Source organism: Homo sapiens, chromosome 2 (assembly GCF_000001405.40).
Source record: "Homo sapiens chromosome 2, GRCh38.p14 Primary Assembly".
Lineage (NCBI taxonomy): Eukaryota > Metazoa > Chordata > Mammalia > Primates > Hominidae > Homo > Homo sapiens.
Genome location: NC_000002.12, coordinates 186,567,391 through 186,690,595, shown reverse-complemented (window position 1 = coordinate 186,690,595; position 123,205 = coordinate 186,567,391). Strand labels below are relative to the sequence as shown.

General features: G+C 36.4%; 1 protein-coding gene and 1 long non-coding RNA gene across 5 annotated transcripts, besides 3 other annotated features; one reads left to right on the top strand and one right to left on the bottom strand.

The window, feature by feature from the left end:
* Positions 1 to 9,694: 9,694 nt before the first annotated feature.
* On the bottom strand, positions 9,695 to 100,540 carry ITGAV (integrin subunit alpha V). 4 transcript variants are annotated; one of them, NM_002210.5, is made up of 30 exons: positions 100,073 to 100,540; positions 88,445 to 88,575; positions 68,166 to 68,257; positions 65,009 to 65,123; positions 59,738 to 59,799; positions 57,222 to 57,267; positions 54,389 to 54,514; positions 53,487 to 53,531; positions 52,276 to 52,319; positions 52,131 to 52,187; positions 49,629 to 49,681; positions 49,008 to 49,210; positions 43,719 to 43,910; positions 40,711 to 40,756; positions 38,507 to 38,614; positions 35,888 to 35,946; positions 34,195 to 34,349; positions 31,421 to 31,558; positions 26,761 to 26,828; positions 25,955 to 26,102; positions 25,378 to 25,470; positions 23,813 to 23,892; positions 23,366 to 23,446; positions 22,820 to 22,925; positions 21,676 to 21,834; positions 20,782 to 20,895; positions 14,879 to 14,992; positions 14,669 to 14,776; positions 13,661 to 13,783; positions 9,695 to 13,399 (listed from the first exon to the last, which is right to left on the bottom strand). In NM_002210.5, exons 1-30 carry the CDS (start codon positions 100,255 to 100,257, stop codon positions 13,304 to 13,306), a joined length of 3,147 nt encoding a protein of 1,048 aa, NP_002201.2. In that variant the 5' UTR covers positions 100,258 to 100,540; the 3' UTR covers positions 9,695 to 13,303. The 4 variants fall into 4 exon arrangements, with proteins under 4 accessions (NP_002201.2, NP_001138471.2, NP_001138472.2 ...); NM_001144999.3 differs by lacking the exon at positions 100,073 to 100,540 and adding an exon at positions 90,215 to 90,391; NM_001145000.3 differs by lacking the exons at positions 57,222 to 57,267; positions 59,738 to 59,799.
* Positions 95,120 to 95,414: a silencer, noted in NCBI's record as "tiled region #6200; HepG2 Repressive DNase unmatched - State 5:Enh". NCBI's record gives its function as "represses a minimal TATA promoter and a strong SV40 promoter by Sharpr-MPRA in HepG2 cells {active_cell/tissue: HepG2}" and the evidence as "EXISTENCE:reporter gene assay evidence [ECO:0000049][PMID:27701403]".
* Positions 100,058 to 100,117: an enhancer, noted in NCBI's record as "active region_16844". NCBI's record gives its function as "activates an Ori minimal core promoter by ATAC-STARR-seq in GM12878 lymphoblastoid cells {active_cell/tissue: GM12878}" and the evidence as "EXISTENCE:reporter gene assay evidence [ECO:0000049][PMID:35858748]".
* Positions 100,248 to 100,477: a silencer, noted in NCBI's record as "silent region_12168". NCBI's record gives its function as "represses an Ori minimal core promoter by ATAC-STARR-seq in GM12878 lymphoblastoid cells {active_cell/tissue: GM12878}" and the evidence as "EXISTENCE:reporter gene assay evidence [ECO:0000049][PMID:35858748]".
* LOC124906105 (uncharacterized) lies at positions 100,700 to 112,858 on the top strand. Its single transcript, XR_007087465.1, has 2 exons — positions 100,700 to 101,606; positions 106,372 to 112,858. It is a non-coding gene; the product is annotated as an uncharacterized LOC124906105 (long non-coding RNA).
* The last annotated feature ends 10,347 nt before the right edge of the window (positions 112,859 to 123,205 follow it).

The window sequence follows — 123,205 nt, the reverse complement described above, 5'->3', positions numbered from 1 at the left end:
TCAGGTGATCGCCCGCCTCAGCCTCCGAAAATGCTGGGATTACAGGCGTGAGCCACCACACCTGGCCTAAACTTAGTTTTAATAGGAAAAATTTACTTATCTCAAATCCATATTGTATATATTCCTTATCACACATATAACTGGCAAAAAAGAAAAAGTTTGTGAAAAATATAACTGACTTTTGGCACAGGCACAACCAAATGACAGGAGTAAACATAGGCAGACATTCAGGAAGATGTAAGCTGATAACTACATTTGCCCTAAATGTTTGTCTGTGTGTTTTACAAAGGAATGAAAAATGCCAGTTAATCCAGCAAGTTATTTTCAGGTACATAGTCCATGATAAAGTTTATGCTAAACACAATGTAATCGTTAAGGTTAGAAATTCATCATTTTTAGAAAAATGCCCCAAGAGCCATCAGAAAGCAAAGCACAATACTATACACATATAATTCTTCCCCACTTAAAACCTACTGGTACCTCCTCATTACTCTTAGCACAAATCCAAAATTCCTAACATGATTTACAAAGCCGTTTGCAATATGTCCCCTGACTACCTAGGTTCAGGTTCATTTTAAAAATTTTCCTGCATACACACACACACACACACACACACACACACACACACACGGGAGTTTCTTCTATTCCTTTGAACTAGATTTGAGTTGCCCCTAGACCTTTAAATATGTGATTTTCCCTGCCTAGAAGTCTACTCCTTTACCCGTTTAACTGGCAAGTTCCCCTAGAGCCCGAAGAGTTCAGGTTAGATATTACTTCCTCCAGGATTCATTCCCTAACACCCTTAGTTTGATTAGGTGCCTCTGTTATGAGCTTGCGTGGCAACCCATATTTCCTGTTTTGATCTTATTATTTAAAATGGGCATTTACTTTTCTGTATCCTCACTTACTAGCCCCACAAGAGCCAGGACCATTATGCTCACAGCTGTGTCAGCAGCTCCTACCATGATACCTGGCATTGCTTGTTTGATTGATTACTTGGCTGATTAAATCAATAAAACAATTTTAAGAGGCAGAACTGTTGCTTAAGGGTGGAGGACCATGGTATCAGACTGCTCTGGTATCAACCCCTCACGAGTGATGTAATTTACATGAGATTCTAGGCCTCAGTTTCCTCAACTGTATAGGGGGAGAAATAGTAGAACCTAAAGGAGCTAACAAAATAAAATAACATGTGAAATACTTTGAATTTCAGCCCAGAGGAAGTCTTCGGTAAATGTTAACTGTTATTTATTTTGTTAAACTTGTATATGATTGTTCTGTTTTGTTTATATGTATCTTATATGTATATAAAATTTCTAGATCATGATGCTCATCTGAAGATAAAAAGAAAAAAATTAAAAACAAAACAAAATGCATGTTATATGCAATCACTTCTCATTTTTCTCGGTAGTGAATGTTCCATTAAGTAACCGTAAACGTTGAATTAGCAAATACTGAACCATTCCTCCTAGAGGAAATACAAGTTAGGTTCCTGTGAACCTCTCATCACAAGATTTTTGTCAACAGATCAATATAAAACTTGTTTTATGTGTGTTTCTGTTTAAAGACACCATGTTTATTTTATATATTATTGGTTCAACAACATTGAAATCACAGACAATAGCACTGTAACTCATGTCTAAACAAAGCTTACCTAACACTTGTATTTTGCCTCCAAGGCTCATCACAGCCTTCTGGTACTAAGAAGTGCTAGACAGCACTCCAGTATTATACTGGAGAGCCATTTTAAACAACAAAATCACCAGGAAAAAAGCACACAACTGTGAAAAATATGGTGCTAAATAGACCACAGAAAGGACACATTTCCATTTTAAGAGCTGAACAAGAAGGAAGAGCATCTTCTCATTTGACCTCAGCTGGGAATGTTCATGTTGGGCAACTCCATAGCTGCATGCAACAGAATGAAGTTAGACCCTTACTTCACATCATTTACAAAAATTAACTAAAATTGGATCAAGGACATAAATATAAGAACTAACATTATAGAACTCTTAAAAGAAGTATAGGGATACATTTTCGTGATGTTGGATTCAGCAATAATTTCTTAGATATGACACCAAAGGGCAAGCAACAAAAGAAAGAAATATATATATATATTGAATTTTATCAAAATTAAAACATTTATGCATCAAAGGACACTATCGTGAAAGTGAAAAGACAACCTACAGAATATAAAAAGAACTCTTACAACTTAAAGCAAAATGACAGACAACACAACAATATTTAAAATGGGCAAAGGACTTGAATAGTCATTTTTTTCAAAGAAGATATAAAAATGGCCAATAAGCACATGAAAAGATGCTGAACATCAACAGTCATTAGTAAAATGCAAATCAATCACAATGAGATACAACTTTACACTCATTAGGATGGCTATAATTTTTTTTAATGGAAAACACGTGTTGGCAAGGACATGGAGAAATTGGAACCCTCATACATTGCTGGTGGAAATGTAAACTGGTGCAGCTGCTGTTTACATTTGGAAACAATTTGGCAGTTCCTCAAAAACTAGACTAAAATTAAGGGTTATATAGCAGGGAAGAAATGGAACTATGTGTTGGAAAACGGGGATTAGGGAAGAGTAAGAAAGAGGAGTTCATCAACAGGAAACAGGTGGTTGGTTAGGCAATCATGACAAGTAAGAAGTCTGAGATCTCATTGTCCAGATGCCATGATCTGTTAAGTTTCAGTTCCTTGATACTCTCTGGGAGGCCTGCTGGTGCTTTCCTGAGAAAGGAACTCAGATAACACAAGTGTAAATTTTTCAAGTTTTAAGACTGGTAGGGTCTATTTCTATGTTTATTAAAAATAAACCATAAATATCAGTTCTATGGGACAATTGGCCTGGTTTCAGTAGAAATAAAAATGCCTCCCAAAGATGTCCATGAGGTAATTCATAGGAGCTGTGAATATGTTACCTTACACATAGTTTGGACTTTAAAATCCAAAGTGCCTTAAAAAGATTTGGCAGCAATGTAAAACTAATTTATCATTCAATACATGATAAAGTAATGAAGCTTATCCAGTGACAAGACTGCATGCAACTAGGAGAGGATAGAGAATCGGTAGGGAGAAGAGCTGGATTTGGAGAATTAAAAGTGAGAAGACAGGATTATTTCTGTATGGTAAATAAACCAGATTCTCAGTTCTGTCATTAAATCACTGCTATACTGCAGCTGCTTTAGGGTTCCCTTGAAAGGCTAGGGCTGTCCATTGGAAAGAAAGTAAAATTAGTTACTGGTGTGTCATCTCTATTTGTTGGGAATCATTAAATACCTGTGGGATGATTGAGAGAAGACCTTTCTGTTTCAGTTTGTGCTAGTAATTTAGCACCAGGTGAAGTGCTTGGGTCTGGTTTAATAGTCAAGGTGCAAGTCAGAAAGTCAAAATTGGTATTACTATCAAACAGGAAATTTACTTATTTAATAATTTTTTCCTTTTTATTTCCTCACTAAAGTATACTGAAAAATTCAAAATTACTGATTTGTCTGCAGACTAGGTAATAATATCCCTGAATTTTAAAGATGTTTATGTCTGTTATAATCTCAAAAACAACTTTATCTACATTGTTCAAAGATGAAAAAAAGTATAAGCCACCAGAATTTTCTATGAAAAACCTATCATGTACCATACACAAGATCAAAAATAATTTCTATTACTCTGGTGAAGAGCATAATTCTCCAAATTGAAAACTACTACTAATAATGTAGATCAGTTGACACTTTTTGAATAACTTAGTGATAACTAATTAATATTCTGAATACAGGATTAACTAAAGAGTAACCCCTAAAGGGTCCATTTTAACACCCTAATATCTGAGAAAGGAAGTAAAATAACTTTAAGATTAATTACTTTGAAACAAAGTAGGTATTTTTAAATAACGTGAAGGTAAATTACTGTGTAATGACCAAAGTCAAAACCTAAACACTACTTTTATTAAAACTGATAATATATTTGCTATGCTTCAGGAAAATGGGGTTGACAAGGAAATGGTATGAAAGGGACCATAACCAAATAACTTTCTAGGAAAGTCAGAACACTTTAGAAAGTGAATAAAACATTACTTGGAAAAATATTGTTGTTGCACAAATTGATATTCGGGCATTGCAACCTATTCACTAGATAACAGCAATTCTATTTTATGAGCTATGTTTAGTAATCTAGGTAATGTTGCACAGCAGAAAGCATACTGGACCAGGAGTTTGAATGTGTAAGCATTAGTCCTAATCCTGCTAGTAACTGCCTTGGCCAAGTAATGAATTTTCTGGGGATTGTTAACATTAAGAAGGGGTTGAGGCAAACTTCTTCTAGCTTATGGCTTTTAGGAGTTTGACCTTGATGTGCCTAAAAGATGTCCTGTTTAGGGTTCACTGAGCTTCCAGAATTGTAGGTTGCTATTTTTTAAATCAAATTTGCAGTTTTTGACTTCAAATAATTTGTCTGCCCCATTCTTTCTCTGAGACTGTTTTTCCACCTAGTTAGATTGTCCCACAAGTCACTGAGGCTGTTTATTAATTTTTTTTTTCTGCTCTGTGCTTCAGTTTGGATAAATTCTGTTGATCTAAATTCATTGATCTTTTATTCTATGCTACCTCACTCTACTTTTGATCCCCCTCCAATGGATTTCTGATTTCAGATACTACTTTTAATCCTAAAATATTCATTCAAGTGTATTTAATTAGTTTCCCAATCTTTCCTGAAATGCCCATCTCTTCATCCATAATATTCATGTTTTCCTATAGACCTTTGAGGATTTTCATCGTAGTTATTTGAAGTCATGTCAGCTATGGGTACACAAAGGCATACAGAATGGACACTGGAGACTCAGAAGTGGGGAGGGTGAGAGGGAGTGAGGGATAGCAAACTACACATTGGGTAAGATGTACACTGCTCGGGTGAAGGGTACACTGATATCTCAGACTTCACCACTATACAGTTCATCCATGTATCCAAAAACCACTTGTACACCAAAAGCTATTGAAATAAAAAAAAACAAATTGAAAGATAAAATATTTTTAAATATAAAAATAACAGAAAAAATAAAGTCATGTCTGCTAAATTGTTTGTGGGTCTGTTTCTATTGACTGATTTTTCTCAAAACTCTGGGTTATATTTTCTCACATTTTCCTGTTTCTTCCCATTCTTCCCCACCCTCCTCCCCTCCATGACATTGTGGATGATACATTGCAGAGTCTCTATGTTGTGTCATCTTCCTCTGAAAGTAAGTCTTTACCAGCAGTCAGTTAAATTACAGGTGTATCATAAACTTGGGGAAGCTTGGTTTTACAGTTTGTTAGGGTGGGCCTGTTTTGGCTTTTTCCTTCATCCTAGGGTGAATTAATTAATCTTTGGATGTACTACTTATTCCTAAGGCATAGATCCAATGGGGTTTCAATGGAAAAATGGGTTTTTTGAAGCCCTGTAACTAGTAAGACTTGAACTTTCATCTCTTGTTTCTTGTGCAGTGGACAGTAGTAGCTGGAATAACTGCTCCATTCTTTCAGCCTTCCCTCTGTTGTTTTCCTCTGGGCCCCTTATAGCCTCACTCAGTGCTGGGTTCAGCCAAGGATTTGAGGGAAATATTTCCCACCTCCCACCCTGTGACTGCTTCCTTTCCTGGATTTTTCTCCTCAATTTCTAGCCATAGTGGCAGTCTCATCATTCCAGAAAGAAAGACAGCTTTCTGTTGTATTCTATCCGTTCCATAGGGAGTAACCTCAGGGGTAAATGTAGCTGCCTTCTTTAACAGTTAAATCCCCTCCAATTTCTGCCTGCTTTCAGTAACTTCAATGTCTTCAAAGGATTGTTTTCCACCCTATTTTGTTAAGAATTTATCATTGTTATCTGATAAAAGCTATCCTGCCATTATTGAAATTGGAAACCCCTATTAAACTTTAAATGCCTATGATTCTGTTCTTGGTCACTAAAATTATTTATAATCTTTTTTTTAATCAAGCATGTCAAAGTATTATGATATCTATGATCAAGTTGCTTTGTTTACAAGAAAGTTTTTAATTAAAAAAAATTTTTTTTGTAGAGATGGGGGTCTCACTGTCTTGCCCAGACTGGTCTAGAACTCCTGGCCTCAAGCAAACCTCCTACCTTGGCCTCCCAAAATGTCAAGATTACAGACATGAGCCACTGTGCCCAGCTGGTTGCCTTTAGATTTAGCTTATGTACAAGCAACAGACTGAACAAATGCAAAGGGTATTTGGGGTATAACCTAGCCAAAGAGTGGTATGGTAAACTCAGCAGGTAATTCTGATCCATTCATGATTTCAGCAGGCTCTTCATCAGGAGTTACAAACTCAAATTCCTACAATGGCTAGGCAAATGAGTAATGAGAACTTAGTCTCGTGAAATAAACGGAAGTCTCTCTAGGATTTATGGTAACCCCAAAATTGCTTGACCATCTTAGTGCAGACCTTACTCAGTTCCAATGCTGTATCCAAGCAAGAACACAGGCTCCTATCCTCAAGAATACCGTGGCTCTTAGAATTCAGAATCTCTGTCTTTGGGGTATTTATAATACATTAATGGTGCCAACTAGTTCATTTATTTTTAAAATACCTTGAGGCCAAACAAAACAACATCAGGCCACTGTTTGCAACTTTGTGATTTTGCTCCTGATCCAAGATATTCCCTGGGATTGTTCTATCTCATCTCTTGATGCTAATCCTGACCCTCCTTCTCCCAATATGTTCTAGATCTGCTCTCCTCAAGTTTTCCTTCTTTCCTTATCTACATCATATCCTTTAAAATGTGTTTTGCCCCTTAATGTACAAAACTGCTCAAGAATTTTCCATCTGTAAAACAAACTTTCCTACTTTTGCTTTCACCTCAAACTACAGCCCGTTCTCTTCCTTTCTAAGCCTAGCCAAGCCTAATGCCTATCCACTGCTTGACCCACTGTAATCCGGGTTTAGTGCTTGACCACACCACTGAAATGGCTTTCTGTAAGGTCACGAATAACCCACTCTTCTCTTACTTTGTTTCTCTATGGTTACTTTGTTTCTCTATGGTCTTGCGTCACAGTCTCTCTTGACTTTTTTTTTTTTACTTCTATAGCCAAGCCTCCTGGATCCTGGCCATCCCATCCTCCTTTTAAATGTAAAAATTTACTGCACTGCCTTCTTCCTGTCTCCTTACTTTACACATTTCTCTTGAACAATCTCATCCATTAGCTTCTATTAATACCCATATTATTTCTCTGGCTTTGATCTTTCTCCTGAATACCAAGGCTTATGTTTACAAGAACCTGCTGGAAATTTCCATCTGGATATGCCATAAGTACCTCAAATGTAATGTACCTTTTCCTCTCCTAAACTCTCTGCTCTTCCCCAAATCTCTGCCCCTTTCCTATTTCCTGCCTCAGTTCTCAGTCCAGCCAATCACCCAACCCAGAAACCTATGGATTCTACATCATACATTATCCTAAATATGTCTCCTTCTTTCCATTCCCATTGTTACTGGCCTGGTTTATTTAAGCCCTTATCACCTCTTCTTGGCAGTAATATGAAAATATTGCCAGCCATCATTCTGTCTTCTAATATGTTAATATACTAATATACATAAGTACTTTGCATATATTTAATATTTCCAAAGATAACACTACATGATGAGGTAGCTATTACGATGTCCATCATATAGGATATAATAAAAAGGTATGGAGGGGCTAGGTGGTTTCTGCAAGGAAAGACACTACTGTAGAACACATTAAGAGAGAACATCCTGGGGACATAACAAAGCTCTACCACACGCTAGTGTGAGAGCTTTGATAATCATTCTCTGAGCTGATTTCAAATCAATAAAATGGGTATCAATATAGTATCTATAATATTAGCTATTATATAAATTATTCATAATAAATAGACATATCACCAAAGCAAAATACCAAAGCTACTTCTTAGAAATAAGTAGTATAATTTCTTTTTCTAAAACGCATACAGTTCTGTCACTTTTTGCCAACATGGCTGCCGGTGGTTGAATTTTATCGTATTTCAGGCCTGTTCAAGAATGTTTCTTCATATGGTTTGGCTGTGTCCCCACCCAAAATCTCATCTCAAATTGTAATTCCCATAATCCCTACAATCCCTACATGTCAAAGAAGAGACCAGATGGAGGTAACTTAATCATGGGGGCAGTTTCCCCCATGCTGTTCTATTGATAGTGAGTTCTCACGAGATCTGACGGTTTATAAGTGTTTGGTAGTTCCGCCTGCATTCATTTTTCATCATGCTGCCTTGTGAAGAAGGTGCCTTGTTTCCCCTTTGCCTTTAGCCATGATTATGTTTCCTGAGGCCTCCCCAGCCATGCTGAATTGTGAGTCAATTAAAACTCTTTCCTTTATAAATTACCCAGTCTCAGGCAGTTCTTTTATAGCAGTGTGAAACAGACTAATACAACTCTCTATAATGGCTTGCCTCATTAATGATTTATCACCATTATAAGGTTCGAAGGATGTTTAAAATTAATCTTGGAAAAGAGAATTCCACGGCTCAAAATTTTCTTCTTGGACCAGTCAAGTGAATGATGGAAGAGACTTACTGGATAAGCACTTAACATATGCGTTTGATAACCCCTTTTCTTGCATTTTCACAAAGTCCTCACAAATTTACCCTCTGTGGACCAAGATACTTCCACAGAGGGTAAATTTGTAAGTGACTGGGAAGAGCTTTGAACCCAAGTGGTTTCAACGGTTTTCAAAATGATTTCAGGAAGGGCATGGTGGCTCACACCTGTAATCCCAGCACTCTGGGGGGACAAGGCAGGCGATCACTTGAGCTCAGGAGTTTGAGACCAGCTTGGGCAACATGGCAAGACCCCATCTCAAAAAAATAAAATCCTTTCATATGTGTTATCTTATTTGATCCTAAAGAGCAACTAGTAAGTCAGGCAGGACAGAAAGGCTCTGCCCATTTTCTAATTCTCACACTCAAAATACTTCCATGTGTAGGTGCTGTACATTTTACATCTTAATTGGAGCCAAAATATCAAGTATGGTGGTCAGGATAGGGGTAGTTATGACTTGCTGGTCCAGGGGAAATATCACATCTAACTAAGCATATAGTGTTAGAAGTAAGGACAGTGGTTACTTTTGCAGGGCAGGGTGAGATATGATTAGAAAGAGACAGAAGGGGGCTTGTGGATGCTGGCAATACTCTATCTTATTTCCATAGGAATTTACGGTGGTGTATTATGCTACTTCAGTATAATTTCCCAAGCATCTCAACACTTAATTTTCTTCTTGGTACTTTTCATTTATAAAAATAGGTATTTTTATACTAGAATTGCATATGTATATTGCAACTGCATATATGCAATGACATATATACACTATAATTAAAAATTATAAAAGATGTAAATGTGCATTTTAAAAGGAATCTGATAATGTAAAAATAATAAAGGTTAGCATAATGAATTTAGAAATGTTTGTTTAGAAATAAAATAATTCTTATATTTCAGGCAAATACATATTTGCCTTTCTAAGGATGAATTTTAATGTGGTACATTTTGCTCTTTTTGTGTTTCTTTTCATCAAATAACTGACATTCAAGATTTGAAGTTTTACAGAAAGTTACCTCTGAGGTCATCCTTTTAGTGCATTATTGCTAGCTCATGTAATCAAAAAACAAAAACACGTCACAGAAAGGATAAACCCCATACACAAAAGTGGTACCATATGCTTATGTTTATTGTACAGTCACAAGTTACATGTTGTAAATCAAGCAGAACACTGTACCAGTTTTCACTAACTCAAATCAAGTTAGCAAATTACAAATTTTAGAACAGATTCATTTTCTGTCTCACCCAATGTGGGTGACCACAAAGATATTTACTTTCTATGTTATTAGGTAGCAAATTAATTTGATATACTACACAGCTTCCAAGTTACCTTAGGATATTTCAAAGTGTTTCAAAACTGGTAAAGAATAATTCATTTCCAGCCTGAAATACAATGCAGAATGGACCATTTAGGGGTAAATAACCTCACTTAATCACTCTTTCCTGCTAACAAAAATAATACAAATATTTGTTTATATTAGGCTTACTAAATTAATGACAACTTTGAAATTATCTAGATTTGGTTACATTGTTATATTGCACTTGAGAACAATGACAAAAAACATCAAAGATTCAGTACCTCTCCCAAGAAGTTCATTATATATCAGAAATTAAAATGAAATATAAGCATATATTGCATGCTGCATATTTCTATCGTTCAAACCAGCCAACCAACAAACTAAAAGGAATACTCTCCAAAACACTGAGTATTAAGTAATTTCATCTGCCTTTTTTGATCCTACAATCATTTTTCAAATTTTAGGTGTTTTTCTTTAAATTATTCATCAAACTACTACATATACAAGCTATCCAAGAATGCAAACAAGGTGACATTGAGATGGGTAGTGGCTGCACATAGGTATTCCAAGAACGACTCATTCTTCTCCACCAAGCTCATCATTACATTTTGCAACTTAGGAAGATCTGCCAACTTACAAATTCTGTTTGCCTTACAAAAATCGCTGATCTATTATATACAATACTTTTATCACACAAATCTCTCCCTTAGGGTCATGATTCACTATCAAAAATCTTTCACAGCCCTCTTAAGCCAGTAAAGTCTCTTTTATTAATACTTGAGTTTTCTTTATGGAAATGTAAGTGTTAATGAGAATTAACTATGAATAAGTAGTTTCATAACACAGGTAGAATGATGGCAATAATATTTTGACTAATTGTTTTACCTTTCAGATTCAGAATTACAGTGATAATCGTTAAGAGAAAAGAGAAACAGAAAAAATGACTCACATGTATTTTTCTCAAAATATCAATTCTGAAATAAATACCTATATAAAAATCAATATCAGTATCAATATTTCTTACCAATGTCAAATGTTTTTAATATCTTCTAGTTCATTCATGTTTTCTTAAAACTGAATCAGATCATAAAAATTTTACATTTCAAAATGGATTTTTATTCTCAATAAATCACAAATATGGTAGTATTTCAAATGTTTTAGAGATTTAAAGTTTTCATAGGGCAATTTTTTGATATTTAATCATGATAAAAAAAAATCCCACCATTTTCTTCAGAAAGTAGGCTTTCAAATTACTCTTCTCCATATTTTTGTAGATATATAAATGTTCATTTTTTGAAGGAAAATCTATGCTATTATACAAAACTATATTTCATAAAGGTAATTTAAGATATCATGTTAATTTCTAAATTACAGCATCTTTCAATCTCCAATACAAGATTACTTTCAAGATAGATGCCATAAAAGGAATAGATGGCACAAAAGCAAATTCTAACACTTTTGCCAAAGAGTGACTTTCTATCCAACATATTTTCAGAAATGACTGTTACTAGGTGGTAAAACTGTTAGGGTAAAATTTGTTATAGACTAACTTACTGATTGGTGGCAGGCAACACTTGGCCCTAGGATAAAAATATTTTTCTTAAAAAATTTTAAATTTATTGGTAATAAAAATACTTACTGCATATGATTAAGCTCTTTCAAGCTACTAATAAAAATCTATACTCCAAGACCCATTACTTTTGAAATTCACTAAAGCTAAAATAGAAGGTTTTGTCTAGAGTCCTACCTTGTATACCTCAACTAAATGTGCTCCTATTTTACGAATATATTCTCAAGATTAGCTCAGTCAACTTGTGCATGAAATTATGAGATATGGCAAGATAAATTTCAATCATTTTTAAAACACAGCAAAATAGTCAATTATTTAAGGGAAATATTTATCATTACCTAATGAGGACAGCAGTTAAAGAGCTATTAAACTCTCCATTTCTAATGTACAACATGATGTAATTGCACAAAAATAGGTATAACTGATCATCATCCCCAGGCCTTGAGGAACTGTGAATAAATCATATATTCCTCTAGAAGGTTCACCACTCTACAGAGCCATATAAAACTACAACTTGCCACCTATGTGGCTTTTATTAATAATCCTAGAAAAGTAATTTATACTAACGAACTTCAGAAAGGTTTAAAAGGTTTTCAGTAACTTGAACTGCTTATAAAAATACCTTTTAGAAGTTATTCTGACAGCCGAGACTGATTTTACACATTACCTTGCTTAAACAGAGGTAATATTCCTGTAACATCATGCTATTGCTAGAAGTAAATCAGTGAGTTGCCTTAAGAGTTTTTATTCCAAGCATTACTCATAAAGTTGGGGTAAGGGGTCCAGGTTCCTGTCAACTGTAAAGATTTCTCACTGATCTTGACCCATTCTCAGTAACAGTTTTGGAAATATAAGGAAAAGTACATGAATGGAGGAAAATAAATTAATACTAACTAAAAACTCTGCTCTACTCTAAGAATGTAATACTTACTATATGCATAAGCAACTATCTCAAAGAACTACACAGTATTTTAATAAAAATGCTTTTTTTATACTGTAAATAGCCAGACTAAAACAATGGAATAAATATGCTTTGGAAATAATTTCCAACTCCATATGGCTTTAAGCATTATGATATTCAGGTGAAATTAAACAATTACACAAAAGAGCCATTTGTGATTATGGAACTAATTTTTAGTATAGGTTGGCTTGAAGGATTTGACCTAAAATTTATACAAGTTAAAAATGTAATAAAATATTGTGGATTTAATATAAACAGAAGTGTAATAGGATCTACCAGATTTTCATACTAAAACAAAATATTGTACCTTTGTTATTAAAAGCAAGAATTTGGATGGTATCATGTATGTGTTTATAAAATTCTACCATATGAGTGATTAAAAAAATCCAAGTTCATGCAGTTATAAAGTCTTTAGTATTCTGAAAAGTAAACTGTAGTGTAATATGTATTAACATTAAGTACCTATACAAAAGACATGATTGCTAAGGTCCAAATTTGGACTGCTTTAAAACAACAACAACAACAACAACAACAACAACAAATAAAGTTCCGTACATTAAATCAGAAACAGTAACTGAAGGAGGTACTATTTTATATAAAGTAGTAAATCAGGCACTACCTGTCTTATATACATTGAATAAAAACTATCCCTTGAAATTTTATTATTTAAATACCTAAAAACACAAGTCACCCTATGTTATTAAATGTATGTCTGAACTTATTTATAAGGAGAAGGTTGACAAATATAATTCTCATTTTGTGGTTAATGCCAATTAGCACTATCAGCAGTAAAGCCTTGGATTTTTACTCCTCATGAAGAAAGTTTAAATCTATAATAAAGTTGCTAATTCTAGTGGGTCAAGATGTAGCATAACTTAAAAACTGCAGTTAAGTTTCTGAGTTTCCTTCACCATTTTCATGAGGTTGAAGCTGCTCCCTTTCTTGTTCTTCTTGAGGTGGCCGGACCCGTTTAAAAAAGCCCATCTGTCAGTTGAAGAAAAACCATTATTACTGTCACATCAGTGTAGAATACGAAAAGTATTTTTTGGGTGACTATATTACCACTAAGAACATTTAAATTGTATTTCATAAAATTTATCTTCCCTCATATAATAAGTAATGCTCATCAAGTATCATCATTACAGTCCCTTTCTTCCTTCCCTTACTTTTCATTCTTCTTTTCCTTCTTCCCTTTCCCTTTTCTTCTGCTTTCCCTCTCTCCTTCTTTCTAAGTCCGTTACTTACCCTGTACATTACAAATACCAAAACAGCCAGTAGCAACAATCCTGCTAGAACTGCTAAAATGATCACCCACACAGGCACAGGCATGGGCGCTGGCTGAATGCCCCAGGTGACATTAGTGGTAACCTATCGAGGAAAAAAGCTTTTAGTTTTAAAAACAGTCCATTGACTTAATCAACAAATATCTGAGTAAATATTATATTTTATTTTAATGGAATTCACAGTATATTCTTTTCCTGCATATGATAATTTAGTGGTTTCACATTTGATATCAAGAGCATGCACATACACACATGAAACTCCCAATGATAGGCTGACTTCTGATTGCATCTGACATGATTTGTTTTCCTTTTTTTTGACAGAGTCTCGCCCAGTATGTAGGCCAAGCTGGAATGCAGGGGCATGAACTCGGCTCACTGCAACCTCCATGCTTCAGCCTCCCCAGTAGTTGGAATTACAGGCCTGCGCCACTATACCCAGCTAATTTTTCTGTATTTTTCGTAGAGAAGGGGTTTCACCATGTTGGCCAGGCTGGTCTTGAAATCCTGGCCTCAAATGATCCACCTGTCTCAGCCTCCCAAAATGCTGGGATTACAGGTGTGAGGCAACCACACCCAGCTTGAAATGATTTTTAAATAATCCAATCCAGTTTACTATGTGCTGATCCCATTTTTACTCCTTAAATATCTTCAAAATGCCTCACTTGTTGCAGTTAATTTCCAACTTTCTAACTTTGTAAACGAAAATTCCTAAAATTTCTCCAATATAATTTAGTATATACTAAGAAATCTCTTACACTGGACAAGATGCTAAACTAAAAGGTCTAGCTTTAATCACTTCGGGGTAAGGAGTAAAATGATAATATTAAACTAGGTTATAATGCTATCATATAACTTCATTAGTTTAAATTATCAAAAAAGTTAAGCTGTCGTTCTTTAAAAAACAAAATAAAAACATGTACAGCATTTGAATTGAGTAAATTTATTCTATTTGCCTAAACCAATGACTTACCAATGTGGAGTTGGTGATATCCTCAATTGGAAGATTCTTATAAGGAAACTCTATGACATTAAATGAAGCAGACGACTTCAGAGAATAGGAATGATTCTGATTTTCTTTCTGTTTGGAAATAACAATTAGATGATTTCCCAGATATCAGGCCTTTTATATTTATTTGAAAACACTGGGTATGTTTGCTAAATGCTGCACCTGTCTACTTACATTCATAAAAGTCTCAGTCCACAGTAATGACTTTACGTACAAGATTGCACTCTTTCCTCTGTCTAATCTCCCAACTTGGCAGACAATCTTCAAGCACTGAGCAACTCCACAACCCTGCCAAAACAAATCCTTTACTTATAAGAAAAGGTCATTCTATCATCTCTTCAACATTTGAAAATTTGCCATTTTTTTTCTTTTTGTGTGATGGCCAAAGAGATTATCCAGATTCTTCTGTCTTGAAAATAAACAGGCTAATAGTTGAGTCTATGAATGCTTTTTATTGTGAAGGGGTTGGTATGTTTCTTTTCTTTTTCTTCTTTTGCCACACATGTAGTTCCTTGTAAATGAAAGGGTTGGTTTTATCGTGATTTGTTATAGAAAGATAAGATCCATAATATTAAAAGATTCACTCTATGACTAGAACTCAATATTCTTTAGGCAAACCCATAACATGGTGATATTTGTAAGATATAATAACCAGATCTCAACATCCCCATGGAAAAGAAAACAGAATTTTTAATGGTTTTTCCATGGAGGGCCTACAGAAATCAAATCGCATGCTGATGGCCTCTGACACATTTAATGTTTTAATCAGTAACTTCGAGGTTGGCAGCCAAAAGAAATAAATATTCACCACCTTCTATATGCTGATCACACTGTATTAGACATATCACATATATACACCTCATGACAATGTTATCCAGTAGTGGTACCATTTGTTGACGATTAGGAGTAGAAAAGAGTTTCCTTGACCTGAGAAAGGGCATTGATAAAAAGCCCACAGCTAATATCATACTTCATCCTTCTTTCTCCCTAATGTCAGAAATAAGACAATAGCAATCAAGCCATTTCTACTCAATATTGTACGGAAGGTTCTAGCCAGTGCAATTAGGTAAGAAAAATTAAGGCCAGGTGCAGTGGCTCACTCCTGTAATCAAAGCACTTTGGGAGGCTGAGGCAGGCGTATCGCTTGAGGTCAGGAGTTCGAGACCAGCCTGGCCAACATGGTGAAATGCCATCTCTACTCAAAATACAAAAATTAGCCAGGCGTGATGGTGGGCACCTGTAATCCCAGCTACTTGGGAGGCTAAGGCAGGAGAATCGCTTGAACCTGGGGGGCAGAAGTTGCAGTAAGCCAAGATCATGTCACTGCACTCCAGCCTCGGTGACAGAGCTAGACTCTTTCTTCAAAAAGAAAAAAAAAAGTAAAAGGTATCCAGATTAGAAATGATAAAGTAAAGCTATCTCTTTGTAGATGACAGGATCTTACATATAGAAAACACTAAATAATCCAAATTAAAACTATTTAAGCTAAAAAAACAAGTACAGAAGAGGTACAGGACACAAGATCAATATGCAAATATGAGTCATATTTCAGTATACTATCAATAAGAAATCCAAAAAAGAAATTAAGAAAACAACTTCCTTTAAAACAGCACTGAGGTCAAGAGCAGTGGCTCACACCTGTAACTTCAACACTTTAGGAAACCAAAGTGGGAAAGTCACTTGAGGCCAGTAGTTCAAGACCAGCCTAGGCAACGTAGTGAGATTCTATTTCTACAAAATGAAATTTAAAAATTAGCCAGGTGTGGTGGGTGCACCTATAATCCTAGCTACTCAGGAGGCTGAGGCAGGAGGATTGCTTGAGCCCAGGATTTCGAGGTTGCAGTAAGCTATAACTATGCTACTGTCCTCCAGCATGGATGAGAGAATAAGACCCTGTCTCTACAAAATAAAAATAAAAATAGACCAGGCACAGTGGCTCACATTTGTAATTCTAGAACTTTCGGGAGGCCAAGGTGGGTGGATCACCTGAGGTCAGGAGTTCGAGACCAGACTGACCAACATGGTGAAACCTGTCTCTACTAAAAAAATACAAAAAATTAGCCAGTCCTGGTCGTGGGCACCTGTAATCCCAGCTACTCGGTAGGCCAAGGCAGAAGAATTGCTTGAGCCTGGGAGGTGGAGGTTGCAATGAGTCGAGATCACACCATTGCACTCCAGCCTGGACAACAAGAGCAAAAACTCCTTCTGAAAAAGAAATAAAATAAAATAATAATAATAATAAAAAGCATTGAAAAGAATACACAGAAATCACATAATCAAGGATGTGCAAGACAAGTACACTAAAAGTGACAAAATATTGTTGAAAAAATGGTAGAATAAATAAACAGAAAGACATACCATGTTCATGAACTGAACTATGTAATGTTAAGATAGCAATACTCCCTAGGTTGCTCAAGAAAATTGCTACCAAAATTCCAACTACCTTGTCTGCAGAAATGGACAAGCTGATCCTAAAATCCACATGGAATCGCAAGGGACTCTAACCAAAATAATCTTAAAAGGAATAAAATGTATTCATATTTCCCTATTTCAAAACCTGAACTCCAGAGCTATGGTAATCAAAACAATTTGTTACTTGTATTAAGGATATACATATAGGTCAACTGAATAGAACTGAATGTCTAGAAATAAATCCATATATTTATAATCAATTCATCTCCAACAAGACTGCCAAGACCATTTAAGGGGAAAGAATAATTTCTTCAACAAATGTTGCTCAGACAGGTGGATAGCCACACACAAAAGAATCAATCTGGACCCCTACCTCACACCATACACATAAATTAACCCAAAATGAATCAGGGATGTAAATGTAAGAGCTGTAAGTGTAAAACTTATAAAACCAAAAAGCCTAGGTATGAATCTTCATGACCTTGTATTGGGCAATGGTTTTAAAAATATGATGACAAAATTACAAGCAACAAAAGAAGACATAGATAAATTGAACTTCAGATTTAAAAATTTTTGTGCATTAAAGGACACCATCAAGAAAGTAAAAAGACAGTTCACACAGAATGAGACAAAACCTGTGCAATCATATATCTAATGAAGGTAGTATCCAGAATATATAAATAACTCTTTGCAACTCAACAATAAAAGGCAAATAACCCAATTTAAAAATGGGCAAAAAATTTGAATAGACATTTGTCTAAAAAAGATACACAACTGAAAAGATGCTGAATATCATCAGTCTACAGGGAAATGCATATCAAAACCACAATGAGTTACTTCTTCACACCAACCAGGATGATTATAAAAATTTTAAAACAAACAAAAGCAGAAAATAATAAGTGTTGACAAAGATGTGGAGAAAATAGGACCCTCATATATTGCTGGTTGGGATTGCAAAATGCTGCAGCAACTTTGGAAAATAGTTTGGCAGTTCCTCCAAAAGTTAAACATAGAGTTTCCACATGACCTAGCAATTGCACTCTTATGTTTATTCTCAATAAAACTGAAAAACATGTTTACATGGAAATTTATGCATCAATGTTCATAGCAACACATTCAAAACAGACAAAAAGTAGAAATAATCGAAATGTTGATCAACTGATAAATAGATAAACAAAAGGTGGTATGTCCACACAATGGAGTATTATTCAGGCATAAAAATGAAGTACTGGCTGGGCATGGTAGTTCACGCCTGTAATCCCAACACTTTGGGAGGCCGAGGCGGGCGGATCACGAGGTCAGGAGATCAAGCATCCTGGCTAACATGGTGAAACCCCGTCTCTACTAAAAACACAAAAAAATTAGCCGGGTGTGGTGGTGGGTGCCTGTAGTCCCAGCTACTCGGGAGGCTGAGGCAGGAGAATGGCGTGAACCCGGGAGGTGGAGCTTGCAGTGATCCGAGATTTCGCCACTGGACTCCAGCCTGGGTGACAGAGCGAGACTCTGTCTCAAAAAAAGAAAAAAAAAAAAAAAAGGAGTACTAAGGCACACCACAACATAGATCTTGAAAACATGCTACATGAAAGAAGGCTAGACACAAAAGGCCATATGTTGTATGATACTATATGTATGAAATGTCCAGAATAGGCAAATCAGTAGGAATGCAGATTAGTGGTCACCAGGGGCTGGTGATAGGGGAGAATGGATAAACTGCTTAATGGGTACAGCATTTCTTTTTGGGGTGACAAAAATGTTTACAATTATAGTGGTAATGGTGGTTCAATGTTGTAATTATACTAAAAAACACTAAATTATGCACTTTAAAATCATTAAAATGGTTAATTTTGTGTAAGTTTTGTCTCAATTAAAGAAAACAGATTCTGAAGGAGGACAGAAAGTGCAAGATCAAAAGTGGGGTTGGGAGGTAGAAGGCAGTTTCTATTTCACATGGGTTGGTCAGGGAAGATCTCTGACATAATTTTACTTTTAAGGACATGAGAAGGATATGGGAAAATAAGCCACAAGGATATCTGGACAAAGAATTCCAGGCAGATGGAAGAGCAATTTTCAAAGCATGGAGGAATAAACATGCTTGGGGCTATCTGTTCAATGAAAGCAAGGTGGAAAATTTGAGAAAGAGAATAGTAAGGAGAGGAGATGCAAGCAGAGAGGCAGGAAGGGCCTGTTGATGTTGGGCTTAAAGGTCATTGTAGCCTCTTGCTTTCTCATTGAGTTAGATGGGAAGGCACTGGAGTGACACAACCTGACCTATATTTAAAAGGATCACTGGGGCTTCTATAGCATACAAAGTATAGTGGGGAGAAAGGCAGAAATACAGAGGCCAACCAGGGGTCTGGCAATAGTCCAATCGAGAAGGGAAAGGAGCCTGGGTTAGGTTGTGTTAGTGATGAAACTGGTGAGAAGGGGCCAGATTCTAGGTATTTTGAAAGAAAATACTGATGCAATTTGCTGAAATACAAGACGTGAGATTTGAGAGAAAGAGAGGAGTCAAGCATGAGGTCCAGGTGTTAGAGAATGAAGTTGGTATTTACTAAAATCAACTAAGAACTTTATGGAAAGAGCAGACTTGGGAAAACCCAAGGGTATATATTTAGAATTGTTTGAGATTCCTATTAGATATTTAAAAGCAGTTTCTAGTAGGCAGTTGGATATTGGAATCTGAAGTTCAATGCAGAAGATCAGACTGGAAATATAAATCAAAGCATCTACACCACATGGTATTTACAGCCATGAGAGTCAACAGAAGGAAGTGATTAAGTGAACCAAAGCCACTAGGCAATTGAATGGTTGAGGACTAACAAGAACCACAGAATTTGGTGATGTAAAAGTAACTAGTGATCACTATTGAACATAAACAGTGCTGGGCATGGTGGTTCATGCCTGTCATCCCAGCACTTTAGGAGGCTGAGGTGGGCAGATCGCTTGAGCTCAGGAATTTGAGACCAGCCTGGGCAACATGGTGAAACCTCATCTCAACAAAAAATACAAAACTTAGCTGGGCATGGGGGAGAGCGCCTATAGTCCTAGCTACTTGGGGGACTGATAGGGGAGGATTGCTTGAGCCTGGGAGGTCAAGGCCTCAGTGAGCTGTGTTTGTGTCATTGCACTCCAGCCTGGGTGACAAAGTGAGGCTCTGTGTCAAAAAACAAACAAACAAACAAACAAAAAACACTATACCAGGTTCTCTACTAGAGATCTGGAGATTTGTTAATTAAAAGAAAAAAGAAAAACAATTGCCTTTAAAAACATTATAGCCATTATATAGGCTAACTCAACAAAGGTTAATCAAGTGCTAATTATTATTCCAATGTATTTTTGTTGGGACCTTCTGGATTTTTTAGTATCGTACTAAAGCCTCAGAGATTAGGAGGAGGCCCAGAAAGAGGACAGTTAAAGAACTAGAGTAGGAGAATCAAAGTTGGGACATAAACTAGTTTTATTAGCCATCTACAAAAATAGCTCATTTGAAGAAAATATGGCATTAATCTGACTAGGAAAAAGGAAAGTGAGAGGAATGCATGGTATAAAAATAAATGTAGTTGTTCAAGCACAGCTGTTGTTATTTTTGAAATGTTCTTTGGCGTCAGTTCTATAGTCACATATTTTTAAATGTCTATGGTGCACATATTTGAAATGGCACTTACCAAAGTGTGAATATCTCCTTCACTGAGGGCAAGATCCCGCTTAGTGATGAGATGGTCCCGCTCACCTTGCCCGGCAACCGTGTCATTCTTTTCAGTTGTTTGCAAAGATGAGATCTAATGCAATCACATTAATAAAATGGTGGTAAATGATAATGAAAAACATTTTACATCAGCATTTTGATATAAACTCTTAGATATGATTAAAAAATAGTGAATGAAAATTTAGTATGACAGAATATTTACCACTCAGTATATAGTGAGCAGTAAGGACAGAAAATAAAGATTAGAGTCTTTAATATGTACCAAAAAAGTTAGCTCTCCCTAACCATTATTTTCAGCCCTTGCTTAGCTAGAGTGGAAACTGATGAAACATACAGAAATGGCCTGAAATTCCACAGTACATTTGTGATGTCAATCATGGGTATATCTTTTATTTTGTTTCTTCACCTTTCCTTAGATCATATTGTGTAATAGTTTCTAGTGCAAATCTATGATGGAGATGACTATATCCAAAAGTCAAGATAATCATGAGTAAAATGGTATAGCTTATCCCAAAGGTAGAAATTTTAACAACAAAACACCCTTGATGTGATATTATGCCCTGAAGAAACAACAACGTGATGGAGCCAAGGTCAAACTGAGTCACTGAAGGACACATCTCATGAGGCTCAGTAAGCACTCTATGAAGATGTGGTTCACTAGACATCACAGAATCAATTCTTACCCATTATACAAATGAACTTATCCTAAGTGTACTGCTTATGAACTAAACCATTTTTTGCAGAGTGGGTTTTATATTAAAATAGTTGTTTTATTTTATGAATTTCTTTTACAGGTTTAGAAAGAAGGCAATGAAATATCATTGTAATGAAGAGCTGCTATTAAGCATATTACCTTAATTCTCAAAGGGTTGATCTCCATATCTGAAGTGCAGTTCATTGGTCCATCAATATCATAATGAAGGATATACAACAGAGTGTTATTATTATATTTGTAAGGCCACTGAAGATGGAGCATTGCCTTGCTGAATGAACTTGGACCATTGTTTCTCAGCTAAGGAGAAAAAAGAAAATGTATCTACACCTTGGGCAAAAATCTGTTCCATAATCCTTCCCCTACATCAACTTTAGAAATCATGTTAGCAATAGGTTTTAAATAACAGCAATTTCCACAGTTAACCTCTAATTACAATGTGACCATTTTTATGCAAAAATGATCAAACTCAACATTTGTCTCTAACACAGAGTAATATGTGTCAGGATAAAAATATAAACAAGGTTGGGCACAGTGGCTCATGCCTGTAATCCCAGCACTTTGGGAGGCCGAGGCGGGCGGATCTCTTGAGGTCAGGAGTTCATGTCCAGCCTGGCCAACGTGGTGAAACCTGTCGGTGAAACCCTGTCCCTACTAAAAATACAAAAATTAGCCGGGCATGGTGGTGCACACGTGTAATCCCAGCTACTCAGCAAGCTGAGGCAGGAGAATCGCTTGAACCCGGGAGGTGGAGTTTGCAGTGAGCTGAGATCGCGCCACTGCACTCCAGCCTGGGCGACAGAGCAAGACTTCACCTCAAAAAAAAAAAAAAAAAAAAAAAAAAATATATATATATATATATATATATATATATATGTATGTATGTATAAACAAAAGGCAAAATATTTAAAAGTTATTAATGAAGGATGACAAAGAAAATTTCTTCCTATAGAAATAGTTTTGATTATTTGCCATAGGTATTTTCAATTTTTAGCCAGAACTACAAAATGCCCATGAGAAAGTACCAATGACATTTCTTTATTCAAGTAGAACTAATTTATTTTAAACAACAAATTATATAAACTGCTTTATTTAAACAAGTCTATTTGTCAAATAAAAATGAATTTATGTATAGGGAAAATATTCAAAGAAATCTCTGACACATACTTAACCAATGTAGAGTTTACATAAAAATTACATAGAATTTTTTTTTTAAAGTAGCTTAGTTGTTCCTCTCTTCGTTGGCTTGCTCACGAGGTTTGAGTAAAATCTAACAACTGCAAACCTCATAGATGTGCTGAACAACTGGCCCAACATCTTCTTCAGTCTCAGGGTTCTCCTTGTGCTCCCAGTTTGGAATCGGAAGAAAGACATGATCAGGACTCGAGACTCTAAACAATGACCAAAGAAAACCTACCATGAATATCAAAATGATATAGTCAGTTCATTTTCAAAAGTACCCCATATTCATTACTCAAATAAATAAAATTAGATTTAATTTTAAAAAATACTTTAAAAGAAAACTAATGAACACACACATGCACAAAAACTGCTCTTATGAAATGTACACGTAACAGGTGAATTGACAATTTGTGTAAAAGTTCAACAAAATTATTTTGTGCATGTTGTTGCCATGTCTTGTTCCTTTTGAGGATCACCCAGTATTGGGGGTTTGGAACATACCTAGGATTTTATTTCTACAGAAGCTAATGCCCTAGTAAAACCACCACTAAACATGCAGGGTCTATTGTCCAGAAAAGGCTAAGGCCTGACAGTTACCTTTAAAAAGCAATCATGAGAATGAGATACTCAACTAAGTATTCATACTGACCCTCTTATCTCAACTGCAGCTAAAACAGCAAGATCAACTTTGTGAGATACAACTGGGCTTACTTTGTCAAATAGATTTGAGCTGAAAAAGAAAAAAAAAAACTTAAAAATGAATTATGCATAACAACCAAGAACATACAGAGGCAAACCCAGTGAAACTAAAAATTAACAAACGAAACAAGTGTAAAGCTTATACCTCAAAATAGTTATTTTCATTAACACTTAATTCCAAGAAGATGAACATTTTCTTTCTGGATTTTAAATTTTGTTTTACAAACTCAAATCTGACAATAAAATTATTCTTATAATGTAAATATTGATTTTAAAATGCTATAGTCAAGCAATAAAATTTAATCTGCTACTTTATATTTAAAGTATATTACATAGTATATTTACAACAAATAATATTTATTTGATAGTTATAAGTGAATATAAGTTGTTTTCATACCTTTGGATTTGTAAGTCAAATTTCACAGAAGTATCCATCTCTGACTGCTGGTGCACACTGAAACGAAGACCAGCTAAGAGCTAAAGGAGAGAGGAAAAGATAGTAATGCTAGTCAATGTCTAATTAGCAAAATTTCAAATCCAATGTCTAAATAAAAAATAATGTTCTAAAATGGGGTTTTTCTGAGCTTACAATAAAACTGAACAAAGATAACTAAATCTTATTTTCTATCAAACCTATTTTACTTAATATACCTGGACCAATCCATAAGAGAGCCTATTTAACAACAATTATTAATCATAATTATACCTCCTTATAATACTAACCATCTTTCTAAAAAGTGCAAAAGTAAATGTTTGTTGATCCAGTGAAAGTCTAGCAACTGGGTACAATAATTTGATAACACGAAGCTAACCACCAAAGTATGTGCTGTGTTCATAGGCCAGGAAAGAAGAAATGGATGGTTTACTAGAGTAAGGGAACATGGCTAAAGAAGGCATGAGTAGGGCCACAACCAGAATTTCTCCACACACCTCTCATAACACTCCCAACACCAAATATCCTAATTCCTGCAGGCAGAAAATTGGTAGATTTTAAATAAAACAATTGAACCACCAGGTACAAAAAAGAAGGCTTCTTGGGGATCACACAAATGACATATAAAAACAGTACTTCCTGGGTTCTGCCTCCCACTCCACAAAACCTGGAGCTGGCTACTTGTAATAAGCAGAAACTATATAATAACCAGAAAGTTAGAGAGAATGAGAATATGAGAAAATAAAAGGCATGCTCATTGTTAATAAAACATTGAATACACGTGAAAAACTGAACTTAGGGTAATTTGTTCAAGTTCTCATCCCTAAGATACCATACATCTAGAAATACTAATGACTTGTAATAGAAAACATACTAAAGAAATATGGAATATTTAGACCTGTATTACCACAGATCTTCAAAGTACCAGTATCAATAAGTCATTAAATAAATTCTATTGAAAAAGTCACACAGCATATGCTGCCATTTTGTCCTTGCTACTAGAAATTCTACAAGGTATATTTTGTTTACTTTTTAGAGGATTCGGAAAGCAAGCCATTGGCTGCTTCTTTTCAAGCTCCTGGGCACCCTGCTCCACCATCTGAAGGGGAGCCTGATTTAACTGACCTTCACTTTGATCCTCTGTGTGGGGCCTGTGATGGAATCTAGCTCACCTAGGATTGACAGTCTTGGTAGTTGCCAGAGTAGCTTTTCAGGATCCATTAAGGCATCAGTGTAAAATAGCAAAAATTATTATTTCAGTCCTTAGTTTAAACCACGTTCTCATCCATTCACTAAAGTGAAGGAGGCATAAAGAGCAGCTGATTGCAAACCGTGTAGGAGCACAACCAATTGTTTTCGTATCTTAGTTAAAACTAAGCAAAACTCTGCTAATCATTTAACTATTATATCGAAACCAATTTAAGGACATTGTTTTGAAGTGTTTATTTTTAAAAATTACTATGAGCCCAGACAACAATATGCTTTTCTATTTGCCAGGGAGAAAAATCCGTTTAATTAAATTGTCTTACTTGAGTTCCAGCCTTCATTGGGTTTCCAAGGTCACATACCACCTGGCGAGTTTGGTTTTCTGTCTTAAATGCACAGGAAAGTCTTGCTAAGGCCTTTGATAGACCAAAAAAAAAAAAAAAAATGGATATGAAAGGAAATAAAGTATCACGCAGTTGGATATTTCAGTTTCTTGTCCTAAGCAAATAAATCTAGTTGAGCAAACCAGGAGGTAAGGAAAAAGCCAGAATTGGGTACAATTGCCACATGGAAATGCAGAAGTGTTTCTGAAAGATCCCTAGAGGACTACCATACAAAACCATACAGCCTCTGACAAATAATTTGATGGACAGGCTTAGACACTTTATCTATCTAACCTTGTTTCCAGGCACTTAGCTTGCAATTCTAAAAATGTCATATCAATGCATTATGCAAAGTATTAGGCTTAAAAGGAATTATGTAAGATAGGCACTCCATTGTCTATCAATTTAGCCTTAGGTAGAATAGCTAAGCTTGTGCTTCACTAAATAGGGGAACAGCTCATTAATGTTAATAAGATCCGTGAGTGCATTTCAATTTTTAAAGAGGCAGCCTGCTTACTTCATTGTTTCGGACAACCCCGATGAAATCAGCCTGCAGTGGAATGGAAACGATGAGCTCAGCTTCGTAGGCACCTTCTCCTTGATTCTGAGCCTTAACAATCAATGTCAGAGGGTTGTCATCCCCAATATAGATCTTCTTTTGATCACTACAAGTTAACAATACAAATCCAGACTGAGAAAAAAAGACTACATGGGGAAAGTATGACTGTTCAAAGAAAGAAGAGATAAATACACAGCACTGACATGTTCAACAGTGTCTCAAGGTATTTTAAGACTACTTCACAGCTTGATAGAAAACAGAAAATAGCACACTGGGTGCAAATCGAATGCTTCTCTCAATAAAAATAAACATTGATGCCACTAATATATCACTATCATTCATATCTATTACTGAAGTGAATTACATGTACTTTGTAATTCCCCAATATTTTTCTAAAAGCTAAATTAATCACGTGTCATAATTCTCACAATATTCTTTATAATTCATATGCCTTACAAAATGGTAAGGATATTCCTTGAGTTCAAAGAATGTTTATGATGAAGTGTATCTTTAAAATGATACAATATTATTTTGTGATATTACCCAAAGTTGAATGGTAATAACTCTTTCAACCTAGGCAACTAGTGAAAACACAGTGGATATTTTCTTTAGAAGCTCAATATTGATAGTTTTAGTGTTATAGAAAATCAGGCATTACCCTCCAGGATAACTAATTCTCGTTAAAATATGTTAGTCCTTTGAATAGAAAAATGTGCCCTTCCATTTAAATTTCTTACTACATTATTATTTCAAGCAAAACTTACCTATCTACAGAAACTTCCAGCTTGGGTTTACAGACATTGTCTTCACCACAGTCAAGTAGAATGTGAGCCTAGAAAAAAACATTTTATTTTTCTACATGAAAAATACCAATGCAGGTGGCATAAGCAGTGTTTATCAATATCTATGTGGTTAAGCCTATATGTACACATGTATATATTTTCAGATACTCATCAGCTTGTTTGTTGTATACCTGAATGCAAAAGAGACCATGGCCACTTATTTTTAAGCAGGTCAGTGTAGCCAGTCAAGAAAGAGAAAGAAGAAAAAGATTCATAGGATATGATACAGTTCCTTGGAACCTTTCAGTTTTATCTCAGATTAAGCTGTTATCATATTTGAATGAAGACTGGTGTAGAAAAGAAAGTAATAGCCAAGAAATGAGGCTTCATTTTTACCCTGCTGCTAGTTAAGTTGTGAGATGTTGGGCAAAATAGACTCCCTTCTAGAGTTTCTCATTATGGACTGTGCCTCTACCAATATCAGGAAATAGGGCTGCAGAGGATAAAAGAATAAGGAGCTGTAGATATTCAGCAGCAATTCAGACAGGCAGAGAGACCAAGGGGCAAAAGAAACTGGATAAAATGAGTCCAGCATTGCATGGTCATTTGGAAAAAGATGAAGGAAAAGGAACTTGAAGCATTATAGTTAACCAATCAGGGTAGGTGAAAAAAACAAAGACCTGAACTTTTTCCCCACTAGATCTGGCCAGGAGAATGTTCCAGCTAGAGCAAAATGGAAACACCCAAAAGAGAGAAACAGTGGGAAAAAAGCAGAGGAGCTGGATAGGATGTGAAAGAAGAAACATAAAAATTAAGAAAAGAATGGAAAATAAAGATGAGGCCATTTTTGCTTTGCCTACTGGTAACATCCAAAGGGCTTCAAGCACAGAAGCAGACAAAAAGAAGAGAGAAAAGGATTTAAAGGAAAAGAAAGATAGAGTCCTTTAAAAAAAGGATGATGATTGTAAACTTCCAAGTCACAAGGAATGTCCGGAATTAAGGCTTCAACATACACATTTTGGGGGAACTCAGTTCAGCCCTTAACAATATTTAAAATATTGTCATTTTTACATGGAATCACTTAAAAATTATCAGTGGAATATTTTGCATTCTGTTTCTTACTGTCTTCAAAATCCAGAATGTATTATATACTTTTAGCACATCTAAATTCAAATACTTAGGTTTTATTAGAAATTTTCTTTGCATTTACAATTCATATAATTCACAGTTGAAAATGTAGATTCAAATACTCAAGTTGTTCTAAACTTACTAAAAGTTTTGCAGTAAGAGAATTAAGCATCAGCTTTTAACGTTAAATTAATTAAAATTAAATAAAATTTAAAAATCAGTTCCTCAGTGACACTAAGCCCATTTCAAGTGCTCAGAAGCCACATGAGGCTTGCAAGTGGCTATATATTGGACAAAGATTCGTAACTGTCGTTTTAATTTGAAGGAAACACAAAAATATACGTGAATTAATTCAATTACCTAGATATAAGCAGTTGCTATAAGCCTTTTTAAAAAAGGACTATTAGAAGAACTATATGGTGATTCTTTACATCATGCCAAATATAAATCAACGCTTGATTAGATCAAAGTGTGGACTTTACAGATAACAAATTAACTAGTGATAAGGTATGTATAACATTCCCAGTTAGAATGTTAGATGAGTATCTTAAGTTTGCAATGAGACATATGTATAAAATATTAATAAAACTGTAATATAGAGATATTTGGCTGATATCACTCTATAGGGGAAAAAAAGGACTTAGCTGGCATTGAAGCAGCCATAGTATTAAAATATGCTGTCAGGAAAGATAGTTTCAGAAATGGAAAAGCAATGTCTTCCATGCTCAGAAAACCAAGTCTCTACAGTTATATATATTACATCTTGCACAAAGTAAGAAATTAGTATGTATTTGAGGCTGGGTACGGTGGCTCATGCCTGTAATCTCAGCACTTTGGGAGGCCAAGGTGGGTGGATCACGAGGTCAGGAGATCAAGACTGTCCTGGACAACATGGTGAAATCTCATCTCTCCTGAAATACAAAAAATTAGCCGGGCGTGGTGGTGGGTTCCTGTAGTCCCAGCTACTCAGGAGGCTGAGGCAGGGTAATCGCTTGAACACAGGAGGCGGAGGTTGCAGTGAGCCAAGATTGCGCCACTGCACTTCAGCCTGGCAACAGAGCAAGATTCCGTCTCAAAAAAAAAAAAAAAAACAAAAACAAAAAAAACTTAATGTGTATTTGAATGAAAAAAATGAGAGAAAAAAACCCAACTCTTTCTGCAGAAAGCACTAAATCTCTAACACCAAAGGATTAGGGAGCAGAAAGGGAAACACTAGAACTGCATTGTCCAATATAGTAACCGCTCGCAAGCCTCATGTGGCTTCTGAGCACTTGAAATGGGCTTAGTGTCACTGAGGAACTGATTTTTAAATTTTATTTAATTTAAATTAGTTTAATGTTAAAAGCTGATGCTTAATTCTCTTACTACAAAACTTTTAGTATGTTTAGAACAACTTGAGTATTTGAATCTACTTTTTCAACTGTGAATTACATGGATTCTAAATACAAAAAAAATTTCTAATAAAACCTAAATATTTGAATTTAGATGTGTTAAAAGTATATAATACATTCTGGATTTTGAAGACAGTAAAAAACAGAATGCAAAATATTCCACTGATAATTTTTAAGTGATTCCATGTAAAAATGACAATATTTTAAATATCATTAAGGGCTGAACTGTGTCCCCCCAAAATGTATAAGTTGAAGCCTTAATCCCCAGTATCTTAGAATGGAACTGTATTTGGCAATATGGTCTTTCAAGAAGTTATTAAGTTAAAACGTCTTTAAGGTGGGCCCTAATCCAATGACTGATGCTTAAAAAGAGATTAGGACACAGACACACACACAAAAGGAAGACCATGTGAAGACACAAGAAGGTGACTGGTGACTGTCTACAAGCCAAGAAGAGAGGCCTCAGAAGAAATTAGCCCTGCTGACTCTGGATCTCAGACTTCTAGGCTCCAAAATTAGGAGAGAATCAATTTCTGTTGTTTAAGCCACCCATTCTGTGGTACTTTGTTATGACAGCCCTAGAAAACTAATATAGATATATTTTTAAAATAAATTTCACCTATACCTTTTCTACCTTTTAAAAAAATGTTGCTAACCAGCAAATTAAAAATTACAAATTAAAAATTACAATTAAAACTTTGTATTTCTATTTGACAGCAAAGAGAGAGTGCATGGAAGAGTTTGTAACGTAACCAGTGAAATGAAGCATCCATTTTAGAGAAAAGGAAATGATGAAAATGGTGGGGTAAGTAATTAACATAAAAACAAGAGCGAATAACAAAGCTAAGAACGCAGAAAGAAACATACCTAAAACTTAATAATGTCACTGATGGAACAAATGTAGGACACAGAGGAGACCAAAACAAATTTTTTTCAAACAATGAAGAATGAGAATAGGTGGGAAAAAAAGGAAGTCAAATATTACTGCAGTTATTCTTGCCCTCCAAGGGTTTCAAAAGTTAGCCTACTTGATTAGCTGGTTTTAACATGGTATTGGCATTAAAGAAATTGGATGGGGAGTTTGGAAAATTAATCAAAAGTAGTGATAACAATGATAATAAAAGATTTCTAAAAAATTATAAAACTATAAACAGAAAATAACCATAACCCATATATGAAAGCACATAATATAAAGTGACAAGTAACAATTAACTTTCAAAGAAAGTATAATACTGAATGACAGACATTAAGAGGCTCAGATGGTCATTATTAAACTATTAATCAACATAATATTGTGCATTCATTAAAAATAAAAAATGTAAAGAATATAAACACAGAAGTATGGTTATAAGTTCTATGTTAATGAATACTAGAAAATGGCACATATACTATGATTATTAATGTACAGGATGAAATATGAAATTGTTAAAATATAAAAATTAGAAAAGACTTTTAAAAATATTTTAATTTGCCTTTTGCTACTGTCACATATACAGAAAACAAACCAAAAAAAAAAGAGCTTATGGGATCTCAGAAAGACAAAAAAAAAATGATAAACTAAATTTAGGGCAAAGAGTTATGAAGGAAGAAATATTAATGTAAAAACATGAACATGTAATTTAAAAAGGAGAAATAGTAACTAGAATTAACAATATTTAAATACATTACACATAAGATTTTCTAAAACTAGAATACCACCTATCAAATTTTGTTGCTTTCTTTGGTTTTCTGAAAAGAATTATTTATTTACTATATATGCACTTTTTAAAATTAAAATATCAAAAATAACAGATATCAAATATATTTAGCAAAATACTAAAATACTATGTAAACAAACTGGCACTTTGCTGTTCTTGAATTATTTTCCTATTTCATGTATATGAAATGTCTTTCTCTGTATATCTCCATGTTGAGTGGCTTTAAATATCTCTGACTTGAAAATTCAGATTCCCAAAAAAATAAAAACCAAAAAGAAAAAAAAATAGAAAATTCAGATTCCTAAACTTCTGACTTTGACTAAACATCTATCAATATGATAAAGGAAATCTCCTCTAATATTTAAAAATATGAATTGTAAAAAAAAATAACAAAATATCACATTAGTGGTAAACTGAGTACAGTACCTGTCGACTAATGTTAGCAGGCGTGAACTGGTTAAGAATGGGTTGCAAGCCTGTTGTATCAGCAGCTGTTCTATAATCCAACCGATATTCCATAAAAATAGTAATTGGAGTGAGTTTGTCTCTAAATTCAGATTCATCCTAGAAATGGAAACGCTTTGAATTAATGATAACGTCAACCTAAATTATCTGGAGAAATCCATAAGTGCACATTACAAAGCCAGCTGTATTCATCCCTGAGCCTTCAATTCTAACAACATTCTCTGGAAAATTATACTTATGTAGAAATAGAATATCCAAAAGAAGATTATCCTTATCAAGTAAGAGCCTTTAGTCAATTTTTGTTTTACAATGTACTATTTGATTCACACGAAAGTACGAGACATGTTAACAACATGAGCACTCAAACACACACACCCAACATAATAAGAACATTATTGATACTGCTTAAGCTACCCAAATACTTCTTTCTCTTCCTCCCTCTGCATTCCTTCTCAATAGGATTACATGTAGTCTTCTGTGACTTGCTTTCTGTCCTACACTCTTAAGATCCATCCATTCTATTGCATGTAGCCTACGTTAATTTTGTACTGTTGAGTACTATTTCATCATGTAAATATACATTCAGTTATCCATTCTGTCAAAGGCTATTTTGATTGTTTATGGGTTTTGTTTTTGCTATTACAGAAATTGCTGTGATTATTCTTATATATAGTGACAAGTATATTTGTCAGTTCTGTAGTACCACATTATTTTCCAGTCTTCAAAACAATTCACACTGCCGTCCGCAATGTATAAGAATTCTTAATTCACATCTTGACCAATTAATAGGTATTGGTGGACTTTGTTTAAATGTAAGATTCTATTTCTTCATAGTCATAACTTGGGGTATTTGTCTTGCTTCTTAAATCTTGAAGTTTTTAAAATTTACTCTAAAACCTTTTTTGCACTTAAAAAAGACAGTCACATATTTCTTCTTTAATCTATTCATGTGGTAAATTACATTTTTAGACTTAATATTAACCCACTCTAGGATAAATCCAACTTGGTTTATGTATCTTTTTTTACAAACTGCTAAGACTTATTTGCTTATAATGGCTTAGTCATTTTACATCTATTGTAAGACTAGAATGAAATTCTCCCTTCTGGTACTATCCTTGACCACTCCAGGAACCAATTACACTAGTTTCACAGATTGACTTTGAAATATTTTGGTTTTTTTTTTCTTTCAAAGAGCTATTTAAAATTGAGAAGTCTTGTTCTTGAATGTTTGATAGATATTGCCTATAAAACCATCTGGGCTTTGTCGTTTTGTAAAGATTAATGGCCAATTCTATTTGTTAAGTGTTTAGAGGATTATTCAGGTTTTCTGTTTCTTCTTTTGACAGTTGTATTGTTTTTCTAAGAATTTCCATGATTTGTCTAAAAGTTTTCCTATGTACTGGCCCAAGGTTATTCAAAATATTCTGTTAATTCCTCCCTTATCTGTAATGTCCCATCTCAATTCTTAATTTTGTGGTGTTTCTTTCTTACCTTCATTTTTTCTTAACTTTCATTTAAATTAAATAGCATTTAAGGCTATACATTTATCTTTACATTCTACTGTTGTGATAGCCTATACATTTTGATGTCACATTTTCATTGTAATACGGTTGCAAGTAAATTTCCATTATGATCTTGTTTTTGACCCATAAGTTATTTAAAAATCACACTTCCCAATTCCCAGTTGATCTTTTTGTTATGGATTTCTAACAACTGCACTGTGATAGTATGTATTCTATAAAATTACTTTTTGAAATTTGTTTAGACTTCCTTTATGGCCTATGCATGGTCAGTTTTCATATTCTTTAGTTGTTAGGTGTAGGTTCTATATAAGTCTGTTAAATCAAGTTCATTAATTATGTTGTTGTCTAAATATTTACTGATGTTTTTGTCTTGTTTTGTTTTTTCCTTTAAATAAAATAGAGTCTCACCCAGGCTGGTCTCAAACTCTTGGCCTCAAGTGATCCTCCTGCTTTGGCCTCCCAAAGTGCCAAGATTATAAGCTTGAGCCACTGTGCCCAGGCCCTTTATTTCTTTAAACATTTTATACAAATTTGTGCTCTGTAGCTGGTCTTTGTGGGTCTAAAATCTGATGCTTCTTCTAGTGGCTTCTGTGTGTGTGTGTGTGTGTGTGTGTGTGTGTGTGTGTTTAATGAATTCATATTTGATCAAACTTAACCTATGGAAATCCTGGGGCCCATACTGGATTGCTCCCCTTCAGCAAGGTTTTACATTTGGCTCTTGCTGGAATCAGAATGCACCTCTGTCGTAAGAACACTTAGCCTTATACAACTGTCGGAATTCCTGTGCTGGTGTCTGCAATTACCACCTGCCCTCTCCTTAGGCTTCATCCTTTGCCAGCAACTCTCGCTCATATATTTGCTTATAACTCACAATTCAGATTTTTGCCACTGGAGTTTTTTAGTTGATTGCTCATTTTTTTTTTGGACTCTGGTGATTTCTTTTACTGTCTTGAAAGTTCAGTTGCATTTAAGAAATATGTTTATCATAATTTGTTCAGTAGTATTGTTGTGGAAAGGCCATTTGGAATATCCAATCTGCCAGAAGTAGAAGTCCATCATTCAGGTATGACACTTTACAAAGCTAAATTTCCTTTGTGTATTTTTCTGTTTTTCCTTTTGATCTAACACTAATTTACAGAAAGTGAAAATCATTTAGATAAAAAACTAATGACTAAAAAGGAACAACAAGGTAGCAGAAAAGTTAGCTCTTACCCGCAGATACGCTATCAATTCCTCACACTGCATCAGTCCCCCCCTTGAAATAGTCATGTTCTTGGAGTGACTTGGGGACCTGCTGTAGAGAAACAGTGCTCGTCGAATTGCTCCCTTTTGCTTGAGTTTATCCAAAAGAAGTTCCACCTGGAAATCTATGTAAACCAAAGGATTTATAACCAACATATTCTTTATGGACATCTATCTATCCTACTCTAGAGTTTTCATGTAAACAGAGATCTTTATTCCTTAAGAAGTAAATTGCTTCTAATTAATTTAAAATGTCATTACATTGTAATGAGACTACAACATATTAATTCTGAAAAAATATTTAATAATAATTAAATAATTAATCAAACTTTCCCTAAAGTAATGTCATAAATAATTCCCAAAAAAATGATAGTAGTAAGCCAATTATCAGACAGGAGAAATGCTATCTTTTAATTTAAGCTGAGAGGAGGAAATCCAGAGGATGAAACATGTGAATTAAGACTTCCATCATAAATTCAAGTAGCAAGAGTCTTGCTGATTTTGATTAAGAAGTATTTGCTCATATGTACTCATACCATCATATTAAACACTATGATGAATGAACAGTTTGCCCCACTTGAAACTCCTGCTTCCAGTGAAGCTATCATATCAAACTGTCAGATGAATATGCCTTCAGGAAGCAAGTGATCAAACAGAGTTAAATGCATCAAGAATCATTGTAAAAGGATGTAGCAATTAGGATTACTGCCTTGTAAGATTCAGTTCTTTAAATAGTTTAAGAGAGTGCAAATCTTTAAAACCAGAATTCGCGTCGCAAGTTTCTCTAAAAGGTGACCTTTATTTCAAATTTGGGTGAATACCCGGGGTTATTTTGCTTCATGTTCTGTTCTACTAGGCCATATTGACCTCCATGCCGTTTCTCAACCACTGAGCACATTTTCCGCTTCAGGCCTGCTGAAACTGCCAGTTCCTCTGTGGCAAACACTCCTCCACACATCCCATAGCTCCCTTATTTCCTTCAGGTCTCTACTGAAAAGTTTTCTCCTAGGGAGACCTTACTTGGCTGCCCTATGTAAACTTTCACACACAAACACACACCCAACAGTTTCAGTTTCTTCTCTGCTTTACTATTATTCCTTACCACTTGCCATTAACATACTGACAAACCCTGGCAATAATTATTTAACACTCCTATCTTGCCTATCTTGCTCTCAGGACCACATCAACCATTTTAGGAAAAGAAGAGTAGAGTTTGCTGTGTGAATTAAATTGCATGACCAAAACTTTTTCTCCTCCTTCTCACTATTTCTAAACCACCTCTACTCCTGAGATTGCTTGGGGCTGCTCAAAGACATAAAATACAGACTTCTCAGCAGATCATCTACTTATAAACCATAATATTCATATTTCCCCAGAGTTCATTATGTCACATTCGTAACTGCTTAAACTTCTAAAGGTCATATTTACCATTCTGTGGGCTATTTAGCTCATAATGTCCATAAATAAGTGTATTATTTTTGAATTAGCTTAAGGGTTACCAAAGAATATAATTATGTTGAAATCTTAAATGTCTTTAAGCATAAACATTCAAATAAAAAATTATAATAACAATTCAAGTAACTATTTGAATATCTTAAAATATTTTTTAAGTGCTGTGTATGCAGTATCATTAAAATAATATGATTTTTCATAGAACACTTACTAAGTTTCCTGGGAAGTACTCCTTTGCCATCTGCCTTTAAGCAGAACCTAACATTAAAACTGTGGAAAAATAAAAAACATACATAAATTCTATAATTCAGTTTAGACATATTTTTATTATCACCCACATCTCATCTTTCTACTACATAGTTTGTATTGTGAAGCCTTACATCTTTCTTCATGTCTTAATATTATTCTAAAAACATGAAACTATATACACTAACCTAACTCATCCTTCAGTAATTTAAGCACATTTCCTTTCATGGTACCTTGATGAAAAAAAGAAAAATAATGTCCTAACTTTCTCTCAAGCTTATAGAACCTATTGATAAATCTAAATGAGGGGTATGACAGTTCAGATTTTTTTTTTTTTTTTTGAGACAGAGTCTCACTCTGTTGCCCAGGCTGGAGTACAGTGGCACGATCTCGGCTCACTGCAACCTCTGCCTCCTGGATTCAAGCAATTCTCCTGCCTCAGCCTCCCAAGTAGCTGGGATTACAGGCATGCACCACCACACCCGGCTAATTTTTGTATTTTTAGTAGAGACAGTGTTTCACCACGTTGGCCAGGCTGGTCTCAAACTCCTGACCTCTGGTGATTCGCCCGCCTTGGTCTCCCAAAGTGCTGGGATTACAGTGAGCCACTGTGCCTAGCCAACGGTTCAGATTTTAAAAACTGTCTCATTGATAAAAGGACCCACCAAAACTTTCTTTAATTAGCAACCTCCTTTACAGCAGTGTTCTTCACAATTTATTAGCAGGTTGTGAAACCAGTTTAATGGGTTGTGTTCAGCATCTTAAGAAAAATTTTTTAATAAATAAATAAAACTGATTTAGGTATCAAAGGTAAGTACGATTTTCTGAAATGCTTGATTTAATTACTTTTATGTGTTTATAATGCAAAATGTATTTCTATGTGCCATACTCAAAAATCATATGATGTTACTGCTCTAGTTAGTGCATTTGAAGCCTTTGAATTACTAACATAATTAGAAGCAGATTATTGGCAACTTCACAGAGGTATGCAGGGTAGAAAAGCAGTAAAACTTACAGCAAAATCTTGAAAACAACTTCATTGCCAGTTCAATAAAAATGAAGACCAAATATTACTGAATTTTTAAATGTAATCCAATTAAAGAAATGAAAGTTTCAAAATTTTAATAACTATAACAATAATTCAAAAATATTCAAAAACAAATTCAGGAACAATATCTTTAATTGGCTCTTTTGAAGTAAAACTTTTTTAGGCACCAATCATTTTCTCCTTGATCATAAGTTCTCTGCAACTCGTCTGTGTAAGTAAGGAACATGAATAGTGTTTCCCAAAGTGGGAACTCATGAATGACTACTCATGGTGATTTTGGTAGTATATGGGTCAAGATTTTTCATTAGTTTTATATTTATATTGATATGTATGAGAAAGATACTGGTTTCTACATTTTGCTTTTAAATACTGTGAAGTAAAGCACGAGACAACTTAAAAAAATATCTATAATGAGCACTTTGGGAGGCCGAGGCGGGTGGATCATGAGGTCAGGAGATCGAGACCATCCTGGCTAACAAGGTGAAACCCCGTCTCTACTAAAAATACAAAAAATTAGCCGGGCGTGTTGGTGGGCGCCTGTAGTCCCAGCTACTCGGGAGGCTGAGGCAGGAGAATGGCGTGAACCCGGGAAGCGGAGCTTGCAGTGAGCCGAGATTGCGCCACTGCAGTCTGCAGTCCGGCCTGGGCGACAGAGCGAGACTCCGTCTCAAAAAAAAAAAAAAAAAAAAAAAAATCTATAATGAAAATAGAGCAAAAATTACTGAAGTAGCATACAAATGACAAAGATGAGAGAAAGAATGGAGTAGAGAAGAATTCAGACATTTAACTTATGAAAAATTATTATATTTTTCTTTGGAAACTAGTAAAGGAATAAGCAGAAAATTAATATATTAGAGCAAAATAATTTTTTTCATACAACTGTTCATAGATATTAAATCAGAAAAACAAGATATCTTTTAAAAATGTAAGTGTTCATGGGCCTGTTTGGAATTACATATAAATGAACTGAGATCTTATTAGCTTTTCTTTCTTTTTGAAAATATTCATTGACCACGCATAATTCTTTAAAAATTAATTTCATACTAATTTATAGAGTATCTTTACAGCCTTTAGATATCCTTTTTGGAGCACTATTTCTATAATCCAATTTATAACATGAAAATAGAGTATAAGGCCAGGTGCAATGGCTCATGCCTGTAAATCCTAGCACTTTAGGAGGCTGAGGCAGGATGACTGCTTGAGCACAGCGGTCTTCGAGACCAACCTGAGCAATATAGGGAGACCCCATCTCTAAAAAAATTTAAAAAATTAGCTGGGTATGGTGCCACACACCTGTAGTCCCAGCTACTATAAAGGCCAAGGTGGAAGGATCACTTAAGCCATGGTTGTGCCACTGCACACCAGCCTGGGCAACAGAGGCAGACCTTGCTTCAAATAAAAAAAGAATAGAAAAAACAGTATACTCACAGAAACTGTTTTAGCAATATTTCAGCCCTACCACCTTCATTTTCAATTGTTCTTACAATGCCTGAACAATAATCACAATAATAACTATTATTAAACAAATACCCTTACCAGGAAACTTTGAGAGCTGTTCCAGGCAGTGAGCAGGTTTTATTGTCTTGATTTAAAATGCTAGGGTACACTTCAAGACCAGCATTTACAGTGATAACTGGTCTGGCCCTAGCGGGGGAGGGAAAAGAAGATGAAGTAAAAAATTATTTAAAAAGTTAGGTTGATTGAAATATTTTTGGTTCATATTCACTACATATATAGTACCATGTCTACTAAAAGCATTGTTTGTAATAGTAAAAGGAACAGGAACAACATAACCGTAGGTGATCAACTGTCTTAGTTGCCCAGAACTGTCCTAATTTTAGCACAGAAACTCCTGCATCCTGGGAAATCGCTCAGTTCCAGACAAAGTGGGACAATGGCTGGCCTATATGAATTCAGTCACTAAAGCAGAATGGCTAAATAAGTTGTGAGATATCTACCGAATTCGCTGCACTACCGTGGAGAAAATGAGTGGGATGACCTCTAAGACATAACCAACATATAGTTTTAGTGGGAGAGAAAAAAAAACCCAAAAAGTACAAAGAATGTCTACTGATATACATACATACATACATAATATGATTTTTTAATGCATAGAATATTTCTAATAGAAGAAACAAATAAATTATTAGCTGGTGTGAGGGAAAACTTTTTTTTATATACCCTTCTTATAGTGTTTGCATTTTTACCACGTACATTATACAATTAACAGCAATTTTAAAAACTAAAAACAATAAATTAAAATAAATACAGTTTTCCTGAGTTCAGATACACAGGTTTAAATCCTATACAAAAATACAGCTGGCTCAAGTCAATGTGCCTGTCTCAAAATGATAAAGATCTGAAATCTGTTAAGTATTGTATAGCTACAATTAAATTGACCCATCGCAAACTCCGCTACATAGCACTAATGTTAGTGTTCCTGCCATGTATAAACTCAGATCATAGATATATAAACATCTTAACTACTTGGGATGCCAACTGATATTCTACGTCATGAGGAATTGATGAAATACAGAGAATAACTGGGGATATATAAGAAATTGGGAAATAGAAATATATAAATTCATACATATTGCTCTAATAAAAATATTCATTTGGGGTTTCATTACATACTGACCTTGTGGTCAGAGAATACCAAGACATAAGCATGAGGTTAATTTCCTGCTTCTTATAGGAAAATGTAAACCCAGACAATTTTTAGAGAGATTAAAACTACAGGAGAATACCTCTGAACATAATTTAAAAGACAAAGAAGGGGCGGGCATAGTGGCTCACACCTGTAATCCCAGCACTTTGGGAGGCTGAGGCTGGTGGATCACTTGAGCCCAGGAGCTCAAGACCAGCCCAGATAACATGGCAAGACCCTGTCTCTACCAAAAATACATAAAATTAGCCAGGTGTGGTAGTGGCACATGCCTGTAGTCCCAGCTACTCGGGAGGCTGAGGCACGAGAATCACTAGGACCTGGGAAGCAAAGGTTGCAATGAGCCAAGATTGCACCACTGTACTCCAGATTGGGCAAAAAAAAAAAAGAAGTTCTAGTGTTCAATAACACCGTAGATTGACTATAGTTAATAATAATTTATTGTACATTTCAAAATAGCTGGCTGGGCACAGTGGCTCATAACAGTAATCCCAGCATTTTGGGAGGCTGAGACGGGTGTATCACTTCAGGCCAGGAGTTCAGGACCAGCTTGGCCAACATGGCAAAACCCTGTCTCTACTAAAAATACAAAAATTAGCCGGTGTGGTAGCATGTGCCTGTAACCCCACCTACTTGGGAGGCTGAGGCATGAGAATTGTTTGAACCCAGGGGGCAGAGGTTTCAGGGAGCCGAGATGGTCCCACTGCACTGAAACTCTGTCTCCAAAGAAAACAAAAGATCAAAATAACTAGAAGAGAGGCTGGAAGACAGGATTCTGAATGTTCCCAACACAAATAAATGATCAATGTTTGAGATGATGAATATCCTAATTACTCTGATTTGATAATTACATTGTATGAATATATCAAAATATCACATGTACCCCATAAATATGTACAATTATTATGTACCAATAAAAATAATACTATTTGCCCATAGCAAATCATGAATAGAAAGAGCAAATTTTATCATTATTTCAAGAAAATTAAACTAAAATTCAAACACTGACACTTAATTAAAAAACGTTCAAATAATTCAGAATATTCCTATACCGCAGGATACAGAAAATGCTCACCTGTATAAGATAGCTCGATCTACACCAAAAGCTCCTACAATTAAGTCTTAAGAAAGAGTGGAAAAACATGTTAATAATGATAATGGTTTTTAAAATGTATATACCATTCTATAAAATTTTCAATGAATATAAAAAGGTTTGAACAAATTCTCAAAACTATTAAGAGGTTGTAAGACATCATATAAAAGGCTAAAATATATGAAAACTGTAAACAAACTACCACCAGTGGAAAATGCTTATCATAAAGTAGACTTTCATCTAGGTGGATATAAATCTTTTAAATGAATATTTAGTAAAAAGTAGCAATGATAATCATACACCTGCCAAACATACATACTGCCAAAGGAAAAAGCTTTATAGACGCCTGTGGATTTTACAATCTTACTGTAAAATTTCCTTTCTATTTTCTATATATAATGTGTGTGTGTGTATATATATAAAATACTATAGCAGATAGCACTCGAATCAGCAAGAATGAAATGCATTAGTTTTCATATGCCACAGGTTCAACTGGTTCACGATTCAGAAAAAGTCAAATGAGAGCTCTATCTCACAGTATACCCAAGCTAAATTTGAGGAAGTCTTTTCTAAACAGAAAATCACATGAAAAAAAAAATAAAAACAGATTAAATAACATAAAAGTTTAAAACTTTATGCTCAAAATGCAAATCTGACAAACTAGAAAATACATAAAAGAGTTAAGAAGTTAATATTTGCAACATTTAAGGCACTGTGAAAGTTTAAAAAAAATGAATGAATGAAAGAAAAGCAAAATACAATCCCAGTAGCAAAGAAGAAAAAAGAGACACAAAAAGGAAATTCACAGAAGTAAATGTGTGTATATATATACACACAAATGTGTATATATATACACACAAATGTGTATATATATACACACAAATGTATATATATACAAATGTATATATATATACACACAAATGTATATATATACAAATGTATATATATATACACACAAATGAAAATGATTATTTTTACTAATAATCTATAGTTAAGAATCAACCTCATAACTATACATTAGATTATTAGTAAAAATAATCATTTTTATTTATGTATAGTTAAGAATCAACCTGATGGCCGGGTGTGGTGGCTCATGCCTGTAATCCCAGCACTTTGGGAGGTTGAGGCAGGCAGATCACGAAGTCAGGAGTTCGAGACCAGCCTGACTGAGACCAGCCTGACCAAGACCAGCCTGATCAACATGGTGAAACCCCATCTCTACTAAAAATACAAAAATTAGCTGTGCGTGGTGGTGCCTGCCTGTAATCCCAGCTACTCAGGAGGCTGAGGCAGGAGACTCTCTTGAACCCGGGCGGTGAAGTTTGCAGTGAGCTGAGATCACGCCACTGCACTCCAGCCTGGGTAACAGAGCGAGACTTCATCTCAAAAAAAAGAATCAAACTCATGCCTTATTTCTAGAATCACAAACTGTTAGTTAAAATACACTGTCCACCTGTTATACAGTTAAAAATTATTTTAAAAGAAGCACAAGTATGGGAAAACAATGACTCATTTACTGCTGGTGAGTGCTTTAAAAAGTTGACAAAAACCTTCCTGTGGAGGGAGTGGGATGGTAACTTGACCATGTGTATTAATAACCTTAAAAAAAGAAGTGCACACACTTGACACAGTGATTCTTGAATTTTGTCCTAATGACATAATCAGAGATATGCAAAAGAATTATAAAGAAAGATAAAAATGCCACAAAAAAAGGTAAATAAGATATGATGCAGCTATTTGTTACAAAGGGAAACAGAAAATTCATGTTTTAGAAGAATAATAAAGAAATGTTTCTGAAACGTTGAATAAAACACTATGAATAGCATATAAAAGCATGATTTCCTTTTTAAAAAAATGTGTGTGACTGCACAGGAAAAACATTGAAAAGATATGCTTTGATGTATTTTCTAAAAGTTCTATAACAAATATATTGCATTTATAACAAAAAAACTCTAAAATACTACTAATTTATGAGAATCCACTTCATGTCTTATTTCTGGAAACAGACCAACACACTTGTATATTGAGCTCATATTAAGTGTTTCAACACAAAGGTCATCTAAATTTTCTACACTGTATTTCATTTAAAGAAAAGATCTGTTTTGATCCTAGATCCATTTATAATGCTCCAAAGTGTATAAGAACCAGAAAAAGGTCTTGCTTGCTCTACTGGACCTATGCAGTGGGCAACCTTGGGTAAACTGCCTTTCTCAGTCTCTTTTTACATTCAGAAATGGTATAATAATGAGCTATAAAAATGAGCTTATATTAACTCATGTATTAATGGGAGAATTAAATAAAATAATATACTTGAAAAAAAAATCACAATGAAGGCCGGGTGCGGTGGCTCACGCCTGTATTCCCAACACTTTGGGAGGCCACGGCAGTTGGATCGCTTGAGCTCATGAGTTCAAGACCAGCCTGGGCAACATGGCAAAAACCACTCTTTACAAACCATGCAAAAATTAGCCAGGCATGGTGGTGCTTGCCTGTAGTCCCAGCTACTAAGGAGGCTGAGGTGGGAGGATGGCTTGAGCCCAGGAGGTGGAGGCTGCAATGAGCCAAGATTGTGCCACTGTACTCCAGCCTGGGCAATAGAGACATACCTTGTCTTAAAAAAAAAAAAAAATCACAACTATTAGTCAAGTACATATATTCTACATAATTAAAAAAATAAAAAAGATAGCTAACATTAAAACAGCTTAGAATGAGCATTTAACTTTTGTTTATAACTTCTGTAATACTCTTCTCATTTCATTAAAGACTACAGGAGAAACTCAGAGTACACTGTACACTCCCAGGAAAGAGAGCTGACTTTTCTTCATATACCCTTAGGTGACGGGAATGATGCCTTGAATATTTTAGAGGTTTGATCAACATATGAAATACTGAATTGCAATAATTTATAACATAAATCAAGAACAGTAACTAATACTATTTGCTATTAGGACTGAAAAATCTAAGGGCTCTATGTGTTGATAAGAAAGCACCTGGATATCCATTTTTGTCTATATCTGTGGCTCCTTTCATTGAATAGCCAAAGCTTGGTGGCATGCTTCGAGCAGCCCACTGCCCTTCAAGGATTTGAGATGGGACTGCGTTCAAGCCTGTTGATCTTCCATTGAAGATATAAACAATTCCTTTTTTATCTTCACCCCCATATGGAGCAGCAATTGCAATATCTGTGGGGAAAAAAAGAGGAGGGGGAAGGAGAATGACAGAAGTAAGGAGGAGGAAAAGAAAGGGAAGAATGAGGAAGGAACGAGAGAAGGGGGGAAGAGGGCAAGGATGAAGAGAAGAAAGTTTCAGTACTTGTAATTATTTGTACAGATCTTAATATTTATAGAACCCATTCATCATGATAAATACTAATTCAAAGTTCAGTAGGGTACTCTTTATCCATAAGCAATAATCTAATTCAAGGAAACTCAAGCAAAACTGTACAGAAAAGACATTAATTTAGGGCCAGATAATCTGGCTCTGACCTTAAACCAATCACTTAAACTTTCTGGACCACAAATGCTTCCTCATTAAAACTAGGGGTAGGGGATGGAGGAGGACACATCAAAAGATTCATCTAAAGTTTATTTTCACTCTCAAAATTCTAGATAATTTATTTATGGATGGTATTGTTTTTTCTGAACAGAAGCCAATCTGCTCAGAAATTCGTAAGTTGTGACTTCATCTTGATCTTGCTCAACTTACACTGAAAGAAGATAAATGAATAACATTTTAAATCTTTAAAAAACCCCAAACACCAAATTATCTTTTCTACCTCTAAAATGTATTACCAATCTGCCCACTTCTCTCTCTGCTGCTGCCACCCTAGACAAGTCATTGCCGCATTTTGCACTTAAACAGCCTTTTTTTCTTTTCTTTTTAATTTTTGTTTGTTTGAGACAGAGTCCCGCTCTTTTCCCCAGGCTGGAGTGCAGTGGCACAATCTTGGCTCACTGCAAGCTCCACCTCCTGGGTTCACACCATTCTCCTGCCTTAGCCTCCCGATTAGCTAGGACTACAGGCGCCCGCCACCATGCCCGGCTAATTTTTTTTGTTTTTTTTTCAGTAGAGACGGGGTTTCACGGTGTTAGCCAGGATGGTCTCGATCTCCTGACCTCGTGATCCACACACCTCGGCCTCCCAAAGTGGGGGGATTACAGGCGTGAACCACGCGCCCGGCCTTAAACAGCCTTTTAAGTGGCCTCCCACTTCTACTCTTGCCTGTAACTTTCTCTTCAAAAGGGCCAAACATTCACCATATCATGTCACACCCATCCCCATCTTAAAATCCTTCAATTAGTTCCCAAAGCATTTAGAGTAAGTTCTAAACCCTACCTGGTATTTCCATTGTTTACCATGCAAATCTCATTCCTCTCCCCATCCCCACCCCCACGCCATCCAGTTTTTTACCCTTATTTACTCTTTCCAGCAATCCTGGCCTTTTTTTCTGTTTATTAAACACACCAAGCTAGCTTCCAACTATGGGCTTGTATTTGCTATTCTCTCTGCCTTTTGCTCCAGAGCTTTTACAACTCTATTCCTTCTATTTGTCCAAATGATAGATCAATGTCGTTCTGTCATTAGATCAGCTGTCATTCTGTCAGCAAGCTATTCCCTAGCCACCCTACGCAGCAGTGCACCACCCCTCTCGACCCCCTACTTTCTCTATCACCCTCTCTATCCCGAAACTCTATTATATTACCTTGCCTTCTAAAAAATCCATCATCTTTATCACTATCTGGATTTCCCCATTGTTTACTTATTCTATGACTACACAAAGTAAGTAAGCTATAGAACATAAGCTTCATGAGACCAAGGACATGTCGTATCTTGCCTATCACAGACCCTACGTACCAGTCATAACAAATTGCCTCAATTTCCTTAATGTACACGAGCTGTCTCATAGCTCCTTAATAAGCCATGCCTCATCATCTCCTGGCTCCCCTGAAACATCAACGATGCCTTGATCACTCATCCTTTATATGAGACCATTAAGCCTGGGATCTCAAACACTGTGATGATCACATTGAGGTACTTTTTTTTTTTTAAACATATATGCTGCCCCCATTGGATGCTGAGTTTCTTAAAGACATGAGTAGACTCTGATTTATGCTCATTTTCACCACCTAGAAGAGTGCCTGGCCTGCAGTAAACACCAACTAAGAATTTGTTATCCTTAAAAATGAGTACCTAACTTATGTAAAAGTATTCTTTTTATCCTTTTTTAAGCCTTAAAGGTAAATCGGCTGGGCACGGTGGCTCACGCCTGTATTCCCAGCACTTTCAGAGGCCGAGGCGGGTGGGTCACGAGGTCAAGAGATTGAGACCATCCTGGCCAACATGGTGAAACTCCATCTCTACTAAAAATACAAAAATTAGCCAGGCATGGTGGTGGGTGCCTGTAGTCCCAGCTACTCAGGAGGCTGAGGCAGGGGAATCGCTTGAACCCAGGAGGCGGAGGTTGCAGTGAGCCGATATCGTGCCACTGCACTCCAGCCTGGCGACAGAATGAGACTCAGTCTAAAAAAAAAACAAAAAACAAAACAAAACAAACAAACAAAAAAACCAAAGATAAGCATAACTTCTCTACTGACATATGCATTAATAAAGTAGTTATTAAAACAGGCTGGCCACGGTAGCTCATGCTTGTAATCCTATCACCTTTGGAGGCCGAGGCAGGCAGATCACTTAAGCCCAGGAGTTTGAGACCAGTTTTGGCAACATGGCAAAGCCCCATCTCTACAAAAAATACAAAAATCAGCCATGCACAGAGGTGCACATTGGTAGTCCCAGCTACTTGGGAGGGTGAGGTATGAGAATTGCTTGAGCCTGGGAAGTCGAGTCTGCAGTGAGCTGTGATTGTACCACTGCACTCCAGCCTGGGTGACAGAGCAATACCCTGTCTCAACAAATAATAAATAAAGTATTCATTAAAACATAATTTTGCAACAAAAGATGGCTCCAACGTTGAGTGACTGTTTAATAAAAATTATCTGTAACTTTCCTAAACGTTTCATTATTTTATACATGTTAATCATCTTCTCTCTTCGCTATCATCTGTCGAGTCTGGAAAATCCTACACATTCATGCAATTGATTTCTTCCTTTGATCATTTTAGATGCTCTTTCCTGCTTTTCTTTTTTTTCCTCTGCTTTTTCTGGAAAAGTACTGATAAAAAACTGCACATAATTACCTTGGGGCTATATAAAATTTTGGAACATAACTTTATTGTTTTGTTTTCAATATCCCTCTTGATGATGCCTAGGGTGGGGGTAGGTGGAAAGAGAGGAATATAGGAATACAGGAACAATGACACTTAATGTCTTCATGTATGAACAACAACAAAAGATCTAACATAACTAATAGAACATATACATGTATAATGTAACTATATTTGCACATATGTACTAAATACTATACATAAATACAGCTCAGATAATTTTTCACTAAAGACATTATCATTCACAATCTACTATTTGCTACAGTAAGACCCAAGGAGAAACCTTGGGAGACCATAATCATCCTCTATGGATGATTTTATCTATATTTTAGCCCTTTGTAAAATCATTGTAAAACTTCACATTTTTTAAAGCTGTTGTCTATATTTGTTCTACTGACAGACGACACATTATAACAAAAACTTAGAAAGCTGGAAGAGATGTTGGCTAGATCACAGTAATGAGAAAACTTTCTTTAAAGTAACTGGAATAACATCAAGACAAGGTGAAGATCACACATGACCAGGCTTCCCAGAAAACCTGGGAGACAGAGGCCCAGCTACATAGCAAAGAATTCATTAACTTTATTCATGATGGAACCTCAAACTTAGCCCTGTATTTCCTATGTAGCTTTTGTTATGATTAAGTAATGATTTGGTCTGTTATATAGTGTTCTTTTCACATTTTATTATGAACTTCATACCATAGCTCCATTTGATTTATGCTAAGTTCTCTTTGTGGTAAAAATCTTTAAGCCTCTATTTTAGGTAGCAGATGTACCTCTGAGTAGATGTTCCCTACCACTGAAACTTCTCCTGTTGGCCAGGCACAGTGGCTCACATCTGTAATTCCAGCACTTCGCACAGCCAAGGCAGGAGGATCACTTGAGCTCAGGAGTTAGAGACCAGCCTGGGTAACATGGGAAGACCTCAGCTCTACTAAAAAAAATAAGCTGGGCTAGGTGGTGGGAGCCTGTAGTCCCAGCTACTCAGGAGGCTGAAGTGGGAGGATCTCTTGACCCTGGGAGGTTGAGGCTGCAGTGAGCCATGATTGCACCACTGCATTCTAGCCTGGGTGACAGAGTGAGACCCTGCCTCAAAAAAAAAAAAAAAAAGAAAAAAAAGAAAGAAACAAAGAAAAAGAAATGACTACGGTTAATCTTCCAGATGACACATCTAGTAAATGACAGCACCTACCCACAAGACAGGTGTGAAATCTTGAGGGCAAACAACATTTACCTTTCCACTACTGTTTGAGACATACAACAAGTCATCTGTATTTTTAAAGTTTTCTTCTTAATGTATACCTTTCCTTTAGGTTTTAAGGGGGCATAGGCTTACTATACTGTTGATTACACAAACTAGTTCAACTATCCATTCTGTGATCTCTAGAAAGGTTTTTAACAGATTAAAAAAAAAATCTTGGTAATTTGTAACCTATATTTCAGGTTTCTGAAAAGAGTTCTAAAGTAAAAGCTAACTTTGCTTTTTAAAGATATCGACAACTATTAAAATGGTACTATTATAAACGAATAGGCTTATACTTTTAATATGCCACCATAAAGGGAGATATAACATCCCTTAGAACATTTTGGACAGCTACAACAAAGTTATGGCTTTAAAAATATTAATGGCAAATCATACCTTTGAGGTATGCATTAGTCAGCATTGCCTTGACAATGTGCCTGGAAGCATTTTTTTTTAACACTTGTAGCCAAATGAACAGAAGAGGGCACTGCTGCTAAGCAGGATGCAGAAACACATACCAGCTAGCAGTAGGCACCAGGGTAATGAAGGTTCCTTTCAGAAAGTAATCATTCTGACCTTCTAATTTGAGGCCAAGTGAATAATAACTCATGAGAGTCCATTATTGAAATCTTTGCTCTGATTTTTAAAGAAAAATAGCAAACTGTCTTTAAATTTGGTGTGTTACTCACTTACACACAATCCACCTTTCCAGGAAGGAGATTTGCTCGTGTAGACTTCTACAGATGGACTTACAGAACTTTTCCAGGTGGACACAGATAATCAGGGACCTGTAGCTGCTAAACTTTGATCTTACCATTGAAACCATCCTGGTCCAGATCTCCCAAAGGAGCTATGGCACTGCCAAACCGTGCAAAGACCTCAAATCCATTCAGCTTTGTCGTCTGGAAGTCTCCTGAAGCTCTCTGTAGAGACACTGAGACCTGCCCCACCTCTTGGAGTTTGCCATCAGAGCCACGATCCATGAAGAGAGGTGCTCCAATAAACACATCTGCATAACTAGAAGAACAGAAACTTCTCACCAAAGCAAGAACAAATTTCATGTCTTAGTAGGCATTTTCTTTCTTACTACAACTCACTTTTCCTCTTTCTGCATCTCTCACACCCACAGTGAAACACAAAATGATTACCAGAGCACTCATTTCAAATTTGAAACTTCCTTTAATTCTTTTAAGAAACTATGAATAATTCATAAAATTACTTTATTTGTTCATGTTATAAAAGCTACTGAAAAAAAACAGAACAAACATATGAGGTTTTCTAGAATTCATGATTAAGGTTGCTTCAAATTGTTTCCTTAAACAGAAAGATTAGCAGAAAAGGAATACAAAAACAGAAGAAAAAAATGTTTAGTTTGAGTAAAGTATTCGTAAACATGAGAAGATAACTTTCTGGAAACATTTTTTTTTAAACTTACTCATCTCCATTAATGTCAGTGGCAGCTACAGAAAATCCGAAATATGCAGCCATCTGGATAAAAAGATGAAAATGAAATGTTTATATTTCATCCAATTAGTTTAGACAATTAACATTTGTAATATATGTACCAAATAGGGTTATTTTTTTTCTCTGCATATAGTGCTTCAATCTAAATGTCTTGTCTTTTGTTTATTCTACCAACACAATGACAATCAGGTAATGAGGCTTGTTGTTTTCCTAGATCATGGACACAATATATTACATGTATATACACAATATATTACATGTATATCCTTCCAGTGTTGTTGATATATGACATTTAAGTCTAAGGACTATCAATTCTCCTTCTCAGGCCTACCCTACTATCTCCCTTTCTCTCCACTTCCCAAAACATACCAGACACAAGCACACTAACAAAGATATATAGTCACAGACAAATGTTGTGATTGAACCCAACAAGTTTTATATGGATGCCTATGTCATGAGGATAATAGATAATAATTATTAATAACAGATAATAATTGGCTCCCCTATGTGTAACTACTACTACTGTTTAAAAATTACTGTTTGGAAAGATATGGAAAGGAGCTCATTTTTGTGTCATATCTCTATAGATTACTTGCCACATGATTTTGCTTTTGAATCACACACAGTACAAATGTGTTTGGGTTTATTATGAGCTTATAATGCACAGGGAGCAGAAATGTCCTCTTCCCTACCACAGGAGACCACAGGCTTGCATAGGATGAGCAGCTTAGCTGTAAATAAATGTGAAAAAGGAAAGCTCTAAAGAGAGCTGAAAGTGCAAAACAAAACTAAAAGAGATGACAGATTAAATATAAAGTAAGGTGAAAAATGAGTCAACAAACCAAAAAAGGAAAGTTAGCAATGCTTCTCAAATTTGATTGGCTCAGATATCAAGGGAGAATGATAAGGGAGATTCCTGCATTATCTATTTTGGGTTGATACAGTGTAATTGGGAAAATGAAAGGTGTGTTCTGTATTAAATAACAAGTTCAGAGCTTGTGAAATAAAATATACTGTGTTTGGGGTACAAGGTTGATGTGCCGACTATGTAACAGAATAATATTCATGGGCCTTAGTCACCTATGGTGTTTGGCTTGGAAGTGTAAAGAAAGGATGGCATTTACTGAGACACACTTTGTCCCGGGCACTATGATTCGAATGTTTTCTTTTGATTCTCACAACTGTCCCATGAGGAAGTTGTCAGCATCCCTATTTTTATAAATAAGAAACAGATTTTCAGCAGCAAATACCTTATCCAATGCAATAACAGATTGAGCATGGAAAACCCAGGTTTGTCCTCATCTAAAAGCCACGCTTCCCACTCCTCTCTAGCCACCCCCACTTCCCAATAGTGGAAGGAGGAATAAAGCAAGTATCATTGAGTGCATGCAGTAGGATCCAGACTCATACATGGTCACCAGACAGGAGAAGCTGCTTGAGCTGGAGAAGTCAAAACGGAACAAAGGGACCACCCCTGCAGCAACCCTAACTGCCTGTCAACTGCAGGGCCCTCCAGGTTGTGCATCAATCTTGACTGCCATACAAATGGGAGGAGGTTTCTGGGGACCATGAGTCTAGTCAGTCAGCCTGTCAATCCTATCCCAAAGCCCAACAATCTCAACTGAACAAAAAGGCTTGAATCCCAGATCTGCAAACTTTGAGAAAGATTTTTCTCTACCTACTGTTTAAATGTTTATTCATCATTACCAACTTATGGTATAATTCTTTGAGACATACAACAGAGAATATTATAAAATGCCTGTACTCGCAGAGAAATGTCTAATACTTAAAAAGTACTAGCATTTTTTTAGCTGAGAAATATCTTATTTCATGTAGTAAAAATGAAGTTCGCTTATAATATCTATAATACACATATCTGTGCCATGCTTTCTGTTGCATCTAATAAAATTATAAGGCATTGATCATCCTTAAAAAAGAATTTAAAGAATTCTTTTCTCTTTTTTCTTTTCAGTAAAGAAAAAGGAAGTCTTTGTGGTTTTGTATGCATGTGATTTTGCATTTCCTAAAAAAAAAAAAAAAAGGAAACAAAAACAAGCCAAAATATCCAAATTACTTTGGTTAAAACAAAGATGAAATATTTAAAGCCCATCTTATATCTAGAATATTGAATATTATGGAATCATTAAACCATTCTGATACTGCCAAGGAAAGTTTTAAGAAATTAGAAACTCTGATGATAAAATATTGAGTGAAAAAGGCAAGACAAAATGAAAAATACAGAGTAAACCAATTTTTGTTTATATACTACACACACACACACACACACACACACACACACACACACACGCTCAAAAGAGAAATGATAATAGTTTGACCAAAATGGTAAGAGTTGGAAGAATTATCTATTTGATGAGATTATAGTTCATTTTTACAGTTTTATTTCGCAAATTTTCTCCAATGAGTACATACTGCTTTTATAGTGGGAGAGGACGATCATATTTTGGAAGCATACCTGCTCGCCAGTAAAATTGTATAAGGAGGACATGTTCTTCCCATCATAAATATAAACCTGTGAAGGAAAAATAGAAGTATGTGAAATCTGGTAAAATAGAAGATAACTTAGAGATTTTTTAAAAAATACCTTTTAACTGTCCTACCATTCCCAAAGTCCTTGCTGCTCTTGGAACTCCTGAAACAAAGTCTGAAACAAACAAACAAACAAATTATTCATTTTTTAGGACAACACTGGAAGTTGCAGACCAGAAGTGACTATGTCAGCAAGCTTTAAGTTTTACTACTTCAGTTCAAAACAAACAATCAATTTAGAAAAATTGGTACTCCGTAATAAATAGCCCAGCATTTTTAAACTATAAAATCAAAATTTACAAAATACAAATTCTGGAGGGCTCTCAAACATATGCAAATAAGCCCTCAAGTCATTTGTAATATTGTTAAACAAGAATAGACAAGATAAAGTAACCTAAGAATGAAGAAAAACTACATTTAGTTTAGTAGTACAGTAATGAAAAATAATACAGAGCAAACTGAAGTGGGGTAGAAGTGGCTGTGGCACAAAAATGTGATCAAAATCAGGTAAAGACTGTGATTCCTAAACGGAGCTCTGAAGGAAGATGGATGGACAATGAGAGGATGGGGTAATAACCGTACAGAGATGGCCCAGAAGGTAACAAAGGATGCCTAAAGAAAGAAGACACTAATTCTTCCTCCCAGAGGAATGAATTTGCTGAAGACAAGGAGGAAAATGCTAAGGAAATCACTAACAGTGTTGGGGGCTAAAAAGAAGCAGAAAGGAAAGGCACTGAAGCCAAGTGTAGCTGTCTCAATTTCAGCAGCCACTAGAGGAAGTTCAGCACAGACCTAGCCTGGACTCTCACCAGTGTGCTAACATCTTCCTCATTTCTTCTGTTATATTCCATAACAATGGTTTAAAATTGCTTAAAATTTTATTTTCTTTTCCTTTTTTTTTTTTTTTTTTGAGACAGGGTCTCGGCTCTGTCGCCCGGGCGGGAGTGCAGTGGCGCAATCACAACTCACAGCAGCCTCAACCTCCCTGGGCTCTGGAGATCCTCCCACCTCAGCCTCCTGAGAAGCTAGACACTGGTGTGCATCACCGCGCCCGGCTAATTTTTGTGTTTTTTCTAGAGGCAGGGTTTTGCCATGTTGTCCAGACTGTTCTTGAACTCCAGGGCTCAAGGGATCCACCCGCCTCAGCCTCCCAAAGTGCTGAGATTACAGGCTGCAGCCACAGCACCCAGCCACTCAAACTGCTTAAAATTTTCAATGCCACATGTTTCAAATACTTAATCTAATTTTTTTAAAGATTAGATATAGTTCAAGTACTTCATACCATCTATGCCATCACCATTGAAATCTCCGACAGCCACAGAATAACCTAAACAGGAAACCAAAGGGGAGAACCATCAGGACAAGGACGTTATCTTCAGCAGGCTTGCTGAGTAAGCATTCCTTGAAAATATTTTCAAGAAACTCCTTTACTTATGCAATATTTTGTCCCCTAGTCATAACAGATTCATATATATATGACATATGAATTTTAAATGAAACTGAGTTAAATACTCAAATAGTCTATTTTTATTACAAAACTACAATTGTCTTATTAACTTTACAAAGGAGTCTGTTAAAAACACCAAATTTACAACTCATCATAAAGAACAAATAAATTCTCTCAATCAGCAAGTACTATTTCTGTCATATATGACTTGTTTTAATATATCATAAAGAAATTGAAAGAGAGAACACATGTTAATAAGTCCTAAAGACCAAAACTTTTATTTAACATCATGAAGAAAACTTCAGGAGTTAGACTGTCTCCATTTGAATCTCTGAACAGCAAGTTACAAGCGAGTGACTTTGGGCAAGTTATTTTGCGTCTCAGTGCCTCAGTGTTTTCACCTACAAAATGAGAATAATACAGTATGCTTGACTTGTGAGGATTAAATGAGTGAATACAAACCAAGTCACCTTGAACAATGCCCAGAACACAGTAAGCATATCTTAAAGGCTAGCTATTATTATTATCACTGCACAAATAATCACTGTCTTCAATTTCAATTACTGAAACGTAACATAACCAAAGTACTCATTAACAATTTGAAATTGTATATTCTGTATGTTTCAAAAAATCCTAATCTATTTCACATAAAATATTTTTCTACTTAAAAGACCATACTCAGATATAAGATATATGTACCACAGTTCCAAAAATGAGTAAATTTTGGTTTTACCTACCCAAATAGCTGTCATCAAAAATAGCTTGTGCAGTCCGAGTTGCTAATTGGTTATTATACTTGATGCTGTAAACATTGGGGTCGTATTTAGATACGATTTCTGCCACTTGATCCGAAATAAGCTGACCTAAAAAAGGGTGTATATATAAAATAAATAACCTTCAAATGGAAACTTTATGATACAGATAATGTATGGTACCTGCATGAAGGAAAACAATATTAGATATTAGTACTTCTAATTATTAGCCGTACATAACTCTCCTTGATCATACTCAATTTGAAAATGGATATTCTTAACTTAAAATTATTTCTGTTTAAGCCAGTACTTAAAAGTAGTCTCTGCTAATAAAAATTTAAGAAAACAGGACTTGTCTTAAATCACTAGAAAGCAATGTTAAATACACGGAATAATAAAATCAAAGGCTATCACCCAACTAATCCATTAAAACATGAAAAATTTACTGAAACAATACTGTTACTTTTATAATCAGAATAATTGGTTCAATTGATATTTTTTAACTAGTAATTTAAACATCTTTAGGAAACAACCTGAATGGATGAGTTCACCTTTGTTCACAACCTTGTTATTAAGCAGACAAGAAATCTAGATGACTACACAAAAATCAGCCTGCCCTCCATGCCAAGAAAGGATAGCTGGTTTATCAAGTGTTGTCTCCACAATATGGACACAGTAATCTCTTATCATTTCTGCTGTTTTAGAAAGAAATGTGTAACAGCTAACATTTTCAGTCCTGTTCCCATCTGTTCAGTCACAGAGACTGGATCTACAGCACAGAAGCACTTTCTCTGTCCAGGTCACTACTTTATCATCTGGGCTTCAGCGGTACCAAGAACATATGAAATTCAATAAACATTTCCTGAATTGAAGAACAGAGGAAAATTCATTATTTCTTCTGAATAAAACATTATTCTTTTCTCCATTCTAACAACGACAATTCTGAGATCTGTGAAAAAATTCATTCTAACGTACTTATCCAGGGTGACATCTGCTGATTTTAATCTTATTAAAACAAAATACTATTTGCCAATTCACTGAGTCTGCTAGCTATATATTACAGACAACTTGTAATAAAATTCTAATAAATATAATATTAATAGTACCTCTCTGTCCTAATTTATTACTGTGTCCTAATTATTACACATTCCTATTTATTATTATTCCTATTTATGCAATACCCATGGCATTAAAAAAAAAGGTCATACATTTTCACAGCTGTATCTCTTAAAAAGACAGAGTTAACAAGTAGTCCTAACTGAGAATCACAAAATTTAGCTTCCTTGACAGTTTTGGTTCCCAGGCATGCTCATCAGATACTTCCTTCCCCTCCACTGAATGACATAATCAGCAATAAAGAAGAAAAATAAATCCATATTTCTATATCTAACTATAAAGTGTTAATATCCCCTATTTTCTCATATGTACTTTAGAACTGCTATTTTTGTTTTAAAACAGTAAAACTCAATTATAATTTTTCTAAATCATTTTATTTCCCAATAGATGTATAATGCATAGAAATTCCAATTTTTCAGCTTTGCTATGTCTCACATTCTGATCCCTGTCTGTGATGCCTGAATTTTCTATTTTTTTATTCCCTCCTTTGCCTTCCCTTTCAATATTTCACTTATTCCTAGTTTTCTTTTCTTCTTATTCTCCTTCCATCCTGTCATCCTCCAGCAAATCTCTTTCTTTAGCTTCCCTCTCCACAAGGCAAAAGCAAGCATGTTTTCTACAAAGAAGCAAGTCAGGAAAGCATAGTGTAGAAAATAGAGTAAAATTTGAAACTTTCAAATCAATCCAGTCAAAGGTTTTCTAATTCTTCCAAACACTGACAATGCTTGAATATCAGAATGCTAATACAAAATAGTTCACCTCATAAATGGCACTTTTTAGCAGAAACTAAACATGTCAATATATTGATGAGATAAATAATTGTGTATCTCTAATGATACATAAAGAAACATAAAGCAAATAAAGTTTTAGTTATCTATATTCACACTGTCAACAATAATCTATTGTACATATGTTCAAATGGTAATTTAATTAGGCCTCCCAGAATGACTGAATAATATAATAATGCATCTTTATATCAATGCCAGTTTAATATTTTTTAAAAACCTATTAAGATCCTCCAATTTTATTTTATTTTATATATATTTTTTGAGAGAGAGTGTCACTCTGCTACCCAGACTGGAGTACAGTCGTATGATCTTGGCTCACTACAACTTCCTCCTCCTGGGTTCAAGTGATTCTCCTGCCTCAACCTCCCGAGTAGCTGGGATTACAGGCCCACGCCACCATGCCCAGCTTCAATTTTTAAGAAGTCCCCAAACACTTAGAGATCATTCTCAATATCAGTAATAATAAAATAATGACTTAAATATCCTAATGAGCAACTTCAAAATACTTTCAAAACCTTCAACTTTTAGAATGCCACAGTTGGCCTATACAGATTGGTTTCGCACACTGCCTAATGACTATGTCATGGCCCCTAGAGTACAGACATGGAGAAGTATATATCACACACAATAAAAATAAATTACTTTATATAATTACTTTTAAAATATATTTAACATAAAAGTATGTATTTACTTTTTAAATATTCAGTTTATTTTCTTCTAGGAATATACACATATTTAATATATATTATATATATTCTTTTAAAAAACACTGTGTAAAATGGAGTGTTTATATACTTTAATTGTATTTCCATTTCTTTCTTTAAAATAATTTGTAAAATGTCATAGGCATACAATTAGCCAGGTGAATCAGCGACACATAGTCACCAATTGTAATTTAAAAAATATTAACCTACCTTGCCAATAAAAGCTACCAGGACCACCAAGAAGTACTCTGTCAGCCTAGATGAAATCACACAACAAAAAGATATATATTTAAAGAACAAATATCTCTCAAAATAGAAATCAATGAAAAACATAAGATATATATGTATATGTATACATGACTGAACAATACAGTATTGTATCTTTATATCATTACCAGGTTAATTATATTTTTTAAAATTTAATAAGACTTTTTTTTTTTTTTGTAGAGACAAAGTCTTCCCTTATCCAGGCTGGTAAGCTGGTCAAACTCCTGGCTTTAAGCTATCTTCCCAGCTCAGCCTCTTAAAGTGCTGAGATTTATATCTATCTGTCTGTCTGTCTATGTATCTATCTGTCTATGTATCTATCTATCTATCTATCTAGTATATATTAAAGCAAACAAAGTCAAATCTCAAATTCATCTAACTCAGTTTCAGTGGTTTTCACTGTATCTTTTCTAAAATAAAATTTAAAAGAAACATTTTAATATATTCATTCAATACATGAAAATACACACTTTTGTGGATCTTGGCTGCTTCACATATTTGAAATGAGGACTAATGCGAAGTATTATCAGGTTACAATTTTTTTAAGGCACTTCTTAATTTTGTATATTAAATTTGTGACTATACAGCAAATTTTCTTTCTATAATCATTGAAGAATTTTCTGCTAAAGGAAATATTTTTAGTGTCTCAGATCTAAACAGAAGTGAAGTTGAGAATAAAATTTTCAGGGTGTATTATACATATACAAATTATGCTTGCCTAGCATTTCTTATATTTAACTATCTAAAAGTGTCTAATCCTAGGTATATTGTGTTTCAGCACAATATTTTAGAAATCTCTTCTTGCTGGAGGTAAGATAAATTTTTTTTCCCCTCCAAATGTACATATAGCCCTTCCAAGCTTTCAATAGACAATCTTTTGCCTTGGCTACGTAAAAGAACTTCTAAGTCATCTGCCCTAAAAAGACACCCTTTTCTCAGAAATGTGTTTAAGAAAGTGAATACCTAATTTAGCAATGACTTTCACAGTATGAGAGTACTTCTGGGGTTATGGTTGTATAGGCATCAATACAGAAAAGATGGACATTATATATTTTAAAAATATATAATACCTATTTGGAAATGTATCATACAAGTTTAAACCTAACATTTATTAATATACTTTATCTCTCTTTGGCTTACATTCTGAATTTTGAGTAATATAGTATGAAATTTAGAGTATTAAAAACAAGTTACCTAGTAAGAAGAGTTAACTATAATTATCAGTACCTAGTCTAGAAAAAAAATTAATAAAATACAAATACAGATAAAATAAAATTTTTAAAAAAACATTGAGACTGGGTCTTGCTCTGTTGCCCAGGCTGGAATGCAGTGGCATGAACATGGCTCAATGCAGCCTCACTCACTGCAGTTCAAGCAATCCTCATGCCTTAGCCTCCCGAATAGCTAGGACCACAAGCACATGTCACCCATGCCTGGCTAATTTTTAATTCTTTGTAGAGATGGTGTCCCACTATGTTGCTCAGGCTGGTCTCCTGGGCTACAGTGATCCTCCTACCTCAGCCTCCCAAAGTGCTGGGACTACAGGCATGAGCCACTGCACCCAGCCTACAAATTTTTAAAAAATAAGAAAATGCTTTATTAGTTCTTATGCATCATATTATTTCAATTTCAGTTGTTTTCATACATTTAAGGCACTCCTCTTTGCTCACATTTCTAAGAAAGCGTACATATAAGCTTTCTAAGGAAGGTCTACATATAATCCATCAACATAGTTTTTAGACTTCTCTAGAAAGAATATTCTCAATTTGATATTCAAAATGTGCATACTCCCCCACCACCAAAATAAATAAACACACAAAAGAAAAGTAAATAAAGAAAAGTACTTCAGAAAATTTACCTTTGAACATTTAAATGGAAGTCTTATTTTCAAAAAATAGATTAAAAATATCAATTCTGAAGAGAATATTAATTTAGTTAAAAATACATAGAGCCCTGCCTATGAGATTTCTTACAATTATTACACATTACATAAGTGAAGTCAGCTTCACTTAGTGCCTATAGGCACATAATAGATGGCAAACATACATGTTTCCCAGCTTTTATGTAACTCTAATTTTGTAATAAAGCTCTCATTGATAGCTTTTGTAAGAAAAACAACTTTAATTAAAAATAGAAAACTTTAATATGCTATAAATTCATATAACTGGAAATTTTAATATTAAGTCATAATAGTTACCTATCATTTACTGAGGAGAGTGTCTACTTTCCTCCATTCCCAGAGTGATGGGGGATGTCTCCCTATTTCAAATAAGCAATGTTTACTAGGGAGGGAATAATATAAGACAAAGAATGTCAAAATGAATGGATCGTTTTATTAACTGTTTTCATTAAAGAGCTAACAGCTGTAAAGGAGTTGAGGTATTGACCAGTTTATTTTTAACCACAGTCTAGTCAATAAGGTAGATGTGAATCTCATTCAGTCTTAAATAAGAACTTACTTTAGTAAAATCAATGCTGAATCCTCCTTGACAAAATCCCTGTCCATCAGCATCAATATCTTCTAAAATAAAAAGATTGGAAATATACACAAACCCAAAAACAAACAACACAAAACAAAACATGAGAAAATCTGATATCACTAGAATCATAAGATAATGTACCAATTTTTGAGAGTGGTCATTCACTCGGGCACTTAGTTATTACCACATTCCAAGAGAGTATGCATGTTTATCAGCACCATTTACTCAGATACGGAAACGAAGATTAAATACCTGAACCAGTCACCAGAGAACAAAGAAACCAACTAAAATGATAAATTTTAAACCCTTTAGTTAACCACAATCCACAAAAAGATTATAATTTATATCACAACCCAACACCCATTGTGTGTATAAAATATATAGATACAACTTAAAATCTTACCAAACAATATTTGTATTATTATATAGAATACTCTCTGACATTTTCTATTTTATTTCATTCTTTTTTTTTTTTAGAAAAACTATAGTGGTTTTGACCCACTACACTGATTTCATAAAACACTAACAAGTTGTGATCTGCAAGTTAAAAATTCCAATATGAAATTCCTCTGTCTTCCTATTACCCTAAGATTGCTAGGTCTTCGCTAAGACCTTTGTTATTATGAATAGCAGCAAACAGATACATACATTATAGAGCCAACAACAGAGATGAATAACATAGCTCAGAATTTCAGGAAATGGACAGACCAGAACTTAATGCTCTTCAAAAAGTAAAATATAAAGCTATCCTCCCACGTTTAGTACGGAGATCTAATTAAAGTAACCATCTTTAAATGATACTTTCAAGTATTTTCCAACCATAGTAGGCTCAATAGTTGTACTCTTTTGTAGTTGTTCCCTTTTTAGTTGTTCTCATAGAAAGGGATTAATTCTGAACAATTAGCCAATTAATTTAAATTAATTTTAATCATGAGCAATACAGTACCTAGAACACATGTAAGGATGAATCTGAACACTTTCCCCTTATTTTACTTTGAGGATAACAGAGAACAATGGAAAACACTATCCTTCAGTTATCAAAGACTCACTGTGGCCAATGTTACAAATACATTAAAGCTGTACTGTTACTTTGTTTGCCACCCAAATACAGGAACCAAAAATATCTGTTTTCAGTCACAAGGACAAACTTCTAAGAACTTCTGCTAAATAATCCCATCAGAAATTTTGAACCCATTTTTAAAGCCTGGAAACTGCCCAAAGATTACACACTTAATATCTAAATTTTTTTAAAGTTTTTTTTTTTTGAAAGAAAATAGCCTCAAGAGTATAATGCTAAACCAATGTAAATTTTTCTAACCAAGAGGGAGTGGGAAAATGTGGGGCAGGGGTTTCCAGCATCCAGTGAATCAGACTAAGGAATTCTGCTCTAACCTCAAGTTAGAGCAAGTCGGCTATTTATTTCCTTTATTCAAGTTGCATCTGGGGAACTATTTCAAGCTATTTATAAAGACATCCTTTTTTTGATTATCATACTGTACAATTATCTGCTTTATTTGGTTTCCCAGAGTATCCAGCTAAAAACCATGACTGTCTCTTAAAATTTTCTTAACAGGTATATATTAAACTGAGTGCTTTTGCCAATTTAAAGACTTCATGTTGAATATAAACTATTTTGATGCAGGCTCTGGTACTTATTCCTGCAGATGGTTAATACTTCTCCCATTTGTTAAGTCTGGTAATTATATTACAAATAGTAATATTATTGATTCTGACAGTAAGATCAGCTAGGGTTTATTAAGCCTTTACTCTGAGTCAGGTATTATGCTAAAGCATTTTACATGACATTAACTTTTTAAGTCTTTATACCAATCCTATAAGAGATACTATTATTACTCAATAATTTGTACAGATAGGGAAACTGATGCTTAGGGAAATTAGGTAACTTGACCATGGCCAACCAGCTAGTAAATAAGAGAGTAGGACCTGAACCCAGGTGTGTCTATAACACTACACTGTACTGTTTCAAATCAATAATATCTTTATCATTCCCTGAGTAATGACAAAAGGAAAGGAAAAGCCAACTAGAAATCATTACTGAGAAAAATCTATGTTCAAATAATATTAGCATCAGAAAGCAGACAGAAGGAACAAAAGTGGCTAGGCAATTTAGAACAGAAGAACATCTGGTCTACTGCATAATGTCCTTTGTCATTACTCAGGAAATGATAAGTATATTGTTGATTTGACATAGTGCAGTGTAGTGGTGTAGACACATGTGGTGTCAGGTCTATACTCTCTTATTTACTAGCTGGTTAGCCACGGTCAAGTTACTTAATTTCCCCAAGTAATTTTGCTTTTTTGTTGTTTGAGGTTGTTTTTTATGCTCTTCTCCTAAGGTCTGAGGTTTTATCATGCAGTTATGAAAAGCTGAAAGCAAATGTAATCAGTAATAAGGTAAGTTAGTGACAGACAGTGAAGTTCCTTGTCCACGGTGTCCATATAAGTCAGGTTAAAAACAGAACAAACCAATTAACCAAACTAACTAACCAACAACAACAACAACAAAAACTCAAAAGCAAACAAATAAATAAAATAACCCACAAGACAAGCAAAGTTATTAAAAAGTTAGCAGTGTAGTCTTACAAAACAGACATCATCTCATAAAACCAATTATTCGTTTGCATAATTTATTGAAGTATGAAACAGATAAAAAACACTGAATTTATACCTCAGAAGTTTTTTGTGTGAATTGGTGTTTTACCAATGATGAAACAAAGGCCCAGAGTGGTTAGGTGAATTACCCATAGCTATAGGTGGATTGTCAGCACAAAGTCAGAATATAACCCAGGTTCTCAGACTTCCGCTCCTGAGTCTTCTTCTCTGAACAAGATGCCCCTCACAATTTAGGCCTATTATAGGTGGCTTAACATTTCAAAGGTTGAATCAAAAAGCATGTACAATAATCAAGGGTTACTGAAAGTGTCAGGCCTATTAGAAACAAAGGCATGCACTTTGCTTTTCTGTTTTTTGAGACTGTTCTTTAAGCTTTTCCTAAGATTTGAGGTTTTATTATTTAGATTAGGGTTCAGCAAACTTTTTCTGTAAAAAGCCGAACAGTAAATATTTTAGGCTCAGGAGCCACACAGTGTGGCAACTCAACTCTCACAACTGTACTAGATGATTATAGATAACACATCAACAAATGGGTGTGGCTGTATTCCAATAAAACTTTATTCACAAAAAGAGGCCCACAAGCCACAGTTCATTGACCTGATTTGGATGTTAAATACCTTAGAAAATATGGCTTTAAATGACTTTATAATTTCTGTGCCTAAACCAAATAAAAGCATTCTGTGAACAAGGGAATCATTGTTAGAACGCATGTTTTCAGGAGAGTTCCATGTATTCTTACATATCAGGAATTATCCAAACCTAGGTCATGAAAGCAGGAGGTATTCTTTGTAGAAAAGCTGTGCTTAATACAGAAGCAACTGAAATGGAAAACATTTTCTATTGTGAATAATGTAGAGGAAAGGTTCTTTTGGAATAGAACAACTTGGGTTTAAATCCTCATTTGACCATTCAGAACATCAACACTGACTTACTCTATATGTATCCTGAAAACAGTGAAAGTAGGTCATAGCAGCTACTTCTCTACACGTACTTGATGCTCCAGAGTGGGTGGCTTGCTCCTTTTGCTTACTCCTGCTTTCTTGCACCTCTTTCTGCCTAGAATATCCCCACTCTCAACCCCATGAGATGTGGAAATAAGATTGCTTCAACTATGTGAACCTCAGTTCCCACATGCATCAAATGAAAATAAGAGTGTACTGCGTGTGTGTGTACATCATATAATTAATAAGTAACAAACTTGGCAAACAAGGGTTAACTCATTCTTCGTAGCTATAAAATTATCTTTTCAAATAGGAACATTTTTGCAATATAGAAATTAAAAATACAAATTTAATCTTCAGATTCTCTACATACCACCGAAGATGACAGTACCATAACCAAAATACCAACATAAAGATGGCAGTACAGATGGCATCCAAGCACTGAGGATAAAGCCTCAATTTCCCTCATCCTGTGCAGTGTATGCTTTCTAACCTGATTTTTTCTCTTTCCTAACACACAATACAGATCTGAGTAGGTATCACTCTTTTAATGTTCACTTCCCACTTATAACAGGTAGGATCAAAGTGTTGGGCTAAGAAAATAAGTGTTTATTGAAATAATCTGCAGTTTCCTGTAGGTTCAACTACTTAGAATCTGGAGGACAGAATAGTTCCTTTGACCTGGTGTCACAGGTCACCTAACATGGACAAAACAAATGTAGGAGTAAGAGTCTTACATGTTGTGCTTTTGTTACTAATTTTCTCTAATAAACTATGTGGTGACCAGTGGAACACAAAAAATAATGGCCTAAGGGCTCTAGGCATAAACACTATACTGCATTTCAGTAACCTATTTTTATGCTTCTGGTACAAGGAAGATCTAAAGCAGTAGCCAATTCAACAAAGGGTAGCGGGGCACAAAAGGACTGGAATCTCCAAAGAGAAGAGGATGTAGAGATTTTGGAAAAGCATAATCAAAATTATAATTGCTTGAAGTCATCTTTAGCCATGATATTAATTCCTTTTGAAATTTCAAGTAATATTAGCAAAGAGCATAAAATCCTCTGGATCACCAAAAAGGGGTGGGCTTGGTAGCAGGTTAACAAAGAAATTCTGATTAAGAGCAGGAAAATTCAGAGTCAAGACTCCTGAGTTCAATGTTCATCTTCCTATATAAACTTTGGCTCTTTAAGACATAATATTCTTTATTTTCAACATCATTATTAATATAAAGCAGGAGTTCTCAAACTTTGGTATCTATCAGAATTGCCTTGTAGAGTCTGTTAAAAGTGCAGGTACCCAGGCCTGACCTAGACCTACTGAATCAGAATCTTTAGTTGTGGGGTCTACATCTTCTCTGTTAAGAGAAGTTCAACTAAGCATCTTTTGACTGTTAGTCATCAAAAATACAGATTCTTAAAATCAGGTAGTAACTATTATTATACTAACGAAGGAAGATGAAAATGAGTTCTTAGAAAAAGTAAACCTGTTTACTTCACATTTGTAATATCTTTACATTAGTAGGATTGTTTTCATTTTGTTATCATCATAATATGTCTATATCTTTTAATATCTCTCTCTCTCACACACACACACACACCCACACACACATATTTTTAACAAACTAGGCTTCCCACCCCTCTTCTTAAAAGCTGGTACAATATCCTATACATACGTGATCTACATGGAGCATACTCAACAGTCTTTGTTCCATCTTGAAGAAAGCATGTTCCAACAGGCTCTCGCTCCTGTTTCATCTCAGTTCTCCAATGGTACAATGGGGCACAGGCCTAAAATCAAAGGTTTAGTCCACGACACGAAGATTTTCTAAAAATTTAGTGTTTCAGATGCTCTATACTACTTCAGAATATAATACCACTTTCTCTTTTTTGAGATGGGGTCTCAGTCTGTTGCCCAGGCTGGAGTGCAGTGACGTGATCATGGCTCACTGCAGCCTTGAACTCCTGAGCTCAAATAATTGGCCTTACCCTCTTGAGTAGCTGGCACCACATGCGCATGCCACCATGCCTGGCTAATTTTTAAAAATTTTTTTATAGAAACGGGGTCTCACTATGTTTCCCAGGCTGGTCTCTAACTGAACTCAAGCAATCCTCCTGCCTCAGCCTCCCAAAGCGCTAATTGTGAGCCACCATACCTACCACACCTGGCCAACTTTCAAAGCATTCATAGAAATTAATCAAACCTATCCTATACCTTAAATTTCTTATCATAGTGGTAAATAAAGATATTAAGTGAAGTCTTTTTCTCACATTATTCTGAAGGCCATATTTGTAGTCCAATTTTTTTTTTCAAAATAGTTAGCAAAATTGTTATTTCAGGTAGTATATTTCTTGATGTAATATGCTATGCTAAAGGTAGAGACCAAACTAGCTTTTGAACTAAGTAACACTCATGCATATGGAATATACCCCCTAAATTATACAGCAAATAGTTTATTAAGAGAGTAAAATAATGCGCAGTACTTATTTTATTTACTTTCCAAATAAACCATGACCTTTTTGTTTTCAGCATTCTAGACTGTAATACCACATAGAGCAGTAGAGTAATGAATGCTTTAACAACATAGTAATCTACCAAATGTGTAACAATTCATTTAGTGAAAAAGGTTTAATTGATTTTCTATAATACTTTTTGAAGCAAAGTGCTAACATAAGCACTGCAGAACATCAATACTGACTTATTGTATATATACCCTGAAAACAGTGAAAGTAGGTCATAGCAGCTACTTCTCTACACGTACTTGACGCTCCAGAGTGGGTGGCTTGCTCCTTTTCCTTACTCCTGCTTCTTTGCACCTCCTTCTGCCTAGAACATCCCCACTCTTAACCCCATCCTTCACCTCCAATTGCTGAAATGTGGCACATCCTTTAAAGTCTGCTAAAACTTCACCTCCTAAGCAAATCCTTCCCTATGCAGCATAATTAGATGAAAAAATAAAGGCAACAATAAATACTACGTAAATAATTAAAATAGGCGGAGCAGTCTCTGAAATCTGAGTGACAGCTGAAATCTGAATGACAAAGGGCTAGCCAAGTAGAAATCATAAAGACAACTTATACAAGCAGAGGAAACACAAACACTAAGGTACTAACTGAAATAATTTGGAATGTATAAGAAATAAAGATAAGCCTGGCTTTAGTATGTGAGATGGAGTGAGAGGAGGCCAAAGACATAGCCAGTGACTTGTTTTTGGAGATGTTTTTAAGGCAGTATGAGCTTGTCATACTTATGCAGAGAGTGACAGAAAGCCACTTGACTGTTTTAATCAAGAAGGTAAAATGCTCTGGTTCACTCTGGTCCTTCTTGCAGTTAGGGTAAGAGAAGCAGCAGCAGGATGAGAAGAGCCGTTGCAGTGGTCCAAGGGGGTAATGATGGTGGCTTGTTGCAGGGTAGAAATAGCGGACATGTAGATCTACTGATAAATGTTGAGATATATTTTTGAGGCAGATTGTGAGTGCTCACTAGTGAATAGGGTGGAAACCCAGGCCTCCTAAAAAATTGGGAAATATATATAATAATAGTTTTTTATTTGTTTTTCTTCTTTGATGGAAGGAAACAAGAGTCCTATTTTGGCCATGTTCATTTGGAAGCCAAATAGGTAGCCTGGAAATATGCCTTTAAGGATCCAGGGAGAATTAAAAGCTAGAGGTATAGATTTGGGGATTATACTTACAGCCATGGGTTAGGCTAGGAACCTCTAGGTAAAAGTTGTAGTTAGAGGAAGCAAAGGAAGCTAAATAGAGATCAAGGATACCCCAATATTTGGAAACTGAACGTTAAGAGCAGCCATTAAAGGAGACTACAAAAGAGCAGCCAGTAAGATAGGAGAAAAACCAGGAAAATACAGTTCACAGAAACCAAGAGAAGAAAAATTTAGTTCTAAAAAAAAAAGGGATGTTGACCATTCTGAATAATGCTGACAGTGCAAGAAAGATAAAAATAAATACCAGCAGAGAAAACAAAACATAATGGTGTGTATGTATGCACATATGTATAAATGCTAGTGGATTTCAGTGACCTGAAAGTCAATGATGACATAGGAAAGGGAATGTGAAGTAAAGAACTACGATGGTTACCATAGAAAACATTTCAGAAACTGAGAAGAGGAGCAGAGGAATGGACAGTGGCATAGGGGGAGATGAGGTGAAGGAAGGTTGTTATTTTTTTTTCTTTGTTCTGTATTCCACTTCAACATCGTGTCGTATTTTCAAAGAGAGGAAGTGGCCAGGCTCGGTGGCTCACCTGAGGTCAGGAGTTAGAGACCAGCCTGGCCAACATGGCGAAACCCTGTCTCTACTAAAAACTACAAAAATTAGCCAGGCCTGGTGGCAGGTGCCTGTAATCCCAGCTACTCGGGAGGCTGCAGCAGGAGAATTGCTTGACCCTGGGAGGCGGAGGTTGCAGTCAGCCGAGATCGCACCACTGCACTCCAGCCTGGGTGACAGAGCAAGACTCCGTCTCAGGGAAAGAAAAAAAAAGAGAGAGAGAGAGAGGAAGTATTAAAGCACTTGTTAGCCAAAGCCACACTATTCCTATACTTGGCTAGGTGGAAATAAACTGATAGGAACTGTCAAGTGGGGCAGGTAAAACAAAGTAGGAATAAGGGTGAAAAAATGTGAAAGCCTGTTCAAGAAGGGCAAGAGAGATGGCCTCCTTGGACAGAGTGGCCTTTGATCAGAGCTATCTTATGTTGTTATACCCTGTGCCCTTGAGCATACTGAATTTTACTATCAGCCTGAAAATATAAAACCTTCTGTGTCTCCACATAAACTGACTAAAATCACCTGTAAGTAAATATCCAGAAGACTCACCAAAATTTTATCCTGTTTCGACCTCACAGATGCTCCAAACCACTGATGGGACTTAAATTCCAATGGATCATCCTTGGCATAATCTCTATTGCCTAAAAAAGAATATTGTGAGTGGTAAGACACAAAATATACTATTCTTAATATAACAGTTTATTTTTATCCCCAGCTAGGTTGAGAAATAGTACACCTTTGATTAATCAAATATTCCACTGGTTATTTTTCTCATATACAGTTTATATACATTAGAGACTTTCAAGTAATCAGAAACATAGGATACATGATGACCCAGAAGTGTCTCAGTGTTATTATTAGCCCCATTATCATAATACACATGATTGAAAAAGCAATTGTAAATAAAGTTTTCCAGTTGCTCAACTGTTAGATAATTAACTATTAAACAAATACGTATGATCGCCTATTCCCAGAAGATCTTTCGGTGGGGCATAAAGATAATTATGAAAATTAAATGCTATGAAACACCTTTGTGTAAAATGCTATAAAAGACAAGACTGAGACGTGTGCCTAAGACATAACAATGCAAGAATTAGAATCCAGGAAACTTGATTTGGTTGGTAGAAAAAAGAATTCAATACGGCACACTACAATCAAACATTTATTTTTATTACTTCAGCCCTCACTATTGAGAAAATTATTTCTGTACACTAAAATTCCAGTGTCAAAAACAAAATGATGCATTGGGATAGATCGAACATCACTATATTCTTACCAATATAAGTTTACTTGCCTACAGGACACCTGGGATAGAGTCCTCAAAATTGTCAATATCATGAAAGACAAAAAGAGTAGGAAACACTTCTAGATTAAAAGAGACCACTAAGACATGTCGACCGAATGCAAGATGTGATCTTTGATTGAATTTTATGTCCAGACAATTTTTTTTCAAAGTTACAAAGGACTTTATTGGGATAAATGTGGAAATTTGAATTGTGAACTAGAGTAGGTAACAGTAATAATGTTTAATTCAGCAATAATTACATTGTTACTGTTAATATTCTTCATAATAATGATTCATTTCTAACATGTGATGACTATATTGTACTTACATAAGAAAATGTCCTAGTTTTTAGGAGATACATGCTCAAGTATTTAGGGATAAGTGTAACAATGTCTGCAACAATGGGTGAAGCTAGGTGAACAAGTGTGTTGTTCGTTGTTCATTGTATTACTGAAATTGAAATTTTCTATAAGTTTGAAAATTTTCACAATAATTTTTAAGACACAGCAATCAATAAGTACAAAATATATGTACAAGACCAATGGTACCTTCTTACCCTTTTAACACTTTATTGTATTTACTCTAATTATAGATGTCTTATTCATTACAAAACAAACCAAAACATAAAACAAAGCCATAAAGACAGATCTAAATACCACAACCCCACCATAAAGAAATGACCTCTGTTAACACATTAGTATCTATCCTAAAGACTTGTTTCATGAATACATGCATGTTTTTTATATGTAAAATTGATATTAAGTCAATATTTAAGATAACATTAAAATTATCATTTTATAAATATATGTACGTTTTTCTCCCTTAATATGGCACTTATAAAGGCAGACCTATAGTATCATTTTCATTGTTGTGTAGTATCCCATTATACAGCCATAGAATACTTTATTTAATCAATCCCCTACATCTCCCTCAATTTCAAATTTAGGAATATTTCTATTTTTGGAGGGCAGTAGTGTGATCACAGCTCACTGTGGCCTCAACCTCCTATACTGAAGCGATCCTCCCACTTCAGCCGCCACAGTAGCTGGGTCTACAGATGCATGCCACCATGCCTGGCTAATTTTTGTATTTTCTGTAGAAACAGGGTTTCATCATGTTGTCCAGGCTAGTCTTGACCTCCTGAGCTCAAGGGATCAACCTGCCTCAGCTTCCCAAAGTGCTGAGATTACAGGTGTAAGCCACCATGCCTGGCTGATATACTTATTTTTATGCGGAAGAGTTCTCTTATCCTTCGTCCCTAGTCTCTGAAACAAGTCATGCTTATTTCCACCTGCAGGCATTTGTGTCCAAGGTCCTCTTGCCCGGAAACTTTATTCCCTCCACTCTGGATTCAAATCCTAACTGAAAATTCAGGTGTGTTTGTCTGTTCATGATGCTAACCCATGATGAAATGGTAGTCTGCCTCTTATGGGAACATTTCTCTAACACAAGAGATAATCATAGGAACAAGCAATTATGGTGGAAAATAGTATAGGCACCCGTAAAGAGTTATAGGAAAGTAAGGGTACAGTACAAGTGAGGAAATGTTTTCTGGGCCAAAAGAAAACCTTGTGCAAAGAGGCAGAAGAGTGGGTAATCTTGAATTTTTTAAGAGAATTGTGAGTTGTTCACTATAACTAGAGAGAATGGTCAGGAAGGGAGTGGTTATCAAGAGCCTTTTCTTTTCTTTTTCTTTTTTTTTTGAGATGGAGTCTTGCTCTGTCGCCCAGGCTGGAGTACAGTGGCGCGATCTCAGCTCACTGCAACCTCCACCTCCCGAGTTCAAGCGATTCTCCTGCCTCAGCCTCCCAAGTAGCTGGGATTACAGGCACACGCCACCACGCCCAGCTAATTTTTTGTACTTTCAGTAGAGACAGGGTTTCACCATGTTGGCCAGGCTGGTCTTGAACTCGTGACCTCAGGTGATCTGCCCACCTCAGCCTCCCAAAGTGCTGGGATTACAGGTGTGGGCCACCCTGCCTGGCCAAGAGCCCTTTTTTCTTAATTGAAATATAATAATTTTACATATTCATGGGGTACATAGGGATGTTTCAATACATATAATGTATACTTATCAGGTCAGGGTAATAAGCACGTTCATCACCTTGAACATTTAGCACGTTTTTTTGTGTTGGGAACATTCGATTCCTTCCTTCTACCTATTTGAAATTAGACAATACATTATTTTTAACTATAATAACCCTACAGTGGTAGAAAACACTAGAACTTACTCCTCCTGTCTAGCTGTAATTTTGTGTCTTTAAACAAATCTCTATTTTCCCATTCTCCCTACCTTTCCCAGCCTCTAGTATCTTCTACATTTTACTTCTATGACATCAACTTTTTCTTAGCTTCCACCTATGACTGAAAACATGCAGTGTTTAATTTTCTGTTCCTGGCTTATTTCACTTAACATAATATCCTCCAGTTCCATCCGTGTTGCCATAAATGACAGGACTTCATTCTTTTTATGGCTGAACACAGACACGTACACACACCACATTTTTCCAGTGTGTATACATATTCCTGAACACAGACAGGAGACAGGAATATATGTACACACTAAATATATATATATATATAAAATATACTATATATAATGTATATAATGCATGTACATATATATATATACACATACATACATATACACACACCATGTTTTCTTTATCCATTCATCTGTTGTTAGACACCTGAACTGATTCCATATCTTGGTGATTGTGAATAGTGTTCCAATAAATATGGGGACACAGATGTCTCTTTGATATACTGATTTCCTTTCCTTTGGATAAATGCCTAGTAGTGGGATTGCCAGATCATATGGTAGTTCCATTTGTAGTTTTGGAGGAACCTCCGTACTGTACTCCATAGTAGCTGTATTAATTTACATTCCCACTTTTGTCAAGAGCTTTTATGCCATGCTAAGACTGGGCTTGATGGGATTTTTGAGTTGCCTTCTATGCTAAGCATTTTTTCTCAATTATTATATTCCTGAAAAGTGAAATTTCTTCTTTGTGAAAGGTTATCCAATCTCTCCGTACCACTTTGAAAATTTACCTCCATGAATGTTTTTCTTAACAAACGTTACTTTTCTTTAAATTTGTATACGGTGGCACAACATGCTGCTGGGCACTGTCAAGCAGCATAGGCTTGCAAAGCTACCATGTTCTGTTTCCTATTTCTTTAAAAAAGTATCAAAAACATCCCTTGCCTTAACAGTTATGGATATCTGTCTTTGTGGACATCAGGGTTAGCTTAAGCTAGAAAATTCATGCAAAATCAGTACAAATTTGACATATCTTTTTGGAAACCAAAGTAGTCCAGTATAACTGGATATAATGCATTGGCGTATATTGGCACCCAAAACTTAGTCAATGGTCTTCAAAAAGAATAACATCATCCAGTGCTTTCAATGCCTTCACCTGCAACAGAGTTACAACCTCATGTTACCATCTTTTTAAGAAGTTTGCTCATTAGGAAGTTTGTCTTTACTAATCAAAATTGTTTTTTTGGAGACCAAGTCTTAAAATCTTTGATTCAACATTACATAGAAGTTTCACCCAGAGGAAGTGTAAATAGACTGGGTGAAGAGAATGCAAAAGAAAGCCTGCTCTCCAGACAAACTGACAAGAAGTTCATTCATGACCTGGGTGAAACTGGCAGCTATCCTGAGGCACATGAGTGAAGTAAATATTTTGAATCACAGCCCTGAAGTCAGCATTTAGGATGATGTTGGACCTCCTCAGATAGCCTGGACTATGCTGACACACTTGAAAAGGAAACAGGACACAGACAACTGCAGAAACTCAAGGGCTGGAAGAAATGCTTTCTCCGGCAACAGCCAAGAATAGAAAGATTTCTGTCCATAGTCACAAACCCCATTGGAAGATTAGCTCTGTTCACCCAGATAAATAAAAAAGAAAAAAAGAGTATCTCACACAATAAAATAATTTTATTTAATTATCGAAATAAAGTATTTAAATAACTTAAATCTTAAATATTATTTTATTTCATAATCTTTAAATCTCTTTCTCTAATAAAGTTGAGAAGAAATTGCTCTGTATTATATAAATTAACATAAGGCTCTATGCTACCACTTTCAAAAATACAGAGGAAAACTTTGCTAGAGAAACTTGAAGTTAATAAGCAAGTAAATCACTAGAGACTTGAAAATTTCATGTTTATTTTGCCAGGTTTGGAAACTTGTCATTTGCATTTTATCAAACTCCCATGACTGCATGCTTGAGGACAGAAGCAAATGAGAAAACCGGATTGTCGTAGCTTTCGACTCTACTCCTTATTAGCAGCCAACTCTTTTCCCCGGTGTTTCCAAAGGCATTGTCAACACATTTGGCACTCAACTTGCTGGACAATTATGGGCAGTGCTTATTTTTAAGATACAATTACCTTCTTACCCTAAGCAAAATGTTTTGTTTCTTCTTTTCATGCCAAAAGAATATCCCTTGGAACAAGATTATGTCACCTTTTTGTGAAATGGCCAAAGTGAACAAGAATGCTAAATCATTAGAAAAGCAAGAGAGTAAACTTCCATTTTGAAGCTAAATGTGGTTTTAGTCACTTGGTTCCTATTTATCACTATGACTTTTATGAATAATGAAATAATTCAGGTCCTTAACTTACTTTTTGCTAAAAAAAAAAACAAAAAAAGAAAGAAAAAATGTCTATCAAAACAATACCACCCTGCATTCATAGACAATTCACAGACTTTCTTAAGCAGCTTTTTACTTCAAACATCACTTGTTTAGTTGTACTTCCTATAACAAATTTGCTTGAAAAAAAATATCCAATAAAGTATGCTTATTTATTAGGTAAAAATGGACAGGTTAGTGGAAGAAATATCTTAGATTATCCATTAATTTATTTAAATAAATCATAAATCATGGGTACCTCCTATGTCTATATGCTAGTAATATAGCATTAAACGAGACAGATAAGTCCTTGCTTTTCAAGGAGAAAAGTAATATATAATTATATAAAATATTTTCAGAGAGCAATAAATACTATAAGGGAAATTTGAGAGAAAATGATTTGGAGGTCAGACAACTACTGTTATCATGCATTTATTTGTAACCCAATGCTATTTTGAAATAAGGTATATCGGCCGGGCGCGGTGGCTCGCGCCTGTAATCCCAGCACTTTGGGAGGCCGAGGCGGGCGGATCACGAGGTCAGGAGATCGAGACCATCCTGGCTAACACGGTGAAACCCCGTCTCTACTAAAAATGCAAAAAATTAGCCGGGCGTGCTGGCGGGCGCCTGTAGTCCCAGCTGCTTGGGAGGCTGAGGCAGGAGAATGGCGTGAACCCGGGAGGCGGAGCTTGCAGTGAGCCGAGATCGTGCCACTGCACTCCAGCCTGGGCGACAGAGCGAGACTCCGTCTCAAAAAAAAAAAAAAAAAAAAAAATAAGGTATATCATTGACTCAGAGCTGCAAATATTCAGATATTAGTATGCCTAAAATCTGAATGTGTACAATAGTCAACAGTGATATATTTATAATGGTGACACTTTTAGTATTTTTAGTAGTACATAAACAGTACATTTTAACATCAAAGGCACCTGTACATTCACAGTCAACTGATTTTTGACAAAGATGCCAAGCAAATTCAGTGGCAAAGAAATAGTCTTTTCAACAAATGATGCTGGGACAACTAGATACCCATATGCAAAAAAAATAATTTGGAACCATACCTCAAACTGTACCAGAAAATTAACTCAAAATAGATCACAGACATTTTTACACGTAAGAGCTAAAACTATAAAACTCTTAAAAGAAAACAAGGAAATAAATCTTCATGAACTTGGGTTAGGCAATGATTTAGAAAACCAAAAGCATAATGATAAAAGAGTAGATATATTAGCCAATTAAAATTAAAAACTTTTGTGCTACAAAAACACCATTTAAAAAGTGGAAAGACAACCCTCAAAACTGGGGAAATTACTTGCTTATCAAATACTGGATTAAAAACTTGTATCCTAAATAATATGAAAAAAAAAACGAAAAACTCCTACAACTCAGTAAGACAAACAACCAAATGAAAAATGAGCAAAGAATTTGAATAGATGTTTCTCCAAAGAAGAAATAACAGCCAGTAAGCACAAGAAAAGATGTTCAACATTATTCATCATCGGGTAAATGCAAATCAAAACCACAATAAAATATGGCTTCACACTCATTAGGATGGTTATTATAATATAAAAAAGACAGAATATGAGTGTCCACAAGGATACGGAGACACTGAAACCCTCATACATTACTAATAGAAATGTAAAATGGTACAGCCACTTTTGAAAATAGTTTGACAGTTTTTAAAAAAGGTAAATATAGATTACCATATGACGCAGCAATTCCACTCCTAGACATCTATACAAGAGAAAGGAAAACATATGTCCCCACAAAGATTTGCACATGAATGTTCATAGTAGCATTATTCATAATAGCCAAGAAGCAGAAAACACTCAAATGTGCATCTACTGGTATAAACAAAATGTTTATTCATTCCGTTGAATACTGTTAGGCAATAAAAATGGAATGTAGCACTGATACATGCTACAATAGGAATGACTATGTATCATATAATTCTGTTTATATAAAATATCCAAAACCAAAAATATGTAGACACAGAAAGTAAATTAATAGCTGCTTAGGGCTGGAGGTACAAATGGGGAGAGACTGATGTTGGACACATTTCTTTTTAGGGTAAATGGAGATGCTCTGGAATTAGACTGTAGTAATAGTTACAAAACTCTATAAATATAGTAAAAATTCATTGAATTGTACACTTAAAACAGGTCAATGTTATGGTAAATTATATCTCAATAAAACTGTTTTTAAAAAGGACAGATTTGTCAGGAGAAAAAGTAGCTGTAGCATTGAACAGAAATGTATATATATATAAAAAATGACTTTTTCAAAATTAATTAAAAATAGATGTGTCAGAAGAGTAATAGACCAAGAATAAAAATGAATAATATAATAGATCAAGAATGAAAACGGATAATAGAAAACAAAATTTAAAAACCCAGAAAGAGCTAATAAGCATATGAAAAAAGACTCAAGCTTACCAGAAATGACAGAAATGTAAATTAAAACAAGATATATGTTTCACCTGTCAGGCAAAGGAAGATAGTATCAAATTTCGTTCAAAGACTGCTTGTGTCAGTATTTTCCTATTTGGCAAATATGTATCAGAAATCTTGAAACACACATTCCTATGACTTCTAAGTTTAATTTTTAAAAATTAACTAAAAAAACTTTTTGTAATATGAACTAAGACTAATAAGCATGTCAAACAGAATGTCCAACAGGAGACAGAGTAAATTATAACTTTATGTATTTTGTATATTTACACACAGACACACACACACAGAGAATATACACAGGCCATAAGGTACATGCACAAATACACACACAAAAGTATATCCTATGGCCCTTGGTTTCCTGAGTGGTGAGATTTAAGTAGGTCTGGTTTTCTCATATTTTCATCAATGGACATGCATTATTTATAAAATGTTTTAAAGGTTTTTTAAAAAGTAGTGTGGATAAATATCCTTCAATCCTCATATACAAAAGCTTAGTTTGAAGCTCCCACATCCCCTCTTAATTAACTTTGTTTACATTTTCATCTCTTACATGTAAAGGAGTTTTAGTTCATAAAATTCAAGAAAAAATTTTAATCACACAAGCTCTTCTTTCTTTAAGCATTAGCGTTCCTAGGAACCTCTTCCTTCTTTTTTTAAGCACTGACCTTCCTAGGAACCTCTATTCTATGTTATAGAATTAAACTATTAGAGTAGAATATTGCATAAAATAACTAATTAAAAAATAAAAATTCTAGATACTCCTGAAGACTAAACTGGTGGTTAATGATTTCGTTGACTTAGTAAGGAAATACAGTTTGTTAATTGATTTAAGAAACTCTGACAAATAATAAGTAGTGGTAAGATATTAGAACTAGTACTATTAACGAAAGGACAATTTGCTTTATAAACTTCCAAAGTGTCTTCAGATGTCTCTTGAAACTTACCTGTATTGACTTAAAATGGCCAAGAGACCAAGTTCCCTAAATCCAAAGTATTTGAAAAATAAATCATTTATATATACAAAAATAAGTTCTGCAACCATAATCCATGGACATGCAAAAGTGTTATTAATTTATATAGAACTATCCAGAAACATCTTTTACATAAAATAAGATACAGCTGTTTCCCAAAAATAAACAAAAAGAGTCAGAAAAGCAGAACCAGAGGAAAACAGGAATGAAGCTCATTTCACTGGGATTGGTATTCATTGAGTTAGTTAGTTATTACTACCACAGCGAATAAAGAATCAAAATCTCCCTCTTCTTCCATGAGCAATTCCAGTGGTCCTGCTGGAGTGCAGCACAAAGAATACAGGCCTTTTGAAAATACTCACTGCTTTATCAATGCTGGTTTGTTTCCTTCTAGCCATGAAAAGGAAATGATCCTGAAAGCATCTAACATTTTAAGACAAAACCTCTTTACTGGGGATTAAAAAAAAAAAAAAAAAGCCAATCCCATGTTAAGTCCTAAAGAATGGGTTGAGTCAGGTCAAAGTGAGCAGGGAAAGGAAGAAACTTTAAAAGAGCTTGTGAGTTTGGTTTCAGTAAAATACTGAAAACATTAAAATACTGACTAACTGTATGACTGTCAGTCAGTTAGTAGTAAAGGAATTAGACTAAAAGATTTCTAAATTGCTTACCAGCTCTCTGTGTAATTCTGTAACAGGGGATAACAGATTATATCAGGAGAAACATTTTTATTTTTAAAAAATCCTTAGTATAAATTTGTTTTGTATTAACAAGGGAAGGGAAACTACTTTTCTTTTTAACTTTTTAGTTTACAGGACAGTTGCAACTGTAGAGATACCTAGACACAACTCTGGAAGACAGAAAATTCATCAATAGGAGGAAGTAAAACTTAAAGGAAGTTAGTTTAGGGTCTGCCTGAGTGTTTTAATTGCAACGAGATGGAAATTGTACTGCAGAAGCTAGAAAACAGCTAAATGTTTTATATTCTCTATTAAATACAAAGCCTAGTTATACCCAGAAAATACTCCACAGCATTTTTCTTGACCACAGAACTGGCATAGCCAAGGTTTGCTCTCAACCTACAGCCAGGCCCTTCTAGGAACAAATGGCAAGCATTCCAGCAAGCTGTTCTGGGTAGGAAGAAGAGTAATCTGACCTCTGCCCTTCTGTATGACAGAAACAGTTAGTGGTAGGTGACATCCATTCACTGTATTTGGAATATAAAGGTAGGAGCTTCTCCTTTAAAAAAAAAAAAAAATTAAACAGGTAGGTAAGCCTTCATTTCTAAGCAAAGAGACTTTCGTAGGGCAGTGATACATGGTCTCTTTTCTCAATGTACATTAGCAGTCTATCTTTTTGGGTGGAAAAAAAAACACATTACTAAGAAACATGGCCAAGGCTCAGACTGTCAGTAGCATCTGCTTCCCTAGAAAAGGAAAACATGTTATAAGAAGAGGATTTTCTCAAATGTCACAATAACAGAAGTTAAAATGCAAATCAAGCTATAATCAATTTAAGAATATCCACAATTATCTTTATTTCTTTCCTTTTCCGTATTTATTTAGTTCCCTACAGTTCTAGTATGGGCACAACATAAACAATCCTTTCTTCACCGGTATAATGCTTTCTTGTTTACAAAGCATTGAAAGTAATGGCAAAAATCGCAATTACTTTTGCACCAACCTAATACCTTCATAGACATTACCTTTTTTAAAAAAAATCAGATATGGGATCTCATTATGTTGCCCAGGCTGGTCTCAAATTCCTGGACTCAAGCAATCCTCCTGCCTCTGCCTCCCGAAGTGCTGGGATTACAGGCATGAGCCACCAGGCCACCATGCCTGACTGACATTACCTCATTTGATCTACATGGCAACCCTGAGAGGTAGGTATTATGCTTATTTGACAGATGGGGAAATTGTGGATGGTGCTTGCCCAACGTCACAGTTAATAAGTATCAGAGTCTGAATCTGAGCCTGCATCTTCTAAATCTAGTTTGCATTCTTTATAACCAAAGCTGCCAAGGGAAAAAGAACAAGAGAGACAGCAATGCCTACTTATATAAGCATGGTTCTTGCCTCAGCATAGCTTGCAGTATAACCAATATCAATTGTGGCTTACACCTGTACTCCTAGCACTTTGGGAGGCTGAGATGGGAGGATCACTTGAGGCCAGGAGTTTGAGACCAGCCTGGTCTAACATAGCAAGACCCCAACTCTCTTTTTTAAAGAAAAAAATAACAAATAATTAAAAAAGAAAATACATAAAAGGGCACTGTGGTAGGCGAATAATATCCCTGAGATATTCAACTTCTAATTCCCAGAAACTGACACATAAATATGTGACCCTTGTAAGGCAAAAAGGACTTTGCAGAAGTGATCAAATTAAGGACCTTGAAATAAGAGGTAAGTCTGGATTAGCTGGGTGGACTCATTATAATCACAAGGGTCGGGGGGCAGTAGGGTCAATGTTCGAGTAATGCAGCATGAGAACGACCCCGGTAGCTATTGCTGGCTTTGAAGATAAGGGAAGGAACCACAAGACAAAGAATGCCAATGGCTCTACAAGCTGGAAATGGAAAGGAAACAGTTTCTCACCTTGATTTGGCCCAGTGAATCCATTTTGGACATCTGACCTCCAGAACTAAAGATAACAGATGTGTTATCTTTGGTAACTTACGACAATAGCAACAGGAAACGAATGCAGCCATGAAGGCAAAACAGATAACAGACTACATGAGCAGTCTAGGTTTGCTACATGAATAGTCTCAATATTGTTTTGCATCGCAATCTATTATAGTTTGGAATAACTTTACTACTGAAAATACATAGATCATTAATCCCTAAACTAAATCATCCACTTGTGAGTTTTCTACCTATCAATCATCTTAGACTAAAACAAAGAAATCATACCCAAAATAACTGTTTCATTTTCACTAATTCCACAACATATCAAAGTTCACATTATTCTTTCAATTTAGGGGAAAAAAACTATTCCGTCATTATGCAGACCTTGCTTAAAATCTATAAATTATGAAGAGTCACTGGATGAAAAGGTTTACAAATCCAAGAGGGCAACTGCTATTTCAAAAGCAAAAGCAAGTTGTAATATTTCAATCATTGCATAAACATATAAAATAAGAAACTTTTTAAAACATCTTAGTTGTGGCTTTGTTTATACATTCTATCAGGCAAATCTGGGGGAAAAAGAAAAATAAAGATGACAAGCCAGAGTCAAGATCTTGAAAGAACATTAACAGGGCAGCACATTTTGGAGATAACTTTTGCAAATCTAAATTTTGGACTAAGGTTTCCTTTTTACTCCTGAAGGCTCACTAAAGCATAAATATTATTCAAAAATCAAAGCAGCGAGTAACTTTTCTATCCTGGATTGTACCTTCTACTAAATTAAACTTTGTATCATGAAACTCCACATTTTTTAAAGTCGTGTCTATAATATTTTGAATATATGTATATGATAATATTCATTATTTCATGTAACTTCTATCATTTTACCAAAAAAGTGACTAGGAAAATTAATAAGACGGGTACTGAAAGTATTAGTTCATCTGCAATGTTCATGTGAAATCTACAAGGAACCAGGAGTCCAAGATGTCCCTATGGGGCTCTAGATCCTTCTATCTCTAATATAATACTCTATATGCATTAAGATTTAATGGTAAATTTATTTGGCTAGACCTTTAGAGTATGTTTTTAAAAACTCATTTATATCTTTCCTCAGCTACTTCCAGTTTTATTCCTCATCGTGCCCTCAACACCATAACCCCACCACCACACACGTATAACCCTTATGCCCACATACATATATATATATGTAGGGCACATGGAATTACTTGATTATCAGTCCCTAACTTCTTTTACTCAGCATACACATACTGTTTTCTCAAGCTAGAACCCTCTTCGACATCTAAGGAATTTCATCTCATTTTTCATTAGCTAGCTCAAATGTCACCAACTAATCTAGGAAGCCTTCTTCAAAGTCCCCAGGCAAAGTTAGATACTTTCCAGTTATGCCTCCTTTATTTTGGTATGAATCTATTTATGTCTACTTTTCAGAATTACAGTAAAATAACTTTTAGACTGATCTCTCAAATACATTTTTGAAAGCCTCTCTCTTACCCCCAACTCAAACCACCAAAATCATGTTACAGGATAGGAAAGCACATCTAAAGTGTCCATCTGTCTTCTTTAAAAGCTAAGAAAGTTGTGTTATGATACCTTAAAAGCAAAATCCAGATTTTCTTAATTAGCTACTAGTGTATGTCTTAATGCACGTGACAAGCAACAGTTACATGGCCTTTTAATAAATGATATACTATCTAACATCCAGGGACGTCACTGGTAAACACAAAGTAAAATTAGTTCATGAATTACTAATTAGCCCAACAGATAAAAAGGGTTATTTGCAAAGGATGTTTCCTTCCTATTACCCTGTTTTCCAGTCAAAAGGAGAAAAAGGCACCCTTTTAATCCTATACCTTTTAGTTCCCTCTACAAGCTCATAATCTTCTTAGTTGTGTAAGATAAGACAGGCTTTCCAGGTCTTTCACAGATATGAGACTTAGACTCACCCAAACAGACACTACTATAAAAGTTTTAAATCTCTATAAAATGATGCAAAGAGGCATGATGGACAAGAAATTATTCTCATGGTGTTACTCCACATTCAGCAATAGCAGTACCAGCAACAATAAAATCCACTGGTTGTTCTTTTGTTAGCTTCTCTTGGTTCCTGCTTATTTTTTCAGATAACTGTTAAGTTACCAACATCCTTCCAATAAATTCTTGTTCTGTTAAATTTAGCTAGAGTCTATTTCTATTACTTTTCATGAAGAGCCCAAAACTTGCATGGAACATACACACAGGCAACCCACCATATGGAAGTGGAATAAATGGTGAGTGGAAATAAATGTGTTCCCTGCCTTTAGATAGCTTATAGTCTACTCAGGAAAACAAACATACTATAACATCAGTAAGAAAAAAAAAATCAACAAAAAATTCAGCTTAATAAGAAAGAGAACTGTACTCAGTGCACTAAGACTACCAGTATGGCAGAACCTGACTTAAAAGGTGAATGGGAGAGGAAAGGACCATTTTACAAAATATTACTTAATGCCAAGCATTTGTAGTATCTCCAAGCACTTTACTGTAAAATTTTTGTTGTGATTCTAGAGCTAGCTGAGGTTTGTTCTTTTTTGTAGGAAGGAATATAGTTACTATTCTATTTTTTCAAAGGAGAAACAGACTATGCAGCAACCAGCCTAGAATATTTCATACAATTACAGACTTCAAATGTTGATGCAACATCATCTGCGGCTTCCTAAGGCTCAACTAAACTTTCAAACTCACAAAACTATCAAAGGCCATATGAAGCACCAATCTACTTGCAAGGATATAGGACACAACCACAGCTTTCCAGCAGGACAGAACCAGACATACCTCTTTGGTGAGAATCCTTACATGAACTTTCCTATACAACTGTCCACCCAGCTGTCCAGAGTACTTCTCTTTGCCCCGCCAGGTGACGGCTCAGATATGAAGAAACAAAACCTGGTAGACGCAGGAGTCATTCTGGCTTCAAAGCCTCTTGCCCCCCAGAAATGATATCTTTTGCAACAACTCCATAGCCATAGCTTCCAGAGTCGCCACAAAACACATGCCAGTTTTGTGTCACTATACTCAAGGAACCCCAAAGCTATGACATCCCTATCAGGTACTTAGTCTATTTATAGTTTCTCCCAATCCAAATGCAACTTAACGTCAGGGGCCATTTTTAGCATAAGCAATGATACCTAGTCACTTAGTCACTCAGATACTCAGTAAGTCAGACTAGAAACTTAAAGGAAGACCAAACTGGCATGCAGAATAGAAAGTGGTTTTAATAACCATTTTCCAGCAGATGATTATTGATAATATTCCATTTTAATATCCCTATATGTGTTATTCAGTTTAGTTCCCATTATGCTATAGTAACAAGCATCCCCCAAATCTCAAGTAGTTAAAAAGAACAATAGATTTTTTTTTGTCCACACACATATGAGTAAGAGTCTAAGCTTTATGTCTTCCTTACCACAGGCCTCAGGTTGACAGAAGTTCTACCATTTCAACTATCACTACTCCCTGTGACATCTGGGAAGGGGCAGAATAATGCCCCAGCTCTTAAACCCTGCCACCCAGAAATGACACAATTCTCCTTATGTTTTATGGGCCAGAAAAAGTCACATGGGCATACCAAAGGTCTTCCCAGAAGTTTAAAAAAATGTGAATAATGACAAAGTGTTGTAATATCTCCCACATCATATAATTACAGCTAATTTTCTTGAGACTGTTTCATAAACTAAATTACTTCCCAAATATTAAAAACATGAGGACAGGGCACTTTTAAGCACTAAAATCTGTTCTGGGCTCAGAAACACAATAAAGTAAATAAACTAACCAATTTATACTCTTCGTGATCACCCCTGGAATGTATTATACAATGTAGAATGGCAGGTAATTTTCCCAAGGTAATGTTAGAAAAAATGACAGAGGCTAGATTTGAGCCCATGTCTGTCTAACTACAAGGCCTATTCCTTTTCATGACACCATGAGGTTTAACAATAGTATCAAGTTTAGGAGGGATAAAAGGATGTGATCATTTCAAGCAGACGAAGAGCAGAAACTTTAAGGAGGGAATGGCCAATGGGGTGAATTGTAAAAGAGCAGTCCAAAAAGATGAGGAACCATAAGCATCCCCTGAAGCTGGCAAATAGGCTGCTGTCAACAATCGCAGTTAGAATCACTGCTGGGTTGGGTCGGTGCCACAACCCAACAGTGATTCTATTGGATTGAAGCATGACAAGTGATGAAGACACAATATGTATTCAAAAATCATGGATGTAAAGGAAAGAAGAGAGAAAGATGTGACTGACTAAGAAAAGATACATGTTCAAGGGAAAACAGTTTTTGATTAGTTTTTCAGGGAAAAAACTTTAAACACACTTCAAAGTTGGGGAAGAAAGGAAAAGGGAGAATGTAGCAGGGATACAGAAGCAAATGAAGGAATAGGGAGGGTCTCTAAGAAGGCAAAAGGGAGGAATAGCGACATGAAACAGCTCATGTTTACTGAGCCATTTCAACATGCCAATCCCTGTCCTAAGCACTTTAGAAGTCTTCACCTATATGTAAATTAACTCATGCGATGTAATCCACACCCATGGAGCAGGTTGATGAGAATACTGCACTAGGGAGATGAGGGTAACCTAACAGTAACCCGTGCAACGTCAACAGCTGGTAACTGGCAGAACCAGGGTTTGAGCCCCAGGGAGGCTGCCTTCAGAAACCCCACATATCTGCTCAGCTTCTGTCTCCCTTGAGATAATAAAAAAGAGAGAAGGCATTTGTATTGTAGGGATGCTTATATGTTTGGGCTAAGATGGGATGAAGAGTTCCTTGGGAGAGAGACATAAAGAAAGTTTAGCAGGATGCGATAAGCTATAAGCATTTCTTCCTTGAAACTCAATACCATATAGTTTAATGTGGCTATTTTAGATATACATTTTCTTGACTGGATTATTTAAATCTATGTTGTCCTCTTACATTCAAATAAACACCATTTGAATAAAAATACTAATGTAAAAAAATGAAGTCTTAATTGTTTTTCCACTGGGGAGGTCTCAGAAGTTATACAAAAGGATTACAGAAATATCATAAACAGGGACAAAAGATATACATATACATAAGAATATATGTATTATACATATACATAAGAATATATGTATTATACATATACATAAGAATATATGTATTATACATATACATAAGAATATATTATACATATACATAAGAATATATGTATTATACATATAAATATATATATATATATATACACATCTACAACCACTAAAGGACTTTAGTTATTTCCTTACTATATAAAAACCTCTTATCGTACATTCATCTCTTCAATTTATTCAGCACTAACTTGTGCTGGGCACCAGACAATGTTTAGGCCCTGGAGTCTCAGCAATGAACAAAGATAAAAAACGGTCCTCATGGAACTTACATTCTAATTGAGGGAAAGAGACATTCACTAAAAACAAATAAATAACATGTAACAATGTAAGTATTACTGGGAAAAATAGAGAAGAGGATGGAAGTACAAGGTGAGAAGAGGGAGTTGGAATTTTAAATGAGATGGTCATCACTGAGAAGATAATATCTGAGCAATTCTCAAAATGATGGTGAAGCAGATACTCAGTGGATATTTAGGGAAAGAATGTTCCAGGCAGGAAACACAGCCCAGGCAAGGGTGAAGTGGGAATGTGCCTACTGTTTATGAGGCACAGCACAGAGAATCAAAGGGAGGAAGCAGAGTGAGCTCATTGTTTTAATCCCCTGGTCATTTTGGGCTGGCTCCTGCCCTCTGAAAAAAGCCACAGCTCCTGTCACGTGGCTCTCTACACCTAGTATTCTGTCTTCAGATTCTGGTAATCGCTGCCTTCAGGCCTAGAGGTCACATTTTAACTAGTGCTGATATACGATCAATCCCCAGGTACCTGCACAGACCTCTGTAAATAGTCAAAATACCTCAATTTAAGTGTGCCATCTCGTTCCTGGCAATGCCCTAATTCAGAAATCTAGGGCAATAGTCCAGGTGGGAGACAGTGGTGGCTTGGACCAGGATATTAGCAGTGGACTGATAAGAAGCAGTTAAATTTTGACCTACTGACAGATTCAATGTCAAACACAGCTCCAGATTCTGGCCTAAACACTGAAAGGATGGAGTGCCATAAACTGAGATTCATTTTTTAAAAATCACAAATTAACAGAAAATATGTGCAAATATACTAAAAGTAGCTCACAGGAAAAGGGATACTGAAGGCTTACAAACAAATATGAAGACACTCAGTCTTACTGTTAATTAAAGAAATGCAAATTAACATAACAGATACTATCTCCTCCTATAAAACTGACGAAGATTTAAAAATATGCTAATAAATGAGGTTGCCATGGGTTTCAAAACACAACTGGAGGGGTGTAAACTTCTGTGAGGGAAAGTATACAATACCTAACAAAACTTTAAATATACATACATTTTGATCCAAAAATCTCCTTTATCATACAGATATATTCACATATTTGTACAAATACTTGTGTATAACCTTTTCACTACAGCAGTGTTCATAATAAAAGACTGGAAATAACCAAAGTATCCACTAGTAGAAAATATAATTTAAGCAAATTAAGTACACATATACAATAGAATAGTATCAGTGATTTACAAAAAATGAGGTAAATTCATATGCCGATAAGGAAATATCTACAAGAGATTTCTATTGTTAGAACGGTGCAGGGAGGCATCAGATTTTTGAGTTGCCTTTTTTTCAAGGATGCATACATATATAGAAGTAAGAAAATTCTAGAAGGATAAAAGAAATTGTTAAGAGTAATTGCCTCATGCTGGGCACAGTGGGCCAAACCTGTAGTCTCAGGACTTCAGGAGACTGAGGGGGGCAGACTGCTTGAGCCCAGATGTTTTGAGACCAGCCTGGGCAATATGGCAAAACCCCATCTCTTTAAAAAAAAAAATACATAAAAACTAGCCGGGCTGGTGGCACACCTCTGTAGTCCCAACTCCTCGTGGGGCTGAGGTGGGAAGATCACTTGAGTCTGGGAGGTGGAGGCTGCAATGAGCCATGATCACATCACTGCACTCCAGCCCGAGTGACAGAGCGAGACCCTATCTCAAAAAGAAAAAAAAAAAAAAGTGATTGCTTCTGAGAAGACTGATGTGAGTTGTATGTTTCATTGTACACCCTTTGAGACTCTTTAAAATTTGTTTTACCATGTGCAAATGTTATTTTCAATAAACAAAAAATTATCTGAAGCAATAAATTATCTTGCAATGCACAAAAACCTACAGTGTTAAGTACAGAAACATCTGAAGAGTTCGACCTATCAAAATCTAAACTGTGGTTTCCTTTTATTAGTTCTCATATTTTGTTAGACAATAAATGCCCTAAAACTATCATATTCTGAGTCACAGGTATTTCTCCATTTATGGTAAAATTGGGCCTTTTTACAAACTCTTGGAGTTTTCCAAGTATTAGCCATATATGGAAAAATACAACAACAGAGTTTAATGTAGATAATTTCAAATGGAAAAAAAAAACCCTGAAAACATGTGCATGTGATCTGGTTCCCATTAACAGCTGGCTTAATGACTAACAATCATTTTGGCACTGATCACAATGTCAAATGGAACAGTCCACATCATGATTCCTGTTTCACTGACATATTTCCCAGAATCAATATATTTTAGTACTGGCAGGAAATAACAATATGGAAAAAAGGATTAATTTTCTGCAGGTTTATCTTAAAGCACTCTGTCAAAGCCAGCAAATCAGAATCAATAAAAAATTTTGTAAGACTATTGTACTAGAAGAATGTCACACTATTTCCTTAAGGACTATCTAAGATTTCACAAATATATATAAATATACCAATATAAATGCGTACAGAATTCTGCATATTTTATTTCACTGGCAAAAATGTAAAGCTTATTTCTCATCTTACACATGCTATTTTTCTCCTTGCTACCACAATTCTGACACTGAAAATTATCCCTAAAATTCTCCTGTTATCAGAACCATAATATATAATTTTCCCAACAAAGTCTTGATAAATGTTTACGTCACCTAAGTCCACCTGAATGCAAAAGATTCCTCCACTGCTTTTTTTTTTTTTTTTTTTAAGATGGAGTCTCCCTCTGTCACCCAGGCTAGAGTGCAGTGGCGCAATCTCAGCTCACTGCAACCTCCACCTCCCAGGTTCAAGAGATTCTCCTGCCTCAGCCTCCTAAGTAGCTGGGATTACAGGCAGGCGCCACCACACCCAGCAAATTTTTGTATTTTTAGTAGAGATGGGGTTTCACCATGTTGGTCAGGCTGGTCCGGAACTCCTGACCTCGTGATCTGCCTGCCTCAGCCTCCCAAAGTGCTGGGATTACAGGCGTGAGCCACTATGCCCAGCCTCCTCAACTGCTTTTTATAGCACAGCCTAAGGCTTGGATATATTCATGATCAGAGATTTGATCTTCTACAATAGTGAGTCATGCTTCAATTTGGTTGACAGAGAAGCAGCAGAATGCCTTTCTGTGCCTATGAGCTCCCTATTCTCAGAAAAGGTACAAAAACATCCTAACAGGTTTACCCCAAATTTCTGTGGGTTGATATTATCAGTTTACGGCAGAAGACATCTGAACCAATGGAAACACAACGTACTTTTAATACTTTCATCTACCACAAAAATTGTAGGAAAAAATCATATAATAAATCGTTTGTCTTTATATAATTTTCCCTGTGAAGCTGAGGTGCTTATCTATATAATTGTATTAAATGGCTACATTTAAACTAAACCAATTGCAAAAAAAAAATCAAATGAAATCAATGAAAAGAAAATTGTGCATCAAAATTTACCTGTTGCATCAAATTCAATTGGCTGGCACCGGCGGGTAGAAGACCAGTCACATTTGAGGACCTGCCCTCCTTCCACAATCCCAGGCTGGGTGGTGTTTGCTTTGGGAGCTCCCACGAGAAGAAACATCCGGCTAAAATACAAAAGCGGCAGACCAAAGTTTAAATGAAACAAAGTGTAAGCAATATCTTCTGATTTATGAGGAGCAATCATTCTCTTGATATTATCTATAAATATTTTTTAAAACCATTTGCTATTCACTGAGGGCATAATCTTCATTATTCATTTGGTAGTCTCTTGCATGCATACATTATTTGATATAGTTTATTTTTCCTGATAACTTTATAAGGCAAGTTCAGGGTTACATTCATTTAGGAATTTATGCAGGTCAATCATACACTTTAAATATGTACAGTTTATTGTATGTCACATATCTCAGTAAAGCTCTTAAAAATGTATGCTGCCTAGAGGCAGGAAAGTTTTGTTTTGGTGTTCTGGTGTGTGTGTGTGTGCATGTGCGTGTGTGAGAGAATTACTATGCATTTTCTATATTCTGAATGTTGAGCAAAAAAAAAAATATTCTAAGTAAATTATTCCAAAGTATAATTATAAATATGATTTTCCCATTTAGAAAAATTATCTTGCATTAGAAATATTGCTGTAATTTTTATTTTATTCTATTTTTTTTTTTTAAGAGACACAGTTTTGCTTTGTCACCCAGGCTGGAGTGCAGTGGTACAATCATAACTCACTGCAACCTCCAACTCCTGGCTCAAGCGATCCTCCTACCTCAGCCTCCTGAGCAGGTAGAACTACAGGCATATGCCACCATGCTAAGCTAATTTTTTTTTTAAATTTTCTGTAGGGGTGGGGTCTCGCCACATTGCCTAGGCTTAATTTTTTTTAATAGTTGACTATTTAATAAAAAATTTCTTATCACAAGATTAATCTAATCAATTCTTGGTCAAAGATTAGGACCACTATTCAATTTCTTTGTCATTAAGGTAAAATAAACCAAAGACACAATAATCAGGAGTAAAATTTTTAATTTTAAAGAGATGTTTTCTTTTGTTGTTTTCTATTCATTCATAAAAGATATGAAGTGAGTGCTTCCTCTACATAAAGCAAGGTCCTAAGTGCTAGAGATACCAGATGACTAAAACAACCTTGGTTTCTGCCTTTTTTTTTTTTTTTGAGACAGAGTCTTGCTCTTGCCACCCAGGCTAGAATGCAATGGCATGATCTTGGCTCACTGTATCCTCCACCTCCCCAGTTCAAGCGATTCTCCTGCCTCAGTCTCCTGAGTAACTGTGATTACAGCCGCCCACCACCACGCCTGGCTAATTTTTATATTTTTAGTAGAGACAGGGTTTCACCATATTGGTCAGGCTGGTCTCTAACTCCTGACCTCAGGTGATCTGCCTGCCTTGGCCTCCCAAAGTGCTGGGATTACAGGCGTGAGCCACTGTGCTTGGCTGATTCCTGCTCTTAATGGAGGAATTTAGCTTACATTCCCTTAGAGGCAAGAAACTAGCCAATAAATAAATTACTATTACAAGTCCTACCAAGTAAGCAAACAATTAGCTGAGAGAGATTTTTGGGAATAGGGAGAGGAGACCTTCTTTAGACAGAGCAGTTATCTCTAAGGATGAGAGGGGAAAGATTTCCTCTAGGTAAAGGAAAGTCTCTCTAAGGAAATCATCTTTAAAGAATGGGGAAGAAAGTTCTCTTTTAGATAAAGTAGACAGAGAAGTTATTTCTAAGGAACTCACCACAACATTAAGATGTACAGGATCAGAAGGAGGGTGCCTAGGAGCATTTGTGTATTGAGGATGGAGGGGAGTGGGGGGTGGGGATGAGGGAAGTGGAATGAAGAGATGGAGGGAATATGTGAGGCAGAGGTAGAAAGACCCTGGCAAGAAAGAATTGAATCTCCAGGAGCTACAAAGAAAGGTATGGCTGAAGGAGGGGACAAGCCGGGAGTGGCACAAGATAAGGTCAAGGAGCCTGGCAATAACTAAGTCAAATAGGGCCTTTTGGCCATGGTTAAACTTTGTATTTTATCCCAAGGTTCATTTGAAGCCACTGAGTTTTTTAAGAAGAATGAAATCATCTACTAAAGAAAACTAAATGTTATGCCCTATGGGGAAAGCATTAAGGGAGAGGGAGAAAAAAATGGAACAAGGAAAGCAAAGGACTGGCCGCAGCTCAGGGAGCAGGTGAGTGTGATCTGCAGTAAGAGGGTGGGTGGAAAGATAGGTGACAGATGGAAAAAAACATCTGGAGTACAACAGCAATCGCTGGAGGCCTGAATATGAGAGAAAAGACATTCAAGAATGCCACCTAGATTTCCTTCTTGAGTGCATTGATGGGAGAAAAGCCTAGAGAGCAGAGAAGCAGAAGGCAGATTAAGTACTTACAGGAGTTCAAGACTAGCCTAGGCAACATAGTAAGACCCCCATCTCTACAAAGAATAAAACAATTCACTGGGTGTGGTGGCATGCGCCTGTGGTCCCAACTTTGGGGGTGGAGCTGGGGTCCTGAGACAGGAGGATGGCTTGAGCCCAGGAGGTTGAGGCTGCAGTGAGCTGTGATTACAAGTGCTACAAAGTAAGCAAACAGCCTGGGTGAAACAATGAGTCCCTGTCTCAAGAAATAAAATAAAATTAGTATTTACAGAAAAACCATGAATTCAATTATTAATATGTTTGTTTGAGATATCTGTGAGTCATCCAGTTGTAGTCTGAAGCCCTGCCTGAGACAGTATGCTGTATCAGAACACAGTTGGGGTTATTCAGCCAGGGGAAGCGTCGAAAGAGGAGGGGCAATGAGTGAGTTCTCAGGGACAACAACATTTAGGAGTCAAGAAGAGAAAGAAGATAAAGTAAAAAAGATTTTTGTCTTTAATCTCAAGAAACTGATTGAAATATAGGAGGAAATAAAGCAGGATACAGGCAGACAAAAACAGTCCTAAAATGCTATCACCATAATCATTTTGTTTCATTAAATACTAAGTCACTTAAATTATTCTGGCAAAGGAAACATTTACAATTGCTTTTCACCTTTTTGTGAAATTAGAACGAATGTACATCTTAAATATGGAATGCATTCACTTGAACTTTTAAAATCAATTTCTTATTCTGGGTAGTAGCTGCCAAATCTCATCTACAGTAGACAAAAGCTGGCTGTACGAATTGCAGGGTTACAAAGAATCCTGCTTTCTGACACTTATCTTAAAAATCCACAAATTCAAAATAAAGACGTAACTCCCAACCAAACCACGCCCTATTTAATAGAGCTCCATGCAGTCATATCTGGCATCAGTAAAACACCAATGTTGGCTCTCTCCCATCACGGCAAAATGATTCTGGGTAGAAAATGAACTTAGTTTTCATTCAGCAAAAGTCTTTCATAAGAAAAAAAGAGGTTGGGCACAGTGGCTCATGCCTGCAATCCCAACACTTTGGGCGGCTGAGGCAGACAGATCACTTGAGGTCAGGAGTTTGAGACCAACATGGCAAAACCCCATCTCTACTAAAAATATAAAAATTAGCCAGGCGTGGTGGCATGAGCCTGTAATCCCAGCTACTCGGGAGGCTGAGGCAGGAGAATCACTTGAACCTGGGAGGTGGAGATTGCAGTGAGCCAAGATTGCGCCACTGCAGTCCAGCCTGGGCAACAGAGGAAAACTCTGTCTCAAAAAAAAAAAAAAAAAAATGCTATGAGTAAGAGAGTCCCCACCTCCCATAACTAAGAGAGCAGCTCGTCATCAAAACCCCATCGGTTCTTTTTCTAGAGCAGAGTTGGTTAACACAGTGAAACTCTGTGTGTGTGTGTGTGTGTGTGTGTGTGTGTGTGTATAAATTATAATATGTAAATTTATTACATATACAATTTTTTTTCTACGGGTCTAAAATTTGACCCCAAAATCACACAACTACCCCTTTTCATCAGAATTAAATGATTTTTGAGTGCATACTAGAACAAAAGAACAGTTCAGGTAAGTTTGCTTTTGAGGGTCAATATCTTGAATAGTGCTTGCTTGGGACATTGCCACAGTAGTCCTAATGAGAGTAATACAAGCACAGGTATGTACACGTTCTTAGTGTTGTAGATCATACCAGGTTCTACATCAGGATAGGAGAACTGGTTCTCAAGCTTTGCCTGGAAACCTACAAGCAAAAATCACTTCTGGGTTGTCTTCAAATAGTAGCTCACAGCAGTGGTCCCCAACCTTTCCTTCCCTGGACATAGAGGGGGATGCTTTCGGGATGAAACTGTCCAACTCGGATCACCAGGTATTAGGTTCTCATAAGAAGCATGTAACCTAGATCCCTTGCATGCACACTTCACAGCAGGGTTCACACAATAGGGTTTGCTCCTATGAGAATCTAATGCCACCACTGATCTGACAGGAGGCAGAGCTCAGGTGGTAATGCTCACTCTCCTGCTGCTCACTTCCTGATGTGCAGCATGGTCCCTAACAGGCTATGGACTGGTACTGGTCCATGGCCCGAGGGTTGGGGACCCCTGTCTTACAATATATTTTATAACTTTTTGGTCAAAACTATTCTGCCTACCTTATGATAAATTGCTTCTTTGAATGTAGGGTACTCTAATTCATCTTTTGCACCTGCCACATTATAAGAACTCAAGAAAAGTTTAAATGGACAGTGGAGTAACAAAGTAAATTCAATAGCTATGTCTCAATCTTAAAGTAGCCATATATAAATAAGTCATTTCCACTACGTCTGAACCCCTCAAGAATGCAGAAAGCATCCTCTATTAAACATCCAATTATTTAAATTACCCTTAAAACAATTTCCTTGTGTAACATCTCTACTTAATTTTGGGTTTCAGATACTTTCTTTACTTGGCACTATAAGACAGAGAGAGCTCGGAAGTTATTAGGAGAAGGCCTTCAACAAAGACAGAGAAAAAGAGCCCAGTAGGAGCATTCTCTGAATGAAAACACCACTCTATTGGCAGCACATAGCATGAGTTCCTTGAATAATACCAGGAACAAGCCTGTTGCTTTTCATCAGGCTATCTGCACATTATAGGCATGAAATGATGGTAATCAGGTGTACAAATGGATGTTCATTAAGTTTTCCTAAGCATACCTTCATGTGCAGACTTGCATACTGGTGAAATGCTACAGAAATGGCAGAATAATATAAAAGGAATGTGTCAATATCTACATGCTAAATTTGTGAGGGAAAAAAGCTGATGAAGTTTTTCATCCAAAATGCCATCTCGATATTAAAGTTATCATTAAGATATTTAAGTTTTTTAAAGAGAACAATGAAGAGATAGAGAAAGTAAAATGACCTTAGACATATGTTAAAGTCTTACGAGGAAGCTGTGTAGTGAAAAAGAAATACTTGCATAGAAAACTGGGTACAAGGTGATAAAAGATGCTATATAAAAAAATTAAGGAATAAAAAGCAACACAGGCCAGGCACGGTGGCTCATGCCTGTAATCCTAGCACTTTGGGAGGCCAAGGCAGGAGGATCACTTAAGGTCAGGGGTTCAAAACCAGCCTGGCCAACATGGTGAAACCCCATCTCTACTAAAAATACAAAAGTTAGCCAGAAATTGCTTGAATCCAGGAGGCGAAGGTTGCAGCAAGCCAAGATTGTGCCACTGCACTCTAGCCTGGGCAACAGAGCAAGACTCCATCTCAAAAAAAAAAAAAAAGCAACACATACTACAAAAAACAAAGTTAATAAAACACTCCATAAAAATAATTGTTACTTGAATTTCATCTAAGAATGACTAATGAAAGTGTACAACAGCTTAATTAGGGTAAGAGAACTGACAGACCAGAAAAAAAATGTTTGTGATCTAAGCAGCACTATCTAATGGAAACAGTTTGGAATTAAAATTTACAAACACTGCAAATCAATTGAAGCAGTAACTTTGAATCTCTGTTCCCTTCTATCGAATGGCAATAACAATGCCCACTGTAATTACTTTAAAAAGAAACTTTCTGAAGGTGATAATAAATAAATGCAAACTTAGAAAATCTGAAACACCACGAAAATACAAGATGATGGGATTTAATTATCATCTTCGTCCTGAAAACAATTGATGCCATTAATAAGTTATTCCCTAGAAGAGTAGAAAATGTAAAACTTAAATTCTGTCTTTAAAAGGGCTTTTCTTTCCTCAGTGTTTTCAAAGGGCCATTAATGGTCAAGTGATTAACTCAAATGAAGAAGAAAAAGAGAAAGAAGGGTAGAAAAGCCAGCTTAAACATTTCTTATCAATGGTGGCGAGGTGGGGAGAATACACAGGGTGAGGTAAGGTTGACAAGAGTTTTCACTGATTAGCAGTGTAAATCTGAAGCTGAGTGACTTAATTTCCTATGCCCGCAACTCTCTCCTGATAGACTCCATTTCCCTCCAAAAAGTATGTCCAAGAACATCATCAGAATCCCCATCCTCAACATTTTTTTTTTTAATGACTGGAAACACTGCCATTAAATAACTCTCTGGGACTTCAAAATTAAGGTTTACATCCATGCCAAGAAGTGCTAAAATATAAAGGATTGAGTTTGGGAGAGAGGACAGAAAGATGGATGGAAAGGAAGAAAAGAGATAGAGGAAAGGAAAAAGAGAGGAAGGACAAGAGACAGAAAAAGAAAAAAGAGAGAGCGATACAGAGGGAGAGGTATCAGAGGAGGCAGTGAGAGGGAGACAGACAAGAGGCTCAGAGGAACCAATCAGGAGGATGGCCTTTGGATGCACTCCCTATCCAAACTGTACTTGAAGGGCAGTTGATTCACGGAATGTGACCTTGACAACCAAGGAGGGGCAACCTGCCAAACAATGACAAGTCCATTTTTCAAACCCTCCAAATAAACTAACTTGTTTGTCTGCTTTCAGCACTGACCTTTCTAAGATAAAGCATGTTTAATATATTTAGCTGACTCTGAGTTGACCAATGAGCCTTCACCAAAAGGAACTTCTGAAAAACTATCATACATGTATATAGAAATAAATGTGTATGAAATAGTACTGAATGTTATTTCAAAGCTACAATTCCAGTTTCAGATTTACTTTTCATTTTTTAAAAAATGCTTTTTTGAATCAAAAGAAAAACAAAAATGCCAGTCAACAACTACTGTAAAACAGAAGCAGTAACTACAATTTCCACATATTTTCCCTTGTCTTTCATAATGCTCTATGAAACATCATATGTCCTTAATCAGAAGTAATATAGGATTTGCTTTCTAAATAACAAAATTATAGCCTAGTTTTATGTCCCCTAATATACATGTATATTATTTATGATGAGAAAAATCAGCCAATATAATCAGAGCTACTCTGAAGTTTATAAAAAATGAGCTGGCATCATTTTGTAAAGTGTTGTGAAAAGGGTTAAAATGGTAAGAGTAGAAATGGTACATGAAGTTTTAAAAATACACACAGGTTGGGACAGATTGCAAGTGACCTTAATCCATGTTAAGCGGTTTGGACTTTCTTGCTGGCAATGGAAGCTTTATTATGAAAATTTTTGCAACAGAATACCAGGATGAAAAAGGATGTTACAGAAAGATAAAATGAATAGAAACAGACAAGATGTTCTGCACGTTTAAGAGCCAAATGATGGGCAGAGGGATGGGGGAGGACCTGAGTGCCACTGACTATGCTTGTCATAACTACACTGAAATAAGGAGTAGAAAGCAGAGATGGAATCAAGAAAACCTTAAAAAGGAAGAATTTCTAGGAGCTTCTGCCTGTTGACTAATCACTGACTGATATTAAGGTGGTGAAGTAGGAGAAACACAGAAAAATAGAACATGAGAGGGAGGAATATGAAAGTATTTCCAAGGTGACAGAGAAAATGATGCCAGCATTAATAGAAACAGAGGTGCAACTAACATCTCTTGGTGAAGACTTTTTAGTCAAATTGAGTTAAGACAGGCTAGTCAACGAGAAATGATTCACAGGCCAGGCCACTGGAATATCAAGTCAGAGATCTACTTTTAGATTTAAGATACAGCCAGGGCAAGAGTTTTATTTAAAAGGCTTTCCAGATATTGCAAACATGAAGTTAGGACTGAGAACCATTGAAGGACCTTCTGCTTCTAAGGCATACACATCTACACATTGCCAACTGTAAGATAAGGCTCCATTAGCGTTTAATGGGGGGAAAGGCAAGAATCCAGTGTCATTCATTATAGCATTATTTTAAAATAAAGAAATACATAAAATGAGAACTGTATAACATATATTTGAAGAATGAATTTTAAAATTGTTCAGTTATTTTCTTTAAAAATTCAATATTTGAATTAATAAAAGTGGGATTTGAATTTTACACCCTGTCTTCGGATCCTTCCCTTCCTTACCCTCTACTCACACCAACCTACTCAAATAACTAGACTGCAAACGGTTCTGCCTCCATTTCCTCCTCATCTGTAAGAATGAGTATATCTGCTTCCCCTTACTTCCCCCCGGTGGTGTGGGCTATAGAATGAAATGAGATATAAGTGCTTAGCAAATTATAAAATATGTTTACCAAAATAAGATGTCATCATTATAATTAAACCTAGGATGTAATTTTTAATTTTTCCAATTAGTCTCCACAAGAAAAGTATGACTCTAATTATTAGCCTGCATACAATCTTTAAATTTTATGTAAGTTTTACAACATAGCATAAATAAATGCTTATAGAAAAAAAAACAGAATGCGAATGTTTTTTCATAATTTTGAAAATCACTATATTTGTGAATTTTTACTTCGAACCTGACTCATTTCTGGAGTGATTTTTTGAGGGGCCGCCTTAACATTTTGCTTAGTACTTTGTCCTTCCCTTTAATAAATATTGATTCATTAATTTTCACAACAAAACTATGAACTATGCAGATAATTCAATAATAATTTTCTATAAAGAGAAAAATTAGGCATAAAATAATTCTACAGCTTCCCCAAGGTATGTGGACACCAAAACTGGAAAAAGCAACAGGAGTGGACGTCACAACCACTGCTCCTCACAAATCCTTCTCCCCTCAGAAGAAAGGCGCTCTTGAATTGACAAATACTTTTTCATTATGTGGCTTTTTTTCTTTTAAAAGTTTATGGTAATACCAAATAACAATAAATCCAACTGGTAATATTGGAAATGGCATCCCAAGTACCTTGGATTCCAATGCTTGTTAAATTTAAAGTGCCCTTCTAGAAAATTCAGCAAAATTTTACATAAATTTTTGTTAAATCTGAAAAGCTCAGTAAGTAAAAACCTGTGTTTATATACGTTTTGTTTAAAAAGAAAAAAGAAAAAAATTCAAGGTTGGTTTCCATTTTTTAAGTTACCTATACCTAGAGCTCTGTAGTCTATCGGTAACAAAGTTGCTGATGAATATTTCAAAATATTATATGCAACCAAACCCAAGTTCAATTTTACTTTATCATTAAAGGTCTATGAGTGAAGTCATGTAAACCTGTGAGGTCATAACACATTCATTGATTATAATGACTGGCCAAAGATTAGTCACCCTGGTTTGTAATCAGCAGTAGCAAATATCATGAAGAGTTCAACATCACTGCATTTTTCATGGAAAAAAAAAAAACACTTAAAGTTTATCAGCCTCTCATTTATCTTACACTAAACTCAGAGCACTGCTGAAGAATTAACAGTAACATTGTAAAACACTGCCATCAACTTTATTTTGTTGTTGTTATTGTTTGTTGTTTTTGATTTTGTTTTTGTTTCTGAGACAGTCTCTCTCTATCGCCCAGGCCACAGTGTGGTGGCACAATCTCCATTCACTGCAACCTCAACTTTCCAAGCAATCCTCTCATCTCAGCCTCCCGCAGAGCGAGGATTACAGGTGTGCACCACCATGCCCGGTTAATTTTTGTATTTTTTTGTAGTGACAGGGTTTCACCATGTTGCCCAGGTTGGTCTCAAATTCCTGAGCTCAGACAATCTGCCCATCTTGGCCTCCCAAGGTGCTGGGATTACAGGTGTGAGCCACTGTGCCTGGCCTGAAGTATTTAAATGCTAATTTTTGACTGAAGACATATATTTTCAAAATCATTAGAATTTCTCTACAAATTATATCTCACATTGAACCCTTGGGAGCAACTAAAATGTTCTGTCTCATGAAGGTATACACTTGAAAGTATCTGGAAACAAAAATGTTTAAAGATAACGTTTGGTATTCACCCCTGTGGTTAAAAACAATAAATAAAAAGATAATGCTGACTAAAATGACTAAATGGAATGTGAAATTGGTAAATGTTGCCTAAATAATGATTATTTTTATCATGTTGGAAAATCTGTGCTCCAGGTCTCACAGAAAGCACTGTAACTGCTAACAACAAATAAAACTAAGCTTGCTACATAAAATAATGTCTCCACTAACAAAGTTTCCATTAACTGCATCTAATCTATGTATTGCTGCAAAGGTTGTTACCAAAATGAATGATACTCAGTAACATTCAGAAAAACACTAAGACTAAATTCTGCTGAGTGTCCTAACAGTCATAGAAAACCATTGAGACCACCCTCAAATTAGGCATGTGTGTAGTAGAAGATGGTCCTATCCACGTACTAACCGTCAAAATTTTCCTCCACTTCACCCCGAAGGGATATCTTATACAGAAAATATGGAAACAAAAATATGTTGTTACAAGGTCTAAGCGTTTAGAAGGCACCCTAAGAACAGTTTCTCTCTTGAAAACAAGATTTAAACATCATTAAAAAAACAGTCAACATTCATTAAAACAGTACTCCTAACGCTAACATGGGGGTGGGGTGGTGAGAATGATGTCAGCATTCAGTAAAGTCGGAGACAATTTCTAACACAATAATGGCAATAACTGTTATAAATCCTGACGGCCCTTGCAACGCGGAACGTTGGCAACTTGAAAACATAACTGAATTATTAAATACTGCAGTATTCAAATGACCTGCAGCGAGTGAAAACTCAGCAAACACCCTTGTTCCTTCTGAACAATGACCTAAATAGTGAATCACTATAAAAAGAACAGATGACACATTCAATTCATCTGTTCAACCTCAAATGTGCAAATGTCTGACAGTCCCAGAGATAAGACACAATGAATTCAATAGGACAGTATGGTCATTTTAAGTCATCAGAATGTCTGCAAAAGGAGTAAGGAGAAACAGAATCAGACAGAGGCGGAAAGAGTGGGGGAGGGCTTGTTTAGGGAGACTGAAAAGGACGGGCGTTAAGCCTGTAAAGCAGAAAAAGGCTACCAAGAAGCCTAACTGGTAGAGGAGAAAAAGAAGTTCGGGGATGATATTGACCAAATCCTCGACACTGGCACAGGAGGCGGGGAGTCCGGCAAGACCAGCCTTTGTTGATTTCCCACTTTCCCCGATTTTTAAGCACAGGTCTGCTTCAAAGCTCTCCCGCTGCCCCTAACCAATTTTAAGAGGTGAGAAGCGGGGTGTAACTGGGTGATGGGTACCAAAGGGAGTTCATTTCCCCAAATATTTCCTCCACCCAGGATATAAACCACTCTGAGAGGTAGGATGGGTGAGACAGACAGACGCCGGGATCTCTCGGAAATCAATCCCAATGGAGAAACGCTGGGTGGGTGCGCGCGGTGGGGGAGGGGGCCGGCTCCAGTTCCAAGTGCGGCCACTTACGAAGACGCGCTGGGCACGAAGAAATCCACGGCGAAGCCGAAGTAACTTCCCTCGGGGCCAGAGTACTCGGCAGGACTGTCCACGTCTAGGTTGAAGGCGCGGCACAGAGGTAGCAGGAGTCCCGAGAGAAGAAGCGGGAGGCCGCGGGGACCGAGGCGCAGCCGTCGCCGCGGCGGAAAAGCCATCGCCGAAGTGCGCGCGGGACGCCAAGCCGGGAGCGGTAGCCACCTCCCCCCGCCCCAGCGAGGCGCCCAGTGCCCGCGGCCCGCCGCCTGCGCGCGCCCAAACTTGCCGGCCGCTCTCTTCTCGGCTAGCCCGGGACAGCTCCGGGGCAGGCAAGAGGGCTGAGCTTCGGAGCGACCGCCAGGGACGAGGGGCGCAGAGCGCGCGGGGCGGGGACAGCAGCGCAGACGGTCCTTTGCTTCCCTCCGGCTCCGCCGCTCCACGCAGCGTCTGAGGCTGGGGACTGCCGGGGTGAGCGCCGCACCTCAGGCCTGAGAGCCGCGGCGGCACTGGGAGGAGACCTGGAAGGAGGAGGAGCCGGCCCGGGAGGCTGCTGTGGAGCTGGAGGAGGAAGTGGGGGAGGAGAGGCGCCCTTCTACAGGGGAGAGCTCAGCGTACTTCCGTGAGTGCAGTCGCCGCCTGTCCCGAGACCTGGGCGTCTGTGCAGGGGCCCCCAGCTCCTGAGCCTGGGTCAGCGGCAGCGCTCCTGGACGAAGGCCTCAGGCTGAGCACCTGAGGAGGCGTGGGGGCGGGGGCGGGGAGATACGGTCCAGCGTCCCAATCTACCCGCGTCCACGGGAGTAGCAAGGGCACCCACGTTCCCTTGTCCCGCCGGGAACTTCCGTGCGACTGTTGTTTAAAAATGAGGAAAGCTTTTTATCAGTTTCTCGTGTTTCTGCTGCTTAGCCTGGCAGGCTCTCACGAACGAAACCCTGTTAATTAATGGTCGTTAATTACACTCCATTCCACAAACACTGAACTTAATTACGGATTTCCAGAAAGCCAGCATAGCCTCTTGCAAGTGAGGTATGTAAAGCTTAACTTAGTAGTCAAAGAAAGGATTCGCAGGGCAAAGAATTGGCAGTGATCGTTTTAAATCAAGTCAGAATAATCGAAGCCTTATTCCCAGTTTGTTAGCTGCGGTTGTATGATTTAGAAACACTGATTTGTTGATTTAGGATGTTTGGATAGACATAATTTCAGAGCTGGAAGAAGGACCGCACACCGGTGAAATAAGGCCCCGCGTGCTTGTTTGCCACTGGTGTGTTTCATCAAGCCTTGACAACACTGGACTGAGAGAGAGGGCCTTGAGGACAGGAACCTTGACCTTTTTCTTAGTGTTCTTATTTCTAGCACCTTGCCAAGCAGATAGTAGTCGATCAATAAAATGTCCAATCAGTGAATGAATAGCAGACGAAATGAGCAAAGTGCCCAGAGAAGTGACTCTTCCATATTTCAAGTGTTTCATGTGCTACAGAATCTGTTGAACAAGGTGAAGTTTAAGTGCATTGTGTGGACTTACAACTTACAAGTAAGTACTGGAACAGTAATTTCTGTTTTCCCAAAGTAACTATTAAAACTCAATCATAATATACATTAATAACTATCAAATAATCCTGTGAAAGGATATGTATATAAATGAAAGTGAAATGCCTAATTCGAATTTGTAATATTTATTGGACCAGGTCCAGGTGCTCATGCTGGCAATCTCAGCACTTTGGGAGACTGAGGCAGGAGGATTGCTTGAGACCGGGAGTTCCAGGGGAACATAGGGAGACCTCATCTCTACAAAAATTTAAAAATTAGCTGGGAGTGTGGTGCATGCCTGTAGTCCCAGCTATGCCGGAGGCTAAGGCAGGTAGATAGATCGCTTAGGCTCAGGAGTTCCAGGTTATGATAAGTCATGAGCCTGCCACTGCACTCCAGCCTGAGTGACAGAACAAGACCCTGTGTTTAAAAAAAAAAAAGGCCGGGCGAGGTGGCTCATGCCTGTAGTCCTAGCACTTTGGGAGGCTGAGGCCGGCAAATTGCCTGAGCTCGGGAGTTCGAGACCAGCCTGGGCAACACAGTGAAATCCCGTCTCTACTAAAATACAAAAAATTAGCCGGGCGTGGCGGCATGCGCCTGCAGTCCCAGCTACTCAGGAGGCTGAGGCAGGAGAATTGCTTGAACCCGGAAGGCGGAGGCTGCAGTAAGCTGAGATGGTGCCACTGCACTCCAGCCTGGGCCACAGAGTGAGACTCCATCTCAAAAAAAAAATGCATTAAATATTTCCATTTTTAAATTTGACTAAAAGATATGCAGCAAAACCTTTGGCATGTTTTACAAGGCATGGTCTAGCATCTGCCTGAAAGAAATTACTGATTGAGAGAAGAAATCCTACACAAATCCTTACACATAAATGCAAATACAGCTTATTTCTCACCTTCTTTCCTAATACACCAAAGAGGCTATTGATATGTATGCATAAACCCAAAGGGTCTTTTATATCTTAAAAACATGACAACCAGTCTACCTGGAAATCCATCCAGGTAAGGAAGACAGAAGAGTTTAAACTCTGGCTAGATCCAGTAAGTCTCCCACTCCTCAACTTCTGATCGCAGGACAGGGGTCCGACAGACCAAGGTGGAGTGAAGAAATGTGAGAGGACCAGGGAAAAGAAGAAGCCCACGAAATGACAACACATGTACACCCACCAAAACTTGGGTGAACAACACACCCCCAAATAGGGCTACAACTTACTGAAAGCACTTACTGTTGAGCCATTCTTTATGAGTTTATTTTGAATGAGCAGTCTTGAAAATCAAGGAATTTGTTTTTTTTAAAAAAGCAAATAGTCCAGGCACTGTGGCTCATGCCTGTAATCCCAGCATTTTGGGAGGCCGAGGTGGGTGGATCACCTGAGGTCAGGAGTTCAAGACCAGCCTGGCCAACACAGTGAAACCCCGTCTCTACTAAAAATACAAAAATTGGCCGGGCGCAGTGGCTCACTCACACCTGTAATCCCAGCACTTTGGGAGTCCAAAGTGGGTGGATCACGATGTCAGGAGTTCAAGACCAGCCTGGCCAAGATGGTGAAAGCCTATCTCTACTAAAAATACAAAAATTAGCTGGGTGCAGTGGCAGGCACCTGTAATCCCAGCTACTTGGGAGGCTGAGGCAGGAGAATCACTTGAACCTGGGAAGCAGAGGTTTCAGTGAGCCAAGATCGTGCCACTGCACTTCAGCCTGGATGACAGAATGAGACTCCATCTCAAAAAAGAAAAAACAGTAGCCAGGCATGGTGGTGTGTGCCTGTAATCTCAGCTACTCAGGAGACTGAGGCAGGAGAATTGCTTGAACCCGGAAGGCAGAGGCTACAGTGAGCCGAGATATTGTGGTATTGTGGGCCACTGTGCTCCAGCCTGGGTGACAGAGCGAGACTGTCTAACAACAAAAAAAAGCAAACATACATTTCAATTAGGAAACTATGAAGCAGACTAACCCAGTGGCTTTAGAAACTTGGGGTTATAAATGCAGGCATCTCTTTGTGTGACCATGCTCGAGCAGCCACTCACACAGTGCCTTGCAAATTGTATTGTAGAACATGTCAATTCAGCTAGTGCTGATTCAAAATCCACATTGCACCTGGTACTATGTGCATGGGACAGAGAAAAGAATGTTTTAGTCTACGAAAGAATGGTGGTGCCCCTCCCCTACCCCCATGACACTACTCTTTGAACTACATTATAACAGTTTTCCAACTTAAAAGGAGAACTTCTGTGTATACATTAAGTATTCATTGAATATAATCCTTTTCTTAGAAAATAAAATATTAGATAGTAAAAAGAATTTGTACTTTGAATTTTATCCTCTACTACCCTATACTTTAGTAAAAATCTTGATTCCAGTGGTTTCTGTAAAATAAAGCACCTGGGTTCCATTCCTGGCTTTGCCAACTACTAGTTGTATGACCCTGGGGAAATCAATCCAACCAATCTGTGCCTCAGTTTTCTTATCTATGAAAGGGAAAGGGGAGTAATACTATGTCTATCTCTTAGAATTGAACAGTTCTTGTTGCCATTAATACTTTTAAGACTAATAGTTTAGCATGGTAGCAATAATAAATTTTTTTTTTTGAAACAAAGTGTCACTCTGTCACCAGGCTGGAGTGCAGTGGCGCCATGTCAGCTCACTGCAACCTCCGCGTCCTGGGTTCAAGCAATTCTCCTGCCGTAAATTTTTATGACTATTATTTCACTCTCTTAGTTCCCCTAGTGTCTGTCCAACAGGTCCTTCAATAACCATAATCAAACCAGGGCTTCACGCAGCTCTGTCTCTGCAAACAAAGGAACTTAGTCCATAATTTAAGAGGAATTTCAAATTTTATCTCTCTCAAAGAACCTCAAAGGAGATTCAGTTAATAACCCATGGGAACTTCAGAAATCTGCTTCTTCTACTCTCAATTTCTCTGGAGACTTTAACCCACTAAACCCTGCCCTGGAATTTTTGTTGCTGTTTGCTTGTCTAACTCACTCCTGTCACTCCTCTCTTGGCTGTTTATTAGGGAGACTGACTTGTTCTCTCTTCACCCCCATAACCACTTCCACTCCCAGTGCTGCCCTTTCCTATCTGATCTGTATCAGAAAAGATTCTGGCCAGCACTTCTGCTCTTTGGGTGAATGGGAAAGAAGAGAAGGCAGGCAGTAAACTTGTTACCTTTCTGGGCCATGTTTCCTAAACTACCCCTTCAATGCTAGGATTCCCTAAGTCTCTGTTCTTGAATCACTGCAGTTCTCCTCAGGGTGATCTTATGCATTGTCATGCTCTCAACTCTCATTTCTTAACACTTCCCACCTCACAAAGGAGCTTTAGCCATATTAAATAACTTAACTTTTCTCCAGAGTGCTATCTTTGCTCAAAGGGCTCCATCTTCCTGGGCAACATTAGTTCTGCCTGTAACCATTTTCCACAAGCCTCCATCCTTCTGTTATATACAAACATACACAATGTCCTTAAAGTGGCTGTTTCCTATTCTTCTTTCATTGCTTGTATTAGGCGTCAGCCTGTCTCCAAGAAAGACTTCTCTTAGGAACTACACCTTATTGTCTTTGTATCCTCAGAGCTTACAGACCTTAGGAATTAATTCCATTGTCCACGAACTTAATAATAACTAACATATCCCCACTGTTTTGCAAGGCTGAAGTGGGAGAATCACCTGAGCCCAGGAGACTGGGACCAGCCTGGGCAGCATAGCAAAAACCCATGTCTCCTAGGAAGACTCATTGGGAACCATACCTTACTGTCTTTGTATTCTCGGAGCTTACAGGACCTTAGAAATTAATTCCATTGTCCAGAGACTTAATAATAACTAACATATTTCCAGTTCTTTGCAAGGTTGAAGTGGGGGGATCACCTGAGCCCAGGAGATTGAGACCAGCCTGGGCAGCATAGCAAGAGCTCAGTGACATCACTATATAAATTCAAGTGTGAAGAGAAAGTTAATGAGTAGATTAAGAAAACATACATTGGCCAAGCAAGGAAGATCATGCATGTAATCACAACACTCTAGGAAGCCATGACAAGAGGATGGCATGAGGCCAAATGTTTGAGACCAGCCAGGGCAACATAACGAGACCCCATTTCTACAAACTTGGGAGGCTGAGGCAGGAGGATCACTTGAGCCCAGAAGCTTGAGGTTACAGTGAACTGTGATCACATCACTGCACTCCAGCCTAGGCAATAGAGCAATACTCTGTCTCTCTCTTGCTATCTCTGTATACATATATGTATACATATACATATATATGTCATAAATATATATTAAAACTTATTGTTTCTACTAGAGTCAAACTTACATTTTAAATATCCAGTCGTATTTCCACCTGGAGTTATACATTTATTGAGCACCTTCCTTGTGGTCCTATTTCCATAAGACTCCTTTTTCAAACTTATCTTTCAGAGTTGATACAATCTATGATAGAAGATATATAAAACTGAGATTCAAAGCACCAAAATAGAAATCATGACCGGGTGTGTTGGCTCACACCTGTAATCCAGCCCTTTGGGAGGCCAAGGTGGGCAGATTGCTTGAGCCAAGGAGTTTGAGACCAGCCTGGTCAATATGGCAAATCCCCATCTCTACAAAAAATAAAAAAATTACCCAGGCATGTTGCCATGTGCCTATAGTCACCCCTGGAGTGTGAGCTGGACTTAGTAAACTGCTTTTAGTGAATAGAATAAAGAGAAAGTGACTGTGGGACTTTGTTGACTAGGGCATAAAAGACACTGAAGCTTCCTTTTGTTCTCTCTTGGAGGGGAAGCCAGCTGCCATGTTATGAGGACACACAAGCTGCCTTATAGAGAAACCCACATGGTGAGGACCTGAGGCCTCTTCCCAACCACCATGTGAGCGAACAATTTTCAGAGTGGATCCTGCCTCCCAATTAGGCCCTTAGATGATAGCAGCTCCTGCCAGCCTCAATCTCAAGTGAGACCCTGAGCCAGGACCATCCATCTAAGTAGCTCTTTAATTACTGACCCATGGAAACTGAGATAATGTTTGTTGTTTTGAGCCAATATGTTTGGGGTTTAAAATTTGTTATTCAGCAATAGATAACTAATACAATGAGTTTATAAAAGTTAGTAATTTGCTAAGGTCACAGAGCTAGGAAGTATTAGAGATGTTCTAGCCAGTTTATAATAGCAAAGGTGACCATGCAATTTATTGTCGAACTGAGACACTTTAGAGAGTAATAGAAACACTAATAATAACTATATTGATACAACAGCTATATACTGGAACTCTCCAGGGCAAATTGGAACATAGGATCACCCTAATTACATCCTATGCTCTCTATTGCTACACAATTCTGTTTTCAGTATAAGTAAGTATATACAGTATGGCCTGTGCAACAATGTAAGTTTAGCACAAAGAAAGGATAATTCATTTATTCAGACAGAGACTGCTAGCTAGCTATCCAATATTCATTGCCTGCTTCTTGTTTGGTAATAAAACCCCTATATTGTGTGGTGGCAACAGTGGTCTAGCTGGAAAAAAAGAAACCATTTCCAGCTTCCTACAGATGGACAAGATATGTCAGTAGAAGTTGTCAGGTGGAGCTTGTAGGAAAGTTCTTTTGTGGGGGCTATCTTAACTATCACAAGGAACCTTTTTTGTTCTTCAATTTCTGTATAACTGCTGCCTAAGACATGGATGTGATAGTCAGAACTGCAGAAGCCACATTGTGGACATGAAGCTATACTTGGTAATATAGGTCATGAACTAAGAATTATAGAACAGAAAGTTTGTGTTTCTCATAACCATGGACCCATCATAACAGTTTTGAACTGTAAACCTGTATTATGCAGTAGAAAAATATACCTTTATCTTTGTTAAGCTGTTATGACTTGGATTTTCGGTTATACCTTGACTAACCTAATCTTAGCTGATATACTCACCTTAATTCCTCAAACAGAGATTTAAATTTTGAGTGCCAAAAATTTTTATTCTTAACCTATTTGGATAGAAATTATGCTAAATATACTGACCACTCTAAAAGAGAAGAGTAGCTAAAAGAGAAACATTGTCAGGTAGTTTTCTTGATGATACAAGGTTATTATTATGTACAGAAAGATGAGTCAGTTCACTGTTTTGGGTCTTTAAAAGTTTATATGCTCCATGGAAGCTCCTCCAATTGTTGACATTAATAAAACAAGTATGAATTAAGTCATTGTGAGCAATACTCTAATTTTCAGATGGTCTGGTGCCATCACTAATTTTGTTCCTTCTGGGAGGTTTTCTAAAATCTCCACCTTTACTTCCTCTAAAACTTGAAGACTAAAGATTTTCACCTTTCAGTCTTTATGGATATATTTGGGTTTAATAGAAAATGATGATGTTCACTAAGATGTTAGATACAGAACTCTTAATTGCATAATAGCATTAGATTTAGCACATAGAGACAAAAAATTAAAGGTTTTATGCATTTCAGCATTTTGTGAAGCATAAACCATTCTACAGTTGGATTTCTTTTCTTCTGAGTTTTGACTAAATTACTAGTATGGAGATGGTTACATGAATTAATTCTATTCTTTGGTTATAAGAGAGTCCTTAAAAAACTTTTTTATTCTGTCTAGTTGTTCTAACTATTTCAGTTTAGACTATCTTTATTATTAAGAAAATTTCTAAACAGTTACTTTAATGAAGTACTCTCTATACAGAATAAATCTTGTTCACATGTCTAAAATATCAAGGATAAATATATGGAAGAAACTTCAAGGACAACCTAACAATATGGCTGACCTGAAATGCAGTAGTAAAGGACATTTATTAAGAAGAATGAAAACTAAGGCTAGATGATCATTTGATAGGGATGTAATAAATATGTGTTGTCTACTATAACTTTCTTCAATGATGAAAATGTTCGATATTTATATTGTCTGAACACTTGCATTACCCATATGTGGCTCTTGAGCTCTTGAAATGTGACTAGTATGATGGAAAAATTAAATTTCAACTTAAAAATATTTTTCATTGTCACATGTATCTAATGGCTTCCAAATTGGACAGCATAGTTATAGATGGTATTGATACCGAGGTTAAAGAATCAGATTTGATAGATTCTAAAGTCTCTTCCAACTTTGTATTGCCATAGCTGCAAAAATAAATGGTGAAACTTTTTCTCCGTTACTGCTCCACTCTGAACCAAATTTTTCTGTTTTTAATATTAGGAATTCATTTATTCATTAATTTAATCATCATAGAATTAGTGTGCCAAGTGCAGTGGAAAAAAAAAGAAGCTGCTCTGGCATCAACATTTTTGACCTTGCTTTTCTCTTTCACTGCCTTCAATATCTCTTCTCCTCTGGGACACATGTCTCATTGTCAAATGTGATAGCAAGGTAGCAGGCTATGGACACAAAACCCTAAATGCAGGGGCTTCCAGATTGAGCAGATATTTCTCTGCTTGGAAGGAGCAAACCCACAGAAATGTATGGGGTCATGCAGGAATAATAAGGATACTGAGTCAGATCAAATTGATTTTAGTGTAAATAATGTGATGTTACTTGCACATCTGAGATTGCGTGTGGGCTGTACATAATTCCCACTATTGCCAGGATTCTTGCCAGTGTTCCAAGAATTCTCAAAGGGGCTTAAGCCAAAATTAAGTTCCCAATCTCACTGGCACCTCACCTTCTGCATCCGGTTTATTTACTCAACCTTGCACATACTTCATCCAAACTGAAAAAATGGAATATGGCCCCTTTTACATTTATTCCACAAAGGAACCTGAATGCATGGTGGTTGCATGTAACAGAATTCTGTAGAAAGTCTGATGGTGATGGTGGAGGGTAATATTTCAGAGTAATGCAGCGGAGGCCAGCTAACCACTTACGGTTGAATAGTAGACATATTTACAGCCCTCAGCCATTCCTACCATGGGAACATTGCGTTGACTGTATCTCCTTCTCAGCCTCCTGGCCTGTCATTGTGTTGTGTGCACTCCTTGCCACCAGACCTTCTTTTCTTTGATGTCCTCATTCCTAGGCCCCTGTGTCTTCCTTCTGGGCCAATGTCATGTCTACATCTTTCTCAGATTTCATACTGAGCAACTAAGACTTCTCTTTGTTTTGGCCTTTTTTTTTCAGACCATGTTTGGAACTTACATTGCAAGACTCAAAATTTTGAATGAAAAACTTAAGTTTAAAATGTTCTTATTCTAAAAAGGATTCTGGCTCCAGAGTTTGAAATAAAATTTTCTCTTTTTCATATAACTATATATGCTATGTAAGTATATATTGTTATGAGAAAAAGATGCCTCAGAGAGGACTTGGCCATTGTCATAAAATCAATAAAAGGTGTTACTGGGATTAGTATACAGGTCTCTTGAAAGGCATTTATCTTTCTATTATATTATCACTGTAAACAATATGAGTTAAAAAGATTTTATAAACATGTCTGAGAATCTTATACTTACTTACATATTATCTCCAATAGGAAATCTTTCTTGACTACCAAAAATGGCATAACAAACTTTTGAAAAGTAAGTCATATAAAAATGAAAAATGCATAGGTAAAAAAGTTATTGAACATAACTTGATGCATATATGTATTTTTAAATGGTATTTCACATGGGTACATTAGTTAAGAATTCAGCCAATACTTTGAAAATCCAGTGTTACATATAGGAAGTGGAACTTTTAACCAAAAAGAAAAAAAAAAGAGAGAGAGATAGAAAATTTTTTCCTGTTGTAATTGAGTTAGAGAAGCAAGTAGATAATAATTATTTTGACAAAATTATGCCTTGATCACCAACAATACCTTTTGAGGATGCCAGAAGATAGATTTATCAATGCTTATTGAATTATAAAACTTTTACTGACTCAGGGCTACATACAAGATGCTATGGCATATTGTGGTAGATGCTACAGCACTTTCAAGAATGAAGAGGCTGAGGCAGGTGGACTGCTAGAGGCCAGGAGCTGAAGACCAGCCTGGGCAACACAGCGAGACTCAGTCTCTACAAAAAATAAAAAATGTTAGTCAGGAGTGGTGGCACATGCCTGTAGTCCTAGCCACTCAGGAGACTTAAGCAGGAGCCCAAGAGTTTGAAGATGCAGTGAGCTACGATCATGTCACTGCACTCTAGCCTGGGCAACAGAGTGAGACCCTCTCTCTTAAAAAAAAAAAAAGGGAATGAAATGAAGTATTTGTCAGGACTCTTTCAGTTACAAGTGATAATATCCCAATTCATATTAGCTAAAGTGAAAAAGAGAATGGATTGATTCACATAACCCAGAAGTGCAGTGTTGGTTCTGTCTTCAAACACAACACAATTCTTTTTCCAGCTCTGCTTTCTACTTTATGTTGGCCTTACCCTCTCCAACTGCATCAGGCTGTACAGTTGACCAGAGAAAACAGTTATAGGTCCTACTTTAGCAATCCATAGATGATAAAGCTACCCTCTTCTCAAATAAGTATCTCAACTCAAGGCAATGATTTATATTGACTGTGTTTATAATAATTGCTCACCCCTGAACCAATCACTGTATTCAGAGAGTGAGATATTATGGTTGGCCACAGGTCAGGTGATAAACTCCTATGGGAATAATGTGGCACAGCACTGTGGTTGATGAATGTTGTTATTACTTAAGATGGAGGAAGGGCAGTTCCACAAAGATAGAGATGTAACTAGGCATACAAATATAATATTTGGCTAATACAGACTTATAAGTAACATGTCTTGTTCTCAAGGAGTTTTCCACATATAACTCTTGGTACTTATATAGGAGAAAAAGAATTCCCTCATGTGCCCTGAATTTTTTATTTCAATATTAATCAGTTATCCCGATTATGAAACTTGAAAAATATTCCCCTAGGCCTTCCTACTGTTAATTAAATCTATTTTTGTTAGTTTTAAACCAACTATGAAAATTATATAATCATTGGCATAATATTTTTGTGGTCAAAATGCAATGTTGGCTTAAAACTTTTTGTCTGTATCATAAATTATACATTTATCTTTAGATATTGTGGGAACTATGTCAACTAACAAGCCATTTCCTCAGTTAACCCCACTTCTGTGGTTGTGATGATTTGAAAACTGTTTCTTAACCTTGCTACACCTTGGTTGGTACTGTATTTGGAAACAATTTATTTTCGCCTTGACAACAAAACTTACCATTATTTTTAGAGAAATTTCATTTGCTAGAAAGCATCATTTGTATTATTTTATACTCATGCTGCCTGGGTATATGGAATGAAATTAAATGCCTGATGTTTGCATTACATATTTTTACTAAATGTGTCTCACATGCAATAGGGTGAAATACAGCTTTTATTGCATTAAGCTGCCAAGATCTCTGTGTTAATTTGATACTATAATACCGCCTAGTCAATCCTGAGGAATACAGATACATTAAATTACAAGTAGGCATAATTTATAAACAAAAAGGATTCTCATGGTAATTATGAAATGTTATATATTTTCCCTTACTACAGTATGTATAATTTCTATTCTAGACAAAAAACATACATATATTTGTGTGATTTACCTACAAATAACAGTTGATTTCACCGTTTTCCCAAGAGAAAGAGAAAACAATCTTCATTTAGTGAGTATCAGGGTTCAAAATATTTCTCTGGTGAGTTCAAGCTCAGAAGAGTCAGAAGGGATCTCCTATGCCAACTATCTGTACATATCTATGATTTCATCTTACTCTTTATTTCAGCAACTAAAATTTCAAAAATAAGTTTTTAAAAAAATTCTGAGTAGAAGTTCTGTTACTATACTAGAAATGTGTGTTTTCACCACAAGTTCTTTCACTTTAACTGTAGCAAAAGAAATGCAAGTTGATCTCCCTAAAAGTCCTTGGGAAGTGGCTACTATTGAGAGTTTTCTTGGGTTCTCCTCACCTCCTGAGGGTAAAAGAGAACCCCAGGAGGATTAAGTTTGAATCTTTCACCTACCACTGGAAAGCAGACATCTCAGAAATGTCAATATCACTTGTCTAATAATCAATCCTTCTCTTCAATTAAATAGCATTTCCTTCATGCTTTAACTCATTGGTTTTCAAACGTTTCTTAGCAGTGGAACCCTTCAAATGGCACACTAGCAGAATTCACATATATAAGACTAAGAAAAAGCAGAACCCAGATGCTGCCAGAGGACCACCGTCAAGTACAACTGAAAACTACAGCTTTCAACACTTCACACCACCTTTGTTTTATGATACACCTATTATGCTGCAGCTATGATGAGGGCATACAAATAAATAAAAGACTTGGTCATTTCCCTCAGACACATTCATTTTCATCTTTCTATAGTGGTTTCAGCATATTCACCTACAATTTATATGGTTCTCCACTCAAATAAACCTCCCCGAGCATCTGCCTTCCCTATTCTCCTTTCCCTTCCTTTCATAATGCTCAAAAAACATCTGCACACTTTTTATCCCACTTCTGCCTCAACTCAGCTGCATTTTTGCTATGTAGCCAATATCAAGACTTTAACCCATATCAATTCCAGTCAAAGTCTCCACCAAGCCCATTTCCGCAGAGGGCTGTGCTATTTTGCTCCCCAATCAACTCCCTCTCCAATAATCCATGTTAGATAAGTGAGGAAGAATAGAAATAATCTTTTCAATTTCCATTTTATAATAAGATATATATATAAACAAAAATGCTCTGTTGGTACCTGGGACACTGCGTATGGTGACGATGATACAAATGTGCACTTGCTCCAGCAGCATCATTTGCAGGAGTAATGCACAGCTATGTGGCCACCTACCTCAAGCCTCCTCTGTGCTGAAGAAAATCTTGCTAGGGGGTGTATCTCAAAAGGTGGTCTGAGGACCACTGCCATCTGGGGTCTTTGTATAAAAAGTGGGTTGCCAGGCCTAGCTAAATCAGGATTTCTGGGGTGGAGACGAGACCTGAGTTTTTTTTTTTTAGAATTTATTTTGGGGCGTTTTAGTGAAACTAAACTTAGTGAAGTTTGAGCATTCCATCTTTTTAGTTACCTATTGCTACATATCAACTCCTCCCCCCGACAACCCCAGTAGCTTTAGACAATGATTTCTTATTTATCATGATTCTGTGTGGGTTCACTAGCAGTTTCTCTTTTGGCATCTCCTGGGCTCACTCAAGCATCATCATTCTGGTAAAGGCACGGCTAGACTGGAAGGTCCAAAATAGCCTCATACATGTATTTGGCAATGCTGCTGGCTGTTAGCAGCAGAGCATCTCAGTTCTTCTTGTGACCTCTCATCCTCCAGTCAGCTGAAGCAGCTTCTCAGGGCAATGCTCCAAGACAGCAAAGGTGGAAGCTGCAAGCTTTCCTGAGGCCTAGGCTTGCTTGTACAACATCATTTCTGCCACATTTTGTTGGGTCAGAGCAAGCGAGATGGCCAGACCAAGTTCAAAGCAGAGAAAAAATAGATTTCATTTCTTGATAGATTCAGTCACAAAGCATTTTGTGGCTGTATTTATTTTTCCTGTACACCATAGTTCTTAATACTTAGTCCCTTCTCCATCATGTCTGCAGGGATTGTTGTGTTTATGAAACTTCTGGGATATGCTTTTTATGGGCTTTGCTTTGAAATGAAAATTTCTGTCAGTATTTGCTAGAAACAGGTTGTTTTGCTTTCCAGTCCTAAAACCAGGATTGTTAATATCATGGCTAATAGTTATTAAATATAAGGGTCCAACCTCCGTCGAAAAGATTCAGAAGCTCAAAAGAAAAAAAAAAAAAAAGAGTTGGTATCTAACTTCCATTTTGGACCTACTCAAAAACAACTATGGACTTATTTAAGAAAAAAATTATTAATACAACAGAATTGCACATATCCACAATTATTTTGTTCAGGTTTTTCCCATCAAAACCTTTTCAAATATGAAAAAATCAGAATTGGCTAAGTAAATTTAGTTTCCTCTTCTACCAGGCTTGCAAAGGGAGGGCTTCCACCCAAGCCACACCTACATCTCTGCTCCAAGAATTTGCTACTGTATACACAAGCTACATGGAATATTGAGAAAACTGATTTAAAATGTATTCTTGGAAAGTGGCCTCTGAGAGGACTTAAATAGCAGTTAATTCTTCAGAAAAATGCCAAACCCTGAGTGCCACCATGGGCAAGTCAGCTATCTCAGTCTTTCCTCCTAAAGTGAGCGTTGAATTTTATACTCTGTACCCAACTGACTTCAATCCATCTTTATTCTCTCTACCATTTTCATATTTAAATAAAACCTTTTGCTCTTATCAAAAATCACTTTTTAGGACAAGCTATGGTAAAAGAGGAAACCACGAAAATCTCATTTAATCAACTGAAAGAAAATATACAATTAATTTGCCTGTTGCCTTAAGTTGAAGTGTTTTAATACATTCTCCTGTATTTAACGTTTGCTTATATATTTTTTTCCCTTTTGGTTTATTCTAAGGCAAAAGTTTGCCAAGAACTATGTCCTCCTGAGTCAGCAAGTAAATTTCCCACTTAGATGAGTCACCAGCCTGGCTTCCCTAAGTCAGAGTCCTGTGTCTGGGCTAGATGAGAAACAACATTACAGGCAATCAGTCTAGACAGCTTAGGGGCAGCCACTTGGCCATTTATGGTATCATTTCCTTTTTTTTTTTCAACTAGGAGAGCCTAGAGAGCAAAGAGAGGCTCCTGGGAATATATGTAGGGTTGCCAAATTTAGCAGATAAAAATACAGGATGTCCAGTTAAATTTGTATTTCAAATCAACAATGAATACTTTTTTAGTATACATATGCCCTGTGCAATATTTGGAACATACTTTCACTAAAAATAAAAAAAAAAATCACTTATCTGAAATTCACATGTAATTGACTAGCCTATATTTTATCTGGCAACCCTACATATTTGGATCTCATCTCACATCAATCACCTTTTATCATGCTACAGAATGTCACAGATGAAAGTCTTTTCTCCTGCGTTTTAGAGAATGAAAGTTGAGTTATTTTTCTTTCATCTTTTATTAACTATGGAATTACTATCTAACATCAGAGAAAGAAAAAATGATCAGTGACAAGAATTCCTTAGAGCCATGCTTCTCAGACATGAATGTACATATAAACCAAACCACATGGGAACCTTGGAAAAATCCAGATTCTAATTCATCAGCCCGAGGTGAGGCCTGACATTCTGCATCTGTAAAAAGCTCTCAGGTAATAACAATGCCGCTGGTCCATGGACCATACTGGTCAGTAGCGAGGGTTTTAGTGTTTCTCACATTTCGCTGTACATTAGAAAAATCTGGGGAGCTTTTAAAACTCTTGATGCCCAGGCTGCATCTCACCTAATAAAATCCAAATCTCTGGGAGTGGGAGCCAGGTGTCAGTAATTTTTTTTTTAAAGCACCTCAGTTGTTTCCTATGCACAACCAATGTTAAGACCTGCTATCTTTGGCTGGGCAAGGTGGCTCACGCCTGTAATCCCAGCACTTTGGGAGGCCAAGGCAGGCAGATCACGAGGTCAGGAGATCAAGACCATCCTGGCTAACACAGTGAAACCCCATCTCTACTGAAAATACAAAAAATTAGCTGGGCGTGGTGGCGGGCGCCTGTAGTCCTAGCTACTCGGGAGGCTGAGGCAGGAGAATGGCGTGAACTTGGGAGGTGGAGCTTGCAGTGAGCTGAGATCGCGCCACTGCACTCCAGCCTGGGCCACAGAGTGAGACTCCGTCTCAAAAAAACAAAAAACAAAAAACAAAGAACAAAGACCTGCTATCTTTGGCCAACCAGTTCACTGCAACACTGGTTAATATTTATTGTTATCTCCTTAGTGGGAGGCAATCCCTTAAAAAAAAAAAAAAAGAGCACTCTGGTTGTTACATAGTAACTGTAATCTTTGTTTTAATTTTTTTTATTTTTAACTTTCGTGGATACATAGTATATATATATATTTATGGGATAAGTAACTATAATCTCCAGAGGCTGAAGTTGAAGGATCTCCACTGCAAGTCTTTTCAGTGTGTCCACTTTCAGTTATGCTTTCTAAGCAATTGAGAAAAGCAATAGATTTTTTTTTCTTTGCTTAAGCTCAGTGGCAAGAAAGCAATAGATTTTTATTATTTCAACTGTTATAATAAATATTTTTCACTAAATATTTTCCAAATTCAGAAATTTTATATCTGTGACACCAAGATTGTTGGAAAGTACTTTTTCCATGATTCTAAAATAATTTATTTTTCTTAATGTTTCTAATAGAAACCAAACAGCCACCACCTCAGAGTTAGACTGGCTTGGAAAAGACTGGTATTTATTGTCTGTTACTCTGGGAGGCTTGACTGGAGTCAAGGAATGTGGCTTACGGAAGAAAATCAAATCTTTAAGTCTTGTTGTTTTTCACAGACATGTCGATAACATAAAAGTATGCTTTCAAAGCTACTGATATGAACATAACGTATATATAACACATACTTACACAAAATATAAATAGAAATGTCTATAAAAGCCTTGTTTCTTAACCAAACACCTTCCTCATTTTTCCTCTTAATTGTTGTCACTTTGGTGCCATCCATTTTTTTATCATCTTCCCTAAATCACTGTCTTCTTTTTGTAGTCTTGTTTGACTGAGAAATGCCTTTAGGGTATCTTGTACTTTATGCTGGAGTGCTGTCCCATGGAATCGTCTTCTTTCTTTTCTTTTTTATTTACCTTGGTTTACTTTGTCCGCTTAATCATATATTCTCTTCTGTCATGTGTGCTTAGCCTACTCCCTCTATCTCTTCTCCCCTCAGTCCTGTACTTTCTTTTTTTTATTAAGTTTCTACATTGTTTGTTTGGTGGGGGGCGGTGTGTGTGCACGCACACCACCACACCTGGTTAATTTTTGTATTTTTGTGGAGATGGGGTTTTACCATATTGTCCAGGCTGATCTCAAACTCCTGGCCTCAAGTGATCCACTTGCTTTGGCCTTCCAGAGTGCTGGGATTACAGGCGCGAGCCACTGCGGCTGGCCAGTCTTCTACTTCAGTATCCAAACAATCTAGAATTTGTGACCAGATATTTTACTTGACCTATCCCCCTCACCAGCTCCAGCAGCTGCTACCATGCCTTGGGAAACCACCTTAAGGAGTCCATACATGCCCCTGATACTGGGTGGCACCATCAGCTGGTTGAAAGGTTGCCAACTTGAAGAGGTGACTCAGAAGAGGGTGGGTGGCAAATTGTTTTGCAAACATTTAACTATTTGTCCTTTCCTTAGTGCGCCCTTTCGGAAAATTTTTGGCTTGGAGGTGAGCTAGGGCAAAGTGGGATGCATCTCTTATGCCACATGAGTCTCCCAAAATGAGGAGGAAAAGTTAAGCTTCACACAAAGTCAGCTGCCTAAAAATGTTTTTGTTCTAAATAATGGTAGTTTACTTTTCCTGCCATCATGGGAGGCTCATACACAGTTTCTTTATTTTATTTTATTTTATTTTGAAACAGAGTCTTGTATAAATGATCTTATACAGCAAACGAAACCTGTGGTCTTGTGTTTTCTGCTTCTGTGTTTTCACAGTCTAATTTAGTTTTCCTTTTTGTGAAGCAACCAGATCCAGGAAAATTTAAGAACACTAACTAAAAGTGGGCCATCTATTTATCCAGGCTATGCTCAGCAATAGCGCTGAGCTGATCATGCACTCAAGCAGCTGGAGTGCATCAACACAGTCACCGCTCACTGCAGCCTCAACCTTCCAGCCTCAAGCGATTCTCCCATCTCAGCCTCCCAAGTAGCAGCTGGGACTACAGGCGCGTGCCACCATGCCCATCATACACAGTTTCTTAAAACTCAGAACAGTGTACAATATGGTGACAAAATAGTAACTAAACTAATGTTTATTCAACATTGTAAATTTTTATATGCAATTAGACCTTTAAGTCTTGAAAACAACCCCCATTTTAGAAAATGAGGGTTAGAGAATAATGAGTTGCCCATGGTCACACAGGTAATCAGGTGGTAAAGACAGGATGTGAATCCAAACAAATCGAGTTAGAGAGCTTACCTGCTGTACATTTGAATATACCTAGGGCCTCCACTATGCTATATTGCCTTTTATAGTTCTCTTGGAGAATAACAGGATTCTAAAGGATGATGATTTTAGATGTTAATGATGGTAAATGCATTAACTGCAGTAGTTTTCTCCAAACTGATTAAAAAGATTATTTGAAGTGTTACACAAGCCTGATATTACATAACGGTTAATCATAGTAAGAATTTTATTCCCTTTTCATTATTGTTTTAGTCTTTCTGATTACTACAAAAGGGTCAGATTGGGCGGGTGTGATGGCTCACGCCTGTAATCCCAGCACTTTGGGAGGCCAAGGTGGGCGGATCACCTGAGGTTGGGAGTTCGACAGCCTTACCAATGTGGAGAAACCCCGTCTCTACTAAAAATACAAAATTAGCCAGGTGTGGAGGCGCATGCCTGTAATCCCAGCTACTTGGGAGGCCAAGACAGGAGAATCACTTGAACCTGGGAGGTGGAGGTTGCAGTGAGCCGAGAGCCTGGGCAACAAGAGCAAAAACTCCGTCTCAAGAAAAAAAAAAAAAAAAAGGCTCAGATTGGTGCCAACTTATGTTAGCAGCTCTACTCATACTTGCTAATCTTTTAACAAAGAAAGGCAGGCCTTATGCTGAGGGGTTTTAGTAGGCAAGAGTAACATTATTTTGTGTTCATTTCTAAGATTTTTTCCATTTATGCCAAATGATTTTGGTTTATTTATTTAGGCGTGAATATACGTCCTCTTTAAATAAAATTTACATGTACATAACCTTTTTTTAAAAAGTACATGGTAGAGTTGATATGCAGATGTGTCAAAAATCATGCCAGTAACATGCCAATGGTTGCAGTCTAGACTACTTTAAACAACACAACAACAAGAACAAAACAAAAAGACTTTGCAGTCCTATTTCTACTAGCTGCGTGAAAATGTTGGAATTAAGAAAGAAATAAAAAGTTTAATCCTGAAGAGAACAGAATATTAGCTGCTATTGAATTCTGTTCTAGGACTTATAGAGTATAAAACAATTACTCCTCATTCCCTCCTGTGAGGCATTATTATGTTGTAGAAAGAGCGAAAGTGTTGACACAATTTCACAAGCTAAAGGTCGGATCCTAACTCTGCCACTGACTAACCCTAGGCAGGTTCTCATACATTCCTTGAATTCAGTTTCTCTATCAAGAAATAAAGATAAATTAGTTTCTGGCCCGGCTCGGTGACTCATGCCTGTAATCCCAGCTCTCTAGGAGGCTGAGGTGGGTGGTTTGCTTAAGCCCAGGAGTTCAAGATCAGCCTGGGGCAACATGGTGAAACCCCTTCTCTACAGAAAATACAAAAATTAGCCAGCCATGGTGGTACACGCCTGTAGTCCCAGCTACTCTGGAAGCTGAAGTGAGAGGATTGCTTGAGCCCAGAAGGTTGTGGCTGCAGTGAGCTGTAACTGTGCCACTGCACTCCAGCCTGGGTGACAAAGTCAGACCCTGTCTCAAAAAACAACAACAAAAAAACAAAAAACAAATTAAATAGTTTCTTCTGCCGTTTAGTCTATGATTCCACACTCAATGTATCCTCAATGGTTTGTACATTTTTTCCTAGCCACATCAGTATGGAACTGTGTGGGTTAAATCTCCTTTGACAATCTTCTCCCTTAGAGTTAAAAAAAAAATCTGCATCTATTTCCATTTATTTGCCTTTCTTCCAAAGTGCTTACCTAGGAGAAGCTTTGTATAGATCTGTACAAATAACTTATGTTTTGAGAGAATATAAACAATGCTAATGCTTTCTTTTGTAAAGCTTCTGTTTTGTTATCAAAAGCTATCAAATTTGAAGTCTCCCTTGGGGGTGGGGTGAAAGTGCTGTTACAGGTCTGCTGCCTATTAAAACCTGGTTCTATTCTGGGAGAAAGTGAGACATTAACTTCCTTTCCACCATTCAAAGAAACTAGCTTAAATTCCAAGGATGGCTGTGGCCATTTACCCGACACTGCACTTCCCCATTGTGTTTGTTTGTTTGCTTTAACATTGGGCACAAAGTACAATTAATTACCACTGCTCACTGAACTAGAATATAATTACGGCCTGAAAGGATGACCAAACTGCTTTCTCTTGTTGAGTGACCATAACTGCAGAGACCCTTTTCCAAAGCTGCTTGAGTGCATGATCAGCTCAGCGCTATTGCTGAGCATAGCCTGGATAAATAGATGGCCCACTTTTAGTTAGTGTTCTTAAATTTTCCTGGATCTGGTTGCTTCACAAAAAGGAAAACTAAATTAGACTGTGAAAACACAGAAGCAGAAAACACAAGACCACAGGTTTCGTTTGCTGTATAAGATCATTTAAAATCCTAGTTTCGTGGTTTTCTTTTTTTTTTTTGTAATTTTAATTTTTATTTTAAGTTTGGGGGTACCTGTGCAGGACGTGCAGGATTGTTACATAGGTAAACGTGTGACATGGTGGTTTGCTGCACCTATCAACCCATCACCTAGGTATTAAGCCCAGCATCCATTAGCTATTTTTCCTAATGCTCTCCCTCCCCCCACCCCACCCCCCGAGAGGCCCCAGTGTTTGTTGTTCCCTTCCTTGTGTCCATATGTTATCATTGCTTATCTCCCACATATAAGCAAGAACATGTGGTGTTTGGTTTTCTGTTCCTGAATTAGTTTGCTGAGGATAATGACTTCCAGCTCCATCCATGTTCCTGCAAAGACATGATCTTGTTCTTTTTTATGGCTGCATAGTATTCCAGGTGTATATGTACTATATTTTCTTTATCCAGTCTATCATTGATGGGCATTTGGGTTGATTTCATGTCACTGCAATTGTGAATAGTGCTGCAATGAACATACACATGCATGTATCTTTGTAATAGAATGATTTCTATTCCTTTGGTTATATACCCAGTAATGGGACTGTTGAGTCAAATGGTATTTCCGGTTCTAGATCTCTGAGGAATCACCACACCATCTTCCACAATGATTGAACTAATTTACACTCCCACCAGCAGTGTGTAAGTGTTCCCATTTCTCCACAACCTTGCCAGCATCTATTATTTCTTGACTTTTAATAATCACCATTCTGACTGGCATGAGATAGTATCTCATTGTGGTTTTGATTTGCATTTCTCTAATCATCAGTGATGTTGAGCTTTGTTTCTGAAAACCCTAGAAGAAAATCTAGGAATGCCGTTCAGGACATAAGAATGGGCAAAGATTTCATGATGAAATCACCCAAAGCAATTGCAACAAAAGCAAACATTGACAAATGGGATCTAATTAAACTAAAGAGCTTCTGCACAGCAAAAGAAACTATCATCAGAATGAACAGGCAACCTACAGAGTGGGAGAAAATTTTTGTAATCTATCCATCTCACAAAGTTCTAATATCCAGAATCTACAAGGAACTTAAACAAATTTTCAAGAAAAAAACAACCCCATTAAAAAGTGGGTAAACGACATGAACAGACACTTCTCAAAAGAAGACATTCATGTAATTTTTTTTCTCACATTTACTTAAATTTTTTTTTAATTTTCAATTTTCATGAGTACATAGTAAGTGTATATACTTATGTGATATGTGAGATATTTTGATATAGGCATACAATATGTAATAATCACATCAGGATAAATGGGGCATTTATCCCCTCAATCATCTATCATTTCCTTGTATTATAATCATTCCAATTATACTCTCCTTTAGTGATTTAAAAATGTACAATAAATTATTGTGGACTTTAGTCACTCTTTTGTGCTATCAAATACTAGACCTTATTAATTCTAACAATATTTTTGTACCCATTAACCATCCCCACTACCCCCACCATACACATTATCCTTCCCAGCCTCTGGTAACCATCAATCTATCTCCATGAGTTCAAATGTTTTAATTTTTAGCTCCCACAAATCAATGGAAACATGCAAAATTTGTCTTTCTGTGCCTGGATTCGTTCACTTAACATAATGTCCTCCAGTTCTATTCATGTTGCCGCAAATGACAGGATCTTATTCTTTATTATGGCTGAATAGTACTCCATTGTGTATGTGCCTCATTTTCTTTATCTGCTTATCTATTGATGGACACTTAGGTTGCTTCCAAATCTTGGCTATTGTGAATAGTGCTTCAATAAACGTGGGAGTGCAGATATCTCTTTAATATATTTGCTTTCTTCTGTGTATATAGGTAGTAGTGAAATTGCTGGATCATATGGTATTTTATTTTTAATTTTCTGAGGAACCTCCAAACTGTTCTCCGTAGTGGCTATGTTAATTTTCACCCCTACCAACAGTGTACGAGGGTTCCTTTTTCTCCACGACCTCATCAGCATTCGTTGTTACCTGTCTTTTGGATAAAAACCACTTTAACTGGGGTGAAATGATATCTCATTGTAGTTTTGTTTTTCATTTCTCTGATGATTAAAGATATTGAGCACCTTTTTATATACCTGTTTGCCATTTGTATGTCTTCTTTTGAGAAATGTCTATTTAGATGTTTTGTCTATTTTTAACAGAATTAATAGATTTTTTTCCCTATAGAGTTGTTTAATCTCCTTATATATTCTCGTTATTAATTCCTGGAACGATGAGTAGCTTGCAAATTTTTTTTCCTATTCTGTGTGTTTTCTCTTCACTTTATTCTTTCCTTTGCCGT

Excerpts from the sequence above, each read along its gene's own strand:
- ITGAV (NM_002210.5), bottom strand. The coding sequence starts at position 100,257 with ATGGCTTTTCCGCCGCGGCGACGGCTGCGCCTCGGTCCCCGCGGCCTC. Across the intron at positions 34,350-35,887 it reads AGTACTTCCCAGGAAACTTA|ATTTCCAGGTGGAACTTCTT; the intron begins GTAAGTGTTCTA and ends TGGTTTACATAG. Across the intron at positions 21,835-22,819 it reads TTGTTCAGCACATCTATGAG|CTGAGAAACAATGGTCCAAG; the intron begins GTTTGCAGTTGT and ends TTTTCTCCTTAG.